Source organism: Oncorhynchus tshawytscha, linkage group LG21 (genome assembly GCF_018296145.1).
Source record: "Oncorhynchus tshawytscha isolate Ot180627B linkage group LG21, Otsh_v2.0, whole genome shotgun sequence".
NCBI lineage: Eukaryota > Metazoa > Chordata > Actinopteri > Salmoniformes > Salmonidae > Oncorhynchus > Oncorhynchus tshawytscha.
The window spans coordinates 41,084,828-41,225,191 of NC_056449.1; the positions used below are offsets into that span (position 1 = coordinate 41,084,828).

The 140,364-nt window shown below is 47.1% G+C and overlaps 4 protein-coding genes across 7 annotated transcripts; 3 read left to right on the top strand and 1 right to left on the bottom strand.

Moving 5' to 3' along the window:
* Window positions 1-7,768: 7,768 nt before the first annotated feature.
* Window positions 7,769-51,364, top strand: fam193b (family with sequence similarity 193 member B). The gene is made up of 11 exons (XM_042303023.1): window positions 7,769-8,061; window positions 9,300-9,578; window positions 13,382-13,568; window positions 14,268-14,480; window positions 15,121-15,690; window positions 21,722-21,948; window positions 41,020-41,256; window positions 41,577-41,816; window positions 49,158-50,415; window positions 50,608-50,683; window positions 50,875-51,364. Exons 1-11 carry the CDS (start codon window positions 7,915-7,917, stop codon window positions 50,969-50,971), a joined length of 3,531 nt encoding a protein of 1,176 aa, XP_042158957.1. The 5' UTR covers window positions 7,769-7,914; the 3' UTR covers window positions 50,972-51,364.
* Window positions 51,365-63,224: 11,860 nt separating this feature from the next.
* LOC112235333 (probable ATP-dependent RNA helicase DDX41) lies at window positions 63,225-84,019 on the top strand. Its single transcript, XM_042303535.1, has 17 exons — window positions 63,225-64,130; window positions 64,481-64,579; window positions 64,809-64,959; window positions 65,165-65,239; window positions 66,474-66,534; window positions 67,536-67,672; window positions 68,967-69,039; window positions 70,678-70,831; window positions 71,244-71,380; window positions 72,187-72,349; window positions 74,836-74,967; window positions 75,734-75,805; window positions 79,508-79,604; window positions 79,783-79,932; window positions 80,997-81,068; window positions 81,497-81,607; window positions 83,517-84,019. Exons 1-17 carry the CDS (start codon window positions 64,104-64,106, stop codon window positions 83,651-83,653), a joined length of 1,848 nt encoding a protein of 615 aa, XP_042159469.1. The 5' UTR covers window positions 63,225-64,103; the 3' UTR covers window positions 83,654-84,019.
* A 984-nt stretch (window positions 84,020-85,003) lies between these two features.
* dok3 (docking protein 3) lies at window positions 85,004-117,618 on the top strand. 4 transcript variants are annotated; one of them, XM_042303537.1, is made up of 8 exons: window positions 85,004-85,139; window positions 85,337-85,541; window positions 86,552-86,652; window positions 104,531-104,627; window positions 115,103-115,272; window positions 115,864-117,147; window positions 117,192-117,288; window positions 117,399-117,618. In XM_042303537.1, the coding sequence occupies exons 1-6, from the start codon at window positions 85,083-85,085 to the stop codon at window positions 116,956-116,958; spliced, it is 1,725 nt and encodes a 574-aa protein (XP_042159471.1). In that variant the 5' UTR covers window positions 85,004-85,082; the 3' UTR covers window positions 116,959-117,147; window positions 117,192-117,288; window positions 117,399-117,618. The 4 variants fall into 4 exon arrangements, with proteins under 4 accessions (XP_042159471.1, XP_042159472.1, XP_042159473.1 ...); XM_042303538.1 differs by having other exon boundaries at window positions 115,864-117,006; window positions 117,157-117,288; XM_042303539.1 differs by having other exon boundaries at window positions 115,864-116,080; window positions 116,135-117,288.
* A 979-nt stretch (window positions 117,619-118,597) lies between these two features.
* Window positions 118,598-120,767, bottom strand: LOC112235330 (protein atonal homolog 1-like). Its single transcript, XM_024403756.2, has one exon. It carries the CDS (start codon window positions 120,492-120,494, stop codon window positions 119,649-119,651), a length of 846 nt encoding a protein of 281 aa, XP_024259524.1. The 5' UTR covers window positions 120,495-120,767; the 3' UTR covers window positions 118,598-119,648.
* Between the last annotated feature and the right edge of the window lie 19,597 nt (window positions 120,768-140,364).

The window sequence follows — 140,364 nt, forward strand, 5'->3', positions numbered from 1 at the left end:
TACAACAATACAATACAACAACACAACAACACACCAACACAATACAACACAATACAACACAACACAACAACACAACAACACAATACAACACACCAATACAATACAACAACACAACACAACAACACAACAACACAATACAACAATACAACACAACAACACAACAACACAAACACAACACACCAATACAATACAACAATACAATACAACAATACAACACAACAACACAATACAACACACACCAATACAATACAACAACACAATACAACACAACAATACAACACAACAACACAATACAACAACACAATACAACACAACACAAAACACACCAATACAATACAACAACACAACACAACAACACAACACAACACAACACACCAATACAATACAACAACACAACACAACAACACAACAACACAATACAACACAACACAACAACACAATACAACACACCAATACAATACAACAATACAATACAACAACACAACACAACAACACAATACAACACACCAATACAATACAACAACACAATACAACACAACAATACAACACAACAACACAATACAACAACACAACAATACAACACAATACAACACAACAACACAATACAACACAACAATACAACACAATACAACAACACAATACAACACAACACAAAAACACACCAATACAAAACAACAACACAATACAACACAACAACACAACACACCAATACAACACAACAACACAATACAACAACACAACACACCAATACAACACAACAATACAACACAATAACACAGTACAACAATGTCTCAACTGTGCACGTTTGGAGATGGACTCCTGCCCTACGGACTGTTCTGGTTCACTCTACAGAAACAGGAGATGGACTCCTGCCATACGGGCCGTTCTGGTCCACTCTACAGAAACAGGAGATGGACTCCTGCCCTACGGACTGTTCTGGTTCAAAGAAACAGGAGATGGACTCCTGCCATACGGGCCGTTCTGGTTCACTCTACAGAAACAGGAGATGGACTCCTGCCATACGGGCCGTTCTGGTTCACTCTACAGAAACAGGAGATGGACTCCTGCCATACGGGCCGTTCTGGTTCACTCTACAGAAACAGGAGATGGACTCCTGCCATACGGGCGTTCTGGTTCACTCTACAGAAACAGGAGATGGACTCCTGCCATACGGGCCGTTCTGGTTCACTCTACAGAAACAGGAGATGGACTCCTGCCATACGGGCCGTTCTGGTTCGGATAAGGCTACTTACTTTACTAAATAAAACAAAAGCCCAGTTGCAATTAGAGATTAAATTAATTAAGACCTTAAAAGGCGACTGCCTTTAAAAAGCAACAAATCCCTTTGACAACAGGCTGTGGCATCGATATGATTCACAAACAATTGTTTTAGGGTCAACCTTGACTACAACGTGTAAATAGGATCAAGTCAGTCTGTCTAAAAGAGAGTTTGGAAGAGCCGTGAGTCACAACGAGTAAATGACAGTTGGGTTTTGATTTTGATGATGTCCATTTGCTCACGAACATAAGGTGAACAGCTGCAGTGATTGCTCTCTATCCACTAGCACAGATAGTGAGACAGACCTGTCCAGCAGCTCTGACTTTGTTTGCAGAAGACAAGACTGTGCACATTTTTTTTTTACTTGTGAAATACTGCACCAAAACAACTTAGTAAGATGTAAAATTGCGCAAATAAAACATCCTTGGCAAAAAAAATCTAAAAATGTATAGATTTCTTGAATCATCTTAGATTGTGAAATAGGCTATCACGTGTACAGTGGCTCATTGGGGACAATCATCAATAACCAAATCTGCCAGGGATCACACCTCCAGGACTGAAATCTGGGCTGAGTTTCAAAGTCATAAAACCCCCTCCTCTACTTAACCTCGCCTTGTGCCCTCCGGGGAATCCCCGCTGCCATATTTATCGTTGGTCCAAATGATTAGTCAAGCAAGGGAAGTTGGCAACATAAGCCTCTCAGCCTTCGTTATGATTGGGGTTCATATTTAGGTAGCTATTTCCCCACCTGTTTTGTGGGATATTGATTGTTTGTTAGTGTGCCTCCAGTGCACTTTCACGGTCCAGAGCACAGTCCAGAAGCTCCTGCGACGGTCCACGGTCCGAAACCTACTGCGACGGTCCACGGTCCGGAACCTCCAGCGACGGTCCACGGTCCGGAACCTCCTGCGACGGTCCACGGTCCGGAACCTCCAGCGACGGTCCACGGTCCGGAACCTCCAGCGACGGTCCACGGTCCGGAACCTCCAGCGACGGTCCACGGTCCGGAACCTCCAGCGACGGTCCACGGTCCGGAAGCTCCAGCGACGGTCCACGGTCCAGAAGCTCCAGCGACGGTCCACGGTCCGGAACCTCCTACGACGGTCCACGGTCCGGAACCTCCAGCGAGGGTCAACAGTCCAGAGCTTCCAGGCAAGGTGTCCAGTCCAGCTCCAAGGCCGGAGCCTTCTTCTGCACCGGTGCCCAGTTCAGGCATGGCGTTCAGCCCAGCGCCATGGCCGGGACCTGCACCGGAGCCGCCACCGACACTAATCACCCTCCCTACTCTGCCCATTTGGTTTCAGGTTTTGTGGCCGGAGTCCGCATCTTTTGGGGGTGGGGGGTGGGGGGTGTAGTAGGTCAAGGTGCGACTAGGGGGCGATCTAGTATATCTATTTCTATGTTGGTGCTCATGTGGTTCCCAATTAGAGGCAGCTGTTTATCGTTGCCTCTGATTGGGGATCATATTTAGGTAGCTATTTCCCCAACTGTGTTTTGTGGGATATTGATTGTTTGTTAGTGTGTTTGGGCACTACGTCCTCACGGTCTTTGTTATTTTTGTTTTGTTAGTTTCACTTAAATAAATATGTGGAACTATACTCACGTTGGTCCGCTCCTTTCCAAGACCGTGACATAAACTTATGTTTTCATAGACTATTGCCTTGGGAAAACAATGACAGGCAAAATGAACAAATCAATGAGATTGTAAACACAAAGTTACATTTTAGGCGTTTGACTGATGCATAGCCATGTTCTGCCTCTGGATAGAAAAGAGCGAAAGGACTCGTTTTAATTGACACTCACAGAGCCTTCAGAAAGTATTGATACCCTAGACTTTGTCCACATCTTGTTGTGTTACAGCCTGAACTTAAAATGTATTAAATTTAGATGTTTGGGTCACTGGCGTAAACACAGTATTTATTTTATTTTTATTTTACCTTTATTTAACTTGGCAAGTCAGTTAAGAACAAATTCTTATTTTCAATGACGGCCTAGGAACAGTGGGTTAACTGCCTGTTCAGGGGCAGAACGACAGCCTAGGAACAGTGGGTTAACTGCCTTGTTCAGGGGCAGTATGCCATAATGTCAAAGCGGATTTATGTTTTTGGTGGTCTCTAAATAATAACATTGACCCATTCTACTATTTATTTAAAATGCAGTGGTACATATGTTTTATGTAACTATGAAACTAACACACTCACCTCTCTATCATGGTTTAGCCAGGCATTTAACCCCAATTGCTCCTATAAATCACTTTGAAAAATGGCTAAATGACTAAAATGTAAAAGTTTAAATCATGTATTTCGATGTGGTTGCACAAACCGTCTCCTTGTCCACGAACGGTAGTGCTGAATTTGGGCCTATGCTGAGATCCTTTAAAATAATATATTTCAGTTTGAAATTCCTCATTTTCGCCATTTGTTTGCCATGCGTCCTTGATAAAAATAGCCTCTGCCTTTATTCCAATGCAGTAGATGTATCCGTTAATGTATCATTGTTTGCTTTTGTCAGTCAGCTGTTTAGAGCGCTCATTTTTTTTTCAGGTGCATCGTGGGTACTGGTCTGCTCCGTGACATCCGTGACCAGAAGTAGTAGACCTTTTATTTAGCTGATTATTTTATATCAATATTTCTTGTATTTCCTGAATCAGCTGAAGATGGACAACAATATCACTAGACCCCAATATCACTAGACACCAATATCACTAGACGCCAAAATCACTAGACAACTAGTCTACTGCTAGACACCAATATCACTAGACACCAATATCACTAGACCCCAATATCACTAGACACCAATATCACTAGACACCAATATCACTAGACAACTAGTCTACAGCTAGACACCAATATCACTAGACAACTAGTCTACAGCTAGACACCAATATCACCAGACACCAATATCACTAGACCCCAATATCACTAGACACCAATATCACTAGACACCAATATCACTAGACACCAACATCACTAGAGACCAATATCACTAGACACCAATATCACTAGACACCAATATCACTAGACACCAATATCACTAGACACCAATATCACTAGACACCAATATCACTAGACACCAATATCACTAGACAACTAGTCTACAGCTAGACACCAATATCACTAGACCCCAATATCACTAGACAACTAGTCTACAGCTAGACACCAATATCACTAGACACCAATATCACTAGACCCCAATATCACTAGACACCAATATCACTAGACGCCAAAATCACTAGACAACTAGTCTACTGCTAGACACCAATATCACTAGACACCAATATCACTAGACAACTAGTCTACTGCTAGACACCAATATCACTAGACAACTAGTCTACTGCTAGACACCAATATCACTAGACAACTAGTCTACAGCTAGACACCAATATCACTAGACAACTAGTCTACTGCTAGACACCAATATCACTAGACACCAATATCACTAGACACCAATATCTAGACAACTAGTCTAGACACCAATATCACTAGACACCTAGTCTCACTAGACACCAATATCACTAGACACCAATATCACTAGACACCAATATCACTAGACACCAATATCACTAGACACCAATATCACTAGACACCAACATAGTCTACTAGACACCAACATCACTAGAGACCAATATCACTAGACACCAATATCACTAGACACCAATATCACTAGACACCAACATCACTAGACAACTAGTCTACAGCTAGACACCAATATCACTAGACACCAATATCACTAGACACCAATATCACTAGACACCAATATCACTAGACACCAATATCACTAGACAACTAGCCGACAGGTAGACACCAATATCACTAGACACCAACATCACTACACAACTAGCCGACAGGTAGACACCAATATCACTAGTCAACTAGCATGCAGCTAGACACCAATGCACATCCAATCCATCCAACAAGTACACATTAATGACAGCAGGCCTGTAGTTGACTCTTTCTGTTAGATTGTGCAATGGCATAGGCCTACATTATTGTGGATTTGTTTTCACTGAGATTATTTGATTTTCGAATATTGCGCCCTAGCTGATTGACAACTGAATTTGATAGACAGAATAGAAAACTACCTTGTTTTCTTCTCTCCAATAATTCAACAGCTTGCAGGAGAACCTGAATGTTGCAGTCATCATCATACATTTTGAACAGTCATTCAAATCCAACTTGGAATTGTAAATCCGGCCTCATTGTCTTTCTTTGATGACAAAATTTGCCCACGAAGGACCGCCGTGCCTCCTTCCTGTTCAAGTGAGCACATCACAACAAGGTGAGTCCAAAAATGTATTGTATGCTGCTGCATAAATGATGTAATTTGCCAGGGAGATATGTATACTGTAGCTAAGAAAATAATACTAAGTGTATGTTGTGTAGTAAGCTGTTAGTAAGCTGTCTATTTTCACCTCTTAATTTCACCTGACGTTACTGTTCTGACTCGGTGGTGCACATGTAGCCTATAATCTGTTTTGAGAAATGTAATCATTGAATATTGTAAGAGTTTCGATGTCTGCTTTATATACCCCCTTTATTTATCCTACGGTTCTGACTTGGTGTACAGGGAAAACACTGTAAGAGCAGCCCATGTTCTGCATTCTGTCGCTGTACATTTCAAAAGTGTTGAACAAATAGTTATATTAACTATGTCAATCCTGGCTCACTCATTAATGTCTTAATCAAAATTACGGATGGTCTCTTATACCTTACGCCATAGTTTGTACATCTCAACTGTCAGTAGAAACCACATTTGTTTAAGCAAGTCAGCCATATCAGCTATGTTTTTTTTAAAGGCAGTAAATGAGGCTCAATGAACTGTTTCGCTGCCAGTCAAGCCTCTGCTGATAGCCAGGTGTAGGGGGTGTTGGGACTGCTGTTGTGACTCCGCTGTTGGGATAGCGTTATGTACCCTAACAGTTTGTGGGCATCGTTTGTCACCGTTATAGTGCAATTAATGTATTGTTTAGTGTTATTGTGTGTAGTGACTTTGCTGGCATGCGTCCCACTTTTCTTTTTATTTGCCACACCAAGACTTACATGCTAAAATCGCCACTGGTTGAACTATAGGTAAATATACCAAGCAAGATGTATCTCAACGACAGAGTGCTGCAAGACGATGTGCTACGTCTTCTGCACTTCAGCAAAGAAATCACCTTCTTCCGCTACGTAATGACGTCATCCGCTCCCGTCCTCCTCGACCAGCGCTCTCTTGTTTTCCATCGGCCTCAGTCGGAGCGGGCGCAATTTTGACTTTGAATTATGAGCAGCCTATTAATAGAACAGAACTGATCGACTGATATTCTCGAAATACGACCTTGAACGATAACGTTTTTTAAAATCCAGAACATGGTTGTATTGACATCTAAAAAAAATATATAGCAGTTTTCAATGTTTTGTTCTTTATAATGAGACGTTGTACCTACAGTTTTTATGCATATTGAAACTGAAAACAATTTCAAGAGAGAAATTGTTATGCCCAGTCAGTCGTTTGGTCTTCTGATTTGAATTGTGTTTCCGTATCAATAATTGTTCCACAAGTCTAGGGCAGGGATCATCATCTAGTTTCAGCTGCTGGATTTGTTTCTTGAGCAGGTTGGGGGCCAGAACATAATTACAAATCATTTCTACACTGCAAATTGACCACAAGAAACATAAACAAATATAATGTTTGACTAAAACATAATAATTTCAAACCTTGCTTACATTTGTATACATCCCTTGTCTATTATGCGTGGGAATACTTGGGAAAGGATTTCTTAAATGAAAATCACTTGGAGCTTTTTTTTTTTTTTTTTTTTTTTTACAGTCTTTTATGTCCAACAATGAAAATATATATTTTTCTCCAAAAACTTTGGGGTCCAAATAAAACCGAGAGTTGGGGGAACCCTCATCTAGGGCTGCCATGGTCATCCAAAGGACCAACGAATCTGAGCATTATTGCGAAGAAGATACAAAGTATTTAATTGTACATCAATAGCTTGCTACAAAATGTTCTCCTAATGCAAAATTGAATGACCTTTAGGTACGGTATACCCCTATGTTCCCTCAGCCACCGGGAACATATAAGGCCCAGGGAACATAGACATGGCCCCAACTCTATGGTTTGAACACTTGAGCAACATTTTACAAGATTACACTGGCATATTGAAACGCATATGCAAATGTATGGCTGCATAAAATCTGAATTGTTATTTTCCAGTTTACATTTAGATCTTAGACAACATTTAGATATCTTAGACATATAATGCAATTCATATAATACGTGTGTAATAACATTACATTGAATGATGTGGTAGCCAATCATTGATAGATTCATTATGCCAATAAATACACTAATTTGTGGCCTGTAACCAGAGATTTTGTACAACGTGTTGTACTGTGTGAAACTAACCTGGAACGGTTGCCCTCATTCAACATGGCGACTACTTAGCGTCATCACGGTGAAGCCATTTTGCCAGCACTATCTTTGACCTATGAACCCCCAGAGTGTGGCAGCGCTCCGCCATATTGACTGTTGTCTTGACTGGAGAAGATAGGGAAACATTTGTGATCCTAGAACAAATAGAAACCGTGCTTTTAAACATCTCTAAACTAGTGCAACCGTGACCAAAGGATATATCCGATATCTGCGTGATGGCGAGGAAGAAAAACAAACAACAAGGAGTCGCGAGCAAGGAGTTAGTGTCCGGACAACAGAGCATATCGAAGAGCCCCGTCTCTCCCGGAGATGCAGCTGGCGGTGATGCAGGGCTGGATAGACTGGCGGCCAGGGCGAACCAGGTAACTAGCCTAGCAAGCAGAGAAAACTACCAGCGGGCTAGTTAAAAGGTTAGCTAACCTACCGATCAGTTAGAGCCATCCTGTAGTTCTGCTTATTTCTTTAGAGAGGGGGTTTGGATGGTTGATTCTAGCTCAGTTGTTTAACTAGCTTGTGCTCCAGGTTTTGTATTTTCGTTCATTTACTATTTGTGATCGGGGCGGAATTATAGCTAGCTCCACTAGCATAATACATCATTAAAACTTAGCCAGCAAGTCGACAATAAAGACCCATTCGCATCAGTTTTAACCAACTAGTCTAGCTACAGTAACTAACTACATCCAGTCTGCATTTGCTGGTAGTAGTTCGTGTCATCCACAAGATTGACATTGTTGCAATCGCCTGCCACGGATAAGTTGCCATCTAATTTGTATCTAGCTTGTTAGCTCCTAGCTCGCCGTGGTATTGCAAGTTTGCTTACATTTTAACCGCACTTGGCAGTTGGTACACCATATACTGAGCACCGGTGCTGTTACTACATGTTGTAGCTAGTTGGCTAACACACTACATCCCGGGGGTATTCATCTGGCCAGCTGTAAATGGTTTTAACGTTTGGCTAGCACCATGCATGGCTTGCTTTGTTATGTTTGCACTTTTGCATGCGAGATCAACGTCTGTAGTATTTTCATACAGTTTCTCTGCGCGCATTTCTACTCTGAAGTGTCATATGCATGAGTCGAAGTTGTTACCTAAACATTACATGGACGCCCTTGTAGGTGTATGGGGTTTTGTGATCAACAAAGCTTACTTTACCAGCAGACCACTAACTAGTGTGGACCTGGGCCACATTAAATCACTACAAACTTGCCACTGTACATATGCCAAGCTGCCTCCATGGCCAACCTTTACTTCCTCTTTGCTATATAGATGTTGTGATCGTGGTCAACATAGTCAGATCGTACTCGTGAAATTATTGTCTGTTAAAAACCTGACCTCAGATCAGTGTCCAGAGGGCAACTTCATCATGCTCTATGTCTATCTCACTGACATCCACCTCTCCTCAGATCCCATCCTTTCCTCCCACACCTAATCTTATTGACCAAATCCATTCTCCTCTCCCCCGTCCTCCTCTCCAACCCTCTCTTCTCCTCCCCTTCTCTCTTCCTCTCCTGCCCTTCACCTAGATGATTGCACTTTCTCTCTCCTCCTCTCCGCTGCATTCCTAATGTCACTGGCTCACCTCTCTGTTGCTCTCCCCCAGCCGAGGCACACCTGCTGCCTCCTGTGTCACCGTGAGTTTAAGGACTGGGGGGCGAGCTCTGCCAACGGTCTGCCTGGGGGTCACGGGGCGAAGCTAGCTGACGCTGTCCCAGCCCTGTCCCAGGCCCTGCTCCGAGAGGTGCCGGGCCAGAAGCTGTCCGACACCGTGCCTTCGCTGAGCCAGTCTCTACTGGGAGAGGTTCCGCTCTGGATCTGCCAGAGCTGCCGGAAGAGTGTTGAGGAAGAGGAGAGACAGAGCACCCAGGAAACGCCTGCACCGGTAAGAAGGGGAGGGAGGGAGGAGGTAGGGAGGAGGGGGAAGAGGACCCAGGAAGGTGCACTGGGAGAGGAAGGGAGGAAGATGAGGAGAGACAGAGCACCCAGGAAACGCCTGCACTGGTAAGAAGGGGAGGGAGGGGGGTAGGGAGGGAAGAGGAGGGGAGGAGGAGGTAGGGAGGAGGAGAGACAGAGCACCCAGGAAACGCCTGCACTGGTAAGAAGGGGGAGGGGGGGGTAGGGAGGGAAGAGGAGAGGAGGAGGAGGTAGGGAGGGGAGAGACAGGGTAGGGAGGGAAGAGGAGGGGAGGAGGAGGTAGGGAGGAGGAGAGACAGAGCACCCAGGAAACGCCTGCACTGGTAAGAAGGGGGAGGGGGGGGTAGGGAGGGAAGAGGAGAGGAGGAGGAGGTAGGGAGGAGGAGAGACAGAGCACCCAGGAAACGCCTGCACTGGTAAGAAGGGAGGTAGGGAGGAGGAGGTAGGGAGGAGGGGGAAGGGGATAGAAGGTGGTATGCGGAGAGGAAGAGGAGGAAGATGAGGAGAGACAGAGCACCCAGGAAACGCCTGCACTGGTAAGAAGGGGAGGGAGGGAGGAGGTAGGGAGGAGGGGGAAGGGGATAGAAGGTGGTATGCGGAGAGGAAGAGGAGGAAGATGAGGAGAGACAGAGCACCCAGGAAACGCCTGCACTGGTAAGAAGGGGAGGGAGGAGGTAGGGAGGGGAGAGGAGGAGGAGGTAGGGAGGAGGAGAGACAGAGCACCCAGGAAACGCCTGCACTGGTAAGAAGGGGGAGGGGGTAGGGAGGGAAGAGGAGAGGAGGAGGAGGTAGGGAGGGGAGAGGGGGTAGGGAGGGAAGAGGAGGGGAGGAGGAGGTAGGGAGGAGGAGAGACAGAGCACCCAGGAAACGCCTGCACTGGTAAGAAGGGGGGAGGGGGGTAGGGAGGGAAGAGGAGAGGAGGAGGAGGTAGGGAGGGAGAGGGGGGGGGTAGGGAGGGAAGAGGAGAGGAGGAGGAGGTAGGGAGGAGGAGAGACAGAGCACCCAGGAAACGCCTGCACTGGTAAGAAGGGAGGTAGGGAGGAGGAGGTAGGGAGGGGAGAGGGTGGAAGATGAGGAGAGACTGAGCACCCAGGAGACACCTGCACCGGTAAGAGGGGGGTGAGGAGGAGGAGGTAGGGAGGGGTGGGTGAGGGGAGAAGATGAGAGAGACAGAGTGCCCAGGAGACACCTGCGCCGTAAGGAGAAGAATGAGTGAGGCGGCGGGGGGGGACGACTGAGCTGGTAGGAGCTGGGGAGCGTAGGAGAGTGGAAGAGTTGGGCGAGTGAGAGGAGAGGAGAAAAGGGAGGTGAGGAGACGTCTGCACTGCTGCATATGACAAGACCATGCATGCACCTCAAGCCTAGTATTAGCACTATCTACAGTTACGTTTCACAACACCCATGTTCCTGCCTGCTAGCTATGGGTTGTGTTTATGGAAATGGCTGTTTTCTGAAGGTCTTTAAATTTAAAAAAAAATGTTTTTACAATAGTGTGTGTGTTTGGTCAGCTTATACGCCAACAAGCTGAAAGGCACTGGATTTGGTGGTGATGGAGACAGGCAGCTTTGGGACTGTTATGCCGTGACTCTTTATGGTGTTACAGTGCTTCATTCTGCACGGCTAAATGAATACCACATCTAAGCATCCTGACATAAGATTAGTCTCTTCTAAAGCTGTTTGTTCTCTGTTAGACTTGGCCTTCTCTCGTCACAAGCAGAGGTAGTCTTATTCATGTGGATTCTGGAGAAAATATACTTTTCGTCTTAAGAGGCGTTTTTATATATATATATATATATATAAAAAATAAAAAAAACAATATCCGTATTTAAATGCAATACAAATCTTAAGAGATTGCTCTGTGCTCAAGGTAAGGTAAATAACTAGTGTTGTCAGAGACAGAACGGCCCATAGGGTTTGAGAAGAGGAACCTAAAACGATCGACACCGACTGATCACTTATCAGAGGCGTTTAGCTGATATTGTTCGTTATGATGAGTAGCTCTATACTAGACAAATGTCAGGTTTTGAAATGAAATAAGGTTGATAATATGGGTAATTGTTAATGAGACAATGAATGTATTAGTATTAGTTTAAAATGATTATTAATGTTATGAACTGTGGGGCTCATGAATGCCTACAACCATCAGGCTGGTAGTATTAGTTTAAAATGATTATTAATGTTATGAACTGTGGGGCTCATTAATGTTATGAACTGTGGGGCTCATGAATGACTACAACCATCAGGCTGGTAGTATTAGTTTAAAATGATTATTAATGTTATGAACTGTGGGGCTCATTAATGCCTACAACCATCAGGCTGGTAGTATTAGTTTAAAATGATTATTAATGTTATGAACTGTGGGGCTCATTAATGTTAAACTGTGGGGCCTAATGTTAAACCAATGTTAGGCTGGTAGTATGTTATGTTTAAAATGAACTTATTAATGTTAGGAACTGTGGGGCTCATTAATGCCTACAACTGTGGGGCCATCAATGTTAGCTGGTAGTCATTAATTTAAAACTGATTATTAATGTTAGGAACTGTGGGGCTCATTAATGTTAGGAACTGTGGGGCTCATTAATGTTAGGAACTGTGGGGCTCATTAATGTTAGGAACTGTGGTGCAGCTTCATTAAATAGTACCCACAAAACACCAGTCTCAACTTCAACAGTGAAGAGGCGACTCCGTGATGCTGGGCTTCCAGGCAGAGTTCCTCTGTCCAGTGTCTGTGTTCTTTTGCCCATCTTAATCTTTTCTTTTTATTGGCCAGTCTGAGATGTGGCTTTTTCTTTGCAACTCTGCCTAGAAAACCAGCATCCCGGAGTCACCTCTCCACTGTTGACGTTGAGACTGGTGTTTTGAGCATACTATTTAATGAAGCTGCCAGTTGAGGACTTGTGAGGTGTCTGTTTCTGAAACTACACACTCTAATGTACTTGTACTCTTGCTCAGATGTGCACTGGGGCCTCCCACTCCTCTTCCTATTCTGGTTAGAGCCAGTTTGTGCTGTTCTGTGAAGGGAGTAGTTCACAGCGTTGTACGAGATCTTCAGTTTCTTGGAAATTTCTCACATGGAATAGCCTTCATTTCTCAGAACAAGAATAGACTGATGAGTTTCAGAAGACAGTTGATTGTTTCTGGCCAGTTTGAGCCTGTAATCGAACCCACAAATGCTGATGCTCCAGATACTCAATGAGTCTAAAGAAGGCCAGTTTTAATGCTTCTTTAATCAGAACAACAGTTTTCAGCTGTGCTAACATAATTACAAAAGGGTTTTCTAATGATCAGTTAGCCTTTTAAAATGATAAACTTGGATTAGCTAACACAACGTGCCATTGGAACACGAGTGATGGTTGCTGATTATGGGCCTCTGTACGCCTATGTAGATATTCCATAAAAAATCTGCCGTTTCCAGCAACAATAGTCATTTACAACATTAACAATGTCTACACTGTATTTCTGATCAATGTGATGTTATTTTAAAGGACCAAAAAATGTTTTATTCAAAATAAAAAAAGGACATTTCTGAGTAACCCCAAACTTATGAACAGAAGTGTGAACACAGACATAAATAATGCAATTGAACTAACATATCTTGTTTCTCCTGTCTCCTCCTCTCCCAGGTACCAGTCAGACAGCTCCAATTAATAGCATTGCATCTTCCTCCATTTCTGCTCTGTCTACAGCATCAAATGTTAGTGGGGGGGAAAAAGGCTATACCTAATCAACCATGTCCTGAACTAGCATCTTCTCTCTCTCCTCCCCACCCAGGTTCCGTTGTCCCACTCATCGTTGTGTAAGGCTCAGAGTTGTGGGAATGGTTACCCAGAGCAGAGCTCGGTAGACTGGGACCCATCCTCCTTCCTCTCAGCCCACAAGCTTTCTGGTCTCTGGAACTCGGCTCACAGCAACGGAGGGATCCACTGCAACCACAGCACTGCCTCGCACGCACAGCAAGGTAAAACGCACCTTGACCCCACACCTCTCTGCTCGGGTCTCTCAAGGTTAAGTCATACACGGATGCAAACTACTGTAGACATTTCATTATTTAGGCTACCGGGGCGGCAGGGTAGCCTAGTGGTTAGAGCGTTGCAAGTTCAAACCCCCGAGCTGACAAGGTACAAATCTGTCGTTCTGCCCCTGAACAGGCAGTTAACCCACTGTTCCTAGGCCGTCATTGAAAATAAGAATTTGTTCTTAACTGACTTGCCTGGTAAAATAAAAAAAAATGGTTTTCAGTTCATTTACTGTAACAGAATTGTAACGCAGCCATTTACACTGCCAACATGGAGGGAACTGTACTCCAGTGTGTGTCTACTGAAACAGAACCTGTTACTCCTCTGAGTAAAACTTTCTTCAATCAATCAAATCAAATGTATTTATAAATCTCGTCTTACATCAGGCGATGTCACAAAGCGCTGTACAGAAACCCAGACCTAAAACCACAAACAGCAAGCAATGCAGGTGTAGAAGCACGGTGGCTAGGAAAAACTCCATAGAAAAGGCCAGAACCTAGGAAGAAACCTAGAGAGGAACCAGGCTATGAGGGGTGGCCAGTCCTCTTCTGGACTGTGCCGGGTGGAGATAACAGAAGATGGCCGAGATGTTCAAACGTTCATCTTCCTCTTCATTATCCCTCCCTCCTCTGGTCCAATAGGAACAGGGGGACCAGCGTGTCACGAGAAGCGAGGCTCTCATGAGGCTCCTGGGAAATCTGCTAAAATGCCTGGGGCCAAAGTGTGCCCCTACAGTCACCCTTCCCAGAATTCCAGTGGTTCTTCCCCCGGGAACCTGCTCTCTACCTCCGGGGACCTCTGTAAGACCACCCCAAAGCACTTCAAGACCATGTGCCGACGACCAACACCGCCTGGTGAGATCTCTCTCTTTCTCTCCACCCTTTTTAGGACACAGAGAATTCAAGACATACCTGCATCTAACCTGAATTACAGTTCACCTGTCCTGTTGACAATAGCGCATTATTAATGCATACACACACACACATCTCAGGGAAGGATTGTGCCCATGGATTACACCTCTAGAGAGAAGCAGAGATATGGCCCATGGATTATTAATCTAGAGAGAAGCAGAGATATGGCCCATAGATTACACCTCTAGAGAGAAGCAGAGATATGGCCCATGGATTACACCTCTAGAGAGAAGCAGAGATATGGCCCATGGATTATTAATCTAGAGAGAAGCAGAGATATGGCCCATGGATTACACCTCTAGAGAGAAGCAGAGATATGGCCCATGGATTATTAATCTAGAGAGAAGCAGAGATATGGCCCATGGATTACACCTCTAGAGAGAAGCAGAGATATGGCCCATGGATTATTAATCTAGAGAGAAGCAGAGATATGGCCCATAGATTAAACCTCTAGAGAGAAGCAGAGATATGGCCCATGGATTACACCTCTAGAGAGAAGCAGAGTTATGGCCCATAGATTATTAATCTAGAGAGAAGCAGAGATAAGGCAATATTCCACTCAACACTTTTGTCTCTCCTCCAGGTGAAGCATTCCACCCCAGCGACCACCACCAACACTCAGACCTATCTGTCCCCCCCAACAGCCCCACTGGCCTCTCCTCCTCCTCTCAGCATTCCTCTCTCCTGCCCCTCAAGCAGAGCTCCGGAGGGCAGCAGCACGGCCATGTCACATCCTCCTCTTCCGGTCTAGCTGCTCACGCCCCCTTCTCCCCGCTGGTACCAAACCTCCACGTCCCCTCGGCAGGGGCCAAGCTGGGGGCCCTGGGTGGCCCTGACTGCTCAGCAGGGGCCAAGCTGGGGGCCCTGGGTGGCCCTGACTGCCCAACAGGGGCCAAGCTGGGGGCCCTGGGTGGCCCTGACTGCCCAACAGGGGCCAAGCTGGGGGCCCTGGGTGGCCCTGACTGCCCAGCAGGGGCCAAGCTGGGGGCCCTGAGTGGCCCTGACTGCTCAGCAGCGGCCCTCCATAAGCCCTTGGCATGTAAGAACTCACACATTCCTCCTGTGAACAGCCAGCACAGCAAACTGGGCCCCTCCCTGATGGGCTGTAACCACCCCTGTAATGGCCACAGTGGGGGCGCTGCCCTCTTCCAACGTGGGACACCTAACACGCTGGGCAACACCTGACCGCTGGGCAACACCTGACCGCTGGGCAACACCTGACCGCTGGGCAACACCTGACCGCTGGGCAACACCTGACCGCTGGGCAACACCTGACCGCTGGGCAACACCTGACTGCTGGCGCCTGCAGGTTGGTAGTTTGATAGATTGTTCTTCTCCATCCAGATTCCTGTGAAACTATGTAGGTTCATAAAATGTAGTGATAGTATCTATCTAGTGATAAGACAGCTCTTAGTGGTGTTCCGTTGATAGGTTGATGTTTCTACGGTAATGGTGTTCCGTTGGTAGGTTGATGTTTCTACGGTAATGGTGTTCCGTTGATAGGTTGATGTTTCTATGGTAATGGTGTTCCATTGATGTTTCTTAGGTAATGGTGTTCCGTTGGTAGGTTGATGTTTCTACGGTAATGGTGTTCCGTTGATAGGTTGGTGTTTCTACGGTAATGGTGTTCCGTTGATAGGTTGATGTTTCTATGGTAATGGTGTTCCATTGATGTTTCTTAGGTAATGGTGTTTCGTTGATGTTTCTACGGTAATGGTGTTCCGTTGATGTTTCTACGGTAATGGTGTTCCGTTGATGTTTCTATGGTAATGGTGTTCCGTTGATGTTTCTACGGTAATGGTGTTCCGTTGGTAGGTTGATGTTTCTACGGTAATGGTGTTCCGGTGATAGGTTGATGTTTCTACGGTAATGGTGTTCCGTTGATAGGTTGATGTTTCTACGGTAATGGTGTTCCGTTGATGTTTCTACGGTAATGGTGTTTCGTTGATGTTTCTATGGTAATGGTGTTCCGTTGGTAGGTTGATGTTTCTACGGTAATGGTGTTCCGGTGATAGGTTGATGTTTCTACGGTAATGGTGTTCCGTTGATAGGTTGATGTTTCTACGGTAATGGTGTTCCGTTGATGTTTCTACGGTAATGGTGTTTCGTTGATGTTTCTACGGTAATGGTGTTCCGTTGATAGGTTGTTGTTTCTACAGTAATGGTGTTCCGTTGGTAGGTTGATGTTTCTACGGTAATGGTGTTCCGTTGATAGGTTGATGTTTCTACGGTAATGGTGTTCCGTTGATAGGTTGATGTTTCTACGGTAATGGTGTTCCGTTGATAGGTTGATGCTTCTACGGTAATGGTGTTCCATTGATGTTTCTTAGGTAATGGTGTTTCGTTGGTAGGTTGATGTTTCTATGGTAATGGTGTTCCGTTGATGTTTCTACGGTAATGGTGTTCCGTTGGTAGGTTGATGTTTCTACGGTAATGGTGTTCCGTTGATAGGTTGATGCTTCTACGGTAATGGTGTTTCGTTGGTAGGTTGATGTTTCTACGGTAATGGTGTTCCGTTGATGTTTCTACGGTAATGGTGTTTCGTTGGTAGGTTGATGTTTCTACGGTAATGGTGTTCCGTTGGTAGGTTGATGTTTCTACGGTAATGGTGTTCCGTTGATGTTTCTACGGTAATGGTGTTCCGTTGGTAGGTTGATGTTTCTACGGTAATGGTGTTCCGTTGATAGGTTGATGTTTCTACGGTAATGGTGTTCCGTTGATAGGTTGATGTTTCTACGGTAATGGTGTTCCGTTGATAGGTTGATGTTTCTACGGTAATGGTGTTCCGTTGATAGGTTGATGTTTCTACGGTAATGGTGTTCCGTTGATAGGTTGATGTTTCTACGGTAATGGTGTTCTCATTAATAGGTTGTTTTCATGGAATGTACAGTAATAGACGCCTTGTCTAGTATAATAATGGAAGTTGATATACACTAAATAAAAATGCAACATGCAACAATTTCAAAGATTTTACCAGGCCCAGCCAATCAGAATGAGTTTTTCCCCACAAAATGGCTTTATTACAGACCGAAATACTCCTCAGATGATCCCGCAGATGAAGAAGCTGGATGTGGTGGTCCTGGGCTGGTGTGGTTACACATGGTCTGCGGTTGTGAGGCCGGTTGGACACACTGCCAAATTCTCAAAAACAACATTTTATGGAAGAGAAATTAACATAAAATCTCGGGCAACAGCTCTGGTGGACATTCCTGCAGTCAGCATGCCAATTGCACGCTCCCTCAAAACATGAGACATCTGTGGCGTTGTGAGAACAAGCTGGACATTTCAGTGTGGCCTTTTATTATCCCCAGCACAAGGTGCACCTGTGTAATGATCATGCTGTTTTACACCCTAGAGTCGATTTCTGTGCCCCTGATTGTCCCCCGGTACCATTTGGGAATAAAATTAATGGAAGTATACTGTATATGGAGACTGTTTTAATGACAAATAAAGAGTGAAATATCGCTGCTGCTCTAGAATCTAGTGATGAGACATGGTCGTGGTTCTACCTGTCATCACTGCTCTATAATCTAGTGATGAGACATGGTCGTGGTTCTACCGGTCATCACTGCTCTAGAATCTAGTGATGAGACATGGTCGTGGTTCTACCGGTCATCACTGCTCTAGAATCTAGTGATCAGACATGGTTGTGGTTCTACCTGTCGTCACTGCTCTAGAATATATTGATGAGACATGGTCGTGGTTCTACCTGTCATCACTGCTCTAGAATCTAGTGATGAGACATGGTCGTGGTTCTACCGGTCATCACTGCTCTAGAATCTAGTGATCAGACATGGTTGTGGTTCTACCTGTCGTCACTGCTCTAGAATATATTGATGAGACATGGTCGTGGTTCTACCTGTCATCACTGCTCTAGAATCTAGTGATGAGACATGGTCATGGTTCTACCGGTCATCACTGCTCTAGAATCTAGTGATGAGACATGGTTGTGGTTCTACCTGTCATCACTGCTCCAGAATCTAGTGATGAGACATGGTCGTGGTTCTACCGGTTATCACTGGTCTAGAATCTAGTGATGAGACATGGTCGTGGTTCTACCTGTCATCACTGCTCTAGAATCTAGTGATGAGACATGGTCGTGGTTCTACCTGTCATCACTGCTCTAGACTCTAGTGATGAGACATGGTCGTGGTTCTACCTGTCATCACTGCTCTAGAATCTAGTGATGAGACATGGTCGTGGTTCTACCGGTCATCACTGCTCTAGAATCTAGTGATGAGACATGGTCGTGGTTCTACCGGTCATCACTGTCTGCTGCTCTAGAATCTAGTGATGAGACATGGTCGTGGTTCTACCTGTCATCACTGCTCTAGAATCTAGTGATGAGACATGGTTGTGGTTCTACCGGTCATCACTGATCTAGAATCTAGTCATGAGACATGGTCGTGGTTCTACCGGTCATCACTGTCTGCTGCTCTAGAATCTAGTGATGAGACATGGTCGTGGTTCTACCTGTCATCACTGCTCTAGAATCTAGTGATGAGACATGGTCATGGTTCTACCGGTCATCACTGCTCTAGAATCTAGTGATGAGACATGGATGTGGTTCTACCGGTCATCACTGTCTGCTGCTCTAGAATCTAGTGATAAGACATGGTCGTGGTTCTACCTGTCATCACTGCTCTAGAATCTAGTGATGAGACATGGTCGTCGTTCTACCTGTCATTACTGCTCTAGAATCTAGTGATGAGACATGGTCGTGGTCCTACCGGTCATCACTGCTCTAGAATCTACTGATGAGACATTGTTGTGGTTCTACCTGTCATCACTGCTCTAGAATCTAGTGATGAGACATGGTCATGGTTCTACCGGTCTTCACTGCTCTAGAATCTAGTGATGAGACATGGTTGTGGTTCTACCGGTCATCACTGCTCTAGAATCTAGTGATGAGACATGGTTGTGGTTCTACCTGTCATCACTGCTCTAGAATCTAGTGATGAGACATGGTTGTGGTTCTACCTGTCATCACTGCTCTAGAATCTAGTGATGAGACATTGTTGTGGTTCTACCTGTCATCACTGCTCTAGAATCTAGTGATGAGACATGGTCGTGGTTCTACCTGTCATCACTGCTCTAGAATCTAGTGATGAGACATGGTCATGGTTCTACCTGTCATCGCCTCTCTAGAATCTAGTGATGAGACATGGTCGTGGTTCTACCGGTCATCACTGCTCTAGAATCTAGTGATGAGACATGGTCGTGGTTCTACCGGTCATCACTATTCTAGAATCTAGTGATGAGACATGGTCGTGGTTCTACCGGTCATCACTGCTCCAGAATCTAGTGATGAGACATGGTCGTGGTTCTACCGGTTATCACTGGTCTAGAATCTAGTGATGAGACATGGTCGTGGTTCTACCGGTCATCACTGCTCCAGAATCTAGTGATGAGACATGGTCGTGGTTCTACCGGTTATCACTGGTCTAGAATCTAGTGATGAGACATGGTCGTGGTTCTACCTGTCATCACTGCTCTAGAATCTAGTGATGAGACATGGTCGTGGTTCTACCGGTCATCACTGCTCTAGAATCTAGTGATGAGACATGGTCGTGGTTCTACCTGTCATCACTGCTCTAGACTCTAGTGATGAGACATGGTCGTGGTTCTACCGGTCATCACTGCTCTAGAATCTAGTCATGAGACATGGTCGTGGTTCTACCGGTCATCACTGCTCTAGAATCTAGTGATAAGACATGGTTGTGGTTCTACCGGTCATCACTCTCTGCTGCTCTAGAATCTAGTGATGAGACATGGTCGTGGTTCTACCGGTCATCACTGCTCTAGAATCTAGTGATGAGACATGGTTGTGTTTCTACCTGTCATCACTGCTCTAGAATCTAGTGATGAGACACGGTCGTGGTTCTACCTGTCATCACTGCTCTAGAATCTAGTGATGAGACATGGTCGTGGTTCTACCGGTCATCACTGCTCTAGAATCTAGTCATGAGACATGGTCGTGGTTCTACCTGTCATCACTGCTCTAGAATCTAGTGATGAGACATGGTCATGGTTCTACCTGTCATCACTGCTCTAGAATCTAGTGATGAGACATGGTCGTGGTTCTACCGGTCATCACTGCTCTAGAATCTAGTGATGAGACATGGTCGTGGTTCTACCTGTCATCACTGCTCTAGAATCTAGTGATGAGACATGGTCGTGGTTCTACCGGTCATCACTGCTCTAGAATCTAGTGATGAGACATGGTCGTGGTTCTACCGGTCATCACTGCTCTAGAATCTAGTGATGAGACATGGTTGTGGTTCTACCTGTCATCACTCTCTGCTGCTCTAGAATCTAGTGATGAGACATGGTCGTGGTTCTACCGTCATCACTGCTCTAGAATCTAGTCATCACTGCTCTAGAATCTAGTGATGAGACATGGTTGTGTTTCTACCTGTCATCACTGCTCTAGAATCTAGTGATGAGACACGGTCGTGGTTCTACCTGTCATCACTGCTCTAGAATCTAGTGATGAGACATGGTCGTGGTTCTACCGGTCATCACTGCTCTAGAATCTAGTCATGAGACATGGTCGTGGTTCTACCGGTCATCACTGCTCTAGAATCTAGTGATGAGACATGGTCATGGTTCTACCGGTCATCACTGCTCTAGAATCTAGTGATGAGACATGGTCATGGTTCTACCTGTCATCACTGCTCCAGAATGTAGTGATGAGACATGGTCGTGGTTCTACCGGTCATCACTGCACTAGAATCTAGTGATGAGACATGGTTGTGGTTCTACCGGTCATCACTGTCTGCTGCTGTAGAATCTAGTCATGAGACATGGTCGTGGTTCTACCTGTCATCACTGCTCTAGAATCTAGTGATGAGACATGGTCATGGTTCTACCGGTCATCACTGCTCTGTGAATCTAAAACATATTACATAGCTACACACTAAGCTGACACATGGTTAGTTATACCGGTCTTCACTGCTCAATTAAAATGTCACCTCACTAATCTGGTTCTACCTGTCATCACTGCTCTAGAATCTAGTGATGAGACATGGTTGTGGTTCTACCGGTCATCACTGCTCAGATTAAAGACATGTCACCTCATCACTAAGCATCTAGTTTCATGTCTTTCACTCTGTCATGGTCGTCTACCTCAGTATCATCTGACTAGTCTGACACATGGTCTGCATCCTGTGTTCATGCTCCAGGGAGACAGGTCAGCCATGTTATACCTGTCATAACTGCTCTAGACCATGAGCTCAGGGGGGACATGGCTGTTATACAGTCACCCAGCTTCGGAGCTGGAGGAGGGAGAGGACGGCTCCATATTATACTCATCAGTTCTGAGAGGAGCTCCTGTGCTTCCTCCTCAAACAACCAGAAGGATGGGAAGTACTGTGACTGCTGCTACTGTGAGTTCTTCGGACACAACGCGGTATGTATAGTAGTGATGGGGAAAATACATACAGCTACATTACAGCCATATTACACAGCTACACATCAGCCATATTATACAGCTACACATCAGCCATATTATACAGCTACACATCAGCCATATTATACAGCTACACATCAGCCATATTATACAGCTACACATCAGCCATATTATACAGCTACACATCAGCCATATTATACAGCTACACATCAGCCATCAGCCATATTATACAGCTACACATCAGCCATATTATACAGCTACATGGCTCCATATTATACAGCTACACATCAGCCATATTATACAGCTACACATCAGCCATATTATACAGCTACACATCAGCCATATTATACAGCTACACATCAGCCATATTATACAGCTACACATCAGCCATATTATACAGCTACACATCAGCTATTATACAGCTATCAGCCATATTATACAGCTACACATCAGCCATATTATACAGCTACACATCAGCCATATTATACAGCTACACATCAGCTATTATACAGCCATATTATACAGCTACACATCAGCTCCATCATTATACAGCTACACTACATATTATACAGCTACACATATTATACAGCTACACATGGCTCCATATTATACAGCTACACATGGCTCCATATTATACAGCTACACATCAGCTCCATATTGTATACAGCTACACATCAGCCATATTATACAGCTACACATGGCTCCATATTATACAGCTACACATCAGCCATATTATACAGCTACACATCAGCCATATTATACAGCTACACATCAGCCATATTATACAGCTACACATCAGCCATATTATACAGCTACACATCAGCCATATTATACAGCTACACATCAGCCATATTATACAGCTACACATCAGCCATATTATACAGCTACACATCAGCCATATTATACAGCTACACATCAGCCATATTATACAGCTACACATCAGCCATATTATACAGCTACACATCAGCCATATTATACAGCTACACATCAGCCATATTATACAGCTACACATCAGCCATATTATACAGCTACACATCAGCCATATTATACAGCTACACATCAGCCATATTATACAGCTACACATCAGCCATATTATACAGCTACACATCAGCCATATTATACAGCTACACATATTATACAGCTACACATCTCCATATTATACAGCTACACATCAGCCATATTATACAGCTACACATCAGCCATATTATACAGCTACACATGGCTCCATATTATACAGCTACACATGGCTCCATATTATACAGCTACACATCAGCCATATTATACAGCTACACATGGCTCCATATTATACAGCTACACATCAGCCATATTATACAGCTACACATCAGCCATATTATACAGCTACACATCAGCCATATTATACAGCTACACATCAGCCATATTATACAGCTACACATCAGCCATATTATACAGCTACACATCAGCCATATTATACAGCTACACATCAGCCATATATTATACAGCTATACAGCTACACATCAGCCATATTATACAGCTACACATCAGCCATATTATACAGCTACACATCAGCCATATTATACAGCTACACATCAGCCATATTATACAGCTACACATCAGCCATATTATACAGCTACACATCAGCCATATTATACAGCTACACATCAGCCATATTATACAGCTACACATCAGCCATATTATACAGCTACACATCAGCCATATTATACAGCTACACATCAGCCATATTATACAGCTACACATCAGCCATATTATACAGCTACACATCAGCCATATTATACAGCTACACATGGCTCCATATTATACAGCTACACATCAGCCATATTATACAGCTACACATCAGCCATATTATACAGCTACACATCAGCCATATTATACAGCTAGCACATGGCTCCCATATTATACAGCTACACATCAGCCATATTATACAGCTACACATCAGCCATATTATACAGCTACACATCAGCCATATTATACAGCTACACATCAGCCATATTATACAGCTACACATGGCTCCATATTATACAGCTACACATCAGCTCCATATTATACAGCTACACATGGCTCCATATTATACAGCTACACATCAGCTCCATATTATACAGCTACACATCAGCCATATTATACAGCTACACATCAGCCATATTATACAGCTACACATCAGCCATATTATACAGCTACACATCAGCCATATTATACAGCTACACATGGCTACCATATTATACAGCTACACATCAGCCATATTATACAGCTACACATCAGCCATATTATACAGCTACACATGGCTCCATATTATACAGCTACACATCAGCCATACTATACATTATACATTATACTGTCTCGGAGCCATACGGACAATTCCTTCAACTTCATGGCTTGGTTTTTGCTCTGACATGCACTGTCAACTGTGGGACCTTATATAGACAGGTGTATTTCTTTCCAAATCATGTCCAATCAATTGAATTTACCACTGGTGGACTCCAATCAAGTTGTAGGAACATCTCAAGGATGATCAATGGAAACAGGATGCACCTGAGCTCAATTTAGAGCCTCATAGCAAAGAGTCTGAAGACTTACGTTAATAAACCATTTCTGTTTTTATATAATATATATTTGCAAATAATTCTAAAAACCTGTTTTCACTTCATCCTTATGGGATATTGTGTGTAGATTGAGGGGGGGATTCTATTTATTTATTTATTCCACCTTTATTTAAACAGGTAGACTAGATCTCCTTTATTTAACCAGGTAGGCCAGATCTCCTTTATTTAACCAGGTAGGCCAGATCTCCTTTATTTAACCAGGTAGGGGGGATTCTATTTATTTATTTATTCCACCTTTATTTAAACAGGTAGACTAGATCTCCTTTATTTAACCAGGTAGGCCAGATCTCCTTTATTTAACCAGGTAGGCCAGATCTCCTTTATTTAACCAGGGAGGCCAGATCTCCTTTATTTAACCAGGGAGGCCAGATCACCTTTATTTAAACAGGTAGACTAGATCTCCTTTATTTAACCAGGTAGGCTAGATCTCCTTTATTTAACCAGGTAGGCCAGATCTCCTTTATTTAACCAGGTAGGCCAGATCTCCTTTATTTAACCAGGGAGGCCAGATCTCCTTTATTTAACCAGGGAGGCCAGATCACCTTTATTTAACCAGGGAGGCCAGATCTCCTTTATTTAACCAGGAGGCCAGATCTCCTTTATTTAACCAGGGAGGCCAGATCTCCTTTATTTAACCAGGAGGCCAGATCTCCTTTATTTAACCAGGGAGGCCAGATCTCCTTTATTTAACCAGGGAGGCCAGATCTCCTTTATTTAACCAGGGAGGCCAGATCTCCTTTATTTAACCAGGAGGCCAGATCACCTTTATTTAACCAGGGAGGCCAGATCACCTTTATTTAACCAGGGAGGCCAGATCTCCTTTATTTAACCAGGGAGGCCAGATCACCTTTATTTAACCAGGGAGGCCAGATCACCTTTATTTAACCAGGGAGGCCAGATCTCCTTTATTTAACCAGGGAGGCCAGATCTCCTTTATTTAACCAGGGAGGCCAGATGAGAACACCTTTATTTAACCAGGGAGGCCAGATCACCTTTATTTAACCAGGGAGGCCAGATCACCTTTATTTAACCAGGGAGGCCAGATCTCCTTTATTTAACCAGGTAGGCCAGATCTCCTTTATTTAACCAGGGAGGCCAGTTGAGAACACCTTTATTTAACCAGGTAGGCCAGATCTCCTTTATTTAACCAGGGAGGCCAGTTGAGAACACCTTTATTTAACCAGGGAGGCCAGATCACCTTTATTTAACCAGGGAGGCCAGATCACCTTTATTTAACCAGGGAGGCCAGATCTCCTTTATTTAACCAGGTAGGCCAGATCTCCTTTATTTAACCAGGGAGGCCAGTTGAGAACACCTGATATTTAACCAGGTAGGCCAGATCTCCTTTATTTAACCAGGGAGGCCAGTTGAGAACACCTTTATTTAACCAGGTAGGCCAGATCTCCTTTATTTAACCAGGTAGGCCAGATCTCCTTTATTTAACCAGGTAGGCCAGATCACCTTTATTTAACCAGGTAGGCCAGATCTCCTTTATTTAACCAGGGAGGCCAGTTGAGAACACCTTTATTTAACCAGGGAGGCCAGTTGAGAATTTAACCAGGTAGGCCTTTATTTAACCAGGTAGGCCAGATCTCCTTTATTTAACCAGGTAGGCCAGATCTCCTTTATTTAACCAGGTAGGCCAGATCTCCTTTATTTAACCAGGGAGGCCAGATCTCCTTTATTTAACCAGGAGGCCAGATCTCCTTTATTTAACCAGGGAGGCCAGATCATTTAACCAGGGAGGCCAGATCTCCTTTATTTAACCAGGGAGGCCAGTTGAGAACACCTTTATTTAACCAGGGAGGCCAGTTGAGATCTCCTTTATTTAACCAGGGAGGCCAGATCTCCTTTATTTAACCAGGGAGGCCAGTTGAGGCATCTCCTTTATTTAACCAGGAGGCCAGATCCTTTATTTAGGCCAGACACCTTTATTTAACCAGGGAGGCCAGATCTCCTTTATTTAACCAGGGAGGCCAGATCTCCTTTATTTAACCAGGGAGGCCAGTTGAGAACACCTTTATTTAACCAGGGAGGCCAGTTGAGAACACCTTTATTTAACCAGGTAGGCCAGATCTCCTTTATTTAACCAGGGAGGCCAGATCACCTTTATTTAACCAGGGAGGCCAGATCTCCTTTATTTAACCAGGGGAGGCCAGATCACCTTTATTTAACCAGGGAGGCCAGATCACCTTTATTTAACCAGGAGGCCAGATCACCTTTATTTAACCAGGGAGGCCAGATCTCCTTTATTTAACCAGGGAGGCCAGATCCCTTTTATTTAACCAGGGAGGCCAGATCTCCTTTATTTAACCAGGGAGTCTAGTTGAGAACACCTTTATTTAACCAGGGAGGCCAGTTGAGAACACCTTTATTTAACCAGGTTGGCCAGTTGAGAACACCTTTATTTAACCAGGTAGGCCAGATCTCCTTTATTTAACCAGGTAGGCCAGATCTCCTTTATTTAACCAGGGAGGCCAGTTGAGAACACCTTTATTTAACCAGGTAGGGCCAGATCTCCTTTATTTAACCAGGGAGGCCAGATCACCTTTATTTAACCAGGAGGCCAGATCTCCTTTATTTAACCAGGGAGGCCAGATCTCCTTTATTTAACCAGGGAGGCCAGATCTCCTTTATTTAACCAGGAGGCCAGATCTCCTTTATTTAACCAGGTAGGCCAGTTGAGAACACCTTTATTTAACCAGGTAGGCCAGATCACCTTTATTTAACCAGGAAGGCCAGATCTCCTTTATTTAACCAGGTAGGCCCTTTAGATTAACCAGGGAGGCCAGATCTCCTTTATTTAACCAGGGAGGCCAGTTCACCTTTATTTAACCAGGAGGCCAGATCACCTTTATTTAACCAGGGAGGCCAGATCACCTTTATTTAACCAGGGAGGCCAGATCTCCTTTATTTAACCAGGGAGGCCAGATCTCCTTTATTTAACCAGGGAGGCCAGTTGAGAACACCTTTATTTAACCAGGGAGGCCAGTTGAGAACACCTTTATTTAACCAGGGAGGCCAGATCACCTTTATTTAACCAGGAGGCCAGATCTCCTTTATTTAACCAGGGAGGCCAGTTGAGAACACCTTTATTTAACCAGGTAGGCCAGATCTCCTTTATTTAACCAGGGAGGCCAGTTGAAAACACCTTTATTTAACCAGGGAGGCCAGTTGAGAACACCTTTATTTAACCAGGTAGGCCAGTTGAGAACACCTTTATTTAACCAGGTAGGCCAGAGGCCAGATCTCCTTTATTTAACCAGGGAGGCCAGTTGAGAACACCTTTATTTAACCAGGTAGGCCAGATCTCCTTTATTTAACCAGGAGGCCAGATCACCTTTATTTAACCAGGGAGGCCAGATCTCCTTTATTTAACCAGGGAGGCCAGATCTCCTTTATTTAACCAGGAGGCCAGATCTCCTTTATTTAACCAGGGAGGCCAGATCTCCTTTATTTAACCAGGGAGGCCAGTTGAGAACACCTTTATTTAACCAGGGAGGCCAGTTGAGAACACCTTTATTTAACCAGGTAGGCCAGATCTCCTTTATTTAACCAGGGAGGCCAGATCACCTTTATTTAACCAGGGAGGCCAGATCTCCTTTATTTAACCAGGAGGCCAGATCTCCTTTATTTAACCAGGGAGGCCAGTTGAGAACACCTTTATTTAACCAGGTAGGCCAGATCTCCTTTATTTAACCAGGTAGGCCAGATCTCCTTTATTTAACCAGGTAGGCCAGATCTCCTTTATTTAACCAGGTAGGCCAGATCTCCTTTATTTAACCAGGTAGGCCAGATCTCCTTTATTTAACCAGGGAGGCCAGATCTCCTTTATTTAACCAGGGAGGCCAGATCTCCTTTATTTAACCAGGGAGGCCAGATCTCCTTTATTTAACCAGGGAGGCCAGATCTCCTTTATTTAACCAGGAGGCCAGATCTCCTTTATTTAACCAGGGAGGCCAGATCACCTTTATTTAACCAGGGAGGCCAGATCACCTTTATTTAACCAGGGAGGCCAGATCACCTTTATTTAACCAGGGAGGGTAGGCCAGATCACCTTTATTTAACCAGGGAGGCCAGATCTCCTTTATTTAACCAGGAGGCCAGATCTCCTTTATTTAACCAGGGAGGCCAGATCTCCTTTATTTAACCAGGAGGCCAGATCTCCTTTATTTAACCAGGAGGCCAGATCTCCTTTATTTAACCAGGGAGGCCAGATCTCCTTTATTTAACCAGGGAGGCCAGATCTCCTTTATTTAACCAGGGAGGCCAGATCACCTTTATTTAACCAGGGAGGCCAGATCTCCTTTATTTAACCAGGGAGGCCAGTTGAGAACACCTTTATTTAACCAGGGAGGCCAGTTGAGAACACCTTTATTTAACCAGGTAGGCCAGATCTCCTTTATTTAACCAGGGAGGCCAGATCTCCTTTATTTAACCAGGGAGGCCAGATCTCCTTTATTTAACCAGGGAGGCCAGTTGAGAACACCTTTATTTAACCAGGGAGGCCAAGATCTCCTTTATTTAACCAGGAGAGATCTCCTTTATTTAACCAGGGAGGCCAGATCTCCTTTATTTAACCAGGGAGGCCAGATCACCTTTATTTAACCAGGTAGGCCAGATCACCTTTATTTAACCAGGTAGGCCAGATCTCCTTTATTTAACCAGGTAGGCCAGATCACCTTTATTTAACCAGGGAGGCCAGATCACCTTTATTTAACCAGGGAGGCCAGATCACCTTTATTTAACCAGGGAGGCCAGATCTCCTTTATTTAACCAGGGAGGCCAGATCTCCTTTATTTAACCAGGGAGGCCAGATCTCCTTTATTTAACCAGGGAGGCCAGATCTCCTTTATTTAACCAGGGAGGCCAGATCTCCTTTATTTAACCAGGAGGCCAGATCTCCTTTATTTAACCAGGGAGGCCAGATCTCCTTTATTTAACCAGGGAGGCCAGATCACCTTTATTTAACCAGGAGGCCAGATCACCTTTATTTAACCAGGGAGGCCAGATCTCCTTTATTTAACCAGGGAGGCCAGATCTCCTTTATTTAACCAGGGAGGCCAGATCACCTTTATTTAACCAGGGAGGCCAGATCACCTTTATTTAACCAGGGAGGCCAGATCTCCTTTATTTAACCAGGTAGGCCAGATCTCCTTTATTTAACCAGGGAGGCCAGTTGAGAACACCTTTATTTAACCAGGTAGGCCAGATCTCCTTTATTTAACCAGGGAGGCCAGTTGAGAACACCTTTATTTAACCAGGGAGGCCAGATCACCTTTATTTAACCAGGGAGGCCAGATCACCTTTATTTAACCAGGAGGCCAGATCTCCTTTATTTAACCAGGTAGGCCAGATCTCCTTTATTTAACCAGGGAGGCCAGTTGAGAACACCTTTATTTAACCAGGTAGGCCAGATCTCCTTTATTTAACCAGGGAGGCCAGTTGAGAACACCTTTATTTAACCAGGGAGGCCAGATCACCTTTATTTAACCAGGGAGGCCAGATCACCTTTATTTAACCAGGGAGGCCAGATCTCCTTTATTTAACCAGGGAGGCCAGTTGAGAACACCTGTATTTAACCAGGTAGGCCAGATCTCCTTTATTTAACCAGGGAGGCCAGTTGAGAACACCTTTATTTAACCAGGTAGGCCAGATCTCCTTTATTTAACCAGGTAGGCCAGATCTCCTTTATTTAACCAGGTAGGCCAGATCACCTTTATTTAACCAGGTAGGCCAGATCTCCTTTATTTAACCAGGAGGCCAGTTCACCTTTATTTAACCAGGGAGGCCAGTTGAGAACACCTTTATTTAACCAGGTAGGCCAGATCTCCTTTATTTAACCAGGTAGGCCAGATCTCCTTTATTTAACCAGGGAGGCCAGATCTCCTTTATTTAACCAGGTAGGCCAGATCTCCCTTTATTTAACCAGGGAGGCCAGATCTCCTTTATTTAACCAGGGAGGCCAGATCTCCTTTATTTAACCAGGGAGGCCAGATCTCCTTTATTTAACCAGGAGGCCAGATCTCCTTTATTTAACCAGGGAGGCCAGATCTCCTTTATTTAACCAGGGAGGCCAGTTGAGAACACCTTTATTTAACCAGGGAGGCCAGTTGAGATCTCCTTTATTTAACCAGGAGGCCAGATCTCCTTTATTTAACCAGGGAGGCCAGTTGAGAACACCTTTATTTAACCAGGGAGGCCAGATCTCCTTTATTTAACCAGGGAGGCCAGATCTCCTTTATTTAACCAGGGAGGCCAGTTGAGAACACCTTTATTTAACCAGGGAGGCCAGTTGAGAACACCTTTATTTAACCAGGTAGGCCAGATCTCCTTTATTTAACCAGGGAGGCCAGATCACCTTTATTTAACCAGGGAGGCCAGATCTCCTTTATTTAACCAGGGAGGCCAGATCACCTTTATTTAACCAGGGAGGCCAGATCACCTTTATTTAACCAGGGAGGCCAGATCTCCTTTATTTAACCAGGTAGGCCAGATCTCCTTTATTTAACCAGGGAGGCCAGTTGAGAACACCTTTATTTAACCAGGTAGGCCAGATCTCCTTTATATAACCAGGGAGTCTAGTTGAGAACACCTTTATTTAACCAGGGAGGCCAGTTGAGAACACCTTTATTTAACCAGGTTGGCCAGTTGAGAACACCTTTATTTAACCAGGTAGGCCAGATCTCCTTTATTTAACCAGGTAGGCCAGATCTCCTTTATTTAACCAGGGAGGCCAGTTGAGAACACCTTTATTTAACCAGGTAGGCCAGATCTCCTTTATTTAACCAGGGAGGCCAGATCACCTTTATTTAACCAGGGAGGCCAGATCTCCTTTATTTAACCAGGAGGCCAGATCTCCTTTATTTAACCAGGAGGCCAGATCTCCTTTATTTAACCAGGGAGGCCAGTTGGTAGAGATCACCTTTATTTAACCAGGTAGGCCAGATCACCTTTATTTAACCAGGTAGGCCAGATCACCTTTATTTAACCAGGGAGGCCAGATCTCCTTTATTTAACCAGGTAGGCCAGATCTCCTTTATTTAACCAGGGAGGCCAGTTGAGAACACCTTTATTTAACCAGGGAGGCCAGATCACCTTTATTTAACCAGGGAGGCCAGATCACCTTTATTTAACCAGGGAGGCCAGATCACCTTTATTTAACCAGGGAGGCCAGATCTCCTTTATTTAACCAGGTAGGCCAGATCTCCTTTATTTAACCAGGGAGGCCAGAGAACACCTTTATTTAACCAGGGAGGCCAGTTGGGAGAACACCTTTATTTAACCAGGGAGGCCAGATCACCTTTATTTAACCAGGAGGCCAGATCTCCTTTATTTAACCAGGGAGGCCAGTTGAGAACACCTTTATTTAACCAGGTAGGCCAGATCTCCTTTATTTAACCAGGGAGGCCAGTTGAAAACACCTTTATTTAACCAGGGAGGCCAGTTGAGAACACCTTTATTTAACCAGGTAGGCCAGTTGAGAACACCTTTATTTAACCAGGTAGGCCAGATCTCCTTTATTTAACCAGGTAGGCCAGATCTCCTTTATTTAACCAGGTCCAGATCTCCTTTATTTAACCAGGGAGGCCAGTTGAGAACACCTTTATTTAACCAGGTAGGCCAGATCTCCTTTATTTAACCAGGGAGGCCAGATCACCTTTATTTAACCAGGGAGGCCAGATCTCCTTTATTTAACCAGGGAGGCCAGATCTCCTTTATTTAACCAGGGAGGCCAGATCTCCTTTATTTAACCAGGGAGGCCAGTTGAGAACACCTTTATTTAACCAGGGAGGCCAGTTGAGAACACCTTTATTTAACCAGGTAGGCCAGATCTCCTTTATTTAACCAGGGAGGCCAGATCACCTTTATTTAACCAGGAGGCCAGATCTCCTTTATTTAACCAGGGAGGCCAGATCTCCTTTATTTAACCAGGAGGCCAGTTGAGAACACCTTTATTTAACCAGGTAGGCCAGATCTCCTTTATTTAACCAGGTAGGCCAGATCTCCTTTATTTAACCAGGTAGGCCAGATCTCCTTTATTTAACCAGGTAGGCCAGATCTCCTTTATTTAACCAGGTAGGCCAGATCTCCTTTATTTAACCAGGGAGGCCAGATCTCCTTTATTTAACCAGGAGGCCAGATCTCCTTTATTTAACCAGGGAGGCCAGATCTCCTTTATTTAACCAGGGAGGCCAGATCTCCTTTATTTAACCAGGGAGGCCAGATCTCCTTTATTTAACCAGGGAGGCCAGATCTCCTTTATTTAACCAGGGAGGCCAGATCACCTTTATTTAACCAGGGAGGCCAGATCACCTTTATTTAACCAGGGAGGCCAGATCACCTTTATTTAACCAGGGAGGCCAGATCACCTTTATTTAACCAGGGAGGCCAGATCACCTTTATTTAACCAGGTAGGCCAGATCACCTTTATTTAACCAGGGAGGCCAGATCTCCTTTATTTAACCAGGAGGCCAGATCTCCTTTATTTAACCAGGGAGGCCAGATCTCCTTTATTTAACCAGGGAGGCCAGATCTCCTTTATTTAACCAGGGAGGCCAGATCCTTTATTTAACCAGGAGGCCAGATCTCCTTTATTTAACCAGGGAGGCCAGATCTCCTTTATTTAACCAGGGAGGCCAGTTGAGAACACCTTTATTTAACCAGGAGGCCAGTTGAGAACACCTTTATTTAACCAGGTAGGCCAGATCTCCTTTATTTAACCAGGGAGGCCAGATCACCTTTATTTAACCAGGGAGGCCAGATCTCCTTTATTTAACCAGGGAGGCCAGTTGAGAACACCTTTATTTAACCAGGGAGGCCAGATCTCCTTTATTTAACCAGGGAGGCCAGATCTCCTTTATTTAACCAGGGAGGCCAGATCACCTTTATTTAACCAGGTAGGCCAGATCACCTTTATTTAACCAGGTAGGCCAGATCTCCTTTATTTAACCAGGTAGGCCAGATCACCTTTATTTAACCAGGGAGGCCAGATCACCTTTATTTAACCAGGTAGGCCAGATCACCTTTATTTAACCAGGGAGGCCAGATCTCCTTTATTTAACCAGGTAGGCCAGATCTCCTTTATTTAACCAGGGAGGCCAGTTGAGAACACCTTTATTTAACCAGGTAGGCCAGATCTCCTTTATTTAACCAGGGAGGCCAGTTGAGAACACCTTTATTTAACCAGGGAGGCCAGATCACCTTTATTTAACCAGGGAGGCCAGATCTCCTTTATTTAACCAGGTAGGCCAGATCTCCTTTATTTAACCAGGTAGGCCAGATCTCCTTTATTTAACCAGGTAGGCCAGATCTCCTTTATTTAACCAGGAGGCCAGTTGAGAACACCTTTATTTAACCAGGGAGGCCAGTTGAGAACACCTTTATTTAACCAGGGAGGCCAGATCACCTTTATTTAACCAGGAGGCCAGATCACCTTTTATTTAACCAGGGAGGCCAGATCACCTTTATTTAACCAGGTAGGCCAGATCTCCTTTATTTAACCAGGTAGGCCAGATCTCCTTTATTTAACCAGGTAGGCCAGATCTCCTTTATTTAACCAGGGAGGCCAGTTGAGAACTCCTTTATTTAACCAGAGGCCAGTTGAGATCTCCTTTATTTAACCAGGGAGGCCAGTTGAGAACACCTTTATTTAACCAGGGAGGCCAGTTGAGAACACCTTTATTTAACCAGGGAGGCCAGATCACCTTTATTTAACCAGGAGGCCAGATCACCTTTATTTAACCAGGGAGGCCAGATCTCCTTTATTTAACCAGGTAGGCCAGATCTCCTTTATTTAACCAGGGAGGCCAGTTGAAAACACCTTTATTTAACCAGGTAGGCCAGTTGAGAACACCTTTATTTAACCAGGTAGGCCAGATCTCCTTTATTTAACCAGGTAGGCCAGATCTCCTTTATTTAACCAGGGAGGCCAGTTGAGAACACCTTTATTTAACCAGGTAGGCCAGATCTCCTTTATTTAACCAGGGAGGCCAGATCACCTTTATTTAACCAGGAGGCCAGATCTCCTTTATTTAACCAGGGAGGCCAGATCTCCTTTATTTAACCAGGGAGGCCAGATCTCCTTTATTTAACCAGGAGGCCAGATCTCCTTTATTTAACCAGGAGGCCAGTTGAGAACACCTTTATTTAACCAGGGAGGCCAGTTGAGAACACCTTTATTTAACCAGGTAGGCCAGATCTCCTTTATTTAACCAGGGAGGCCAGATCACCTTTATTTAACCAGGGAGGCCAGATCTCCTTTATTTAACCAGGGAGGCCAGATCTCCTTTATTTAACCAGGGAGGCCAGTTGAGAACACCTTTATTTAACCAGAAAGGCCAGTTGAGAACACCTTTATTTAACCAGGAGGCCAGATCTCCTTTATTTAACCAGGGAGGCCAGTTGAGAACACCTTTATTTAACCAGGGAGGCCAGTTGAACACCTTTATTTAACCAGGGAGGCCAGTTGAGTACACCTTTGTTTAACCAGGGAGGCCAGTTGAGAACACCTTTGTTTAACCAGGGAGGCCAGTTGAGAACACCTTTATTTAACCAGGGAGGCCAGTTGAGAACACCTTTATTTAACCAGGGAGGCCAGTTGAGAACACCTTTATTTAACCAGGTAGGCCAGTTGAGAACACCTTTATTTAACCAGGGAGGCCAGATGAGAACACCTTTATTTAACCAGGTAGGCCAGTTGAGAACACCTTTATTTAACCAGGGAGGCCAGTTGAGAACACCTTTATTTAACCAGGGAGGCCAGTTGAGAACACCTTTATTTAACCAGGGAGGCCAGTTGAGAACACCTTTATTTAACCAGGGAGGCCAGTTGAGAACAAGTTCTCATTTACTGATGAAGCAAAGCAATACGACAGAAACAGAGTTACACAGTTACACATGGTGAAAGTCTTTATTCAGTGTGTGAGTGAAGTCTATATGTCTAAAGTCTATATATAGTGTGTGCAAATGGTGTGAGGAGGTAAGGCAATAAATAGGCCATATTAGTGAAGTAATTACAATTTAGCAGATTAACCCTGGAGTGATAGATGAGCAGATGATGATGTGCAAGTAGTGATACTGGTGTGCAAAAGAGCAGAAAAGTAAATAAAAACAATATGGGGATGAGGTAGGTAAGATTGGGTGGGCTATTTACAGATGGACTATGTACAGCTATCATTCTTAAATGGATGAAGTTTGGAACCACCAAGACTCTTCATAGAGCTGGCCGCCCAGCCAAACAGAACAATTAGGGGAGAAGGCCCTTGGTCAGAGAGGTGACCAGGAACACTATGGTCACTCTGACAGAGTTCCTCTGTGGAGATGGGAGAACCTTCCAGAAGGACAACCATCTCTGCAGCACTCCACCAATATGGTTTTTATGATAGAGGGGCCAGGCGGAAGCCACTCCTCAGTAAAAGGCACATGACAGCCTGCTTGGAGTTTGCCAAAAGGCACCTAAAGGACTGTGTCCTTGAGTGGCCCGGACTTGAACCCGATCGAACATCTCTGGGGAGACCTGAAAATAGCTGTGCAGCGACACACCCCATCCAACCTGACAGAGCTCTCTTTGACAAACGAACACAGAGATCACTAACAAACGACTAGGTCATCGCTCTTACCTAAGCTGAGGGTTCCATGGTGACGGCCATCTTGGATCCAGTGCTGGACACCAGATCTATGAGCCTGCCCTTCACCATCTAACCCTGAGGGAGAAAAACATGTTTCAGTACTTTATCAGTCTTTTTTATTTGGAATAAATTTACAATAAAGTAAATTGTCACAGAGATGAAAAATGTTTTCACGCACACACAAACGAAGGGGATTCACTTCCTCTTCGTATCTTTCTCTCTCCCTCCCTCAATGAATTAACATGAACTTGTTAGCTAGCTCATTTTGTTTTGTGGGATACAGGAATGAAGAATACCACAGCTGGTGAAATAGACAGTGAAACATTTAGGCTAACGTTAGCTAGAGCAGCTTGTCTTCAATAGTACTGTCATTCCAGCAACGGGGGCTATAGCCTACCTTGAACAATATCAAATCAAATGTATTTATAAAGCCCTTCTTATATCAGCTGATGTCTCAAAGTGCTGTACAGAAACCCAGCCTGAAACTCCAAACAGCAAGGAATGCAGGTGTAGAAGCACGGTGGCTGGGAAAAACTCCCTAGAAAGGCCAGAACCTAGGAAGAAACCTAGAGAGGAACCAGGCTATGTGGGATGGCCAGTCCTCTTCTGGCTGTGCCGGGTGGAGATTATAAACCTAGAGAGGAACCAGGCTATGAGGAGTGGCCAGTCCTCTTCTGGCTGTGCCGGGTGGAGATTATAAACCTAGAGAGGAACCAGGCTATGAGGAGTGGCCAGTCCTCTTCTGGCTGTGTCGGGTGGAGATTATAAACCTAGAGAGGAACCAGGCTATGAGTGGTGGCCAGGCCTCTTCTGGCCGTGTCAGGTGGAGATTATAACAGAACATGACCAAGATATTCAAATGTTCATAGATGACCAGCATGGTCAAATAATAATAAACTGGAGCAGCAGCACGGCCAGGTGGACTGGGGACAGCAAGGAGTCATCAGACCAGGTAGTCCTGAGGCATGGTCCTAGGGCCAGGTGGACTGGGGACAGCAAGGAGTCATCAGACCAGGTAGTCCTGAGGCATGGTCCTAGGGCCAGGTGGACTGAGGACAGCAAGGAGTCATCAGACCAGGTAGTCCTGAGGCATGGTCCTAGGGCCCAGGTGGACTGGGGACAGCAAGGAGTCATCAGACCAGGTAGTCCTGAGGCATGGTCCTAGGGCCAGGTGGACTGGGGACAGCAAGGAGTCATCAGACCAGGTAGTCCTGAGGCATGGTCCTAGGGCCAGGTGGACTGGGGACAGCAAGGAGTCATCAGACCAGGTAGTCCTGAGGCATGGTCCTAGGGCCAGGTGGACTGGGGACAGCAAGGAGTCATCAGACCAGATAGACCTGAGGCATGGTCCTAGGGCCAGGTGGACTGGGGACAGCAAGGAGTCATCAGGCCAGGTAGTCCTGAGGCATGGTCCTAGGGCCAGGTGGACTGGGGACAGCAAGGAGTCATCAGACCAGGTAGTCCTGAGGTATGGTCCCAGGGCTCAGGTCCTCTGAGAGAGAGAATTAGAGAGAGCATACTTAAATTCATACAGGACACCGGATAAGACAGGAGAAATACTCCAGATATAACAGACTGACCCTAGCCCCCCCACACACACACACACATAAACTACTGCAGCATAAATACTGGAGGCTGAGACAGGAGGGGTCAGGAAACAACAAAACAAAATACAGGCAGGTAGTGAAGGCCTTACCAAGGAAAAACTTCCAAAAGGACTAATTCGAGGTAGAAATGAGTTGGAGCACTCTCCAACAAAAAGAAAGCAGAGCTAGATTCCCTCTGTTTTAGTTTACTTCAATGTCCCCTCTACTTGGTCAAATGTGGACATCCTTCTGTGGTTACGAAGCGCATGGAGGAAGGTGAGACGTGGTTGGCGTCTACAGTGGTGCGCAGTAGCATTGCCTGTGGTTTTTATATATACCCCCCCACACACACACACACATGCATTTGAGCATGTATATGTGGTGCACTTAGCTAGCTAACTAGTGTAACATACTTTGCTTGTTCCTCGTTGAAGATCAAATCAAATGTATTTATAAAGCCCTTCTTATATCAGCTGATGTCTCAAAGTGCTGTACAGAAACCCAGACCTAAAAACCCAGACCTAAAACCCCAAACAGCAAGCAATGCAGGTGTAGAAGCACGTTGGCTAGAAAAAACTCCCTAGAAAGGCCGGAACCTAGGAAGAAACCTAGAGAGGAACCAGGCTATGTGGGGTGGCCAGTCCTCTTCTGGCTGTGCCGGGTGGAGATTATAACAGAACATGGCCAAGATGTTCAAATGTTCATAAATGACCAGCATGGTCCAATAATAATAAGGCAGAACAGTTGAAACTGGAGCAGCAGCACGGCCAGGTGGACTGGGGACAGCAAGGAGTCATCATGTCAGGTAGTCCTGGGGCATGGTCCTAGGGCCAGGTGGACTGGGGACAGCAAGGAGTCATCATGTCAGGTAGTCCTGGGGCATGGTCCTAGGGCTCAGGTCCTCCTCAGAGAGAAAGAAAGAGAGAATTAGAGAGAGCACACTTACATTCACACAGGACACCGAATAGGACAGGAGAAGTACTCCAGATATAACAAATTGACCCTAGCCCCCCGACACATAAACTACTGCAGCATAAATACTGGAGGCTGAGACAGGAGGGGTCAGGAGACACAGGAGACACTGTGACCCCATCCGAGGACACCCCCGGCCAGGGCCAAACAGGAAGGATAAGATGCTCTCATCATGGATGGAGAGATGAGGTGACAGACGATTGTAAAATAGTCATTTGATTAGCAGTAAACCGACGGCTCAAAGTAATGACAACTAGCTAGCTAAATCAAACAACAAGCAACATGGCTATTTATCTGAGACGTCAACTAACTGAGGATAAATCAGTCCCCTCTCATCCGTGCACTCGTTTACAACCCCGTCGGAGACTAAAAGCAGTAGATTGGTGTTGCTTTTTTCCATCTAGGAGGAAAGGCAAAGTGGCCTGCAAGAAATGGGACGCGGCTCAGAATTACCGACAGGAAGTTGTAGAATAGGATATTGATTACTTTGCTACCTGAAATCTAAAAATCATTCAGAACTATTGCAATACTGTTAATGATTTGGGATCACTTTTCATTTTGGCCAGCTAATGGTCCTACCAACTGATCAAGCAATATCGGAAGAAAGCGTGAACCTTTTATGAGCACTATACCTCCTCGATTATGGCTACTTGTCGCCCAAAATGAAAATCCCAACCTCTTGTACATTGTTGATTGTCAATGACAACTTTTACACTACAACATTGCTCGCTCATTTTCCCCCCAAAAAAAAAAAAGATTTTCGTTTACATTTTGGCTTTTTCCCCCAATAATTAGTCACCCGGGGGGTTCTCGTAGGCCCGTTTGGAACATCGATTCGCAATAAAACAAATCACAGTATCGAATCGCAATACATATGCAATCAGGATATCGTGAGGTCCCTGGCAATTCTCAGCCCTGATGTAGAGTATGGCACACTTAGTCATTGATTGAAATAGCATTAAAGGAACAATATAAACATTGATTAACGAAAGTAATTTGACTGCTGCTACTGTGAGTTCTTCTGACACCATGTTGTATGTCTTTTAGAAATTAATTCTAATATTTATGGAGAACTTTTCCTTTGCCACTTTTGTTCACGTTGGCGCTAAATGTAAACCCATTTGGTCGGGGCGGCAGGTATCCTAGTGGTTAGAGTGTAGAGGCGGCAGGTAGCCTACTGGTTAGAGTGTAGAGGAGGCAGGTAGCCTAGTGGTTAGAGTGTAGGGGCGGCAGGTAGCCTACTGGTTAGAGTGTAGAGGAGGCAGGTAGCCTAGTGGTTAGAGTGTGGGGCGGCAGGTAGCCTAGTGGTTAGAGTGTAGAGGAGGCAGGTAGCCTAGTGGTTAGAGTGTAGAGGCGGCAGGGTAGCCTAGTTGTTAGAGTGTAGAGGAGGCAGGTAGCCTAGTGGTTAGAGTGTAGAGGAGGCAGGTAGCCTAGTGGTTAGAGTGTAGAGGCGGCAGGGTAGCCTAGTTGTTAGAGTGTAGAGGAGGCAGGTAGCCTAGTGGTTAGAGTGTAGAGGAGGCAGGTAGCCTAGTGGTTAGAGTGTAGAGGCGGCAGGGTAGCCTAGTTGTTAGCGGCAGGTAGCCTGTGGTTAGAGTGTAGAGGCGGCAGGGTAGCCTAGTTGTTAGAGTGTAGCCTAGTGGTTAGGCGGCAGGGTAGCCTAGTTGTTAGAGTGTAGAGGAGGCAGGTAGCCTAGTTGTTAGAGTGTAGGGGCGGCAGGTAGCCTAGTGGTTAGAGTGTAGAGGAGGCAGGTAGCCTAGTGGTTAGAGTGTTGGGCCAGTAACTGAAAGGTTGCTGGATCGAATCCTTGAGCTGACAAGGTAAAAATCTGTCGTTCTTTCCCTGAACAAGGCCGTGATTGTAAATAATAATTTGTTCTTAACTTGCCTGGTTCAATAAAGGATAGTGAAATCCGGTGACCTGGGGTGGTCTAGCAGTCTAAGCTGCTACCCGTGCAGGACATGAACGATATACCACTGCCAGCATGGGTTGGAATCAGACCCACAGCTATTTCAGCACTCTCTGTCCTACCTTTCATCTTGGTCTCTCTCTCTCTCTCTAGCCAATAAACATACAAAAGCTAAATCAGATTGTGGCTGGGTTTCAATCCATAAAGATGCTCTTCTCCCTTCTGCCATCCTTCCCCTAAATCTGAGATGGCTTGTTTCTGTTACTGTCACCTAAGGGGATTGAACAAAGGGCAATGGAAGGCAGCAAGTCATTGAAATGAAACGCATCTTATTAAATAAGGGTTATCTCTCCTCTGATCATATCCTGTCCTCCCTCTAGCCCCCGGCGGCTCCGACCAGCCGTAACTACACAGAGATCCGAGAGAAGCTCCGGTCCCGTCTGACGCGTCGTAAGGAGGAGTGTCTACCCCAGAGACGGGACTCTGACCCGGCCGTGTCCACCTCCATCGACCACCGAGACGTGGACGAGCTGCTGGACTTCATCAACTCCTCAGAGCACAAACCAGCCAACAGCGCTAAGGCTGCCAAGCGGGCACGTCATAAACAGAAGAAGAAGGTGATGTCACATGATGTGGTGGAAATACTCATCAACACAGATCAGTTAATACATATTAAAGTATTGGTGTTTGTTTAGAACATCTAAATATGTATTTGTGTAAGTAGGATGTAATATCAGTAGTAATCTCCTGTTTGTGTAGTGTGAGGCAGCTTGATGTACAGGACACTAGTCCATCTCCTGTTTCTGTAGTGAGACTGTCTGTCCTGTCTTTTATTTTTGTTTAACCTTGATTTAACTAGGCAAGTCAGTTAAGAACAAATTCTTATTTACAATGACGGCCTCCTGTCGAACCATCTGTCTGTCTCTCCCCACCTCAGGAGAAGCAGACCCAGGCGGGTAGTGGTGATGGTGAGGGAGCTGGTAGCGACCCCCCCTCCACCCCTCCAGAGCCCAGTGAGGACCCAGACCACCTCAGCCTGGAGGAGGAGGAGGATTTGGATGGGGAGTACGGTGAGGGCCCGGAGGCTAGTCGGCTGCTGGAGTGGCCCCAGCTGGAACTAGAGAGGGTCAACTCCTTCCTGACCTCTCGGCTAGAGGAGATCAAAAACACCATCAAGGTAAGGATAACTGCGTCCAAATGACTCCCTATTCCCTAAATATTGCGCTACTTTTAACCAGGGCCCATGGGCAAAACTAATGTACTATATAGGGAATAGGGAGTCATTTGGGACTCTCATGATCATTGTCCGGGAGCCATCTGGGACTCATATGATCATTGTCCGGGAACCATCTGGGACTCATATGATCATTGTCCGGGAACCATCTGGGACTCATATGATCATTGTCCGGGAGCCATCTGGGACTCATATGATCATTGTCCGGGAGCCATCTGGGACTCATATGATATTTGTCTGGGAACCATCTGGGACTCATATGATCAGTGTCCGGGAGCCATCTGGGACTCATATGATCATTGTCCATATGTAGGACACTATAAAATCCGGAAGGCGGAAGGAATTGAACAACATTTTTTTGATCGAATTTAGTAGGAAATCAACTATACTGAACAAAAAATATAAACACGACATGTAAAGTGTTGGTCCCATGTTTCATGAACGGAAATGAAAGATACCAGAAATGTTCCATATGCAGATAAAGCTGATTTCTCTCAAATGTATTAACATCTACCTGACAGGTGTGGCATATCAAAGAAGCTGATTGAACATCATGATCAGTACACAGGTGCACCTTGTGCTGGGGACAGTAAAAGGCCACTTTAAAATGTGCAGTTTTGTCACACAACAGAATGCTGCTGATGGCTCAAGTTTTGGCGGATCGTGCAATTGGCATGATGACAGCAGGAATGTCAGCAAGAGCTGTTGCCATTTGATGTTAATTTCTCAACCATAAGCCGCCTACAACATCATTTTAGGGAATTTGTCAGCACGTCCAACCGGCCTCATAACCGCAGACCACGTTGTAACCACACCAGTCCAGGACCTTCACATCCGGCTTCTTCACCTGCAGGATCATCTGAGGTCCACGACCTGCGGGATCGTCTGAGACCAGCCAGCTCATTGTCCAGGACAGCTGATGAAACTGAGGAGCATTTCTGTCTGTAATAAAGCCTTTTTTGTGGGGAGAAACGCATTCTGATTAGCTGGGCCTGGCTCCTCAATGGTTTGGCAATGAAATGAAATGAAATGAAATGTAAATGAAATGAAATGAAATGAAATGAAATGAAATGTAATGAAATGAAATGTAAACTCGGTAAAATCTTTTGAAATTGTTGCAAGTTGCGTTTTTATATTTTAGTTCAGTATAAATGTATCGAATTTATTCTAAAATGTATTAATTTATTTATGACAAGACATGAACAAAAATTCATCAGTGATGCGTATTGTCCTTCAACTTTCTGAAGAGGCAACACAGGAATGCCCCTGTCTGTTTTTCTACCACTTTGTGCAGCCGTTAGCGATGATGCTAACACAGGAATGCCCCTGTCTGTTTTCCTACCATTTTGTGTAGCCGTTAGCGATGATGCTAACACAGGAATGCCCCTTTCTGTTTTCCTACCACTTTGTGTAGCCGTTAGCGATGATGCTAACACAGGAATGCCCCTTTCTGTTTTCCTACCACTTTGTGTAGCCGTTAGCGATGATGCTAACACAGGAATGCCCCTGTCTGTTTTTCTACCACTTTGTGCAGCCGTTAGCGATGATGCTAACACAGGAATGCCCCAGGAATTTCTGTTTTCCTACCACTTTGTGTAGCCGTTAGCGATGATGCTAACACAGGAATGTCCCTGTCTGTTTTCCTACCACTTTGTGTAGCCGTTGCTAACACAGGAATGCCCCTGTCTGTTTTCCTAGCAATGATGCTAACACAGGAATGCCCCTGTCTGTTTTTTTGTGTAGCCGTACCACTTTGTTTTTCTACCACTTTGTAGCCGTTAGCGATGATGCTAACACAGGAATGCCCCTGTCTGTTTTTCTACCACTTTGTGCAGCCGGAATGCCCCTGTCTGTTTTCCTACCACTTTGTGTAGCCGATGATGCTAACACAGGAATGCCCCTGTCTGTTTTCCTACCACTTTGTGTAGCCGTTAGCGATGATGCTAACACAGGAATGCCCCTGTCTGTTTTTCTACCACTTTGTGTAGCCGTTAGCGATGATGCTAACACAGGAATGCCCCCCCTGTCTGTTTTCCTACCACTTTGTGTAGCCGTTAGTGATGATGCTAACACAGGAATGCCCCTGTCTGTTTTTCTACCACTTTGTGTAGCCGTTAGTGATGATGCTAACACAGGAATGTCCCTGTCTGTTTTCCTACCACTTTGTGTAGCCGTTAGCAATGATGCTAACACAGGAATGCCCCTGTCTGTTTTCCTACCACTTTGTGTAGCCGTTAGCAATGATGCTAACACAGGAATGCCCCTGTCTGTTTTCCTACCACTTTGTGTAGCCGTTAGTGATGATGCTAACACAGGAATGCCCCTGTCTGTTTTTCTACCACTTTGTGTAGCCGTTAGTGATGATGCTAACACAGGAATGTCCCTGTCTGTTTTCCTACCACTTTGTGTAGCCGTTAGCAATGATGCTAACACAGGAATGCCCCTGTCTGTTTTCCTACCACTTTGTGTAGCCGTTAGCAATGATGCTAACACAGGAATGCCCCTGTCTGTTTTCCTACCACTTTGTGTAGCCGTTAGCGATGATGCTAACACAGGAATGCCCCTGTCTGTTTTCCTACCACTTTGTGTAGCTGTTAGCGATGATGCTAATGATGACCATCTTCTGGTAGATGGAAAGGCTTTCCCAAAAAAACTTCTCAATTAATGAAATGTTAACTACAGTGTAGTCTATGGCTGACCTGGCAGAATGATACCATGATTATTTGCATCAATCCAGTGGTGATTTGTTTAGTAAACTCGGCAATCACACCAAAATAAAAATGTGGTCGATTCCTCAGTGGTCTCCTGCTGTTGTTTTCTGTATCCTTACGGATTTAGATCCAATTCGGTTGTTTTTCTATAAAGAAAGTGTGATTTATAAAGGACTAAAAACCTTTAAAAAAAAACAGAAAAATCTGAACCTTAGAAAAACTAAATGTATAAAAGAGAATTAGGCGAAAAATGTAAAAGATCATAATGGGCCCACTGATAACATGTAGTTATCGTCTAATGGTTGTCTCTTATTATATTGTAAAGTAAGTTTGTCTGAGCCAGAATAGTATCTCCTGTGTCTGTATTGAGCCAGCTGGACAGTCAACAAGAGGGTTATCTAAACTAACATACCTCTGGAATCGTCACTAGTATATTTTACCACGCCCAGAAATCTGCCCCCAACGCACTAGACGACCAGTCTTGATAGCCTTCAGCCATACCCTCATCCTACTCCTCCTCTGTTCCTCGGGTGATGTGGAGGTTAACCCAGGCCCTTTGTGTCACCAGGCGTTCTCATTTGTTGACTTCTGTAACCGTAAAAGCCTTGGTTTCATGCATGTTAACATCAGAAGCCTCCTCCCTAACTTTGTTTTACTCACTGCTGTTAGCACAGTCCATCAACCCTGATGTCCTTGCCTTGTCTGAATCCTGGCTTAGGAAGGCCACCAAAAATTCTGAGGTTTCCATATCCAACTACAACAATTTCCGTCAAGATAGAGCTGCCAAAAGGGGGAGAAGTTGCAATCTACTCCAGAGATAGCCTGCAAAGTAATGTCATACTTTCCAGGTCTATACCCAAGCAGTTCGAGCTTCTAATTTTAAAAATGAATCTCCAGAAATAAGTCTCACTGTTGCTGCCTGTCACAGACACCCTCAGCTGCCCCCTGCACTGAGGCTAGGAAACACTGTCACCACCGATAAATACACGATAATCGATCATTTCAATAAGTATTTCCCTACGGCTAGCCATGCTTTTTTCCTGGCTAACCCAAACCCCCGCCAACAGCTCCGCCCCCTAAAATTGCAATTGTTGCCCCTATTACCTGTCTGTTCAACCTCTCTTTCGTATCGTCCAAGATCCCTAAAGATTGGAAAGCTGCCGCGGTCGGCCCCCCCTTCAAAGGAGGTGACACTCTAGACCCAAACTGTTATAGACCTATATCCATCCTGCCTTCGAAAGCCAAGTTAATAAACAGGTCACTGACCATTTCGAATCCCACCGTACCTTCTCCGCTATACAATCTGGTTTCCGAGCTGGTCACGGGTGCACCTCAGCCACGCTCAAGGTCCTAAACGATATCATAACCGCCATCGATAAAATATTGTACTCTGCAGCCGTCTTCATCGACCTGGCCAAGGCTTTCAACTTTCGACTTTCGGCAGACTCAACATCCTTGGTTTCTCAAATGACTGCCTCGCCTGGTTCACCAACTACTTCTCTGATAGAGTTCAGTGTGTCAAATCGGGGGGCCTGTTGTCCGGACGTCTGGCAGGCTCTATGGGAGTACGACAGGGTTCAATTCTCGGGCCGACTCTTTTCTCTATATACATCAATGATGTTGCTCTTGCTGCTGGTGATTCTCTGATCCACCTCTATGCAGACGACACCATTCTGTATACTTCTGGCCCTTCTTTGGACACTGTGTTAATTAAACTCCAGACGAGCTTCAATGCCAAACAACTCTCCTTCCGTGGCCTCCAACTGCTCACCTCTTGCACTTAGCCATCCCGGATCCGGGATCGTGAATACAGCCTCAAGCTCATTACCATAATGCAACGTTAACTATTCATGAAAATCGCAAATGAAATGAAATAAATATGCTAGCTCTCAAGCTTAGCCTTTTGTTAACAACACTGTCATCTCAGATTTTCAAAATATGCTTCTCAACCATAGGAAAACAATCATTTGTGTAACAGTAGCTAGCTAGCGTAGCATTTAGCGTTAGCATTAGCATTAGCATTCAGCAGGCAACATTTTCACAAAAACCAGAAAAGCATTCAAATAAAATCATTTACCTTTGAAGAACATTTACCTTTCAGATGTTTTCAATGAGGAGACTCTGTTAGATAGCAAATGTTCAGTTTTTCCTGAAAGGTTATTTGTTTAGGAGAAATCGCTCCGTTTGGTGCGTCACGTTTGGCTACCAAAAAAACCCGAAAATCCAGTCATAAAAACGCCTAACTTTTTTCCAAATTAACTCCATAATATTGACTGAAACATGGCAAACGTTGTTTAGAACCAATCCTCAAGGTGTTTTTCACATATCTCTTCGATGATATATCGTTCGTGGAAGTGTGCTTTCTGTCCTGAATCCCAGGAGAAAATGCCCGCAACTGAAGATTACGCACCAATTTAGACAAAGGACACCGGGCGGACCCCTGGAAAATGTAGTCTCTTATGGCCAATCTTCCAATGATATGCCTACAAATACGTCACAATGCTGCAGACATCTTGAAGAAACGACAGAAAGCGCAGGCTCGTTCCTGGTGCATTCACAGCCATATAAGGAGACATTGGAAAACAGAGCTTCAAAAATTCTGCCCATTTCCTGGTTGAAGTTTCATCTTGGTTTCGCCTGTAGCATGAGTTCTGTGGCACTCACAGATAATATCTTTGCAGTTTTGGAAACCTTAGAGTGTTTTCTTTCCAAAGCTGCCAATTATATGCATAGTCAAGCATCTTTTCGGGACAAAATATTGCGCTTAAAACGGGCACGTTTTTTTATCCATAAATTAAAAGAGCGCCCCCTATATCCAAGAAGTTAAACGATAGTAAAACTAAATGCATGCTTTTCAACCGTTCACTGCCCGCACCCGCCTGCCTGCCGACTAGCATCACTACTCTGGATGGTTCTGACTTAGGGTAACCTTAACCCTAGACAACTACAAGTACAACTACGTGTCTGGCTAGACTTTAAACTCTCCTTCCAGACTCCTATTAAACATCTCCAATCCTAAATTAAATCTAGAATCGTCTTTCTATTCTGCAAAAAAGCCTCCTTCACTCACGCCACCAAACACACCCTTGTAAAACTGACTATTCTACCGATCCTCAACTTCGGCGATGTCATTTGGAAAATCTGGAGTTGGAGTCTTTTAAAGGGGTGTTTCTCAGACATGAAGCATAGTCTTGTGGAAAATAATCTAGCATATACATCGGAAGCAAAATGTAGTCCAGTACTAGGCTTAATCTGTCCATGAAACCGGTCCTTAATCTGTCCTTAATCTGTCCATGAAACCAGTCCTTAACCTGTCTATGAAACCAGTCCTTAATCTGTCCATGAAACCAGTCCTTAATCTGTCCATGAAACCAGTCCTTAATCTGTCCATGAAACCGGTCCTTAAACTGTCTATGAAACCAGTCCTTAATCTGTCTATGAAACCGGTCCTTAATCTATGAAACCGGTCCTTAATCTGTCTATGAAACCAGTCCTTAATCTGTCTATGAAACCAGTCCTTAATCTATGAAACCAGTCTTTAATCTGTCTATGAAACCAGTCCTTAATCTGTCCATGAAACTAGTCCTTAATCTGTCTATGAAACCGGTCCTTAATCTGTCTATGAAACCAGTCCTTAATCTGTCCATGAAACCGGTCCTTAATCTGTCTATGAAACCAGTCCTTAATCTGTCTATGAAACCAGTCCTTAGTCTGTCTATGAAACCAGTCCTTAATCTGTCCATGAAACCAGTCCTTAATCTGTCCATGAAACTACTCCTTAATCTGTCTATGAAACCAGTCCTTAATCTATGAAACCAGTCCTTAATCTGTCCATGAAACCGGTCCTTAATCTGTCTATGAAACCAGTCCTTAATCTGTCTATGAAACCAGTCCTTAATCTGTCCATGAAACCGGTCCTTCATCTGTCCATGAAACTGGTCCTTAATCTGTCCATGAAACCAGTCCTTAATCTGTCCATGAAACCAGTCCTTAATCTGTCCATGAAACCGGTCCTTAATCTGTCCATGAAACCGGTCCTTAATCTGTCTATGAAACCAGTCCTTAATCTGTCTATGAAACCAGTCCTTAGTCTGTCTATGAAACCAGTCCTTTATCTGTCCATGAAACCAGTCCTTAATCTGTCCATGAAACTAGTCCTTAATCTGTCTATGAAACCAGTCCTTAATCTATGAAACCAGTCCTTACTCTGTCTATGAAACCAGTCCTTAATCTGTCCATGAAACCGGTCCTTAATCTGTCTATGAAACCAGTCCTTAATCTGTCTATGAAACCAGTCCTTACTCTGTCTATGAAACCAGTCCTTAATCTGTCCATGAAACCAGTCCTTAATCTGTCCATGAAACTGGTCCTTAATCTGTCCATGAAACCAGTCCTTAATCTGTCCATGAAACCAGTCCTTAATCTGTTAATTTCAGTGTTTCAGAGAGTGTATACTCTCTGCAATCTGAGAAACAGTTGAAACCCTGATTTAAGGCATTTTTAGCTGTTTTAAAACTTATTGCCGCTTTTCTTCTCTTTTCCAAAATAAAAACGTTGACCTTTGACCTTGCAGGACTCTATCCGGGCCTCGTTCTCCATGTACGACCTCAACCTGGATGTGAATGACTTCCCCAAAAAGGCGGCTACTCTGGAGGGCAACCATCTTCTCTCCCACCTCAACGGCTCCTCCTGTTCTGACCTGCAGCAGATAGACCTCGACCTGGCCCCTCTCTCCCTGGGTACCTTCAAGAGCCATCTTGACCTGGTCAGCGGCTGGGAGGAGGCCCATCCCCGGGACAACTCCCCCATCGGCCCCATCTCACCCCCGGCTTGTGCTACTGTACCTGGAGTAGGGGGACCATGGGCTGCGGCTGGTACTGGGGCAAAGGATGTTCAGAGGCTCCACACCACCCCCAGCCTCTCCAAGCTGATCCGGGTGCGCTCCCCAGAGAGGTGCCCCTCTGCTAGGCCTGAGAATAAACACCAGGCCCCTGCTTCGATCCAGACCCAGGCCTCTATTAAGGTAGCTAAGCCTAAAGACGAGACCCTAGCGGAGCCCAAGAACATTACTACCCCTACTCCTGGGGTTAATGTTGGGGCTGGTAAGAACATTACTACTCCTGGGTCTGGGGTTAATGTTGGGGCTGGTAAGAACATTACTACTCCTGGGTCTGGGGTTAATGCTGGGGCTGGTAAGAACATTACTACTCCTGGGTCTGGGGTTAATGCTGGGGCTGGTAAGAACATTACTACTCCTGGGTCTGGGGTTAATGCTGGGGCTGGTAAGAACATTACTACTCCTACTCCTGGGGTTAATGCTGGGGCTGGTAAGAACATTACTACTCCTGGGTCTGGGGTTAATGCTGGGGCTGGTAAGAACATTACTACTCCTGGGTCTGGGGTTAATGCCGGGGCTGGTAAGCTGAAGAAGGGCAAGAAGCAGCAACGTCAGGACCAGCTGCCTCCAGAACAGAACCAGATCAGACCCGGATCCAAAGCAGCTGTGGAGTTGCAGAAAACTGTTTCCAACAGTTCTGATGCTGTGGGTTCTAAGGCTGGTTCTGGTTCCAAACCACCACCTCACTCAGCTGAGAGCCAGAGAACCGGGGCAAGGAGGGCAGAGGAGACCAGACCCACCCGTCAGCAGGCCACCAACGGGACAGTGAGTAGCTCTGGTGCTCCCAGCACCCAAAGAGGGAAGGGGGAGGAGCAAGAGGCCAAAGGTCACTCTGTCACCTCAACCAATCACAACCAAGCCCAGCAGCAGCAGCAACCCAAGGGGAAGAATAAGAAGAACAAGAACAAGGGAGAGAAAACCAGCCGCAACATCGGTACGTTAGTTTAGATAACCCTCTAGTTGACTGTCTCTTGTGTTACATGTAGGAAGGAGACATGTACGTTAGTTTAGATAACCCTCAGTGACTGAATGTAGGAAGGGAGACGTCAGTGTGAATGATAAAGCGATCAGACAGCGTGACCGTTCATTGGTTGTGATGTTTCTGTCCTGTTTCTTTCTTCCCCAGACGATGTGTTTCTCCCTAAAGACGTGGACCCAAAAGAAATGGATGAGATTGATCGTGAGGTGGAATATTTCAAAAGGTAACGCTCGGCCCCGGTAACAACCCGAAACATTTAGGGCCGCTTTACCAAACAGACAAGAGATTCTTAGTCTAAGAAGACTAAACTTGGTCTTTGTCTGGGAAACTGGCCCTTGTTTTGTTTGTTGTTTTGCCGCCACCAGCCTCCTGTTCATTGAACCAGATACTGATATATCTCTCTCCTCTCTGTAGGTTTTGCCTTGACTCTGCTAAACAGACCCGTCAGAAGGTTGCAGTAAACTGGTCCAACTTTACCCTCAAAAAGGTTCCTTCCAACGCAGCCCAGTAACTGACGGGTTCTAGAATGCAGAACCCCCCCCAACACAACTATGTCCATACAACCGCGACGGCCTGAGGCCTTCTCTCATTCCCACTCTTCGTCCTCCTCCTCGTTTTCCTCACCAAGCCAAGGGACCCTGGTGCAACACCATTTTCCATTCAGGACTGCGATACTGCGTTGCTATTGGCTGACAGCCAGGGATCATTCACACACAGGGGCGACTGAGACTAGACTTTGCTGTTTTGCAACGAGGGAGAAGAGATCCAGGTTGAAACATGGAGAACTGACACCCTTCTGTTTATCAGATCTAATCTACTGTGTACTTCTATGTAGTATGGAAAACAGTTACCTTATACAATAAAAAATGTGTTTTTATTGCAATTGTGGCACATTTTAACATTGTTGAAAACCTCTTGGATTGTTATTGGTTGGTTTTATTTGGTGCTTCTGTTCTCCAAAGGTACTGACCCACGACCCACGAGGTTTAGGGTATCTCTCCCATAACGCACAACCCTGTGGATATCTGTCTGTGTCTGTGGATAGGCACTGACCCACGAGGTTTAGGGTATCTCTCCCTCAACGCACAACCCTGTGGATATCTGTCTTGTGTCTGTGGATAGGCACTGACCCACGAGGTTTAGGGTATCTCTCCCTCAACGCACAACCCTGTGGATATCTGTCTGTGTCTGTGGATAGGCACTGACCCACGAGGTTTAGGGTATCTCTCCCACAACGCACAACCCTGTGGATATCTGTCTTGTGTCTGTGGATAGGCACTGACCCACGAGGTTTAGGGTATCTCTCCCTCAACGCACAACCCTGTGGATATCTGTCTGTGTCTGTGGATAGGCACTGTTAAGATGATGAATCGCCTCTGAATTATTTTACAAGGTTTTTAACAAGGTTTCTGATTTACGGTGTGAAGGACACAGGCATTTTTTTAAAAACTGTTAAAACACAATATACTGTCATAGACACCATGTGTGGGTTGGTTATCTATACTGTCATAGACACCATGTGCAGGTTGGTTATCTATACTGTCATAGACACCATGTGTGGGTTGGTTATCTATACTGTCATAGACACCACCATGTGTGGGTTGGTTATCTACAATTGAAGTCGGAAGTTTACATACACCTCCGCCAAATACATTTAAACTCAGTTTTCCACAATTCCTGACATTTTATCCTAGTAAAAATTCCAGTCTTAGGCCAGTCTGGATCACCACTTTACTTTAAGAACCGACTTTCCAAAACTATAGTTTGTTAACAAGAAATGTGTGGAGTGGTTGAAAAAATGAGTTTTAATGACTCCAACCTAAGTGTATGTTAACTTCCAACTTCAACTGTATACTGTCATAGACACCACCACCATGTGTGTGTTAATTTATTTAACCTTTATTTAACCTGGTAGTTCTCATTTGCCACTGGCCAAGATAAAGCAAAGCAGTGTGACACAAACAACAACAACAGAGTTACACATGGAATAAACAAACATACAATCAATAATACAGTAGAACAAAGTCTATATACAGTGAGTGCAAATGAGGTAAGATAAGGGAGGTAAGGCAATAAATAGGCCATGGTGGCGAAGTAATTACAATATAGCAATTAAACACTGAAATGGTAGAATGTGCAGAAGATGAATGTGCAGGTAGAGATACTGGGGTGCAAAAAAAGATAAATAAATACAATATGGGGATGAGGTAGATAGATGGGTTATTTACAGATGGGCTATGTACAGGTGCAGAGATCTGTGAGCTGCTCTGACAGCTGGTGTTTAAAGCTAGTGAGGGAGACATGAGTCTCCAGCTTCAGAGATTTTTGCAGTTCGTTCCAGTCATGGGCAGCAGAGAACTGGAAGGAGAGGCGGCCAAAGGAAGAATTGGCTTTGGGGGTGACCAGTGAGATATACCTGCTGGAGTGGGTGCTGCTATGGTGACCAGTGAGCTGAGATAAGGCGGGACTTTACCTAGCAAAGACTTATAGATGACCTGGAGCCAGTGGGTTTGGTGAGGAGTATGAAGCGAGGGCCAGCCAACGAGAGCATACAGGTCGCAGTGGTGGGTAGAATATGAGGCTTTGGTGACAAAACGGATAGCACTGTGATAGACTGCATCCAATTTGCTGAGTAGAGTGTTGGATGCTATTTTGTAACTGACATCGCCGAAGTCAAGGATCGGTAGGATGGTCAGTTTTACGAGGGTATGTTTGGCAGCATGAGTGAAGGATGCTTTGTTGCGAAATAGGAAACCGGATTCTAGATTTAATTTTGGTTTGGAGATGTTTAATGTGAGTCTGGAAGGAGAGTTTACAGTCTAGCCAGACACCTAGGTATTTGTAGTTATCCACGTATTTGAAGTCAGAACCGTCCAGAGTAGTGATGTTGGACAGGTGGGTGGGTACGGACAGCAATCTGTTGAAGAGCTTGCATTTAAGAGCAGTTGGAGGCCACGGAAGGAGAGTTGTTTGGCATTGAAGCTCGTTTGGAGGTTAGTTAACACAGTGTCCAAGGAAGGGCCAGAAGTATACAGAATGGTGTCGTCTGCGTAGAGGTGGATCAGAGACTCACCCGCAGCAAGAGCAACATCATTGATGTATACAGAGAAAAGAGTCGGCCCGAGAATTGAACCCTGTGGCACCCCCATAGAGACTGCCAGAGGTCCGGACAACAGGCCCTCCGATTTGACACACTGAACTCTGTCTGCGAAGTAGTTGGTGAACCAGGCGAGGCAGTCATTTGAGAAACCAAGGCTGTTGAGTCCGCCAAATAGAATGTTGTGATTGACAGAGTCGAAAGCCTTGGCCAGGTCGATGAATACGGCTGCACAGTAATGTCTCTTATCGATGGCTGTTATGATGTCGTTTAGGACCTTGAGCGTGGCTGAGGTGCACCCATGACCAGCTCTGAAGCCAGATTGGATAGCGGAGAAGGTACAGTGGGATTCGAAATGGTCGGTCATCTGTTTGTTAACTTGGCTTTCGAAGACCTTAGAAAGGCAGGGTAGGATAGATTTAGGTCTATAGCAGTTTCTAGAGTGTCTCCCCCTTCGAAGAGTGGGATGACCGCGGCAGCTTTCCAATCTTTGGGAATCTCAGACGACACGAAAGAGAGGTTGAACAGGCTAGTAAATGGGGTTGCAACAATTTCGGCAGATCATTTTAGAAAGAGAGGGTCCAGATTGTCTATCCCGGCTGATTTGTAGGGGTCCAGATTTTGCAGCTCTTTCAGAACATCAGCCATCTGGATTTGGGTGAAGGAGAAATGGTGGGGGCTTTGGCGGGTTGCTGTGGAGGGTGCTGGGCAGTTGACCGGGGTAGGGGTAGCCGGGTGGAAAGCATGGCCAGCCGTAGAGAAATGCTTATTACCTTGAAAGATGCTTTCCTAACTGGAAAGTGTGGGTTGGTTATCTATACTTTCATAGACACCATGTGTGGGTTGGTTTTCTGTACTGTCATAGACACCAACACCATGTGTGGGTTGGTTATATACTGTCATAGACACCATGTGTGGGTTGGTTATCTTTTCAGTCATTGACACCACCACCATGTGTGGGCTGGTTATATACTGTCATATACACCATGTGTGGGTTGGTTTTCTGTACTGTCATAGACACCAACACCATGTGTGGGTTGGTTATATACTGTCATAGACACCATGTGTGGGTTGGTTATCTTTTCAGTCATTGACACCACCACCATGTGTGGGCTGGTTATATACTGTCATATACACCATGTGTGGGTTGGTTATCTATACTGTCATAGACACCACCATGTGTGGGTTGGTTATCTGTCCTGTCATAGACACCATGTGTGGGTTGGTTATCTATACTGTCATAGACACCATGTGTGGGCTGGTTATCTATACTGTCATAGACACCACCATGTGTGGGTTGGTTATCTATACTGTCATAGACACCACCATGTGTGGGCTGGTTATCTGTCCTGTCATAGACACCATGTGTGGGTTGGTTTTCTATACTGTCATAGACACCATGTGTGGGCTGGTTATCCATACTGTCATAGACACCACCATGTGTGGGCTGGTTATCTGTCCTGTCATAGACACCACCATGTGTGGGCTGGTTATCCATACTGTCATATACACCATGTGTGGGCTGGTTATCTGTCCTGTCATAGACACCACCATGTGTGGGTTGGTTATCTATACTGTCATAGACACCACCATGTGTGGGTTGGTTATCCATACTGTCATAGACACCATGTGTGGGCTGGTTATCTATACTGTCATAGACACCACCATGTGTGGGTTGGTTATCTATACTGTCATAGACACCACCATGTGTGGGTTGGTTATCTGTCCTGTCATAGACACCATGTGTGGGCTGGTTATCTATACTGTCATATACACCATGTGTGGGCTGGTTATCTGTACTGTCATAGACACCATGTGTGGGCTGGTTATCTATACTGTCATAGACACCACCACCATGTGTGGGCTGGTTATCTATCCTGTCATAGACACCATGTGTGGGTTGGTTATCTGTACTGTCATAGACACCATGTGTGGGTTGGTAATCTATTCTGTCATTGACACCACCATGTGTGGGCTGGTTATCTATACTGTCATAGACACCACCATGTGTGGGTTGGTTATCTATACTGTCATAGACACCACCACCATGTGTGGGCTGGTTATCTATACTGTCATAGACACCACCATGTGTGGGTTGGTTATCTATACTGTCATAGACACCACCATGTGTGGGTTGGTTATCTATACTGTCATAGACACCACCACCATGTGTGGGCTGGTTATCTATACTGTCATAGACACCATGTGTGGGCTGGTTATCCATGCTGTCATAGACACCAACACCATGTGTGGGCTGGTTATCTATACTGTCATAGACACCACACCATGTGTGGGCTGGTTATCTATACTGTCATAGACACCACCACCATGTGTGGGCTGGTTATCCATACTGTCATAGACACCATGTGTGGGCTTGTCATATGTGTGGGCTGGTTATCTATACTGTCATAGACACCACCACTATGTGGGTTGGTTATCTATACTGTCATAGACACCACACCATGTGTGGGCTGGTTATCTATACTGTCATATCTATACTGTCATAGACACCACACCTATACTGTCATAGACCATGTGTGGGCTGGTTACCATGTGTGGGTTGGTTATCTATACTGTCATAGACACCATGTGTGGGCTGGTTATCTATACTGTCATAGACACCACCATGTGTGGGCTGGTTATCTATACTGTCATAGACACCACCACCATGTGTGGGTTGGTTATCTATACTGTCATAGACACCATGTGTGGGTTGGTTATCTATACTGTCATAGACACCACCACCATGTGTGGGCTGGTTATCTATACTGTCATAGACACCACCATGTGTGGGTTGGTTATCTATACTGTCATAGACACCACCACCATGTGTGGGCTGGTTATCCATACTGTCATAGACACCACCATGTGTGGGTTGGTTATCTATACTGTCATAGACACCACCATGTGTGGGCTGGTTATCTATACTGTCATAGACACCACCATGTGTGGGTTGGTTATCTATACTGTCATAGACACCACCATGTGTGGGCTGGTTATCTATACTGTCATAGACACCACCACCATGTGTGGGCTGGTTATCCATACTGTCATAGACACCATGTGTGGACTGGTTATCCATACTGTCATAGACACCATGTGTGGGTTGGTTATCTATACTGTCATAGACACCATGTGTGGGCTGGTTATCTATACTGTCATAGACACCATGTGTGGGTTGGTTATCTGTACTGTCATAGACACCACCACCATGTGTGGGCTGGTTATCCATACTGTCATAGACACCACCATGTGTGGGTTGGTTATCTATACTGTCATAGACACCACCACCATGTGTGGGCTGGTTATCTATACTGTCATAGACACCACCATGTGTGGGTTGGTTATCTATACTGTCATAGACACCACCACCATGTGTGGGCTGGTTATCTATACTGTCATAGACACCACCATGTGTGGGCTGGTTATCTATACTGTCATAGACACCACCATGTGTGGGTTGGTTATCTATACTGTCATAGACACCACCATGTGTGGGTTGGTTATCCATACTGTCATAGACACCATGTGTGGGCTGGTTATCTATACTGTCATAGACACCACCATGTGTGGGCTGGTTATCTATACTGTCATAGACACCACCACCATGTGTGGGTTGGTTATCTATACTGTCATAGACACCATGTGTGGGTTGGTTATCTATACTGTCATAGACACCACCACCATGTGTGGGCTGGTTATCTATACTGTCATAGACACCACCATGTGTGGGTTGGTTATCCATACTGTCATAGACACCACCACCATGTATGGGCTGGTTATCCACCCTGGTATTGTGGTCTCATGGCCTCAATCGTACTGCTCTGATTGTACCTGTCCCCGCATTATGACATCATAGGCTGAACCAACGCTAGTCATTCATTAATGGTTTGTAGTTCAAGATGGCGCCCTATTCTTGGGTTGCATCCCAAGAGTCCCATTGAGTAAGTCATTATGGTGTAGTTTATCAAAGTTCCTCAAACTATGTAGGAATCAACAGCAGTGGATGACATGGAACCCCATGGATCAATAGATTCAATACCCCCATTGTACAAAGATATTGATGACATGAAATTTGATTTTTTTTTTAACAAAGAAAACAATATTTATCTGACTATTGTGTTTAACACTTTGAATCATGTCTTTACAAGATGTGTTTAAATGAATGTAGTGTATGTGGACACTTGCTCATCGAAGATCTCATTCCAAAATCATTTGGAGTTGGTCCCCCCTTTGCTGCTATAACAGCCTCCACTCTTCTGGGAAGTTTTTCCACTAGATGTTGGAACATTGCTGCTATAACAGCCTCCACTCTTTTGGGAAGTTTTTCCACTAGATGTTGGAACATTGCTGCGGGGACTTGCTTCCATTCAGCCACAAGAGTATTAGTGAGGTCGGTCACTGATGTTGAGGGTGATTAGGCCTGGCTCGCAGTCGGCGTTCCAATTCATCACAAAGATGTTTTTTGGGGTTGAGGTCAGGGCTCTGTGCAGGCCAGTCAAGTTCTTCCACACCGATCTTGACTAACCATTTCTGTATGGACCTCACTTTATGCACGGGGGCATTGTCATGCTGAAACAGGAAATGACCTTCCTCAAACTGTTGCCACAAAGTTGGGGGCACAGAATCGTCTAGAATGTAATTGTGTACTGTAGCATTAAGATTTCTTTTCACTGGAAGTAAGGGGCCTGAACCATGAAAAACAGCCCCAGACCATTATTCCTCCTCCACCAAACTTTACAGTTGGCACTATGCGTTCTCCTGGCATTCTCCAAACCCAGATTCGTCCGTGGGATTGCCAGATGGTGGAGCGTGATTCATCACTTCAGAGAACGCGTTTCCACTGCTCCAGAGTCCAATGGCGGCGAGCTTTACACTACTCCAGCCGACGCTTGGCATTGCGCATGGTGATCTTAGGCTTGTATGCGGCTGCTCTGCCATGAAAACCTATTTCATGAAGGTCCCGACTAACAGTTACTGTGCTGACGTTGCTTCCAGAAGCAGTTTGGAACTCGTACTGAGTGTTGCGACTGAGGACAGACGACTGTTACGAGCTACGAACTACAGCACTCGACAATCCCGTTCTGTGAGCTTGTGTGGCCTACCACTTTGCGGCTAAGCCGTTGTTTCCCCTAGACTTGTTCACTTCACAATAACAGCACTTACAGCACTTGTTAGTGATGATTCTGCTATCAGAGATGATCTCCCATTGGTTGTTGGTGATCTAGCTGCTATCAGAGATGATCTCCCATTGGTTGTTGGTGATCGAGCTGCTATCAGAGATGATCTCCCATTGGTTGTTGGCGATCGAGCTGCTATCAGAGATGATCTCCCATTGGTTGTTGGCGATCTAGCTGCTGTCAGAGATGATCTCCCATTGGTTGTTGGCGATCTAGCTGCTATCAGAGATGATCTCCCATTGGTTGTTGGCGATCTAGCTGCTGTCAGAGGTGATCTCCCATTGGTTGTTGGCGAACGAGCTGCTATCAGACCTGATATCTTCCCCCATGGTGGTCTGTGGCCATGTTCTCAACATTTCAGGCGTCTCAAATGGCACCCTATTCCCGATGTTATAGTGCACTACTTTTGACCAGGGTCCATTGGGTAGGGAACTATATGGGGGTGCCATTTGGGATGTTGCCCACGGCTGCCTCATACTGTTGTTTTGATCACTCCCCTCCTGCTGATACAGGATTGTATTCATTAGGTATCAAACGGAAGACGACTTGGACTTGTCCAATAATAACCGACTGGTTTTGTTTTCAGTTGAAAAATGTCCTCAATCATCGCCTGATCTCAATGTTTGTACATAGAATAAGTGATTGTAGGGCCTTTTAAACACATCTACAATGATGATCTGTCTCTCTCTGAGGATGGGTGAGGATTTCAACCATAATGATGACCTGTCTCTCTGAGGATTTCAACCATAATGATGACCCGTCTCTCTGGGGATGGGTGTGGTTGGCGAACGAGCTGCTATCATTTCATGTTATAGTGCACTACTTTTGACCAGGGTCCATTGGGTAGGGAACTATACCATAATGATGACCTGTCTCTCTGAGGATTTCAACCATAATGATGACCCTTCTCTCTGAGGATGGGTGAGGATTTCAACCATAATGCTGACCCTTCTCTCTGAGGATGGGTGAGGATTTCAACCATAATGATGACCCTTCTCTCTGAGGATGGGTGCGGATTTCAACCATAATGATGACCCTTCTCTCTGAGGATGGGTGCGGATTTCAACCATAATGATGACCCATCTCTCTGAGGATTTCAACCATAATGATGACCCGTCTCTCTGAGGATTTCAACCATAATGATGACCCGTCTCTCTGAGGATTTCAACCATAATGATGACCCGTCTCTCTGAGGATTTCAACCATAATGATGACCCATCTCTCTGGGGATTTCAACCATAATGATGACCCGTCTCTCTGAGGATTTCAACCATAATGATGACCCGTCTCTCTGAGGATTTCAACCATAATGATGACCCATCTCTCTGGGGATTTCAACCATAATGATGACCTGTCTCTCTGAGGATTTCAACCATAATGATGACCCGTCTCTCTGAGGATTTCAACCATAATGATGACCCGTCTCTCTGAGGATTTCAACCATAATGATGACCCGTCTCTCTGAGGATGGGTGAGGATTTCAACCATGATGACCGACCCGTCTGATGATAGGTGAGGATTTCAACCATGGTAAAAAAAAAATGCACACTACTCTTGACCTTCTGAGGTCATACACCTCAGCAAGAACCTCTGCTGTCACTCCGTATCTAATTCTGCAGTCCTGAACTTAGAGGAGTTCCCTTTCTGATCACAAAACAATCGCTAGGTGATGTTATGAAGGAAGTGGTGCTTCGATGTTTAAAGGGTTTCCGTCATATGTTCTATTTTTATTTATATATATTTTTTTTTTCTTCCCGAAAATGTTGTAAATGAAATGTTGTATCCAGGTTATATTCAACTAGAAGACATTATCTGAAATGTGTGGAATGTAGAAGTTTACTACCATTAATGTCGGCCTAAGCCAAGTTGGCTTCTTTTCTGTCATCTATATTTTTTTATTATTATTCACTTTTGATACTGTGAAAACCTTTTCATTCAGAAAGATTAAAACATCGCAGTTTTGACAAAATAAAGTGTGGTGTTTTGCTTTCTGAGTGGTTTTAGCCCAAAGGCTAAGGTCTCATGATATGATGTGTAACGGATGTGAAACGGCTAGCTTAGTTAGCTGTGGTGCTGATGTAACGGATGTGAAACGGCTAGCTTAGTTAGCGGTGGTGCTGATGTAACGGATGTGAAACGGCTAGCTTAGTTAGCGGTGGTGCTGATGTAACGGATGTGAAACGGCTAGCTTAGTTAGCGGTGGTGCTGATGTAACGGATGTGAAACGGCTAGCTTAGTTAGCGGTGGTGCTGATGTAACGGATGTGAAACGGCTAGCTTAGTTAGCGGTGGTGCTGATGTAACGGATGTGAAACGGCTAGCTTAGTTAGCGGTGGTGCTGATGTAACGGATGTGAAACGGCTAGCTTAGTTAGCGGTGGTGCTGATGTAACGGATGTGAAACGGCTAGCTTAGTTAGCGGTGGTGCTGATGTAACGGATGTGAAACGGCTAGCTTAGTTAGCGGTGGTGCTGATGTAACGGATGTGAAACGGCTAGCTTAGTTAGCGGTGGTGCTGATGTAACGGATGTGAAACGGCTAGCTTAGTTAGCGGTGGTGCTGATGTAACGGATGTGAAACGGCTAGCTTAGTTAGCGGTGGTGCTGATGTAACGGATGTGAAACGGCTAGCTTAGTTAGCGGTGGTACTGATGTAACGGATGTGAAACGGCTAGCTTAGTTAGCGGTGGTGTTGATGTAACGGATGTGAAACGGCTAGCTTAGTTAGCGGTGGTGCTGATGTAACGGATGTGAAACGGCTAGCTTAGTTAGCGGTGGTGCTGATGTAACGGATGTGAAACGGCTAGCTTAGTTAGCGGTGGTGCTGATGTAACGGATGTGAAACGGCTAGCTTAGTTAGCGGTGGTGCTGATGTAACGGATGTGAAACGGCTAGCTTAGTTAGCGGTGGTGTTGATGTAACAGATGTGAAACGGCTAGCTTAGTTAGCTGTGGTGCTGATGTAACGGATGTGAAACGGCTAGCTTAGTTAGCGGTGGTGCTGATGTAACGGATGTGAAACGGCTAGCTTAGTTAGCGGTGGTGCGCGCTAAATTGCGTTTCAATCGGTGACGTCACCCGCTCTGAGACCTTGAAGTAGTGGTTCCCCTTTGCTCTGCAAGGGCCGCGGCTTTTGTGTAGCGATGGGTAACGATGCTTCGTGGGTGACTGTTGTTGATGTGTGCAGAGGGTCGCTGGTTCGCGCCCGGGTATGGGCGAGGGGGACGGTCTAAAGTTATACTGTTACAGATGCATCATGTAAAAAATTAATTCCTTTCAGAATTGCCTAATATCAATAAAGGTTATTTCCAACCAAAGTAATAATGTTAAAGTCCAGACTAGCAGAGGATGGCAGACAGGGACGGGCCAAACTTGGTCTGGCTGACACGAGCTCTCCAAGTCTTCCCGACAGTTTGTAGTCACGAGGGTCGCTACCCAGACTTCTTACTCCAGCCATATAGAATGATTGAGGCCTCTGGAGAACATAAGGCTGTTTTTTGAGGGCTTCTACCATTTTAAAGTAGTCCACTGAGTGTGGACTTCCAACTTTTTTGGTTGATCCCATGACCTTTATGAAATGAGTTACCTCAGCAGTCAGTTAACATGACCTTTATGAAATGAGTTACCTCAGCAGTCAGTTAACATGACCTTTATGAAATGAGTTACCTCAGCAGTCAGTTAACATGACCTTTATGAAATGAGTTACCTCAGCAGTCAGTTAACATGACCTTTATGAAATGAGTTACCTCAGCAGTCAGTTAACATGACCTTTATGAAATAATGATGCCTTTGTGTTTTTTATTATTACATCAATTCTTATTTTCCGTGTTTATCCAAAAACCCTACGAAAACGCCATTCATTTTCCTCATAGCCTTTGTCCAACGAAACATGGCGGAGTTAATACCTACCCTAATAGGAACTACGGTCTATAGGGACGCCAGAACAATGAGCCAGATGGATAAATCTGAAGCATCCGGATGGCGTCTCCACTCACCCCCAAATATGGTGATGAGAGGAAGCCCAGTGGCCAGCAGTGGGAGAAGATGGATTTTGGCCGACATTCTGCTCATTTATGAAACATTTGATCTCGATGCAGTTTTCTGTTCCCAAAACTAGAATATGTTACGAACACAGTGGACTAAGTTTTGTATGCTTTACCCTTTGCCAAAGTTTTAACAAATGTGCGTTGTTTAGGCGTGGCAGGGAGAATATAGTTATTGCACACGCGCACTTCAATCTCATGGACATTAATTTAGAGCAGCCGGAAGAACTCAGTTTTGAGTTGTCATGCAAGGCCAGACCAAAGACAGTACCGTATGAATTTAGGTTAAAACTTGTTCTCCAATAGAAATCCCCAATCACACTTGTAGGTGATGTCATGGCGACCTTCATAGTTAAAGGTTAAATCAATTGGTTAAATAAAAAATCAGGGTCCAAAGATGATAGATATACTGACAAGATTTACATGTCTCTTCGCCCTAACAATGGGAGTCGTTGTCCACGAAGCGGCACGGCGGGCACTCTAGTGGTGGGATACGTATCATTCTTGTAAACTTATTTTGAATATTCGATGACGGTGTGATGTCCACCGCCTGTATTCAATGTAGAGAAGCTACGTTTTACTATGCTCATGACATGCATCATCTGGAGATGTAACGCTTTTTATTATCTCAAAGTTGCCAGAATGTCATCATACTTTTTTATAAGTACACTCGTAAAAACTTAAGCATTTACGAAACGTCTATTCGATCAAATAAACCTCACGTAGCAAATAAGCCATTAATTTTTTGTTGTTGACCAAATTCGACACTCATTGACATCCAGACAAAAACTCCATGTTTGGTTGGGCGAAAAAAACGACATGCTGGATGGAGGGAAACAGATTGTCCACCGAGTTTTCTTCCTCTGTCGGACGTGCAGTCCGTCAAAACGAAGGTACTCCTTCAATATAAAGTTGTTGAAAATGTGTCAGTTTCACGACGTTGGAGTAATACCATTCTTCACCTATTTAAGACATTTGCTCAAATCTAGGTTGTGTCTTTATGTTTCGAGAAAATGAACAACTAAGGAATTATTTTTTTTCCACTTCTCTCATTGACTTCTCAAACTCCCTGGGGTTTGGTCTGTTCCCGGAAGTCTCGCGATATTGCGCCTGTGGATTTAGAAACTTTAGATTTTCCAAAACGTCTTTCACGCTGGTTCGATATGTCATTTCCTGCTCGCCGTACAGAAACAATCGAACTGCATCTTTAGTGTTTTCTTACAGCGCCAAACGTGGGGTATATTTTTCATGTATTTTGGGGAAATAAAGTTGTCCAAAAACAGCATTTAACAGGCTACAGTAGTAACCCATAACATAACACAATAAAATGGAGACAGAACACCGAACTAAAAAGGTAGGTGGTGTTCAATTTTATGGAAAACAAACCTAGCTAGCAGTGTTAGCACACTAGCTTGCTAGCTAGCTAGCAAAGATCCCGTTGTAACTGACCCATTCATAGACGCTAGGCTCCTTTAAATCACATTTTATTTGTCACTTACACATGGTTAGCAGGCAGATGTTAATGCGACTGTAGCGAAATGTTTTAGTAGCCAAATATGCCAATAATGAACTTACCCTATTCATCTGTGATGTAGCTTTGCATTTTGTTTGCAAACTGGAAAATCGTTTTGTTAGGCAGTTGAATAAACCATTTCACTTTTCCTTTTTGTAAAACATTTTTTGGGGTGTACTTTGTTTCCACAGAGATCCTATGGGGAGGAGGAGAAGTCCGGATCAGATCATCCATCTGAAGAGGATGACTATGTCCCATACGTACCTGTCAAAATCAGAAAGCATCAAATGGTAAGCACCCAGTCTCCCTCTCCCTTTCGTATTCATCCCCTGGAAGTGTCAGATTGTGTGTGTGTGTGTGTGTGTGTATATGAGCCTGTAGCTGACAGACATGGATTAGCTTTGACTGGGCAGCATCAGAATGTTTTGTACTGTAGATCCACCAAACACAATGACCCATAACTTTCCTCCCTCCATCTCTCCTTCCCAATCAACCCTGTCACTCTGTGCCCCCCCCCAGCAACTGAAGATGCTGCGTCTACGAGGGAAGGTGGTAGAGGAGGAGCAGAAGGATAGTGGAGGAGAGCAGAGAGATGAGGACGAGGGTCTGGGACCACGCTCTAACGTCTCCCTGCTGGATCAACACCAGGTTCTCAAGGAAAAGGCCGAAGGTAAGTGATACAGTGGCCGTTTGAAATTTGAATCATTTCACAGTTAGAATTGGAATGATCATTGTTCAGTGTGGTGAATTATGTTTTTTTTTGTCCATGGGTAGTAGAAAACAGAAGGTCAAACCAGTTATGGATTCTAAAATGTATAATGATCTTGAGTTGTCTTTTTGCTTAAATGCTAAAATGTGTCTGTTTATGTCCACAGCTCGTAAAGAGTCAGCCAAGGAGAAGCAGCTGAAAGAAGAACAGAAGATTCTGCAGAGTGTGGCAGAGGGAAGAGGTAAGAGATGTTACTGTACACACTGACCCTGTAGAGGGAAGAGATGTTACTGTACACACTGACCCTGTAGAGGGAAGAGATGTTACTGTTCATACTGACCCTGTAGAGGGAAGAGGTGAGAGATGTTACTGTACACACTGACCCTGTAGAGGGAAGAGATGTTACTGTACACACTGACCCTGTAGAGGGAAGAGATGTTACTGTTCATACTGACCCTGTAGAGGGAAGAGGTGAGAGATGTTACTGTACACACTGACCCTGTAGAGGGAAGAGATGTTACTGTACATACTGACCCTGTAGAGGGAAGAGGTGAGAGATGTTACTGTACACACTGACCCTGTAGAGGGAAGAGATGTTACTGTACACACTGACCCTGTAGAGGGAAGAGAGAGATGTTACTGTACACACTGACCATGTAGAGGGATGAGATGTTACTGTTCATACTGACCCTGTAGAGGGAAGAGATGTTACTGTACACACTGACCCTGTAGAGGGATGAGATGTTACTGTTCATACTGACCCTGTAGAGGGAAGAGGTGAGATGTTACTGTACACACTGACCCTGTAGAGGGAAGAGATGTTACTGTTCATACTGACCCTGTAGAGGGAAGAGGTAAGAGACTGTTACTGACCCTGTAGAGGGATGAGATGTTACTGTTCATACTGACCCTGTAGAGGGAAGAGATGTTACTGTACACACTGACCCTGTAGAGGGATGAGATGTTACTGTACACACTGACCCTGTAGAGGGAAGAGATGTTACTGTACACACTGACCCTGTAGAGGGAAGAGATGTTACTGTTCATACTGACCCTGTAGAGGGAAGAGATGTTACTGTACACACTGACCCTGTAGAGGGAAGAGATGTTACTGTTCATACTGACCCTGTAGAGGGAAGAGGTAAGAGGTGTTACTGTACATACTGACCCTGTAGAGGGAAGAGATGTTACTGTTCATACTGACCCTGTAGAGGGAAGAGATGTTACTGTACATACTGACCCTGTAGAGGGAAGAGGTGCGAGATGTTACTGTACACACTGACCCTGTAGAGGGAAGAGGTATTACTGTACATACTGACCCTGTACAGAGAAGAGATGTTACTGTACATACTGACCCTATCACTGTCAATGGGCCACTGATGTTCTAGTTCAGATTCACTTCAAGAGTGGACAACACGGGCTGTGTTGCAGGCTTTTATCCCAGTCCAGCTCTTAATCGTTTATTTCTCTTTCAGCTCTCATGTCGGTGAAGGAAATGGCCAAAGGCATCATCTATGATGATCCCATCAAAACAAGGTGTGAGTCCAGATTCTAGAGGGTGACTGATAAGGGGTTACTTTGTGGTAAATGACAGCGTTTTGACAGTTCCTACCACACACCAGAATAAGCTAAATCTGATGTGTTTCTGTGCTTGTTATTTGATGTGTTTCATGTCATGCTGAGTTAATATAGCATAACCTAACATGTGTAGTTCAGTTGGTTGACTCTGCGGTACATCCAGTAGCAATACATTCTGTACTGAACTAAAATAGAAACGCAACAATGGATCAATTTTTACTGAGTTACAGTTCATTTAAGGAAATCAGTCAATTGAAATACTTTAATTAGGCCCTAATCTATGGATTTCACATGACTGGAGACGGGCACAGACATGGGTGAACCTGTGAGAGCATAGGTCTATCCACTGGGGAGCCAGGCCCAGCCAATCAGAATGAGTTTTCTACACAAAAGGGCTTTTTTTTACTGACAAATACTCTTTAGCACCCCTCTCTCCCCCCTCTGATGATCCCATATGTGAAGAAGCCGGATGTGGAGGTCCTGGGCTGGTGTGGTTACATGTGGTCTGTGGTTGTGAGGCCGGTTGGATGTACTGCCAAATTCTCTAAAATGATGTTGGAGGCGGCTTATGGTAGAGAAATAAACATTAAATTATCTGGAAGCAGCTCTGTTGGACATTCCTGCAGTCATCATGCTAATTGCACGCTCCCTCAACTTGAGCCTTCAGCAGCATTCTGCTGTGTGACAAAACTGCACATTTTAGAGTGGCCTTTGTCCCCGGCACAAAGTGCACCTGTGTAATGATCATGATGTTCAATCAGCTTCTTTGATATGCCACACCTGTCAGGTGGATGTTAATAAATTTGAGAGAAATCAGCTTTATCTGCATCTGTAACATTTCTGGTATCTTTTATTTCCGTTCATGAAACATGGGACCAACACTTTACATGTTGTGTTTATATTTCTGTTAAGTGTAAAATCTACAGTAAAGATAAAGTTAATGTTGTTGTTTTATATAGTTGGTTGGCTCCACGGTACATCCTGAACATGCCCCCTGCGAGACACGACCGCGTCAGGAAGAAGTACCACATCCTGGTCGACGGTGACGGTATCCCTCCGCCGATCAAGAGCTTCAGGGAGATGAAGTTCCCACAGGGTGAGAGACACCAGACACACACACACTAAGTTCCCACAGGGTGAGAGACACACACACACTACGTTCCCACAGGGTGAGAGACACCAGACACACACACACATACTAAGTTCCCACAGGGTGAGAGACACCAAACACACACACACACATAAGTTCCCACAGGGTGAGAGACACCAAACACACACAAACTAAGTTCCCACAGGGTGAGAGACACCAGACACACACACACACACACACTAAGTTCCCACAGGGTGAGAGACACACCAGACACACACACACATACATTCCCACAGGGTGAGAGACACCAGACACACACACTAAGTTCCCACAGGGTGAGACACACCAGACACACACAAACACACTAAGTTCCCACAGGGTGAGAGACACCAAACACACACACACTACATTCCCACAGGGTGAGACACACCAGACACACACACACACACACTACGTTCCCACAGGGTGAGAGACACCAGACACACACATACACACACTACGTTCCCACAGGGTGAGACACACCAGACACACACACACACACACTACGTTCCCACAGGGTGAGAGACACACCAGACACACACACACACACTACGTTCCCACAGGGTGAGAGACACACCAGACACACACACACACTACGTTCCCACAGGGTGAGAGACACCAGACACACACACACACTACGTTCCCACAGGGTGAGAGACACACCAGACACACACACACACACACTACGTTCCCACAGGGTGAGAGACACACCAGACACACACACACACACACTACGTTCCCACAGGGTGAGAGACACCAGACACACACACACTACGTTCCCACAGGGTGAGAGACACACCAGACACACACACACACACTAACGTTCCCACAGGGTGAGAGACACCAGACACACACACACTACGTTCCCACAGGGTGAGACACACCAGACACACACACACACACACTACGTTCCCACAGGGTGAGAGACACACCAGACACACACACACACACACTACGTTCCCACAGGGTGAGAGACACCAGACACACACACACTACGTTCCCACAGGGTGAGAGACACACCAGACACACACACACACACACACTACGTTCCCACAGGGTGAGAGACACCAGACACACACACACTACGTTCCCACAGGGTGAGAGACACCAGACACACACGGACACGTTCAACTTTCATTAAAAACCTTATTATTTTCCATTTAGTTTTTTTTGTTAATAAAGTAGTGGTATGTTTTTGTAGTGGTTAAAAATGATTGACTAGTCATTCAGTCCCCAACCCTCTTTCACCATGTGTTTGCAGCCATCTTGAAAGGTCTGAAAAAGAAGGGAATTGTTCACCCTACACCCATTCAAATCCAGGGAATTCCAACCATGTAAGTACAGTAGTTAACCACTGATGAAGTTCCTTATGATGTCAACATGATTTCTGGCCGTACAAAGATATACGATGTTTAACTGGCTTCTCATTGGTTGTCTTCGCTTCTCTCTCCGTTACTGTAAAGCTCTAAAACAATTCTAGTAAAAAGGGCTATATCAATATGATGTGATTGGTTGGTTGGTTATATCAATACGATGTGATTGGTTGGTTGGCTATATCAATACGATGTGATTGGTTGGTTGGTTATATCAATACGATGTGGTTGGTTGGTTGGTTATATCAATACGATGTGATTGGTTGGTTGGTTATATCAATACGATGTGGTTGGTTGGTTGGTTATATCAATACGATGTGATTGGTTGGTTGGTTATATCAATACGATGTGGTTGGTTGGTTGGTTATATCAATACGATGTGATTGGTTGGTTGGTTATATCAATACGATGTGGTTGGTTGGTTGGTTATATCAATACGATGTGGTTGGTTGGTTGGTTATATCAATACGATGTGATTGGTTGGTTGGTTATATCAATATGATGTGATTGGTTGGTTGGTTATATCAATACGATGTGATTGGTTGGTTGGTTATATCAATATGATGCGGTTGGTTGGTTGGTTATATCAATACGATGTGATTGGTTGGTTGGCTATATCAATATGATGCGGTTGGTTGGTTGGTTATATCAATATGATGCGGTTGGTTGGTTGGTTATATCAATACGATGTGATTGGTTGGTTGGCTATATCAATATGATGTGATTGGTTGGTTGGTTATATCAATACGATGTGATTGGTTGGTTGGCTATATCAATATGATGTGATTGGTTGGTTGGTTATATCAATATGATGTGATTGGTTGGTTGGTTATATCAATATGATGTGATTGGTTGGTTGGTTATATCAATACGATGTGATTGGTTGGTTGGCTATATCAATATGATGTGATTGGTTGGTTGGTTGGTTATATCAATATGATGTGATTGGTTGGTTGGTTATATCAATGATGTGATTGGTTGGTTGGCTATATCAATATGATGTGATTGGTTGGTTGGTTATATCAATACGATGTGATTGGTTGGTTGGCTATATCAATATGATGTGATTGGTTGGTTGGTTATATCAATACGATGTGATTGGTTGGTTGGCTATATCAATATGATGTGGTTGGTTGGTTGGTTGGTTATATCAATATGATGTGGTTGGTTGGTTGGCTATATCAATACTATGTGATTGGTTGGTTGGTTGGTTGGCTATATCAATATGATGTGATTGGTTGGTTGGCTATATCAATATGATGTGATTGGTTGGTTGGTTATATCAATATGATGTGATTGGTTGGTTGGCTATATCAATATGATGTGATTGGTTGGTTGGTTATATCAATATGATGTGATTGGTTGGTTGGCTATATCAATACTATGTGATTGGTTGGTTGGTTATATCAATATGATGTGATTGGTTGGTTATATCAATACGATGTGATTGGTTGGTTGGCTATATCAATATGATGTGATTGGTTGGTTATATCAATACGATGTGATTGGTTGGTTGGTTATATCAATACGATGTGATTGGTTGGTTATATCAATGCGATATAATTGATTGGTTTCCTCTTTATCTCTGTATGTGTTCAGTCTCTCAGGCCGGGATATGATCGGTATCGCCTTCACAGGTTCAGGGAAGACTCTGGTGTTCACCCTCCCCATCATCATGTTCTCTCTGGAGCAAGAGAAGAAACTGCCCTTCTGTAAGAGTGAAGGGCCCTACGGTCTCATCATCTGTCCCTCAGTAAGTCCTTCACACTGTAATGTTATGATAGAGGTTAGAGACAAACCTTCTTTAAGAGTGAAGGACCCTGTACCCTGATCAGCTCCTGACTGCTTTCTCTTCCATAGAAGATTTGACTGGTGACCGATGAGGTTTCAAACCTGTGTTGGATTCTGATGTCCCTCTCCTCTCCCTACAGAGAGAGTTGGCTAAACAGACCCACACCATCATAGAATACTACTGTAATGTTTCTGATGTCCCTCTCCTCTCCCTACAGAGAGAGTTGGCTAAACAGACCCACAGCATCATAGAATACTACTGTAATGTTTCTGATGTCCCTCTCCTCTCCCTACAGAGAGAGTTGGCTAAACAGACCCACAGCATCATAGAATACTACTGTAATGATTCGGATGTCCCTCTCCTCTCCCTACAGAGAGAGTTGGCTAAACAGACCCACACCATCATAGAATACTACTGTAAGCTGTTGGAGGAAGAAGGGGCTCCACATATGAGATCAGTCCTCTGTATAGGAGGCATGTCTGTCAAAGACCAGATGGAGGTGGTCAAACAGTAAGTACTCTGAGCCAGTCAGCCAGTCAGCCAGTCAACTAGTCAGCCAGCCAGCCAGTCAACTAGTCAGCCAGTCAACTAGTCAGCCAGCTAGTCAACTAGTCAGCCAGCCAGTCAACTAGTCAGCCAGTCAGTCACCTCAGCCAGTCAACTAGTCAGCCAGTCAACTAGTCAGTAAGCTAGCCAGTCAGTCAGCTAGTCAGCCAGTCAACTAGTCAGTCAGCTAGCCAGTCAGAGGGTCCAGTCAGCTGCTTGTCAGCCAGTCAACTAGTCAGCCAGTCAACGAGTCAGTCAGTCAGCCAGCCAGTCAGCTGCTAGTCAGCCAGTCAACTAGTCAGCCAGTCAACTAGTCAACTAGTCAGTCAGCTAGTCAGCCAGTCAACTAGTCAGTCAGCTAGCCAGTCAGCTGCTAGTCAGCCAGTCAACTAGTCAGTCAGCCAGTCAACTAGTCAGTCAGCTAGTCAGCCAGTTAACTAGTCAGTCAGCTGCTAGTCAGCCAGTCAACTAGTCAGTCAGCCAGTCAGCTAGCCAGTCAGCCAGTCAACTAGTTAACTAGTCAGTCATCTAGTCAGCCAGTTAACTAGTCAGTCAGCTAGTCAACTAGTCAGTCAGCTAGCTAGTTAGCTGCTAGTCAACTAGTCAGTCAGCCAGTCAGCCAGTCAACTAGTCAGTCATCTAGTCAGCCAGTTAACTAGTCAGTCAGCTAGCTAGTCAGCTGCTAGTCAGCCAGTCAACTAGTCAGCCAGTCAGTCAGCTATGTGAGGGCCAGTTTGACCCCTGACCCTGTTGAACTCTGTGTTTTGTAGTGGTGTCCACATGATGGTGGCGACCCCCGGCCGTCTGATGGACCTGTTGCAGAAGAAGATGATCAGTCTGGATATCTGTCGTTATCTGGCTCTAGACGAGGCTGACCGAATGATAGACATGGGTTTCGAAGAAGACATCAGAACTATCTTCTCCTACTTTAAGGTGTGGATATAAACTGGTTTAAAGCAGTTGGATATAAACTGGTTTAAACCAGTTCTGGACACAAGGGGGCATTTTAACCACAGATCGCTCCTGAACACATCACAACATATCACTGTTTCTGTGTAGTGACGACTAGCGGTATGTTTTCTAACTGAACCAAACAGCAATGCTTTTAACATCACCCTTTATACCTCAACGAACCGGTACCCCCTGTATATAGCCTCCACATTGACTCTGTACCCCCCTGTATATAGCCTCCACATTGACTCTGTACCGGTACCCCCTGTATATAGCCTCCACATTGACTCTGTACCGGTACCCCCCTGTATATAGCCTCCACATTGACTCTGTACCGGTACCCCCTGTATATAGCCTCCACATTGACTCTGTACCCCCCCCTGTATATAGCCTCCACATTGACTCTGTACCGGTACCCCTGTATATAGCCTCCACATTAACTCTGTACCCCCCTGTATATAGCCTCCACATTAACTCTGTACCCCCTGTATATAGTCTCCACATTGACTCTGTACCGGTACCCCCTGTATATAGCCTCCACATTGACTCTGTACCGGTACCCCCTGAATATAGCCTCCACATTGACTCTGTACTGGTAGCCCCTGTATATAACCTCCACATTGACTCTGTACCGGTACCCCCTGTATATAGCCTCCACATTGACTCTGTACCAGTACTCCTGTATAAAGCCTCCACATTGACTCTGTACCAGTACCCCTGTATATAGCCTCCACATTGACTCTGTACTGGTAGCCCCTGTATATAACCTCCACATTGACTCTGTACCAGTACTCCTGTATATAGCCTCCACATTGACTCTGTACCAGTACCCCTGTATATAGCCTCCACATTGACTCTGTACCGGTACCCCCTGTATATAGCCTCCACATTGACTCTGTACCGGTACCCCTGTATATAGCCTCCACATTGACTCTGTACCAGTACCCCCTGTATATAGCCTCCACATTGACTCTGTACCAGTACCCCTGTATATAGCCTCCACATTGACTCTGTACTGGTACCCCCTGTATATAGCCTCCACATTGACTCTGTACCGGTACCCCCTGTATATAGCCTCCATATTGACTCTGTACCGTAACACCCTGTATATAGCCTCCACATTGACTCTGTACCAGTACCCCTGTATATAGCCTCCACATTAACTCTGTACCCCCTGTATATAGCCTCCACATTGACTCTGTACTGGTACCCCTGTATATAGCCTCCACATTGACTCTGTACCGTAACACCCTGTATATAGCCTCCACATTGACTCTGTACTGTAACACCCTGTATATAGCCTCCACATTGACTCTGTACCCCCCTGTATATAGCCTCCACATTGACTCTGTACCCCCCCTGTATATAGCCTCCACATTGACTCTGTACCCCCTGTATATAGCCTCCACATTGACTCTGTACCCCCCCTGTATATAGCCTCCACATTGACTCTGTACCTGGTAACACCCTGTATATAGCCTCCACATTAACTCTGTACCCCCTGTATATAGCCTCCACATTGACTCTGTACTGTACCCCTGTATATAGCCTCCACATTGACTCTGTACCGGTACCCCCTGAATATAGCCTCCACATTGAATCTGTACCGGTACCCCCTGAATATAGCCTCCACATTGAATCTGTACTGGTACCCCCTGTATATAGCCTCCACATTGACTCTGTACCCCCTGTATATAGCCTCCACATTGACTCTGTACCGGTACCCCCTGAATATAGCCTCCACATTGAATCTGTACCGGTACCCCCTGAATATAGCCTCCACATTGACTCTGTACCGGTACCCCCTGTATATAGCCTCCACATTGACTCTGTACCGGTACCCCCTGAATATAGCCTCCACATTGACTCTGTACCGGTACCCCCTGTATATAGCCTCCACATTGACTCTGTACCGGTACCCCCTGAATATAGCCTCCACATTGACTCTGTACCAGTACCCCCTGTATATAGCCTCCACATTGACTCTGTACCGGTACCCCTGAATATAGCCTCCACATTGACTCTGTACCGGTACCCCCTGTATATAGCCTCCACATTGACTCTGTACCGGTACCCCCTGTATATAGCCTCCACATTGACTCTGTACTGGTACCCCTGTATATAGCCTCCACATTGACTCTGTACCGGTACCCCCTGTATATAGCCTCCACATTGACTCTGTACCAGTACCCCCTGTATATAGCCTCCACATTGACTCTGTACCGGTACCCCCTGTATATAGCCTCCACATTGACTCTGTACTGGTACCCCCTGTATATAGCCTCCACATTGACTCTGTACCGGTACCCCCTGTATATAGCCTCGCTATTGTTATTTTACTGCTGCTCTTCAATTGCTCTTAAAATTATTTGTTACTTTTATTATATATTTACTTATATATTCTTTACACTGTAAGGTCTATCTATACCTGTTGTATTCAGCGCGTGTGAATTTGATTTGATTTGCAGGGCCAGAGACAAACTCTTCTGTTTAGTGCCACCATGCCGAAGAAGATCCAGAACTTTGCCAAGAGTGCCCTGGTCAAACCCATCACCATCAACGTGGGCCGGGCCGGCGCTGCCAGCCTGGACGTCATTCAGGTACAACACACCAGCAGAAAAATTATTGATCCGTCCCAAATACTGTAGCACTCTCTTCTCTATATCGTGCACTACCTGGTCTATAATGTTGTGCCCTGCCTGGTCTAAAGTAGTGCACTACCTGGTCTATAAAGTAGTGCACTACCTGGTCTATAAAGTAGTGCACTACCTGGTCTATAAAGTAGTGCACTACCTGGTCTATAAAGTAGTGCACTACCTGGTCTATAAAGTAGTGCACTACCTGGTCTATAAAGTAGTGCACTACCTGGCCTAAAGTAGTGCCCTGCCTGGCCTAAAGTAGTGCCCTGCCTGGCCTAAAGTAGTGCCCTGCCTGGCCTAAAGTAGTGCCCTGCCTGGCCTAAAGTAGTGCCCTGCCTGGCCTAAAGTAGTGCCCTGCCTGGCCTAAAGTAGTGACCTGGCCTGGCCCCTAAAGTAGTGCCCTGCCTGGCCTAAAGTAGTGCCCTGCCTGGTCTAAAGTAGTGCCCTGCCTGGTCTAAAGTAGTGCCCTGCCTGGTCTAAAGTAGTGCCCTGCCTGGTCTAAAGTAGTGCCCTGTCTAGCCTAAAGTAGTGCACTATATGGGGAGGAGGGTACAATTTGGGACGCACGATAATCACTTTCTTTAAAGCAGGTTTTCACAGGAATATCGTATATGAAATAGGTTTTGTGTACTTTTGCCAATGACTGCAAATGGACTTTCTGATGTGTATATATATATGACTATTAAAATGCTTACATTGATTGTTTTTACATTGTATTGAATTTCAGGAAGTGGAGTATGTGAAGGAAGAGGCTAAGATGGTTTACCTGCTAGAGTGTCTACAGAAGACGCCTCCTCCGGTTAGTAACAGCCCCTCCTCCGGTTAATAACAACCCCTCCTCCTCTGGTTAGTAACAGCCCCTCCTCCGGTTAATAACAGCCCCTCCTCCGGTTAATAACAGCCCCTCCTCCTCTGGTTAATAACAGCCCCTCCTCCTCTGGTTAGTAACAACCCCTCCTCCTCTGGTTAGTAACAACCCCTCCTCCTCTGGTTAGTAACAACCCCTCCTCCTCTGGTTAGTAACAACCCCTCCTCCTCTGGTTAGTAACAACCCCTCCTCCTCTGGTTAGTAACAACCCCTCCTCCTCTGGTTAGTAACAACCCCCTCTGGTTAGTAACAACCCCTCCTCTGGTTAGTAACAACCCCCCTCCTCTGGTTAGTAACAACCCCTCCTCCTCTGGTTAGTAACAACCCCTCCTCCTCTGGTTAGTAACAACCCCTCCTCCTCTGGTTAGTAACAACCCCTCCTCCTCTGGTTAGTAACAACCCCTCCTCCTCTGGTTAGTAACAACCCCTCCTCCTCTGGTTAGTAACAACCCCTCCTCCTCTGGTTAGTAACAACCCCTCCTCCTCTGGTTAGTAACAACCCCTCCTCCTCTGGTTAGTAACAAACTGGCTAATAACAACCTGACCTCTAGTTACATCTTTGTGTTTTGTAGGGTGTCCCTCTCCGAGTGGGTGAAAATGAGCTTTGGTGATGAAATTTCTCATCCTTATGTTATAAAATAACTTTTACCAAGACAAATATGATTATTCATGTTCTGAATAGTTCAGTGAGGTTGTTCCGTAACATATCATTTAACATTATGTACAGAAAGACTGATTTTGTAACCTAATACATCCGATGATAATTAGCACTCAGATCTGTTGACCGAATGGTGCAGCTTTCTCACACAAACTTTTGTCTTTGTTGTGGCGGTATCTTTTTTGTGGAGGTTGTCTTTTTTGTGGCCGTTGTCTTTCTTGTGACAGTTGTCTTTGTTGTGGCTGTTGTCTTTGTTCTGATGGTTGTGGCGGTTGTCTTTGTTGTGACGGTTGAGTAGGTTGTAATGGTTGTGGAGGTTGTCTTTGTTGTGACGGTTGTGGCGGTTGTCTTTGTTGTGACGCTTGTGTAGGTTGTCTTTGTTGTAACGGTTGTGGAGGTTGTCTTTGTTGTGGCGGTTGTCTTTGTTGTGACGCTTGTGTAGGTTGTCTTTGTTGTAACGGTTGTGGAGGTTGTCTTTGTTGTGGCGGTTGTCTTTGTTGTAACGGTTGTGGCGGTTGTCTTTGTTATAACGGTTGTGGCGGTTGTCTTTGTTGTAACGGTTGTGGCGGTTGTCTTGGTTCTGATGGTTGTGGCGGTTGTCTTGGTTGTGGCGGTTGTCTTTGTTGTGGCGGTTGTCTTTGTTGTGATGGTTGTGGCGGTTGTCTTGATTGTGGCGGTTGTGGCTGTTGTGACGGTTGTCTTTTTTGTGATGCTTGTGTAGGTTGTCTTTGTTGTAACGGTTGTGGAGGTTGTCTTTGTTGTGGCCGTTGTCTTTGTTGTAACGGTTGTGGAGGTTGTCTTTGTTGTGGCCGTTGTCTTTGTTGTGGCCGTTGTCTTTGTTGTGGCCGTTTGTCTTTGTTGTGGTCGTTGTCTTTGTTGTGGCCGTTGTCTTTGTTGTGGTCGTTGTCTTTGTTGTGGAGGTTGTCTTTGTTGTGGCCGTTGTCTTTGTTGTAACGGTTGTGGAGGTTGTCTTTGTTGTGGCCGTTGTCTTTGTTGTGGTCGTTGTCTTTGTTGTGGCCGTTGTCTTTGTTGTGGCCGTTGTCTTTGTTGTGGCCGTTGTCTTTGTTGTGGCCGTTGTCTTTGTTGTGGCCGTTGTCTTTGTTGTGGTCGTTGTCTTTGTTGTGGCCGTTGTCTTTGTTCTGACATGTCTATGTTGTTGAGGATATCTTTGATGTGGCGGTTGTCTATGTTGTGATGTTTGTGGCCGTTGTATTTGTTTTAATGTTGCGGCGGTTGTCTATGTTGCTGAGGTTGTCTATGTTGCTGAGGTTGTCTATGTTGCTGAGGTTGTCTATGTTGCTGAGGTTGTCTATGTTGCTGAGGTTGTCTATGTTGCTGAGGTTGTCTATGTTCTTTCCGCGGATCAAAAAAGCTAAGTGACCATAACACTGAATGAAATATAAAAGGCTTTGAGAATAGCAAGCTTGCGGTACGCTCAGTGCCGTGATACCCTTGTTTTAAAAAATAAATGCATATTCTAAAGTGCTACATGTCATGTCTCAAAAACTAGATCTATCTTACATCATTATTGCTTCCAGAAGAAAGCTTACGGTAAAGTAAGCCTGTCAGGTAGCCTCCATTCTCTCACAGCATCCAGCCTAGCTGAGGTGATGCTGTGCCTGTCAGGTAGCCTTCATTCTCACACAGCATCCAGCCTAGCTGAGGTGATGCTGTGCCTGTCAGGTAGCCTCCATTCTCACACAGCATCCAGCCTAGCTGAGGTGATGCTGTGCCTGTCAGGTAGCCTCCATTCTCTCACAGCATCCAGCCTAGCTGAGGTGATGCTGTGCCTGTCAGGTAGCCTCCATTCTCTCACAGCATCCAGCCTAGGTGAGGTGATGCTGTGCCTGTCAGGTAGCCTCCATTCTCTCACAGCATCCAGCCTGTGTGTCTAGTTACAGAATTGACTTTTACTAATTTACTTCTGGTTAGTACTCTACCACATGACATGGTAATGACTTATACTAGTTAACTTTCTGTTTCCACGCTGGTTAGTCAGTAGATGGGTGAAACACAGTACTCTCTAAAGGTAGAGGTCAACCGCAGTACTCTCTAAAGGTAGAGGTCAACCGCAGTACTCTCTAAAGGTAGAGGTCAACCGCAGTACTCTCTAAGGGTAGAGGTCAACCGCAGTACTCTCTAAAGGTAGAGGTCAACCGCAGTACTCTCTAAAGGTAGAGGTCAACCGCAGTACTCTCTAAAGGTAGAGGTCAACCGCAGTACTCTCTAAAGGTAGAGGTCAACCGCAGTACTCTCTAAAGGTAGAGGTCAACCGCAGTACTCTCTAAAGGTAGAGGTCAACCGCAGTACTCTCTAAAGGTAGAGGTCAACCGCAGTACTCTTTAAAGGTAGAGGTCAACCGCAGTACTGAAGGTAGAGGTCAACCGCAGTACTCTCTAAAGGTAGAGGTCAACCGCAGTACTCTCTAAAGGTAGAGGTCAACCGCAGTACTAATTATAGGTAAAGAGGTCTGTACTGCCCGTTTGACCTTTAGTTAGTACGGTCTGTTTGACCTTTAGTTCTGTTTCCTCTCTAGCCCAGGACAAGGCCATGTTAATATACTAAATGTGTGTGTTGTTTATTCAGAAGGTAAGATGGTAGTGTTGTTGTGTGTTTAATCAGAAGGTAAGATGGTAGTGTTGTTGTGTTTTTAATCAGATGGTAAGATGGTAGTGTTGTTGTGTGTTTAATCAGATGGTAAGATGGTAGTGTTGTTGTGTTTTAATCAGAAGGTAAGATGGTAGTGTTGTTGTGTGTTTAATCAGATGGTAAGATGGTAGTGTTGTTGTGTGTTTAATCAGATGGTAAGATGGTAGTGTTGTTGTGTGTTTAATCAGATGGTAAGATGGTAGTGTTGTGTTTAATCAGATGGTAAGACGGTAGTGTTGTTGTGTGTTTAATCACAAGGTAAGATGGTAGTGTTGTTGTGTGTTTAATCAGAAGGTAAGATGGTAGTGTTGTTCTCTGTCACCCAGGTGTTGATGTTTGCTGAGAAGAAAGCAGACGTGGACGCCATTCATGAATATCTCCTGCTAAAAGGAGTGGAGGCTGTGGCTATCCACGGAGGAAAAGGTAAGATCACTAAACCCCCCCTTAGTTTTCCTACCTCAACCACTAGTCCCCTGCCCTTAACATGTGCCCTAGTGCTGAAAGGAGTGGAGGAAATGGTAAGTGTAAAACCCCTTCTCTTCCTGCTGGGACTACCTAAATAGGGGTGCTATTTCACTCCCACTCTGCTATGTGTTTCCAGACCAGGAGGAGCGTACCAAGGCCATCGAGGCCTTTAAGGAAGGGAAGAAGGATGTTTTGGTAGCTACTGATGTCGCGTCTAAAGGTCTGGACTTCCCTGCTATACAGCACGTGGTCAACTATGATATGCCAGAGGAGATAGAGAACTATGGTAAGACTTTACATCTCAATTAATCAACTGGGGTTTTTTTTACATTACATTTTGGTCATTTGGCAGAACAATCTTATCCAGAGCAATTTACAGTCAGAAATCAATATGATTTGATCAAGGCCCTTTTTCATCAGCAGTTACCACAATGTGCTTCAGAGTAACCTGGTCTAGAGGGAGAGTAACCTGGTCTAGAGAGAGAGTAACCTGGTCCAGAGAGAGAGTAACCTGGTCCAGAGAGAGAGTAACCTGGTCTAGAGAGAGAGTAACCTGGTCTAGAGAGAGAGTAACCTGGTCTAGAGAGAGAGTAACCTGGTCTAGAGAGAGAGTAACCTGGTCTAGAGAGAGAGAGTAACCTGGCCTAGAGGGAGAGAGTAACCTGGCCTAGAGGGAGAGTAACCTGGCCTAGAGGGAGAGTAACCTGGCCTAGAGGGAGAGTAACCTGGCCTAGAGGAGAGAGTAACCTGGCCTAGAGAGAGAGAGTAACCTGGTCCCTGGTCTAGAGAGAGAGAGTAACCTGGTCTAGAGAGAGAGAGTAACCTGGTCTAGAGAGAGAGAGAGTAACCTGGTCTAGAGAGAGAGTAACCTGGTCTAGAGAGAGGTCTAGAGAGAGAGAGTAACCTGGTCTAGAGAGAGAGAGTAACCTGGTCTAGAGAGAGAGAGAGTAACCTGGTCTAGAGAGAGAGAGAGTAACCTGGCCTAGACCTGGTCTAGAGAGAGAGAGAGTAACCTGGTCTAGAGAGAGAGTAACCTGGTCTAGAGAGAGTAACCTGGTCTAGAGAGAGAGAGAGAGTAACCTGGCCTAGAGAGAGAGAGAGAGTAACCTGGCCTAGAGAGAGAGAGAGAGTAACCTGGCCTAGAGAGAGAGAGAGTAACCTGGTCTAGAGAGAGAGAGTAACCTGGCCTAGAGGGAGAGTACATGTTACCCCATTTCTTCTCATGTTAATCTGCTCATATCTCCCCTCTAGTGCATGTTATTGGTACCCCTAAATCTCATGTATTCCTTCTCTATAATCAGACTCATCCACCGACTGACTAAAAAAACAGTGTGTTGTTGTTTGTTCCAGTCCACAGGATTGGTCGAACCGGTCGATCAGGGAAGACTGGGATCGCCACCACTTTCATCAACAAAGGCTGTGGTAAGAAACGAGCCCCCACTTGATTCCTTAACATTTAGCCATCATGTTGGTTTCCGCTGCATGTTCTGGGGTCTGTATCCATGTATCATGTTCTGGGGTCTGTATCCATGTATCATGTCCTGGGGTCTGTATCCATGTATCATGTTCTGGGGGTCTGTATCCATGTATCATGTCCTGGGGTCTGTATCCATGGCTGTTGTATCAGATGCCCCTTAAAACAGATTTGTAGAGAGAACACCTGTCTAATGCCCTGGGTTGTAATTCCATTAAGATACTTAAATAACTTTCTTTTTTTTAAATTTTTTTACACAATAATTTGCAACAGAAAATACAAATGATGCTCGGATAAGTCCAGGTAGTTCCTCGCTATTGCAGTCCTTTTCTTTTGGTTCTTATTGTTCACAACCCTGAAATCTTCCCTCCTGTAGATGAGTCGGTGCTGATGGATCTGAAGGCCCTGCTGATAGAAGCCAAGCAGAAGGTTCCTCCTGTTCTCCAGGTCCTACAGACAGGAGACGAGACCATGCTGGATATCGGAGGTAACGCGCACTATCCTGGTCTCTTTCTGCTACTTTACTATCCTTCCTTTCTCTCTCTCTCGATACATATATAGATATACACACACGCACATATATACAATTGAAGTCAGAAGTTTACATACATTAGCCAAATACATTTAAACTCAGTTTTTCACAATTCCTGACATTTAATCTGAATAAAAATTCCCTGTTTTAGGTCAGTTAGGATCACCACTTTATTTTAAGAATGTGAAATGTCAGAATAATAGTCGAGAGAGTTATTTATTTCAGCTTTTATTTCTTTCATCCCATTCCCAGTGGGTCAGAAGTTCACATACACTCAATTAGTATTTGGTAGCATTGCCTTTAAATAGTTTAACTTGGGTCAAACGTTTCGGTGAGCCTTCCACAAGCTTCCCACAATAAGTTTGGTGAATTTTGGCCCATTCCTCCTGACAGAGTTGGTGTAACCAAGTCAGGTTTGTAGGCCTCCTTGCTCGCACACACTTTTTCATTTCTGCCCAGAAATGTTCTATAGGATTGAGGTCAGGGCTTTGTGATGGCCACTCCAATACCTTGACTTTGTTGTCCTTAAGCCATTTTGCCACAACTTTGGAAGTATGCTTGGGGTCATTGTCCATTTGGAAGACCCATTTGTGACCAAGCTTTAACTTCCTGACTAATGTCTTGAGATGTTGCTTCAATATATCCACGTAATTTTCAGTCCTCATGATGCCATCTATTTTGTGAGCTGCACCAGTCCCTCCTGCAGCAAAGCACCGCCACAACATGATGCTGCTACCTCCGTGCTTCACGGTTGGGATGGTGTTCTTCGGTTTGCAAGTCTCCCTCTTTTTCCTCCAAACATAACGATGGTCATTATGGCCAAACAGTTCTATTTTTGTTTCATCAGACCAGAGGACATTTCTCCAAAAAGTACGATCTTTGTCCCCATGTGCAGTTGCAAACCGTAGTCTGGCTCTTTTATGGCGGGTTTGGAGCAGCGGCCTCTTCCTTGCTGAGCGGCCTTTCAGGTTATGTCGATATAGGACTCATTTTACTGTGGATATAGATACTTTTGTATCTGTTTCCTCCAGCATCTTCACAAGGTCCTTTGCTGTTGTTCTGGGATTGATTTGCACTTTTCGCACCAAAGTACGTTCATCTCTAGGAGACAGAACGCGTCTCCTTCCTGAGCGTTATGACGGCTGCGTGGTACCATGGTGTTTATACTTGTGTACTATTGTTTGTACTATTGTTTGTACAGATGAACGTGGTACCTTCAGGAATTTGGAAATTGCTCCCAAGGATGAACCGGACTTGTGGAGGTCTACAATTTATTTTCTGAGGTCTTGGCTGATTTCCTTTGATTCTCCCATGATGTCAAGCAAAGAGGCACTGAGTTTGAAATACATCCACAGTTACACCTCCAATTGACTCAAACGATGTCAATTAGCTTATCAGAAGCTTCTAAAGCCATGACATCATTTTCTGGAATTTTCCAAGCTGTTTAAAGGCACAGTCAACTTAGTGCATGTAATCTTCTGACCCACTGGAATTGTGATACAGTTAACAATTGTTGGAAAAATCACTTGTCATGCACAAAGTAGATGTCCTAACCGACTTGCCAAAACTATAGTTTGTTAACAAGAAATTTGTGAGGTGTTGAAAAACGAGTTTTAATGACTCCAACATAAGTGGATGTGAACTTCCCGACTTCTACTGTTTGTGTTTCTCTTTCTGTTCATATATTTCTATCGCTTCTGCTGCTTCTCTGTCACTCATTTCTCCTTTTCTATTCACAGAAGTTACTATTTAAAATTAAAAGCTTATTGCTGTAACTATGATTTTAATAGCCCAGATGTCTGCCATCTCTTGGTTCCTCCTCCATTCTAACCTACCTGTTGTTTTTCTTGCTACTGTTCCCCAGGAGAGAGAGGCTGTACATTCTGCGGTGGTCTTGGTCATCGTATCACAGACTGTCCCAAACTGGAGGCCATGCAGACCAAACAGGTCACCAATATCGGACGGAAAGACTACCTGGCACACAGCTCCATGGACTTCTGAATTTACATCACGGAATACTGTCACCTACTGAATGCTGTGCCTGGTTTGTTTTGCCAGGTACAATGGGGACCAATTTGGATTGTCCCAAGTGCACGTCAAATAGTATTTGACATATGGTTTTGACCCAGCAGGTTGCTATACATGGCTGTGTGAGACTGGCATGGCTGTGATGGCCTTGTTTCTCAGAGAATTGAGGAAGTAACATGTATTTGTCTTGTCTCTGGGGCTGATAAGATAAAGACAGAATTGCTCTGTATGTATAAAAGGTTGACCTATTTTTGTGCAACTCACTTATTTCTTATCTGTTTTGTATTATACATTTAATTACATTTCTCTGCAACGTTAATAAATCAATTTTACGATCCACATCAGACTTTCCACTGGTGCTCATTTTTATGGACGATGGAACGATTTAGTAACTTCGGTCTGTAGAAATATGTGTTGAAATACCACGGTCTTCGATAGAATTACTCTCAGAAAGGGAAGTGTGAGTGTCTTTCGTAACCATGGTGAACACGATAAGAATTTTTAGATCATTACTAAGAACGAGTTTAATCATCTCAGTACGATCTGTTTTAATTTATCAAATATATTTACTTGTTTATTTTTCGCATGTCTTTCTGGTGATGCATGTAATAAAAAAAAAATGTAAAGTCAGATGGAGAGAAAAAAGAGTATCTTTCTCTGGATAATGACGTGTTGTAGAGAGGAAGGAAGGGAAGCCTAGACCACTTGCTACTGCTGATCTGCAGGTTCACTATCACCTCAGACTGCTGTGTTGACTACTCTGCAGCGGAGAGACTGGGGGGGAAGGGACTGTCAGTTGGTAGTGGTGGATGTAACCGTATTAACAGACTTGGGGAGGGTGCTGAACTCTGAGGTGCTGGTGGTTAACCTAACTAACAGAAATTAGAACAAAGACTACAGGATAACCGAACTAACAGAAATTAGAACGAAGACTGCAGGATAACCTAACTAACAGAAATTAGAACGAAGACTACAGGATAACCGAACTAACAGAAATTAGAACGAAGACTGCAGGATAACCTAACTAACAGAAATTAGAACGAAGACTACAGCATTTTAGGGGAGGATAACCTAACTAACAGAAATTAGAACAAAGACAACAGCGTTTTAGGGGAGGATAACCTAACTAACAGAAATTAGAACAAAGACTACAGCGTTTTAGGGGAGGATAACCTAACAGAAATTAGAACAAAGACTACAGCGTTTTACTAGAGGATAACCTAACTAACAGAAATTAGAACAAAGACTACAGCGTTTTACTAGAGGATAACCTAACTAACAGAAATTAGAACAAAGACTACAGCGTTTTAGGGGAGGATAACCTAACAGACTTGAGAGAGGACGTAGGCTACACTCAGGTGAAGGTCAAGAACTGTTTGATTGCCTCACACAGAAGGAGAGGATGGAGGTTGTTTTCAAGGAGGGGATGCTCTACGTTAAGGGAAACAAGTTTGGAAAGGTGAGTGTTTACGGAGATGCTGTATTATCTGCAAGACTTTACTTAACTGAGCTAATAGATGATCGTCTTTACTAATGTTGGAAGAAATCGTTGAAGGCTATTCTCGTCTGATTACAAATTCAAGTGATGTTATGAAAGTTCTTTCAACGCTAAAAGAAGAATTCATCGTGATTGACCGCTATATCCGTCCACCACAGAAAACGTGGAGGAAGACGTGGATCGTTCTCTACCCCACTAGCATTTTCGGCATCGGTCGAGTCGAATTCCACGACATCCTTGACGGAGGCCACACAACCACCAAGTCCAAATCCACCCAGTGTAGGAGGATTGTTCAGCTGTGCGACTGCCTCAGTGTTACCCTGGTCCCAGAGGAGAGCTTCGCTCCAGCACTACCTAACGATGGTATAGTGTTTTTAGTCCAGTACTAGGCTTAATCTGTCTATGAAACCAGTCCTTAATCTGTCTATGAAACCAGTCCTTACTCTGTCCATGAAACCAGTCCTTAATCTATGAAACCAGTCCTTAATCTGTCTATGAAACCAATCTTTAATCTCTTTATGAAACCAGTCCTTACTCTGTCTATGAAACCAGTCCTTAATCTATGAAACCAGTCCTTAATCTGTCTATGAAACCAGTCTTTAATCTCTCTATGAAACCAGTCCTTAATCTGTCTATGAAACCAGTCCTTAATCTGTCTATGAAACCAGTCCTTAATCTGTCTATGAAACCAGTCCTTAATCTGTCTATGAAACCAGTCCTTAATCTGTCTATGAAACCGGTCCTTAATCTGTCTATGAAACCAGTCCTTAATCTGTCTATGAAACCGGTCCTTAATCTGTCTATGAAACCAGTCCTTAATCTGTCCATGAAACCAGTCCTTAATCTGTCCATGAAACCAGTCCTTAATCTGTCTATGAAACCAGTCCTTAATCTGTCTATGAAACCAGTCCTTAATCTGTCTATGAAACCAGTCCTTAATCTGTCCATGAAACCAGTCCTTAATCTGTCCATGAAACCAGTCCTTAATCTGTCTATGAAACCAGTCCTTAATCTGTCCATGAAACCAGTCCTTAATCTGTCTATGAAACCAGTCCTTAATCTGTCCATGAAACCAGTCCTTAATCTGTCTATGAAACCAGTCCTTAATCTGTCCATGAAACCAGTCCTTAATCTGTCTATGAAACCGGTCCTTAATCTGTCTATGAAACCGGTCCTTAATCTGTCCATGAAACCAGTCCTTAATCTGTTAATATCAGTGTTTCAGAGTGTAAACTCTCTGCAATCTGAGAAACAGTTGAACCCCTGATTTATTAAGACAGTTTATCTGTTTAAATGTTGGTTTATTACATTTATTTGCTTTAGTTCTCTTTTTTTTTTTCCTAAAATAAAACTTTTTGACTTTTGACCTCCAGACTGTAGAGCGTTTGACCTGAACACCACACAAAGAAGATACATCCTGGCCTCAGAGAACTACCATGACTGGGTGGGGGCTCTCTGCCAACTAGCCTTCCAGGTAGGTGCCGTATGTGTTTGTTATCTTCCCGGTAGGGGCCGTATGTGTTTGTTATCTTCCCGGTAGGGGCCGTATGTGTTTGTTATCTTCCAGTCCTTATGTGTTTGTTATCTTCCCGGTAGGGTGTTTATGTGTTTGTTATCTTCCCGGTAGGGGCCAGTGTTTGTTATCTTCCCGGTTAGGGGCCGTACGTGTTTGTTATCTTCCCGGTTAATGTGTTTGTTATCTTCCCGGTTAGGTGCCGTATGTGTTTGTTATCTTCCCGGTAGGGGCCAATGTGTTTGTTATCTTCCCAGTAGGGGCCGTTGTGTTTGTTATCTTCCCGGTAGAAGCTGTATGTGTTTGTTATCTTCCCGGTAGGGGCCGTATGTGTTTGTTATCTTCCCGGTAGGTGCCGTATGTGTTTGTTATCTTCCAGGTAGGTGCCGTATGTGTTTGTTATCTTCCCGGTAGGGGCCGTATGTGTTTGTTATCTTCCCGGTAGGGGCCGTATGTGTTTGTTATCTTCCCGGTAGGGGCCGTATGTGTTTGTTATCTTCCCGGTAGGGGCCGTATGTGTTTGTTATCTTCCCGGTAGGGGCCCTATGTGTTTGTTATCTTCCCGGTAGGTGCCGTATGTGTTTGTTATCTTCCCGGTAGGGGCCGTATGTGTTTGTTATCTTCCCGGTAGGGGCCCCTATGTGTTTGTTATCTTCCCGGTAGGGGCCGTATGTGTTTGTTATCTTCCCGGTAGGGGCCGTATGTGTTTGTTATCTTCCCGGTAGGGTCCGTATGTGTTTGTTATCTTCCCGGTAGGGGGCCGTATGTGTTTGTTATCTTCCCGGTAGGGGCCGTATGTGTTTGTTATCTTCCCGGTAGGGGCCGTACGTGTTTGTTATCTTCCCGGTAGGGGCCGTATGTGTTTGTTATCTTCCCGGTAGGTGCCGTATGTGTTTGTTATCTTCCCGGTAGGGGCCGTATGTGTTTGTTATCTTCCCGGTAGGGGCCGTATGTGTTTGTTATCTTCCCGGTAGGGGCCGTATGTGTTTGTTATCTTCCCGGTAGGGGCCGTATGTGTTTGTTATCTTCCCGGTAGGTGCCCTATGTGTTTGTTATCTTCCCGGTAGGGGCCGTATGTGTTTGTTATCTTCCCGGTAGGGGCCGTATGTGTTTGTTATCTTCCCGGTAGGGGCCATATGTGTTTGTTATCTTCCCGGTAGGGGCCGTATGTGTTTGTTATCTTCCCGGTAGGGGCCGTATGTGTTTGTTATCTTCCCGTAGGGGCCGTATGTGTTTGTTATCTTCCCGGTAGGGGCCGTATGTGTTTGTTATCTTCCCGGTAGGGGCCCTATGTGTTTGTTATCTTCCAGGTAGGTGCCGTATGTGTTTGTTATCTTCCCGGTAGGGGCCGTATGTGTTTGTTATCTTCCCGGTAGGGGCCGTATGTGTTTGTTATCTTCCCGGTAGGGGCCGTATGTGTTTGTTATCTTCCCGGTAGGGGCCGTATGTGTTTGTTATCTTCCCGGTAGGGGCCGTATGTGTTTGTTATCTTCCCGGTAGGGGCCGTATGTGTTTGTTATCTTCCCGGTAGGGGCCGTATGTGTTTGTTATCTTCCCGGTAGGGGCCGTATGTGTTTGTTATCTTCCCGGTAGGGGCCGTATGTGTTTGTTATCTTCCCGGTAGGGGCCGTATGTGTTTGTTATCTTCCCGGTAGGGGCCGTATGTGTTTGTTATCTTCCCGGTAGGGGCCGTATGTGTTTGTTATCTTCCCAGTAGGGGCCGTATGTGTTTGTTATCTTCCCGGTAGGGGCCGTATGTGTTTGTTATCTTCCCGGTAGGGGCCGTATGTGTTTGTTATCTTCCCGGTACACATGGAGGGGACTATATAAATAGTGTTTCTCTCAGTCGCTCCTTCCTTCCAGGTACACAGGGAGGAGGGGACTATATAAATAGTGTTTCTCTCAGTCGCTCCTTCCTTCCAGGTACACATGGAGGAGGGGACTATATAAATAGTGTTTCTCTCAGTCGCTCCTTCCTTCCAGGTACACATGGAGGAGGGGACTATAAGGGGCTAGTATTTATAAGACAACACTAGAAGGGGCTTGTAGTGTTTGTCTCTCTGGTAGCTCAGCCTGTAGCAAATGCGCCCTATTCCCTATAGGGTACCTTATTCCTTGTACTTCACTCATTTTGACCAGGAGCCAATAGGGAGCAATTTTCAAGAAAACACACTGGCAACAATGAGGAAGTAGTCCTGGTGGTAACAACTTGGTCACCTCCTTACTTCTCCTTCTCTTTACTGCTGCTTACACAAAACCTGTCTCCCCTCCCCTAGCCGTTCTCCCTCCCCTAGCCTGTCTCCCCTCCCCTAGCCTGTCTCCCCTCCCCCTAGCCTGTCTCTCCCTCCCCCTAGCCTGTCTCCCTCCCCTAGCCTGTCTCCCCTCCCCTAGCCGTTCTCCCTCCCCCTAGCCTGTCTCCCCCCCCCTAGCCTGTCTCCCCTCCCCTAGCCTGTCTCCCCTCCCCTAGCCGTTCTCCCTCCCCCTAGCCTGTCTCCCTCCCCCTAGCCTTCTCCCTCCCCTAGCCTGTCTCCCCTCCCCTAGCATGTCTCCCCTCCCCTAGCCTGTCTCTCCTCCCCTAGCCTGTCTCCCCTCCCCCTAGCCGTTCTCCCTCCCCCTAGCCTGTCTCCCCTCCCCTAGCCGTTCTCCCTCCCCCTAGCCTGTCTCCCCCCCTAGCCTGTCTCTCCTCCCCTACCCTGTCTCCCTCCCCCTAGCCGTTCTCCCCTCACCCTAGCCTGTCTCCTCCCCCTAGCCTGTCTCCCTCCCCTAGCCTGTCTCCCTCCCCTAGCCACCTCTCAAACCCCTGTCTCCCTCCCCTAGCCTCTCAAACCCTGTCTCCCTCCCCTAGCCTGTCTCCCTCCCCCTAGCCTGTCTCCCTCCCTAGCCACCTCTCCCCTGTCTCCCCTAGCCTGTCTCCCTCCCCCTAGCCTGTCTCCCTCCTCCTAGCCTGTCTCCCCTCCCCTAGCCTCCTCTCAAACCCCATCTCCTCCCCCTAGCCTGTCCCTCCCCTCCCTCCCCTGCCCCTAGCCTGTCTCCTCCCCTAGCCTGTCTCCCTCCCCTAGCCTGTCTCCCCCCCCTAGCCTGTCTCTCCTCCCCCTAGCCTGCCTCCCCTAGCCTGCCTCCTCCCCTAGCCACCTCTCAAAGCCTGCCCCCTAGCTTCTGCTCAAACCCTGTCTCTCCTCCCCTAGCCTGTCTCCCCTCCCCTAGCCTGTCTCTCCTCCCCCTAGCCTGTCTCCCCCTCCCCCTAGCCTGTCTCCCTCCCCTAGCCTGTCTCTCCTCCCCTAGCCTGTCTCTCCTCCCCTAGCCTGTCTCTCCTCCCCTAGCCTCCTCTCAAACCCCCGTTTCTCCTCCCCTAGCCTGTCTCTCCTCCCCCTAGTCCTCTCAAACCCCATCTCTCCCTCCACCTAGCCTGTCTCTCAAACCCCCATCTCTCCCCCTAGCCTGTCTCTCCCTCCCCTAGCCTGTCTCTCCTCCCCCTAGCCTCCTCTCAAACCCCATCTCCCTCCCCCCTAGCCTGTCTCTCCTCCCTAGCCTGTCTCTCCTCCCCTAGCCTGTCTCTCCTCCCCTAGCCTGTCTCTCCTCCCCTAGCCTGTCTCTCCTCCCCTAGCCTGTCTCTCCTCCCCTAGTCTCCTCTCAAACCCCCATCTCTCCTCCCCTAGCCTGTCTCTCCTCCTCCTAGCCTGTCTCTCCCCCCCCCTAGCCTCCTCTCAAACCCCATCTCCTCCCCTAGCCTATGTCCCTCCCCTAGCCTGTCTCCTCCCCCTAGCCTGTCTCCCCTCCCCTAGCCTGTCTCCTCCCTAGCCTGTCTCTCCTCCCTAGCCTGTCTCTCCTCCCCTAGCCTGTCTCACCTCCCCTAGCCTCCTCTCAAACCCCGTTTCTCCTCCCCCTAGCCTGTCTCTCCTCCCCTAGTCTCCTCTCAAACCCCATCTCTCCCTCCACCTAGCCTGTCTCTCCTCCCCCCCTAGTCTCCTCTCAAACCCCATCCCTCCTCCCCCTAGCCTCCTCTCAAACCCCGTCTCCCCTCCCTAGCCTCCTCTCAAACCCCGTCTCTCCTCCCCTAACATCTTCTCAAACCCCTGTCTCTCCTCCCCTAGTCTCCTCTCAAACCCCATCTCTCCTCCACCTAGCCTGTCTCTCCTCCCCTAGCCTCCTCTCAAACCCCGTCTCTCCTCCCCTAACCTGTCTCTCCTCCCCCCTAGCCTGTCTCTCCTCCCCCTAGCCTGTCTCTCCTCCCCCTAGCCTGTCTCTCCTCCCCCTAGCCTGTCTCTCCTCCCCCTAGTCTCCTCTCAAACCCCCATCTCTCCTCCCCCTAGCCTGTCTCTCCTCCCCCTAGCCTGTCTCTCCTCCCCTAGCCTCCTCTCAAACCCCATCTCTCCTCCCCCTAGCCTCCTCTCAAACCCCGTCTCCTCCCCTAGCCTCCTCTCAAACCCCGTCTCTCCTCCCCTTACATCTTCTCAAACCCCCGTCTCTCCTCCCCCTAGCCTGTCTCTCCTCCCCCTAGCCCCGTCTCCTCCCCTAGCCTCCTCTCAAACCCCGTCTCTCCTCCCCTAACATCTTCTCAAACCCCCGTCTCTCCTCCCCTAGTCTCCTCTCAAACCCCATCCCTCCTCCCCCTAGCCTCCTCTCAAACCCCATCCCTCCTCCCCCTAGCCTCCTCTCAAACCCCATCTCCTCCCCTAGCCTCCTCTCAAATCCCGTCTCTCCTCCCTAACATCTTCTCAAACCCCTGTCTCTCCTCCCCCTAGCCTGTCTCTCCTCTCCTAGTCTCCTCTCAAACCCCATCTCTCCTCCACCTAACCTGCCTCCTCCCCTAGTCTCCTCTCAAACCCCATCTCTCCTCCCCTAGCCTCCTCTCAAACCCCCATCTCTCTCCCCCTAGCCTGTCTCCCTCCCCCTAACCTTCTCAAACCCCCCGTCTCTCCTCCCCCTAGTCTCCTCTCAAACCCCATCCCTCCTCCCTAGCCTCCTCTCAAACCCCATCCCTCCTCCCCTAGCCTCCTCTCAAACCCCATCTCCTCCCCTAGCCTCCTCTCAAATCCGTCTCTCCTCCCTAACATCTTCTCAAACCCCATGTCTCTCCTCCCCCTAGCCTGTCTCTCCTCTCCCTAGTCTCCTCTCAAACCCCATCTCTCCTCCACCTAACCTGTCTCCTCCCTAGTCTCCTCTCAAACCCCATCTCTCCTCCCCTAGCCTCCTCTCAAACCCCCCTCTCCTCCCCCTGCCCCCCCTAGCCTGTCTCTCCTCCCCCTAGCCTCCTCTCAAACCCCATCTCCCTCCCCTAGCCTCCTCTCAAACCCCGTCTCTCCTCCACCTAGCCTCCTCTCAAACCCCGTCTCTCCTCCCCTAACATCTTCTCAAACCCCTGTCTCTCCTCCCCTAGTCTCCTCTCAAACCCCATCTCTCCCTCCACCTAACCTGTCTCTCCTCCCCTAGTCTCCTCTCAAACCCCATCTCTCCTCCCCTAGCCCCTCTCAAACCCCCATCTCTCCTCCCCTAGCCTGTCTCTCCTCCCCTAGCCTGTCCCCCCTAGCCTCCTCTCAAACCCCATCTCCCTCCCCCATTCTGTCTCTCCTCCCCTAGCCTCCTCTCAAACCCCATCTCCCTCCCCTAGCCTCCTCTCAAACCCGTCTCTCCTCCCCTAGCCCCCGTCTCTCCTCCCTAACATCTTCTCAGACCCTGTCTCTCCTCCCCCTAGCCTGTCTCTCCTCCCCCTAGTCTCCTCTCAAACCCCATCTCTCCCTCCACCTAACCTGTCTCTCCTCCCCTAGTCTCCTCTCAAACCCCATCTCTCCCTCCACCTAACCTGTCTCTCCTCCCCTAGTCTCCTCTCAAACCCCATCTCTCCTCCCCCTAGCCTCCTCTCAAACCCCCATCTCTCCTCCCCTAGCCTGTCTCTCCTCCCTCTCCCCCCCTAGCCTCCTCTCAAACCCCATCTCCCTCCCCTAGCCTCCTCTCAAACCCCGTCTCTCCTCCACCTAGCCTCCTCTCAAACCCCGTCTCTCCTCCCTAACATCTTCTCAAACCCCTGTCTCTCCTCCCCTAGTCTCCTCTCAAACCCCATCTCTCCCTCCACCTAACCTGTCTCCCTCCCCTAGTCTCCTCTCAAACCCCATCTCTCCTCCCCCTAGCCTCCTCTCAAACCCCCATCTCTCTCCCCCTAGCCTGTCTCTCCTCCCCCTAGTCTCTCCCCCCTAGCCTCCTCTCAAACCCCCCATTCTGTCTCTCCTCCCCCTAGCCTCTCAAACCCCATCTCCCTCCCCTAGCCTCCTCTCAAACCCCGTCTCTCCTCCCCTAGCCTCCTCTCAAACCCCGTCTCTCCTCCCTAACATCTTCTCAGACCCTGTCTCTCCTCCCCCTAGCCTGTCTCTCCTCCCCCTAGTCTCCTCTCAAACCCCATCTCTCCCTCCACCTAACCTGTCTCTCCTCCCCCTAGTCTCCTCTCAAACCCCATCTCTCCTCCCACTAGCCTCTCAAACCCCCCATCTCTCCTCCCCTAGCCTGTCTCTCCTCCCCTAGCCTGTCTCTCCTCTCCTCTCAAACCCCCCCCTAGCCTCTCCTCCCCTAGCCTGTCTCTCCCCCATAGTCTGTCTCTCCTCCCCCTAGCCTGTCCTCCCCTAGCCTGTCTCTCCTCCCCCTAGCCTGTCTCTCCTCCCCCTAGTCTCCTCTCAAACCCCATCTGTCTCTCCTCCCCTAGCCTCCCCCTCTCAAACCCCATCTCCTCCCCTAGCCTCCTCCCCTAAACCCCTGTCTCCTCCCCTAGCATGTCTCCCCTCCCCCTAGCCTGTCTCATCCCCCTAGTCTCCTCTCAAACCCCATCTCTCCTCCCCTAGCCTGTCTCTCCTCCCCTAGCCTGTCTCTCCCCCCTAGTCTCCTCTCAAACCCCATCTCCCCCCCTAGCCTATGTCCCTCCCCTCTGTCTCTCCTCCCCTAGCCTCCTCTCAAACCCTCCCCTCCCCTAGCCTGTCTCTCCTCCCCTAGCCTGTCTCTCCTCCCCCTAGCCTGTCTCCCCTCCCCTAGCCTGTCTCTCCCCCTAGCCTCCCCTCCCCTAGCCTCCTCTCTCCTCCCCTAGCCTGTCTCTCCTCCCCCTAGCCTGTCTCTCCTCCCCCCTCTCAAACCCCGTTTCTCCTCCCCCTAGCCTGTCTCTCCTCCCCCTAGTCTCCTCTCAAACCCCATCTCTCCCTCCACCTAGCCTGTCTCTCCTCCCCTAGTCTCCTCTCAAACCCCCGTCTCTCCTCCCCCTAGCCTGTCTCTCCTCCCCCTAGTCTCCTCTCAACCCCATCTCTCCTCCCCTAGACTCCTCTCAAACCCCGTCTCCCCCCTAGCCTGTCTCCTCCCCTAGCCTGTCTCTCCTCCCCCTAAACCCTCCTCCCCCTAGCCTGTCTTCCCTCCCCTCCTCTCCTCCCTAGCCTGTCTCTCTCCCCCTAACCTCTTCTCAAACCCCATCTCTCCTCCCCTAGTCTCCTCTCAAACCCCCGTCTCTCCTCCCCCTAGCCTGTCTCTCCTCCCCCTAGTCTCCTCTCAAACCCCATCTCTCCCTCCACCTAGCCTGTCTCTCCTCCCCTAGTCTCCTCTCAAACCCCATCTCTCCCTCCACCTAGCCTGTCTCTCCTCCCCCTAGTCTCCTCTCAAACCCCATCTCTCTCCCCTAGCCTCCTCCTCAAACCCCGTCTCCCTCCCCTAGCCTCCTCTCAAACCCCGTCTCCCTCCCCTAACATCTTCTCAAACCCCTGTCTCTCCTCCCCTAGTCTCCTCTCAAACCCCATCTCCCTCCCCTAGCCTGTCTCTCCTCCCCCTAGCCTGTCTCTCCTCCCCTAGCCTCCTCCCCCCCCTAGCCTCCTCTCAAACCCCATCTCCCTCCCCCTAGCCTGTCTCTCCTCCCCTAGCCTGTCTCTCCTCTCCCCTAGCCTGTCTCTCCTCCCCCTAGCCTGTCTCTCTCCCCCCCTAGCCTGTCTCTCCTCCCCTAGTCTCCTCTCAGCCCCCATCTCTCCTCTCCCCCCCCTCTCTCCCTAACCTCCTCTCAAACCCCATCTCCTCCCCTCCTCCCCCCTAGCCTGTCTCCCTCCCTGTCTCCCCCTAGCCTGTCTCCCCTCCTAGCCTGTCTCCCTCCCCTAGCCTGTCTCTCACCTCCCCTAGCCTCCTCTCAAACCCCCGTTTCTCCTCCCCCTAGCCTGTCTCTCCTCCCCTAGTCTCCTCTCAAACCCCATCTCTCCCTCCACCTAGCCTGTCTCTCCTCCCCTAGTCTCCTCTCAAACCCCATCTCTCCTCCCCTAGCCTCCTCTCAAACCCCCGTCTCCTCTAAAACCCCGTCTCTCCTCCCCCTAACATCTTCTCAAACCCTGTCTCTCCTCCCCTAGTCTCCTCTCAAACTCCTCCACCTAGCCTGTCTCTCCTCCCCCTAGCCTCCTCTCAAACCCCGTCTCTCCTCCCCTAACCTGTCTCTCCTCCCCTAGCCTGTCTCTCCTCCCTAGCCTGTCCTCCTCCCCTAGCCTGTCTCCTCCTCCTAATCTCCTCCCCCTAGCCTCTCCTCCCTAGTCTCCTCTCAAACCCCCATCTCCCCCTAGCCTGTCTCCCTCCCCTAGCCTGTCTCTCCTCCCCTAGCCTGTCTCTCCTCCCTAGCTCCTCTCAAACCCCATCTCTCCTCCCTAGCCTCCTCCAGCCTGTCTCCTCCCCTAGCCTCCTCTCAAACCCCATCTCTCCTCCCCCTAGCTTCTCAAACCCCCGTCTCTCCTCCCCTAGCCTGTCTCTCCTCCCCTAGCCCCGTCTCCTCCCCTAGCCTCCTCTCAAACCCCGTCTCTCCTCCCCTAACATCTTCTCAAACCCCCCGTCTCTCCTCCCCCTAGTCTCCTCTCAAACCCCATCCCTCCTCCCCTAGCCTCCTCTCAAACCCCATCCCTCCTCCCCTAGCCTCCTCTCAAACCCCATCTCCTCCCCTAGCCTCCTCTCAAATCCGTCTCTCTCCCTAACATCTTCTCAAACCCCTGTCTCTCCTCCCCCCTAGCCTGTCTCTCCTCTCCTAGTCTCCTCTCAAACCCCATCTCTCCTCCACCTAACCTGTCTCTCCTCCCCTAGTCTCCTCTCAAACCCCATCTCTCCTCCCCTAGCCTCCTCTCAAACCCCCATCTCTCCTCCCCTAGCCTGTCTCTCCTCCCCTAACATCTTCTCAGCCCCCGTCTCTCCTCCCCTAGTCTCCTCTCAAACCCCATCCCTCCTCCCCTAGCCTCCTCTCAAACCCCATCCCTCCTCCCTAGCCTCCTCTCAGCCCCATCTCCTCCCCTAGCCTCCTCTCAAATCCGTCTCTCCTCCCCTAACATCTTCTCAAACCCTGTCTCTCCTCCCCTAGCCTGTCTCTCCTCTCCTAGTCTCCTCTCAAACCCCATCTCTCCTCCACCTAACCTGTCTCTCCTCCCCTAGTCTCCTCTCAAACCCCCATCTCTCCTCCCCTAGCCTCCTCTCAAACCCCCATCTCTCCTCCCCTAGCCTGTCTCTCCTCCTCCACCTCCCCTAGCCTCCTCTCAGTCCATCTCCTCCCCTAGTCTCCTCTCAAACCCCTCCACCTCCTCCTCTCTCTCCCTCCCTAACATCTTCTCAGCTCTCCTCTCTCCTCTCAAACCCCATCTCCCCTCCACCCTAGCCTGTCTCCCCCCCCTAGTCTCTCTCAAACCCCATCTCTCCTCCCTAGCCTCCTCTCAAACCCCCATCTCTCCTCCTCCCCCTCCCTAGTCTGTCTCTCTCCCCCTCCTCTCAAACCCCATCTCCCTCCCCCATCTCTCTCTCCCCCTAGCCTCCTCTCAAACCCCATCTCCCTCCCTAGCCTCCTCTCAAACCCCGTCTCTCCTCCCCTAGCCTCCTCTCAAACCCCGTCTCTCCTCCCCTAACATCTTCTCAGACCCCTGTCTCTCCTCCCCCTAGCCTGTCTCTCCTCCCCTAGTCTCCCTCAAACCCCATCTCTCCCTCCACCTAACCTGTCTCTCCTCCCCTAGTCTCCTCTCAAACCCCATCTCTCCTCCCACTAGCCTCCTCTCAAACCCCCATCTCTCTCCCCCCTAGCCTGTCTCTCCTCCCCCTAGCCTGTCTCTCCCCCCCTAGCCTCCTCTCAAACCCCATCTCCCTCCCCTAGCCGGTCTCTCCTCCCCTAGCCTGTCTCTCCTCCCCTAGCCTGTCTCTCCTCCCCCTAGCCTGTCTCTCCTCCCCCTAGCCTGTCTCTCCTCCCCCTAGCCTGTCTCTCCTCCCCTAGTCTCCTCTCAAACCCCATCTCTCTCCCCCTCCTCCCCCCTAGCCTCCTCTCCTCTCAAACCCCATCTCCCTCCCCTAGCCCCCTCCCCTAGTCTCCTCCCCTCAAACCTGTCTCCTCCCTCCCCTCCCTAGCCTGTCTCTCTTCCCCCTAGCCTCTCTCCCCTAGTCTCCTCTCAAACCCCCATCTCTCCTCCCCTAGCCTGTCTCTCCTCCCCCTAGCCTGTCTCTCCTCCCCCTAGCCTCCTCTCAAACCCCATCTCCCTCCCCTAGCCTATGTCCCTCCTCCCCTAGCCTGTCTCCCCTCCCCTAGCCTGTCTCCCCCCCCTAGCCTGTCTCTCCTCCCCTAGCCTGTCTCTCCTCCCCTAGCCTGTCTCTCCTCCCCTAGCCTCCTCTCAAACCCCGTTTCTCCTCCCCCCTAGCCTGTCTCTCCTCCCCCTAGTCTCCTCTCAAACCCCATCTCTCCTCCACCTAGCCTGTCTCTCCTCCCCCTAGTCTCCTCTCAAACCCCGTCTCTCCTCCCCCTAGCCTGTCTCTCCTCCCCCTAGTCTCCTCTCAAACCCCATCTCTCCTCCCCTAGACTCCTCTCAAACCCCCGTCTCTCCTCCCCCTAGCCTGTCTCCCCTCCCCTAGCCTGTCTCTCCTCCCCTCTAGCCTGTCTCCCCCCCTAGCCTGTCTCTCCTCCCTAGCCTGTCTCCTCCCCTAGCCTGTCTCTCCTCCCCTAGCCTGCCTGTCTCTCCTCCCCCTAGCCTCCTCTCAAACCCCCGTTTCTCCTCCCCTAGCCTGTCTCTCCTCCCTAGTCTCCTCTCAAACCCCATCTCTCCCTCCACCTAGCCTGTCTCTCCTCCCCTAGTCTCCTCTCAAACCCCGTCTCTCCTCCCCCTAGCCTGTCTCTCCTCCCCTAGTCTCCTCTCAAACCCCATCTCTCCTCCCCCTAGACTCCTCTCAAACCCCGTCTCGCCTCCCCCTAGCCTGTCTCCCTCCCCTAGCCTGTCTCTCCTCCCCCTAGCCTCTCCCCTCCCCTAGTCTTCCTCCCCTAGCCTCTCCTCCCCTAGCCTGTCTCTCCTCCCCCTAACCTCTTCTCAAACCCCATCTCTCCTCCACCTAGCCTGTCTCTCCTCCCCCTAAAACCCCGTCTCTCCTCCCCCTAGCCTGTCTCTCCTCCCCTAGTCTCCTCTCAAACCCCATCTCTCCTCCACCTAGCCTGTCTCTCCTCCCCTAGTCTCCTCTCAAACCCCATCTCTCCCTCCACCTAGCCTGTCTCTCCTCCCCTAGTCTCCTCTCAAACCCCATCTCTCCTCCCCCTAGCCTCCTCTCAAACCCCGTCTCCCTCCCTAGCCTCCTCTCAAACCCGTCTCTCCTCCCTAACATCTTCTCAAACCCCTGTCTCTCCTCCCCCTAGTCTCCTCTCAAACCCCATCTCTCACTCCACCTAGCCTGTCTCTCCTCCCCTAGTCTCCTCTCAAACCCCATCTCTCCTCCCCCTAGCCTCCTCTCAAACCCCCGTCTCTCCTCCCCCTAGCCTGTCTCTCCTCCCCTAGCCTGTCTCTCCTCCCCTAAACCCCTCCCCTCTGTCTCTCCTCCCCCTAGTCTGTCTCTCCTCCCCCTAGCCTGTCTCTCTCCCCTAGCCTGTCTCTCCTCCCCTAGTCTGTCTCTCCTCCCCCTAGCCTGTCTCTCTCCCCTCCTCCTCCTCCCCCTAGCCTGTCTCTCCTCCCTAAACCTCCCCCGTCTCCTCTCCTCTCAAACCCCGTCTCCCTCCCCCTTACATCTTCTCAGCCCCCTAGCCTGTCTCTCCTCCCCTAGTCTCCTCTCAAACCCCATCTCTCCTCCCCTAACTCCTCTCAAACCCCCTCTCTCCCTAGCCTGTCTCCTCCCCTAAACCCCCCCTAGCCTGTCTTCCCTCCCTAGCCTCCCCTCCTAGCCTGTCTCTCCTCCCCTAACCTCTTCTCAAACCCCATCTCTCCCTCCACCTCTCTCCTCCCCTAGTCTCCTCTCAGGCCCCGTCTCTCCTCCCCTAGCCTGTCTCTCCTCCCTAGTCTCCTCTCAAACCCTATCTCCCTCCACCTCCTGTCTCCCTCCCCTAGTCTCCTCTCAAACCCCCATCTCTCCTCCACCTAGCCTGTCTCTCCTCCCTAGTCTCCTCTCAAACCCCATCTCTCCTCCCCCTAGCCTCCTCTCAGCCCCGTCTCCCTCCCCTAGCCTCCTCTCAAACCCCGTCTCTCCTCCCTAACATCTTCTCAGCCCCTGTCTCTCCTCCCCTAGTCTCCTCTCAAACCCCATCTCTCCCACCTAGCCTGTCTCTCCTCCCCTAGTCTCCTCTCAAACCCCATCTCTCCTCCCCCTCCTCCTCTCAGCCCCGTGTCCTCCCCTCCTGTCTCCCTCCCCCTAGCCTGTCTCTCCTCCCCCTAGCCTGTCTCTCCTCCCCCTAGTCTGTCTCTCTCCCCCTAGCCTGTCTCTCCTCCCCTAGCCTGTCTCTCCTCCCCTAGTCTGTCTCTCCTCCCCCTAGCCTGTCTCTCCTCCCCTAGCGTGTCTCTCCTCCCCCTAGCCTGTCTCTCCTCCCCTAGCCTGTCTCTCCTCCCCTAGCCTCCTCTCAAACCCCGTCTCCTCCCCCTAGCCTCCTCTCAAACCCCGTCTCTCCTCCCCTTACATCTTCTCAAACCCCGTCTCTCCTCCCCCTAGCCTGTCTCTCCTCCCCCTCCCCGTCTCCTCCGCCTAAAACCCCATCCCTCCTCCCCCTAGCCTCCTCTCAAACCCCGTCTCTCCTCCCCCTAGCCTCCTCTCAAATCCGTCTCTCCTCCCCTAACATCTTCTCAAACCCCTGTCTCTCCTCCCCCTAGCCTGTCTCTCCTCTCCCTAGTCTCCTCTCAAACCCCATCTCTCCCTCCACCTAACCTGTCTCTCCTCCCCTAGTCTCCTCTCAAACCCCATCTCTCCTCCCCTAGCCTCCTCTCAAACCCCATCTCTCCTCCCCCTAGCCTGTCTCTCCTCCCCCTAGCCTGTCTCTCCTCCCCTAGCCTCCTCTCAAACCCCATCTCCTCCCCCATTCTGTCTCTCCTCCCCTAGCCTCCTCTCAAACCCCATCTCCCTCCCCCTAGCCTCCTCTCAAACCCAGTCTCTCCTCCCCCTAGCCTCCTCTCAAACCCCGTCTCTCCTCCCTAACATCTTCTCAGACCCCTGTCTCTCCTCCCCCTAGCCTGTCTCTCTCCTCTCCCTAGTCTCCTCTCAAACCCCATCTCTCCCTCCACCTAACCTGTCTCTCCTCCCCTAGTCTCCTCTCAAACCCCATCTCTCCTCCACTAGCCTCCTCTCAAACCCCCCCCCCTCTCTCCTCCCCTAGCCTGTCTCTCCTCCCCCTAGCCTGTCTCTCCTCCCCTAGCCTCCTCCTCCCCCTTATCCTCTCAAACCCCATCTCCCTCCCCCATTCTGTCTCTCCTCCCGTCTCAGCCTGTCTCTCCTCCCCCTAGCCCCTCTCAAACCCCCCCTATCTCCCTCCCCCTAGCCTCCTCTCAAACCCTGTCTCTCCCCCCCTAGCCTCCTCTCAAACCCCATCTCTCCTCCCCCTAGACTCCTCTCAAACCCCGTCTCTCCTACCCCCTAGCCTGTCTCCCCTCCTGTCTCCTCCCCTAGCCTGTCTCCCTCCCCTAGCCTGTCTCTCCTCCCCTAGCCTGTCTCTCCTCCCCCTAGCCCCCCATCTCTCTCCTCTCCCTAGCCTGTCTCTCCCCTAGCCTGTCTCCTCCCTCCCCTAGCCTGTCTCCCCCCCTAGCCTGTCTCCCCTCCCCTAGCCTGTCTCCCTCCCCCTAGCCTGTCTCTCCTCCCCCTAGCCTGTCTCTCCTCCCCTAGCCTCCTCTCAAACCCCCTTTCTCCTCCCCCCCCTAGCCTGTCTCTCCTCCCCCTAGTCTCCTCTCAAACCCCATCTCTCCCTCCACCTAGCCTGTCTCTCCTCCCCCTAGTCTCCTCTCAAACCCCGTCTCTCCTCCCCCTAGCCTGTCTCTCCTCCCCTAGTCTCCTCTCAAACCCCATCTCTCCTCCCCTAGACTCCTCTCAAACCCCGTCTCTCCTCCCCCTAGCCTGTCTCTCCTCCCCTAGCCTGTCTCTCCTCCCCCTAGCCTGTCTCCCTCCCCCTAGCCTGTCTCCCTCCCTCCCCCCCTAGCCTGTCTCCCCTCCCTAGCCTGTCTCTCCTCCCCCTAACCTCTTCTCAAACCCCATCTCTCCCTCCACCTAGCCTGTCTCTCCTCCCCTAGTCTCCTCTCAAACCCCGTCTCTCCTCCCCCTAGCCTGTCTCTCCTCCCCCCTAGTCTCCTCTCAAACCCCATCTCTCCCTCCACCTAGCCTGTCTCTCCTCCCCCTAGTCTCCTCTCAAACCCCATCTCTCCTCCCCTAGCCTCCTCTCAAACCCCGTCTCCCTCCCCTAGCCTCCTCTCAAACCCCGTCTCTCCTCCCCTAACATCTTCAAACCCCGTCTCTCCTCCCCTAGTCTCCTCTCAAACCCCATCTCTCACTCCACCTAGCCTGTCTCTCCTCCCCCTAGTCTCCTCTCAAACCCCATCTCTCCTCCCCCTAGCCTCCTCTCAAACCCCGTCTCTCCTCCCCCTAGCCTGTCTCTCCTCCCCCTAGCCTGTCTCTCCTCCCCCTAGCCTGTCTCTCCTCCCCCTAGTCTGTCTCTCCTCCCCCTAGCCTGTCTCTCCTCCCCCTAGCCTGTCTCTCCTCCCCCTAGTCTGTCTCTCCTCCCCCTAGCCTGTCTCTCCTCCCCCTAGCGTGTCTCTCCTCCCCCTAGCCTGTCTCTCCTCCCCCTAGCCTGTCTCTCCTCCCCTAGCCTCCTCTCAAACCCCGTCTCCTCCCCCTAGCCTCCTCTCAAACCCTGTCTCTCCTCCCCCTTACATCTTCTCAAACCCCCGTCTCTCCTCCCCCTAGCCTGTCTCTCCTCCCCTAGCCCCGTCTCCTCCCCTAGCCTCCTCTCAAACCCCGTCTCTCCTCCCCTAACATCTTCTCAAACCCCGTCTCTCCTCCCCTAGTCTCCTCTCAAACCCCATCCCTCCTCCCCTAGCCTCCTCTCAAACCCCGTCTCCTCCCCTAGCCTCCTCTCAAATCCGTCTCTCCTCCCCTAACATCTTCTCAAACCCCTGTCTCTCCTCCCCCTAGCCTGTCTCTCCTCTCCCTAGTCTCCTCTCAAACCCCATCTCTCCCTCCACCTAACCTGTCTCTCCTCCCCTAGTCTCCTCTCAAACCCCATCTCTCCTCCCCTAGCCTCCTCTCAAACCCCCATCTCTCCTCCCCTAGCCTGTCTCTCCTCACCTTAGCCTGTCTCTCCTCCCCTAGCCTCCTCTCAAACCCCATCTCCCTCCCCCATTCTGTCTCTCCTCCCCCTAGCCTCCTCTCAAACCCCATCTCCCTCCCCTAGCCTCCTCTCAAACCCAGTCTCTCCTCCCCTAGCCTCCTCTCAAACCCCGTCTCTCCTCCCCTAACATCTTCTCAGACCCCTGTCTCTCCTCCCCCTAGCCTGTCTCTCCTCCCCTAGTCTCCTCTCAAACCCCATCTCTCCCTCCACCTAACCTGTCTCTCCTCCCCTAGTCTCCTCTCAAACCCCATCTCTCCTCCCACTAGCCTCCTCTCAAACCCCCATCTCTCCTCCCCCTAGCCTGTCTCTCCTCCCCCTAGCCTGTCTCTCCTCCCCCTAGCCTCCTCTCAAACCCCATCTCCCTCCCCCATTCTGTCTCTCCTCCCGTAGCCTGTCTCTCCTCCCCCTAGCCTCCTCTCAAACCCCATCTCCCTCCCCCTAGCCTCCTCTCAAACCCTGTCTCTCCTCCCCTAGCCTCCTCTCAAACCCCGTCTCTCCTCCCCTAACATCTTCTCAAACCCCATCTCTCCTCCCCCTAGCCTGTCTCTCCTCCCGTAGCCTGTCTCTCCTCCCCCCAGCCGCTTCTTAAACTGTTTTACAATCATAAAACTAACTGAGACTAACTGGGCTTGTATACATCTAGGGTCATCTCTGATCTAGGGTTATCTCTGATCTAGGGTCATCTCTGATCTAGGGTCATCTCTGATCTAGGGTCATCTCTGATCCAGGGTCATCTCTGATCTAGGGTCATCTCTGATCTAGGGTCATCTCTGATCTAGGGTCATCTCTGATCTAGGGTCATGTCTGATCTAGGGTCATTCTGATCTAGAGTCATCTCTGATCTAGGGTCATCTCTGATCTAGGGTCATGTCTGATCTAGGGTCATGTCTGATCTAGAGTCATCTCTGAACTAGGGTCATGTCTGATCTAGAGTCATCTCTGAACTAGGGTCATGTCTGATCTAGGGTCATCTCTGAACTAGGGTCATCTCTGATCTAGGGTCATGTCTGATCTAGGGTCATGTCTGATCTAGGGTCATCTCTGATCCAGGGTCATCTCTGATCTAGGGTCATCTCTGATCTAGGGTCATGTCTGAGGGTCATGTCTGATCTAGGGTCATGTCTGATCTAGGGTCATGTCTGATCTAGAGTCATCTCTGAACTAGGGTCATGTCTGATCTAGAGTCATCTCTGAACTAGGGTCATGTCTGATCTATGGTCATCTCTGAACTAGGGTCATCTCTGAACTAGGGTCATCTCTGATCTAGGGTCATCTCTGAACTAGGGTCATCTCTGAACTAGGGTCATCTCTGATCTAGGGTCATCTCTGATCTAGGGTCATGTCTGATCAGGGTCATGTCTGATCTAGGGTCATCTCTGAACTAGGGTTATCTCTGATCTAGGGTCATCTCTGATCTAGGGTCATCTCTGATCCAGGGTCATCTCTGAACTAGGGTCATCTCTGAACTAGGGTAATCTCTGATCCAGGGTCATCTCTGATCCAGGGTCATCTCTGATCTAGGGTCATCTCTGAACCAGGGTCATGTCTGATCTAGGGTCATGTCTGATCTAGGGTCATGTCTGATCTAGGGCCATGTCTGATGTAGGTCATCTCTGAACTAGGGTCATCTCTGAACTAGGGTCATCTCTGAACTAGGATCATCTCTGATCTAGGGTCATCTCTGATCTAGGGTCATCTCTGAACTAGGGTAATCTCTGATGGGTCATCTCTGATCTAGGGTCATCTCTGAACTAGGGTCATCTCTGATCTAGGGTCATCTCTGATCCAGGGTCATGTCTGATCTAGGGTCATCTCTGATCCAGGGTCATCTCTGATCTAGGGTCATCTCTGAACTAGGGTCATCTCTGATCTAGGGTCATCTCTGATCTAGGGTCATGTCTGATCTAGGGTCATGTCTGATCTAGGGTCATGTCTGATCTAGGGTCATGTCTGATCTAGGGTCATGTCTGATCTAGGGTCATGTCTGAACTAGGGTCATCTCTGATCTAGGGTCATGTCTGATCTAGGGTCATCTCCCTCTTTCCATGTAATCATATTCATTATGATTATAAAGAAAAACTGGTCCTGGATCAGAACGGTTACTAATTATAATTTAATCTAACGTTTACAATGCTCTGCCACTTGACAAAGACTTCTGTGAAATCAGAACAATACTCTGTGTGTCTGGGCCTCTCATTCATATATATGAGCATTATGTTTTAGCATCAATAGTGGTTTTCTCAGGTATCATATCACCCTCCTTTTCTTCTGCTGTAGAAAGAGCCTGGACACACAGAGACCAGAGAGAAGGAGAGAGGAGGTGGGATGGGGATACCCATGGAGGAGAATGAGCTGTATGCTACCTGGAAGACAGGTACATAGAATACACACCCACCCAACCACACACCAACACACCCACCCAACCACACACCAACACACCCACCCAACCACACACCCACACATCCACCCAACCACACACCAACACACCCACCCAACCACACACCAACACACCCACCCAACCACACACCAACACACCCACCCAACCACACACCCACCCAACCACACACCAACACACCCACCCAACCACACACCCACCCAACCACACACCAACACACATCCACCTACACACCAACCCACACACACCCACCCAACCACACACCCACCCAACCACACACCAACACACCCACCCAACCACACACCAACACACCCACCCAACAACACACCCACACAACCATACACCAACCCACACACCCCACCCAACAACACACAAACCCACACCCACCCATAAACCCACACTGACACACCAGCACACCCACAAACACACAAACCCACAACAACCACACACACAAACCCACACCAACACACAAATCCACACCCACCCAACCAACCAAACTGACACACCCACTAACACACCCACTAACACCCACACCAACACACCCACCCAACCACACACACACCACCACCCACACACACACACCCACCCAACCACACTGACACACCAACCCACACACCAACACACCCACCCAACCACACTGACACACCAACACACCCACCCACCCAACCACACCCCAACACCCACACACACACACAACCCAACCACACTGACACACCAACACACCCACAAACACACCCACCCAACCACACACCATCCCAACCACCCAACCACACACCAACCCAACCACACACCAATCCAACAACACACACCCACCCAACCACACACCCGCCCAACCACACACCAACCCAACCACACACCAATCCAACAACACACAACCACACACCAACACACCCACCCAACCACACACCAACACACCCACCCAACCACACACCAACACACATCCACCCACACACCAACACACCCACCCAACCACACACCAGCAAACCAACACACCCACACACCAGCAAACCCACCAACCAGCACACACACACATATACTGTATACACTTTATACAACAGTATGTGGATTTGACTATTTGAGCCACACCCGTTGCTGACAGGTGTATACAATTGAGCACACAGCCATGCAATCTCCATAGACAAACATTGGCAGTAGAATGGCCTTACTGAAGAGCTCAGTGACTTTCAACGTGGCACCATCACAGGATGCCACCTTTCCAACAAGTCAGTTCGTCAAATTTCTGCTCTGCTAGAGCTGCCCCCGGTCAACTGTAAGTGCTGTTATTGTGAAGTGGAAACGTCTAGGAGCAACAACGGCTCAGCCGTGAAGTGGTAGTCCACACAAGCTCACGGAACAGGACCGCCGAGTGTTGAAGAGCGTAAAAATCGCCTATCCTCAGTTGAAACTAAGAGTTTAAAACTGCCTCTGGAAGCAACAACAGGACTGTTCGTCAGGAGCTGCATGAAATTGGTTTCCAATGTCGAGCAGCCACACACAAGCCTAAGTTGCCCAGCACAAGCCTAAGTTGCCCAGCACAAGCCTAAGTTGCCCAGCACAAGCCTAAGTTGCCCATGCGCAATGCCAAGTGTCAGCTGGAGTGGTGTAAAGCTCACTGTCATTGGACTCTGGAGCAGCGGAAACACCTTCTCTGGAGTGATGAATCATGACAGATGAATCTGGGTTTGGCGGATGCCATGGAGAACACTACCTGCCCCAATGCATAGTGCCAACTGTAAAGTTTGGTGGAGGAGGAATAAAGGTCTGGGGCTGTTTTTCATGGTTCGGGCCCCTTAGTTCCAACGAAGGGAAGTCTTAACACGACAGCATGGTTTGTCGAGATCGGTATGAAGGAACTTGACTGGGCTGCAAAAGAGTCCTGACCTCAACCCCATCGAACACCTTTGGGATGAATTAGAGCTAGGGCTGACCGTAATACCGCCGCACCCCGGATCATTTAGTCTTCGGTAATTAGTCTTCTCCAAGCTCTGATGCTGCTGCTGGTCATTAGTAGCCTACTAAACTTGCTAACTGCCTGGTTCTCACCACTCTATTGTCCCTCTAATCACTCTGACATCAATGCAAATGTAATGGAAAATCTAATCAAACACTTCGTGAGAGCCCATGAGCTCATGTTGCCCAACATTTCTATAGGCTATGCAATTGCGGTAGAAAACAGAGTGATGGCCTCTACTAAAAAGAGGAGGAGCCCATCAGCTTTCCATAGGCTAGGCCTACTATAGTTATTTCTCAACTTTACTAATATTAAGCACATTGCTTATATTTACAACCGGTGTATAGCCTACCTGGCTGTCATGAAAATAAACCACAGGAAAAGCGTACTCCATTTGCTATTTAAGTGCATAGATGACATGTATTTTTCCCCCTGTCCCTGTTTTGATACAGGTGCATGATGACGGTCCATTCTAAATTGAAACAAATGTCACACATATATTATTTTGTATATGTAAAGACAAGATTAAATCAAGAATAGTCTGATGGGTGACAATATTAGCCCATCACTTGTGAATGATGCCCAGCATAAGAAACAATGCTTGTTTGTCACATGTTTGTCACATGTTCGAACCATAGTCTCACAACTCATGTAGCCTAGCCCATAGGCCTGTATATTTTAATAAGGTTTGTATCACAACTCATGTAGCCTAGCCCGTAGGCCTGTATATTTTAATAAGGTTAGTATCACAACTCATGTAGCCTAGCCCGTAGGCCTGTATATTTTAATAAGGTTTGTATCACAACTCATGCCTAGCCTGTAGCCCATCATGTAGCCTAACCCATAGCCTGTATATTTTAATAAGGTTTGTATCACAACTCATGTAGCCTAGCCCATAGGCCTGTATGTTTTAATAAGGTTTGTATCACAACTCATGCCTAGCCTCATGTAGCCCCTGTATAGGCCTGTATGTATTTTAATAAGGTTTGTATCACAACTCTGTAGCCTAGCCCATAGGCCTGCAACTCATGTAGCCTAGCCCATAGGCCTGTATAGGCCTGTTATTTTAATAAGGTTTGTATCATCACCTGTAACTCACAACTCATGTAGCCTAGCCCATAGGCCTGTATATTTTAATAAGGTTTGTATCACAACTCATGTAGCCTAGCCCGTAGGCCTGTATATTTTAATAAGGTTAGTATCACAACTCATGTAGCCTAGCCCGTAGGCCTGTATATTTTAACAAGGTTTGTATCACAACTCATGTAGCCTAGCCCGTAGGCCTGTATATTTTAATAAGGTTTGTATCACAACTCATGTAGCCTAACCCATAGGCCTGTATATTTTAATAAGGTTTGTATCACAACTCATGTAGCCTAACCCATAGGCCTGTATATTTTAATAAGGTTTGTATCACAACTCATGTAGCCTAGCCCATAGGCCTGTATATTTTAATAAGGTTTGTATCACAACTCATGTAGCCTAATAGGCCTGTATATTTTAATAAGGTTTGTATCACAACTCATGTAGCCTAGCCCGTAGGCCTGTATATTTTAACAAGGTTTGTATCACAACTCATGTAGCCTAGCCCGTAGGCCTGTATATTTTAATAAGGTTTGTATCACAACTCATGTAGCCTAGCCCATAGGCCTGTATGTTTTAATAAGGTTTGTAATCACAACTTAAAGTGGCCAAATAACCAATTAAAATGAAGCACATTAATCTGCTTTACAAGGGTTGCAGAAGCCGAACTGGCATATATAAGCACGCTGCACGTTTCGAGTTTGGGGAAGATCATTTTCACCATAAAAATGCACCTTTATAATAAAAGCATTACCTGTATAATTGCATTTGTGGTCACTGTTGATAATGATGTTTACATAACCCCTTTAGGCGTCGCTGGTGATAATGGCGTCCTCTCGCTAATGGAACATTGACGTTTATAGCCTACCGCTGTGTGCACATCGCTGCACTTATGTGAAGAAATAGCCTAATAGTTTATCAACATTTTAAGCTAAAAGTTCTGATCTATTGCGTATAAAAGGAATAGAATAGGTTGACTTTTGTACTATAGGGGATAGTAGATTGACATAGTGCTAGTGCTTTTGCTATTCATTAGGCCTACTCATCTTGTTGACTGACTAAAAGTAAACGTGGACAGTTCTAATGTCTTAAATATGAGGAATTGGATAAGGGCACACGCAGTTGCATCCCGGATGTGTCTGTGTTAACTTGTAGCGGTTGAGAAACACCCGATCACGTGACGGAGAGCCATGCGAGTGAGAGACTCTTTAAAAAAATATATATATTCTTTTTTTATTCTTTTTTAAAATGAATATCAAATCAATACATAAAGCACATGAGGGAACACAAGCATACATAGATTACAAGCAATAGACAATCGAGCTAGGGGCGGGGCTAGGGGCGGGGCTAGGGGTACAATATCACATTACAATTACACAAGGACCTTAAGGGACATACATATACTTACAATTCTAACAGCTTTTTTGTTAGTAGAGCATTTAACCGTCTTAAAATACAGTTCAATTTCTTTTTGTAGGTGTACGAAAATGTGGTTTTCTGTTTGTAAAGTTACATTTGTGTATATGAAATTTGGCCAAAAGAATAATGAAATGAATTACATAAAAATGATTCCGCTTATTTCTATTGTATGTAAAGAATCCAAACAGTACATCTCTCCACAATAGTGTAAAATCTTCATAAATGTGTTCAATTATAAACCTACTGATGTCTTGCCACAGTTTTCTTACATGCATACAATGCCAAAAAAGATGCAAAACTGTTTCTGGGTGGTCATTACAAAAGGAGCAATTTGAGTTGATGTTTTCCTTAAACTTCTTCATATAGTGGTTGGCAGGATAATATTTATGAATCATTTTAAAGGAAACTTCCTTAATTTTGTTAACAAGTAGGTATGTGTGTGGCAACATCCAGACTTTTTTCCAACAGATATTATCAATAAATCCATTCCAATAAGGCATGACATTTAGATACAACATCCTGCTGAAACAAGGATCATATCGCTCTGTTGTTGAATGGACCAAAAGAGAAACAAATCTTTCCTACTGATGAGTCAACAGGGTCAACAGAAGGTAGGGAGTGAGAGACTCTTCACTCTCCGGGAAAAGGGCGCAGTGCATCACACCGTCCGCGAAAGGAAGTTATTTTTTTAAAGGGGGGATGCCGCCGTGACATTCGAGGCATTATCAAGTGCTTGTCAAATTGTGAATGAGAGACTATCGGAGTGTGTACAGCCCGCGCAGAACACAAAGCCATGACTTAAGATACTTTAAAAAAAAATCATCATTAGAGTCTCATCCTGGAGCCTTATGTATTTAAAAAAATAATGTAGAACTAAAGTTACATCAATGACTCTAAAATCTATATATGAGAACCCGTTTCTTTGTTAACCAAACAACACAGAATAACCGCATGTGCGCACTACATGGAATCGTGAAGAAAAATATTTATTTTAAATTCAGCTTTGTTCAATTGTATTCTTCATACTATAAAATAATGCCACGGAATTCTAAGCAGATCTTGTCTGCCAAATTAACTATTGTAGCCCACAGCCATTTGGCATAGCCAGATCAGGACCTAAAGGACAACTCGGTATGCTATTCTGAAATAGACTACATTTTCTTCATATCATGTTTCTTTAGACTTGTCTAAAATAAATAATGGATTTATTGTGAAGGTGTAGGCTATATTACATGGATTTATTGTGATGGTGTAGACTATATTACATGGATTCATTGTGAAGGTGTAGACTATATTACATGGATTTATTAGACTTTTTAAAATGGTTTGTTGGCTGTGTGTGGAAGCCAGGAGATCACCGGTGACAACCACAGCCCTAATTGGAACGCTGACTGCGAGCCAGGCCTAATCACCCCCAACATCAGTGACCGACCTCACTAATGCTCGTGGCTGAATGGAAGCAAGTCCCCGCAGCAATGTTCCAACATCTAGTGGAAAGCCTTCCCAGAAGAGTGGAGGCTGTTATATCAGCAATATTCCAACATCTAGTGGAAAGCCTTCCCAGAAGAGTGGAGGCTGTTATAGCAGCAATGTTCCAACATCTAGTGGAAAGCCTTCCCAGAAGAGTGGAGGCTGTTATATCAGCAATATTCCAACATCTAGTGGAAAGCCTTCCCAGAAGAGTGGAGGCTGTTATATCAGCAAAGGGGGGGACCTCAGACCTCGGACCTCAACTCCATATTAATGTACATGATTTTGGAATGAGATGTTTGACATGCAGGTGTCCACATACTTTTGGTCATGATGTGTAGATACGGTACATCTTGGCAATGCGTTCCAGTCCCGCCCCACTACGTGTTGTTATCACAGTAATCTGTCCTGTAAACGCTGAGTGTTTCGAAACAGGACACAGTATGGCCCAATGGAAGAGAGAAGGATGACACTGCTGTTTTAGAAGAACTAACGCAGAACGAAAAGGCCTTAAAAAAACAAAAGAGTGGATGATGGCATAGAAATACCTACAACAGTCTTTGCCGTGTAGAATAGAGAATCGAGTACAGATCTATATATTGCATTTCTATCTGGTAAACTGTATCTGAATGCCTCAGATGAAATAAACCGCCGTTCTTCATTCATTATCAACGGAGTAAAGGCTCAAAACGGCGGAGGACAGCCGAGAGGGGGAGTTGGGGATTTGTGTGAAGCATAAACTCAGAGGTTCAAGCACTCGCCGTAATCAGCAGGTTAGGAAGAGTACACAACCATTCTAGGAGGCACTCTGCCACAAATGTGCTCATTTGATCTTGTCCAGCTTCAAACAGCGTGGTGGCGAGTCAATCTGTAAACCTAATCTAGGCAAGCAGTGAGGAGCACACACAACAATACAGGCTCCAGACCTCGGGTGATGGATAGCTGTCGGCTATATTAGCCACGATTTACAGTTCTTTTGAGCAGCTTCATATGTCGAATAAAGTTGGAAAATGTTTGTAATTTTGTTCTCGCATGTTTTGCAATCCGTTTTTTGTTGATACAGCGTCGTCTTTATATCCGAAAATAATCATTTTGGGTATCATCATTCCAAGGGCTCCATCTGAATTCACCAGCCACATCCTCTGCACTGCCACGCGCAATTTGATTGGCCGCCGTCCTATTCAAACTGTGATCTGTTAGATTTGGTGCTGAACACTTGTTTTTTTTTTAAAGCATCATTTTTATTTGGCCTTGGGGAGGGTATCAAGTCAGGTCGAGTCATAAGGCTCACGTCCAAGTCAAGTCACGAGTCATTGATGTTAAAGTCAAAGTCGAGTTGCAAGTCATCATATTTGTGACTTTGAGTCCACACCTCTATTTTGTGTTTGTCCATTACATGAAATCCATATAAAAATCTATTTAAATTACAGGTTGTAAAGCAACAAAATTGGAAAAATGCTTAGGGGGGATGAATACTTCTGCAAGGCGTTGTATGTACATGTAAGTATGTGGATGAGCGACGGCCGACCCATAAAATACAGTATATACATGTAATATGAGTAATGTAAGATATGTAAACATTATTTAGAGTGGCATTGTGTAAAGTGACTAGTGATCCATTCATTAAAGTGGCCACTGATTGGGTCTCAACGTAGGCAGCAGCCTCTCTATGTTAGTGGTGGCTGTTTAACAGTCTGACGGCCTTCAGATAGAAGCTGTTTTTCAGTCTCTCGGTCCCAGTTTTGATGCACCTGTACTGACCTCGCCTTCTGGATGATAGAGGGGTGAACAGGCAGTGGCTCGGGTGGTTGATGTCCTTGATGATCTTTTTGGCCTTCCTGTGACATCGGGTGCTGTAGGTGTCCTGGAGGGTAGGTAGTTGCGTTGATGATGCGTTGTGCAGACCTCATTACCCTCTGGAGAGCCTTGCGGGTGAGGGCGGTGCAGTTGCCGTTGAGAATCAGTGAAGTGGAGATGTTGTTTCCGACCTTCACCACCTGGGGGCGGCCCGTCAGGAAGTCCAGGACCCAGTTGTACAGGGCGGGGTTCAGACCCAGGGCCTCCAGCTTAAAGATGAGCTTGGAGGGTACTATGGTGTTAAATGTTGAGCTGAAGTCAATGAACAGCATTCTCACATAGGTATTCCTCTTGTTCAGATGGGTTAGGGCAGTGTGCAGTGTGGTTGAGATTGCATCGTCTGTGGACCTATTTGGGCGGTAAGCAAATTGGAGTGGGTCTAGGGTGGCTGGTAAGGTGGAGGTGATATGGTCCTTGACTAGTTTCTCAAAGCACTTCATGATGACAGAAGTGAGTGCTACAGGGTGGTAATCATTTAGTTCAGTTATCTTTGCCTTCTTGGGTACAGGAACAATGGTTGACATCTTGAAGCATGTGGGGACAGCAGACTGGGATAGGGAGAGATTGAATATGTCCGTCAGCCAGCTGGTCTGTGCATACTCTGAGGACGTGGCTAGGGACGCCATCTGTATTATCCTCAAAGCGGGAAAAGAAGGTGTTTAGTTTGTCTGGAAGCGTGATGTCGGTTTCCGTAACGTGGCTGGATTTCTTTTTGTAGTCTGTAATTTCCTGTAGACCCTGCCACATATGTCTCGTGTCTGAGCCGTTGAATTGCGACTCCACCATGTCCCTGTACCAGCATTTCGCGTGTTTGATTGCCTTACAGAGGGAATAACTACACATATTCCCAGACCTCTTTCCATGATTAGTAGTCAGGTATTCTGCCACTGTGTACTCTCTGTTTAGGGTCAGTCACAGTGGTCAGGTATTCTGCCACTGTGTACTCTCTGTTTAGGGTCAGTCACAGTGGACAGGTATTCTGCCGCTGTGTACTCTCTGTTTAGGGTCAGTCACAGTGGTCAGGTATTCTGCCACTGTGTACTCTCTGTTTAGGGTCAGTCACAGTGGTCAGGTATTCTGCCACTGTGTACTCTCTGTTTAGGGCCAAATAGCATTCTATTCTATTTTCTCATGATGGTCCCTTTTCTTGTTGTCATGGCACACTGTGGTATTTCACCCAACAGATAAACAAATATCAAAATTGGATTTGTCATCGAAATCTTTGTGGATCTGTGTAATCTGAAGGAAATATGTGTCTCTAATATGGTCGTACATTTGGCAGGAGGTCATGAAGTGCAGCTCAGTTTCCACCTCATTTTGTGGGCAGTGAGCACGTAGCCTGTCAAATATTTCCTACATTTAGTGTCAGTCACAGTGGTCAGGTATTCTGCCACTGTGTACTCTCTGTTTAGGGTCAGTCACAGTGGTCAGGTATTCTGCCACTGTGTACTCTCTGTTTAGGGTCAGTCACAGTGGTCAGGTATTCTGCCACTCTCTGTTTAGGGTCAGTCACAGTAGTCAGGTATTCTGCCACTGTGTACTCTCTGTTTAGGGCCAGTCACAGTGGTCAGGTATTCTGCCACTCTCTGTTTAGGGTCAGTCACAGTAGTCAGGTATTCTGCCACTGTGTACTCTCTGTTTAGTGTCAGTCACAGTGGTCAGGTATTCTGCCACTGTGTACTCTCTGTTTAGGGTCAGTCACAGTGGTCAGGTATTCTGCCGCTGTGTACTCTCTGTTTAGGGCCAAATAGTTTTCTAGTTGCTCTGTTTTTTGTTCATTAAGAATTCTCTTTTTTGTTTTCTCATGATTTGGTTGGGTCTAATTGTGCTGCTGTCCTGGGGCTCTGTGGGGTGTGTTTGTGTTTGTGATGTCCTTGATTTCCTGTAGACCCTGCCACATACGTCTTATGTCTGAGCCATTGAATTGCGACTCCACCATGTCCCTGTACCGGCATTTCGCTTGTTTGATTGCCTTGCGGAGGGAATAACTACACTGTTTATGTTCAGCCATATTCCCAGACCTCTTTCCATGGTTAAATGCGTTGGTTCGCGCTTTCAGTTTTGCGCGAATGCCGCCATGGTTTCCGGGTAAGGGTAGGTTTTAATCATCACTGTAGTATTAAACAGCAAAAAAGACTGCTATTTTATCCCAAATAACACCCTATTCCCTACATAGTGCACTACTATGGCACCCTATTCCCTACATAGTGCTCTACTTTTGACTAGAGCTCTGTGGCCCGGATAGGGTGCGATTTGGGACGTCCCCATTCTCTGACAGCAGCCCTATACAGGCAGGAGGGAACCGCTGCCTTATCCAAATGTCTTTCATTTCAAAGTGTTTTGGTGAGTGTCATTCTGTTGACTTCCCCTCTGACAAGCTGGAGACTGCAGAAAAATAAGAGTGGTTGTGCAAATCATTTGAATATCCTTGTGACTTCTGTGTTTAATCTATTTTCTATGCTTTTTATTCAAATTTTAAAAAGTTTTTTTGACTAGTCAGCATGTCAGAGTTTTGTGTAACAGACATTGTGTGGAACTAATCCTTACTTGAGATACAGTTAGGGCTACATAAATCTCCATGTATGAATGATGAACCTTAACAAATCATTGTGAGCGTTATGTTAAAATATATTTCCTCCTCCCCCTCCCCTCTGCCTTCTGCTGCTCCTCCCAGCCCAATACCAGGTGACAGTTAAGACCAATGAGGCGTCAAGGAGATGTCAGCTGACAGGAAGTTACCTCCTCTTGCCAGAACGAGATGCCATATTGCTCCAGGACCTCCAGACTGGTGTGACCGTCAACTGCTGGCCCTACCACCTGCTACGACGCTTCGGACAGGTCAAGGTAAATGGTTAGAGGTCAGGGTGAAAGGTCAGAGGTCAGATCCTCTACTGCTGGCCCTTCGACGGTTCGGACAGGTCAATGTAAAGGGTTAGAGGTCAGGGTAAAAGGTCAGAGGTCAGATACTCTACTGCTGGCCCTACGACACTTCGGACAGGTCAATGTAAAGGGTTAGAGGTCAGGGTGTAAGGTCAGATCCTCTATTGCTGGCCCTACCACCTCCTACGACGCTTTGGACAGGTCAGGTAAAGGTCAGGATTCCTAATTAGTCTGATTATTCAGTGGTAATGTCTAGTAGATTTCAGCTAGAGTTATGTTGTATCTATCATAATCATCAGAGTTGTGTTGTATCATAATCAGTGATTTAGTCCAATTTGTCACAAAAATGTGCTGCCGAAGGAACAGAGTTTGTTGCCTTTTGGCTTTACTGATCCATATTATGTGGTAAATGTGTGGTGATTGGTTGAAATTGTTTTTCCTCTTTTTTTAGTGCAGTGATCGGTCAATTTTCTCCAATAATATTGTGATGATTTGACTGTGATTGGTCCATCCTGGAGGGACTGAGTAACCTTGTGTTGTGTGTGTGATTGACAGGGGGGCTTCAGCATCGAGGCGGGCCGTCGCTGTAGCTCGGGAGAGGGTCAATTCACCTTCATGTCTAAGCACGCTCCTCAGATCTACAAGGCCATGGAAGATGCTCTTACTCTGCACAGAGAGATGGAGAATGAAGACACCAAGACCTCTATCCAGCCTCCTAGCAACTCATCGTCTCCTCAACTTCCTCATTCTTCCACCTCTACTCACCTTCCAAATAACTCATCGTCTCCTCAACTTCCTCATTCTTCCACCTCTACTCACCTTCCAAATAACTCATCGTCTCCTCAACTTCCTCATTCTTCCACCTCTACTCACCCTCCACGTAACTCATCGTCTCCTCAGCTTCCTCATTCTTCCACCTCTACTCACCCTCCTATCAAACACAGAGTCCACACCCGCACCGACCTATCAGACAGACCCACTGCCCCTCCTCTACCAATGAGAAACAACCTCTTACACAGCCCTCCAATCATATCTCCTGTTACTGAACAGGTTCCGGGGTCTGAGCCAATGGCTGACTCTGATTGTGATCTGTATGCCACTATAGAGGACCACCTCCTCCCCAGAATGAAGCACCCGCCAGCCCCACTCAGGATGCAGCACAGCCTGCATCTCTATGAGGAGGAAGAGGAGGAGGAGAGGTGTCACTCCCTGGATACCGTCGACCTGAACAAACTGAGGCTGGGGGTGGGGCTGGGGGAGGGGTCTCCTTATTACAACCTGAGAAGGGGTATTACTGGGAGGGCAGAGGAGGAGGAGGAGGAGGAGAGAGAGAGGGAGAGTATGGTGGGTAGCTCACAGTGTATCTATGCTTTAGTGAACAAGCCCTCTGAGACACAACCACTGTCTCTGGCCTGGTCCCTGCCTCAACCCCAAACCCAGTCCCGGTCTATGCCAAACCTCTCCCGCCTGCAGGCCCAGGCCCAGCTACAGGGGGAAGAAGAGATGGGCTTGAGGGGCTCCATCACCCCCAACCAGGACCCTATCAGCTTTAAACAGAAGCTCTCTGACATCCTGGGTAAGGATCTGGCTAAGTTCCAGCAGCCCCTACCCCCCCTGGCCACAGTGACACCAAGAGGCAGCGAATACTAATGTCTACCGTTACTAAAAGACTTGTGACTGTTATACCAGCTCTATCAGGTCCATCAGAACTAGAAGACATGGGGAGGTGACTGTTATACCAGCTCTATCAGAACTAGAAGACATGGGGAGGGGACTGTTATACCAGCTCTATCAGAAATAGAAGACATGGGGAAGGGACTGTTATACCAGCTCTATCAGGTCCATCAGAACTAGAAGACATGGGGAGGGGACTGTTATACCAGCTCTATCAGAACTAGAAGACATGGGGAGGGGACTGTTATACCAGCTCTATCAGAAATAGAAGACATGGGGAGGGGACTGTTATACCAGCTCTATCAGGTCCATCAGAACTAGAAGACATGGGGACATGGGACTGTTATAGCAGCTCTATCAGAACTGGGGAGGGGAAGACATGGGGGGGGAGGTGACTGTTATACCAGCTCTATCAGAACTAGAAGACATGGGGAGGTGACTGTTATACCAGCTCTATCTGAACTAGAAGACATGGGGAGGTGACTGTTATACCAGCTCTATCAGAACTAGAAGACATGGGGAGGGGACTGTTATACCAGCTCTATCAGAACTAGAAGACATGGGGAGGGGACTGTTATACCAGCTCTATCAGAACTAGAAGACATGGGGAGGGGACTGTTATACCAGCTCTATCAGCTCTATCAGAACTAGAAGACATGGGGAGGTGACTGTTATACCAGCTCTATCAGAACTAGAAGACATGGGGAGGGGACTGTTATACCAGCTCTATCAGCTCTATCAGAACTAGAAGACATGGGGAGGGGACTGTTATACCAGCTCTATCAGAACTAGAAGACATGGGGAGGGGACTGTTATACCAGCTCTATCAGAACTAGAAGACATGGGGAGGGGACTGTTATACCAGCTCTATCAGAACTAGAAGACATGGGGAGGGGACTGTTATACCAGCTCTATCAGAACTAGAAGACATGAACTAGGGGGGGGGGACTGTTATACCAGCTCTATCAGAACTAGAAGACATGGGGAGGGGACTGTTATACCAGCTCTATCAGAACTAGAAGACATGGGGAGGGGACTGCTTATAGCAGCTCTATCAGAACTAGAAGACATGGGGAGGGGACTGTTATACCAGCTCTATCAGAACTAGAAGACATGGGGAGGGGGGGACTGTTATACCAGCTCTATCAGAACTAGAAGACATGGGGAGGGGACTGTTATACCAGCTCTATCAGAACTAGAAGACATGGGGAGGGGACTGTTATACCAGCTCTATCAGAACTAGAAGACAATGGGGAGGGGACTGTGAGTGCCTGAAGAACTGCCAGTATTAAAAGTGCACAATTGAATCAAAAGTGTTGTGTGTGCATTTGTAAATTGCATTTATTTCAGCATTTAGCCTAGAAATCCCCCCAACCTCTCTACACCCCCTGGTCCCACTGAAGCTAAAAATACAGTGGCTGTAATTATCACTACCAGGACTCTATCCCTACCTAATCTCATATACCCAGAACAATATCATGTATGTTATGTTGTCTGTTCACAAGACATGCTACGAGAGAAGGAAACCAACCAGCATTATTCAAAATATAGGATTCCATCAAAAGTGTTGTGTGTGCATTTGTAAATTGCATTTTTATTTTTCCATTTTTATTTCAACATTTACATATTATGGATGTATCTCTTGCATTAAATTAAAATATATTGAAAACAACATATTGAGTTGACTAAAAGAAGGTGATACATTTATTTCCCATGCCAATAGAGTCCTTGGAATGTACAGTGTTGAAGCTGTTGAAATGAGATCAGACAGAGTTAATTATTCTGGAATATTTAGAAAAAAAAACGTTCTAAATATTTATCTCCCAAAAAACGTTTTTTTTTTTTTTCTCAATCAAAAACTATTCTTGGAAGAAAACAAATAACAATAGATTAATATCAAAGTATTTTTGTTTATATATATATATTTTTTTTAAAATTATTATTAGATATGCATGCCATCAAACCGTGAAACCAAGTGTTCCAGATGTATTTAGTCAATAAAGTGCTAGAAAAGAAGGAAGTGAAGTCCCGATGAGAAGTCATATTATCAGGCCTGGTTTAAACACACAATGAAGTCTTCAATATCACACAGTAAGCTAGCTCTTTTTATTTTACAGTGTTGATATCTAATAAATACATATGGTATGATGAAACATCCCTCCCTATGAGTAAAACATGTTGAAAATACAACATTTTCAACGTCTTGTGCTCACGGGGATATTCGTGGTCTTGACTAAATGTCGGCTAGACTACCGTTTTAATCTAACCCAGAACGTTATAAAACTTTTCCATATAAATTACAGTCAATTCGGGAAGGAAAGTAAACCAAATTCTGATGCCAATGTTTCCCAATGTTGCCCTGCTGCTTACCGAATTGGAATTACTTCCTGAATTTACAATGAAATTGACCCCAACCCTGGTGTCCATTTATAATAAATAAATATGGCATGATGAGACAAGTGTTCTTGTCTAAATGTAACTGAGAGTAGGCCTAGACTACCGTCTCAATCTGAACCAGAATATCATTCAACATTTAGGTGGGCAACACGTAACACTCTATTTTGGTGTCCGTTATTGTCTTCTAAAACACAGACAGTTTATTTAAAATATTAAAGGATCCGTATGAAACCTTCTCCTAAAAGAGTTCCTGTTGTCACTCTAAATGGTCACCGTCTACCGGCCTGTCCGTCCTCAAAGTCACTGTAATGCGACGAATCTCCATCACTCCCGTTAGAAGTGTTAGACACCCTCTTATTCCCCGATCCTAGATCAGATTTAGGCGAAGACAGAATGATGAGGTGACCGACGGGGCCATTGTTCTCCTGTTCTCCGACCAGTCTCTTGTTCTTTGGCTGCGGGGAGGGGGAGTCCTGCAGGGTGTTGCTGATCCCAGTCATCCCGCCGCCACCCCGCAAGGGCTCTGGAGAGAGAGACCCCAGAAGGTTCCTCCTATCCGGGATGAGGTGGTCTATGTCTGGTGAGGCGCATCCACTCCGCGACCCTCCCCGGACCTCTGGCTTCACCACCCCGGTGAGCAGCCCCGAAAGCTCCTGGATGTAGATCTGAGCCATCTGGAGAGTGTCATACTTGGACAATTTATTGTTATCGGACGGAATCACACTCCGCAACGTGTCAAACGCCTTGTTCAGCCCGTGCATCCTCCGTCTCTCCCGGGCGTTAGCCGCGACTCGCTGGTGTTTCTGCGGGCCCGGGTGGTGGCCCTGCTGCTTTCCGTTTCCAGGTACTGTATCCAGGTCCATCTCTATCGTGACACCACTGTCCCTTAGTTTACTCACCGACATGAGTTTCTCCAGTGAGATATCCATGGAGCCGCTGTGCACGTAATGGCCCGTATCTCTGGTTGAGTATAGAGACGGCCCTCTAGGAGATGGTACCCTGGTTCTGGATGCGAGAGGCTCCAGTTTAGACTGTTCCATCAGGGGGAAGTCCTCGCCTGTGTAGTCTGGCCAGCCGGACAGTTCTGTTTTTGCTGTCATAACGGCTACAGACATCCACGACTTGGTTGGAGAGGTATGGTGAGTTATTTTGCTCTTTCTTAGATAACCAATATTTGGAAAGCACTGGAACGTGTCTTGAATATTCAGCGGTAAGAGTCGGTTGAAGAGTTAGGAGGAGTTTCAGAGGGGGGAAGAAAAAGTGAACTTTAAAAATAAAAAATCCACCAAAACCAGGTTTGGACAGCGCTGCAAATGTGTCTATCTTCAATGACCAAGGACGACACCAACAGTTGACTCACTTGTGACGCAATCTCCTGTCTGTCACCTCTGGATCCTGGCCGATTCTTCACTACTATATCCCCGTCCACCCAACCCCGCCCAAGGAGGCACACAGGTTTGGATGGCACAGCCAATGGCGTGGGTTGCCTCTTCCCAACAAAAGAAAAGAATTGGGGTCAATCTTAACTTTCTTTTCCTGCAAATGTTGTGCATTGTTACTCAACCCTGATGTTGTTGATATTTGGCTTCACTTGGCATCCGAGGTCATTTATTATGCTGAAGACGTTTCGTTTGTGTCTTGGGAGAAAATAGTTTCTTTTTCATTTTAAAATAGTTTGTTTTCAAACGAATTAACTCTCACGACTGGTGTATTTGTGTTTATTCGATTCGAGAAAATATTGGGGGACTTTTAGGTGTCGTGAAAAATAAACAAATTATTTATTTTGATCGAATACACATTTTCCTAAGCGCTACTTTTTAGAGTCTTGTCAGTTTCACCTATAAACATATGAATTATTCACATGAAGTCCGTAACTCCGTGAGGGTGGAGTACTCGTCTTGTCATCTCCTCATACTTCATCTGAATATTGATTTTCCTCTAGTTTGTGTTGCTGCCAACATCAGTTAAAAACGTCCTTATCCCTTAACAATGTATTTAGCGCAGATAGGCAACGGAATTGGCTCGGGAGATGCAGACTCATAGAGGGACAATTGGCATACATAGCAGAGTAATATATGTTGTAGTTTGTTCTCAAATAAACAGTAAAAATTGACAATCTCTGTGGATTATTTGCGTAATAAAAGTGGCCAGGTGGTAGGCAGAGAGATGGACACACCTGTCTCCGTCACGGACCGGATCACTGATAACAGATATGTCTGACTGCAGGGCTGGTAGGTATAACCACAGCTATGAATCATTTAGTAGTTATAGGAGTCAATGCAGGGCTGGTAGGTATAACCACAGCTATGAATCATTTAGTAGTTATAGGAGTCAATGCAGGGCTGGTAGTTATAACCACAGCTATGAATAATTTAGTAGTTATTGGAGTCAATGCAGGGCTGGTAGGTATAACCACAGCTATGAATCATTTAGTAGTTATAGGAGTCAATGGTAGGGCTATGAATCTGGTTATAGGTATAACCACAGCTATGAATCATTTAGTAGTTATAGGAGTCAATGCAGGGCTGGTAGGTATAACCACAGCTATGAATAATTTAGTAGTTATAGGAGTCAATACAATGGGGCTGGTAGGTATAACCACAGGTATGAATCATTTAGTAGTTATTGGAGTCAATGCAGGGCTGGTAGGTATAACCACAGCTATGAATAATTTAGTAGTTATAGGAGTCAATACAGGGCTGGTAGGTATAACCACAGGTATGAATCATTTAGTAGTTATTGGAGTCAATGCAGGGCTGGTAGGTATAACCACAGCTATGAATAATTTAGTAGTTATAGGAGTCAATACAGGGCTGGTAGGTATAACCACAGGTATGAATCATTTAGTAGTTATTGGAGTCAATGCAGGGCTGGTAGGTATAACCACAGATATGAATCATTTAGTAGTTATAGGAGTCAATACAGGGCTGGTAGGTATAACCACAGGTATGAATCATTTAGTAGTTATAGGAGTCAATGCAGGGCTGGTAGGTATAACCACAGGTATGAATCATTTAGTAGTTATAGGAGTCAATGCAGGGCTGGTAGGTATAACCACAGCTATGAATCATTTAGTAGTTATAGGAGTCAATGCAGGGCTGGTAGGTATAACCACAGCTATGAATAATTTAGTAGTTATTGGAGTCAATGCAGGGCTGGTAGGTATAACCACAGCTATGAATCATTTAGTAGTTATAGGAGTCAATGCAGGGCTGGTAGGTATAACCACAGCTATGAATCATTTAGTAGTTATAGGAGTCAATGCAGGGCTGGTAGGTATAACCACAGATATTAATCATTTAGTAGTTATAGGAGTCAATGCAGGGCTGGTAGGTATAACCACAGCTATGAATCATTTAGTAGTTATAGGAGTCAATGCAGGGCTGGTAGGTATAACCACAGCTATGAATCATTTAGTAGTATCAGAGACAACAGGTTAAGTTATTAAAATGTTCTCATTACTGACTGTTAGTCACTCCGTATAAAAGTGTCTGGTAAACGACACAATCGCCATCTTCATCGTCCTCCTTATAGGCTATGGCCATCCACCAATGACCAATCAGGACCATCCTACTCTACCATCGCTGTGTGATCCATCTATTCTACTGTACCTCATTGATTACATTTCAACAGTGCCACATAGAACAGTCAGTGTGGTTCATGGCTCCTTAGTCAACCTCATAACATCTAATAGCGGAGCTTTGAGTAAAGTTCAACCTCCTCACTCAGTCTACCTATCAGCTGGTGTCCCTTGGCGCTCTCTTTTGCACCCTCTCTGTCTGTCTGTCTGTCTGTCTGTCTGTCTGTCTGTCTGTCTGTCTGTCTGTCTGTCTGTCTGTCTGTCTGTCTGTCTGTCTGTCTGTCTGTCTGTCTGTCTGTCTGTCTGTCTGTCTGTCTGTCTGTCTGTCTGTCTGTCTGTCTGTCTGTCTCTCTCTGTCTGTCTCTCTCTCTCTCTCTCTGTCTCTCTGTCTCTCTGTCTCTGTCTCTCATAGCCAGATGTATTGTCACCCCCTGTCTCCCATCTGTTGCCTTAAAAGGAAACTGTTTATAGCGGTCATGTGACCGTGACACTGAGTCATTAGAATAGCAGCACCCATCTCATCAGCGGCCCCCATCGGACGAAGACTCCTTTGGAAAGATGCGAGGCCTTGAGAGTTGCTGACCGGGTGATTGATGATGGCTCTGCCTATTTGTCCTCCATAAAACGCTAAGTGATAAGGTGGGATAGGCTACTGTGGAGCCCGTCCTCCCAAATTAAGGTTCCACCAACCTCCTCTGGTGGATAATGCATCAAGCAAACGCAACCAAAAAAAACAAAACAAGCCTCTAGAATACAGTCTAATAGGTTATAAAACATATACAGTTGAAGTCAGAAGTTTACTTTCCACGTAGGTTGGAGTCATTAAAACCCGTTTCTCAACCACTCCACACATTTATTGTTAACAAACTATAGTTTTTGGCAAGTCAGTTAGGACATCTACTTTGTGCATGACACAAGTGATTTTTCCAACAATTGTTTACAGTCAGATTATTTAACTTATAATTAACTGTATCACAATTCCAGTGGGTCAGAAGATTACATACACTAAGTTGACTGAGCCTTTAAACAGCTTGGAAAATTCCAGAAAATTATGTCATGGCTTTAGAAGTTTCTGATAGGCTAATTGACATGATTTGAGTCAATTGGAGGTGTACCTGTGGATGTATTTCAAGGCCTACCTTCAGCCTCAGTGCCTCTTTGCTTGACATCATGGGAAAATTTTAAAAAATCAGCCAAGACCTCAGAAAATAAATTGTAGACCTCCACAAGTCTGGTTCATCCTTGGGAGCAATTTCCAAAAGCCTGAAGGTACCATGTATAAACACCATGGGACCACGCAGCCGTCATACCGCTCAGGAAGGAGACGGGTTCTGTCTCCTAGAGATGAATGTACTTTGGTGTGAAAAGTGCAAATCAATCCCAGAACAACATCAAAGGACCTTGTGAAGATGCTGAAGGAAACAGATACAAAAGTATCTATATCCACAGTAAAACGAGTCCTATATCGACATAACCTGAAAGGCCGCTCAGCAAGGAAGAAGCCACTGCTTCAAAACCGCCATAAAAAAACAGACTACGGTTTGCAACTGCACATGGGGACAAAGATTGTACTTTTTGGAGAAATGTCCTCTGGTCTGATGAAACAAAAATAGAACTGTTTGGCCATAATGACCATCGTTATGTTTGGAGGGAAAAGGGGGAGGCTTGCAAGTCCGTAGCCATGAAGTGCTTTGAAAGGTTGGTAATGGCTCACATCAACACCATTATCCCAGAAACCCTAGACCCACTCCAATTTGCATACCGCCCAAACAGATCCACAGATGGTGCAATCTCTATGTACACCTATGTAAGAATGCTGTTCATTGACTAGAGCTCAGCGTTCAACACCATAGTGCCCTCAAAGCTCATCACTAAGCTAAGGATCCTGGGACTAAACACCTCCCTCTGCAACTGGCTCCTGGACTTCCTGACGGGCCGCCCCCAGGTGGTGAGGGTAGGTAGCAACACATCTGCCACGCTGATTCTCAACACTGGAGCTCCCCAGGGGTGCGTGCTCAGTCCCCTCCTGTACTCCCTGCTCACTCATGACTACATGGCCAGGCACGACTCCAACACCATCATTAAGTTTGCAGAGGACACAACCCCTGTAGGCCTGATCACAGACAACAACGAGATAGCCTATAGGGAGGAGGTCAGAGACCTGGCCGTGTGGTGCCAGAATAACAACCTATCCCTCAACGTAGCCAAGACTAAAGAGATGATTGTGGACTACAGGAAAAGGAGGACCGAGCACGCCCCCATTCTCATCGACGGGGCTGTAGTGGAGCAGGTTGAGAGCTTCAAGTTCCTTGGTGTCCACATCACCAACAAACTAACATGGTCCAAACACACCAAGACAGTCATGAAGAGGGCACGACAAAGCCAATTCCCCCTCAGGAATCTAAAAAGATTTGGCATGGGGTCCTGAGATCTTCAGAAGGTTCTACAGCTGCAACATCGAGAGCATCCTGACCGGTTGCATCACTGCCTGGTACGGGAATTGTTCGGCCGCTGACCGCAAGGCACTACAGAGGGTAGTGCGTACGGCCTGACTAACCCTTGTCTGTATGTAGCCTCGCTACTTTTATAGTCTCGCTACTGTATATAGCCTGTCTTTTTACTGTTGTTTCATTTCTTTACTTACCTATTGTTCACCTAACACCTTTTTTGCACTATTGGTTAGAGCCTGTAATTAAGCATTTCACTGTAAGGTCGACACCTGTTGTATTCGGCTCACGTGACAAATCAACTTTGATTTGATTTGAAGATCGTACTTTTTGGAGAAATGTCCTCTGGTCTGATGAAACAAAAATAGATCTGTTTGGCCATAATGACCATCGTTATGTTTGGAGGAAAAAGGGGGGAGGCTTGCAAGCCGAAGAACACCATCCCAACCGTGAAGCATGGGGGTGGCAGCATCATGTTGTGGGGGTTCTTTGCTGCAGGAGGGACTGGTGCACTTGACAAAATAGATGGCATCATGAGGTAGGAACATTATGTGGATATATTGAAGGAACATCTCAAGACATCAGTCAGGAAGTTAAAGCTTGGTCATAAATGGGTTTTCCAAATGGACAATGACCCCAAGCATACTTCCAAAGTTGTGGCAAAATGGCTTAAGGACAACAAAGTCAAGGTATTGGAGTGGCCATCACAAAGCCCTGACCTCAACCCTATAGAACATTTGTGGGCAGAACTGAAAAAGCATGATCGAGCAAGGAAGTCCACAAACCTGACTCAGTTACACCAACTCTGTCAGGAGGAATGGGCCAAAATTCACCCAACTTATTGTGGGAAGCTTGTGAAGAATACCCGAAACGTTTGACCCAAGTTAAACAATTTAAAGGCAATGCTACCAAATACTAATTGAGTGTATGTAAACTTCTGACACACGGGAAATGTGATGAAATTAATAAAAGCTGAAATAAATCATTCTCTCTACTATTATTCTGACATTTCACATTCTTAAAACAAAGTGGTGATCCTAACTGACCTAAAACAGGGAATTTGTACTAAGATTAAAAGTCAGGAATTGTGAAAAACTGAGTTTAAATGTTTTTGGCTAAGGTGTATGTAGACTTCTGACTTCAACTGTAGGGTGTAGGGGTTAGTTAGGGTGTAGGGGTTAGTTAGGGTGTAGGGGTTAGTTAGGGTGTAGGGGTTAGTTAGGGTGTAGGGGTTAGTTAGGGTGTAGGGGTTAGTTAGGGTGTAGGGGTTAGTTAGGGGGCAGTTAGAGTCTAAGGTGTATGTAGTTAGGGGGCAGTTAGGGGGCAGTTAGGGTCTAAGGTGTATGTAGTTAGGGTGTAGGGGGCAGTTAGGGTCTAAGGTGTATGTAGTTAGGGTGTAGGGGGCAGTTAGGGGACAGTTAGGGTCTAAGGTGCATGTAGTTAGGGTGTAGGGGGCAGTTAGGGGGCAGTTAGGGTCTAAGGTGTATGTAGTTAGGGTGTAGGGGGCAGTTAGGGGGTTAGGGTCAGTTAGGGGGGGCAGTTAGGGTCTAAGGTGTATGAAGTTAGGGTGTAGGGGGCAGTTAGGGGGCAGTTAGGGTCTAAGGTGTATGTAGTTAGGGTGTAGGGGGCAGTTAGGGTCTAAGGTGTATGTAGTTAGGGTGTAGGGGGCAGTTAGGGGGCAGTTAGGGTCTAAGGTATATGTAGTTAGGGGGCAGTTAGGGTCTACGGTGTATGTAGTTAGGGGCAGTTAGGGTCTAAGGTGTATGTAGTTAGGGGGCAGTTAGGGTCTATGGTGTATGTAGTTAGGGGGCAGTTAGGGGGCAGTTAGGGGGCAGTTAGGGTCTAAGGTGTATGTAGTTAGGGGGCAGTTAGGGGGCAGTTAGGGGGCAGTTAGGGTCTAAGGTGTATGTAGTTAGGGGGCAGTTAGGGTCTAAGGTGTATGTAGTTAGGGTGCAGTTAGGGTCTAAGGTGTATGTAGTTAGGGGGCAGTTAGGGGGCAGTTAGGGTCTAAGGTGTATGTAGTTAGGGGGCAGTAAGGGGGCAGTTAGGGGGCAGTTAGGGTCTTAAGGTGTATGTAGTTAGGGGGCAGTTAGGGTCTAAGGTGTATGTAGTTAGGGTGTAGGGGTTAGTTAGGGGGCAGTTAGGGTCTATGGTGTATGTAGTTAGGGGGCAGTTAGGGTCTATGGTGTATGTAGTTAGGGGGCAGTTAGGGTCTATGGTGTATGTAGTTAGGGGGCAGTTAGGGTCTAAGGTGTATGTAGTTAGGGTGTAGGGGTTAGTTAGGGGGCAGTTAGGGTCTAAGGTGTATGTAGTTAGGGGGCAGTTAGGGGGCAGTTAGGGTCTAAGGTGTATGTAGTTAGGGGGCAGTTAGGGGGCAGTTAGGGTCTAAGGTGTATGTAGTTAGGGGGCAGTTAGGGGGCAGTTAGGGTCTAAGGAGTATGTAGTTAGGGGGCAGTTAGGGGGCAGTTAGGGGCAGTTAGGGTCTAAGGTGTATGTAGTTAGGGGGGGTCAGTTAGGGGGGCAGTTAGGGGGCAGTTAGGGTCTAAGGTGTATGTAGTTAGGGGGCAGTTAGGGGGCAGTTAGGGTCTAAGGTTATAATTTTCACACAAGGGAAAGTTTATGCCAGAGACATTTTTCGTGGCCAATGTTTTTTTGTGTTGTGTTTGTGTGTGCATGTGTTCACATGCCCTCTGTGAGTGTGTGTGTGTGTTTCCTTGCGTTGTGTGCACGGGCACGGATCATTACGTGCGTGTGCATGACAGGCGGTAGGCCTGGATTTGAGAGAAACTCCCCCCTGTCAGCAGGCTAATGAGAGCAGTAGTCCGGCCTGAACAACAACCAGGCACGCTCCTTCCACCCGGGGAGCCCATTCACTCTGCCTAACATGAATATTTCATCTCTCCAGCGAGGCCCTCCCAACCGCCAGGCCGCAACAGCCTGCAGACCTGCCGAAAGTGGGCTGAGGCGCCCGGCTACACTCCCCATCTGCTGCGGGGAGGCCAGGGGGAGGCCGGGGGAGGCGGAGGACGAGACCACGGGAGGTGTGAGGAGAACATTACAGAGGTCAATTTTGGAAGACGGGGTGAAATATGATCGCGAGTCAAAACAAAGGGCGAGGGGGGGTACCTCTAGTCCCCATACCCTAACAGCAAGCCCCACCCCTACCTATACCCTAACAGCAAGCCCCACCCCTACCTATACCCTAACAGCAAGCCCCACCCCTACCTATACCCTAACAGCAAGCCCCACCCCTACCTATCCCCTAACAGCAAGCCCCACCCCTACCTATACCCTAACAGCAAGCCCCACCCCTACCTATACACTAACAGCAAGCCCCACCCCTACCTATCCCCTAACAGCAAGCCCCACCCCTACCTATCCCCTAACAGCAAGCCCCACCCCTACCTATCCCCTAACAGCAAGCCCCACCCCTACCTATACCCTAACAGCAAGCCCCACCCCTACCTATACCCTAACAGCAAGCCCCACCCCTACCTATCCCCTAACAGCAAGCCCCACCCCTACCTATCCCCTAACAGCAAGCCCCACCCCTACCTATCCCCTAACAGCAAGCCCCACCCCTACCTATACCCTAACAGCAAGCCACCCACCCCTACCTATCCCCTAACAGCAAGCCCCACCCCTACCTATCCCCTAACAGCAAGCCCCACCCCTACCTATACCCTAACAGCAAGCCCCACCCCTACCTATCCCCTAACAGCAAGCCCCACCCCTACCTATACCCTAACAGCAAGCCCCACCCCTACCTATCTCCTAACAGCAAGCCCCACCCCTTCCTCTACCCCTAACAGCAAGCCCCACCCCTACCTATACCCTAACAGCAAGCCCCACCCCTACCTATACCCTAACAGCAAGCCCCACCCCTACCTAACAGCAAGCCCCACCCCTACCCTCCCCTAACAGCAAGCCCCACCCCTACCTATCCCCTAACAGCAAGCCCCACCCCTACCTATACCCTAACAGCAAGCCCCACCCCTACCTATCCCCTAACAGCAAGCCCCACCCCTACCTCTACCCTAACAGCAAGCCCCACCCCTACCTATACCCTAACAGCAAGCCCCACCCCTACCTATACCCTAACAGCAAGCCCCACCCCTACCTATACCCTAACAGCAAGCCCCACCCCTACCTATACCCTAACAGCAAGCCCCACCCTACCTATCCCCTAACAGCAAGCCCCACCCCTACCTATACCCTAACAGCAAGCCCCACCACTACCTATACCCTAACAGCAAGCCCCACCCCTACCTATCCCCTAACAGCAAGCCCCACCCCTACCTATACCCTAACAGCAAGCCCCACCCCTACCTATCCCCTAACAGCAAGCCCCACCCCTACCTATCCTAACAGCAAGCCCCACCCCTACCTATCCCCTAACAGCAAGCCCCACCCCTACCTATACCCTAACAGCAAGCCCCACCCCTACCTATACCCTAACAGCAAGCCCCACCCTACCTATCCCCTAACAGCAAGCCCCACCCCTACCTATCCCTAACAGCAAGCCCCACCCCTACCTATACCCTAACAGCAAGCCCCACCCCTACCTATACCCTAACAGCAAGCCCCACCCCTACCTATCCCCTAACAGCAAGCCCCACCCCTACCTATACCCTAACAGCAAGCCCCACCCCTACCTATACACTAACAGCAAGCCCCACCCCTACCTATCCCCTAACAGCAAGCCCCACCCCTACCTATCCCTAACAGCAAGCCCCACCCCTACCTATCCCCTAACAGCCCCCAACCTAGCCCTAACAGCAAGCCCCACCCCTACCTATACCCTAACAGCAAGCCCCACCCCTACCCCCCTAACCTATACCCTAACAGCAAGCCCCACCCCTACCTATCCCCAACAGCAAGCCCCACCTACCTATACCCTAACAGCAAGCCCCACCCCTACCTATCCCCTAACAGCAAGCCCCACCCCTAACCCCTAACAGCAAGCCCCACCCCTACCTATACCCTAACAGCAAGCCCCACCCCTACCTATCCCCTAACAGCAAGCCCCACCCCTACCTATACCTAACAGCAAGCCCCACCCCTACCTATCTCCTAACAGCAAGCCCCACCCCTTCCTCTACCCTAACAGCAAGCCCCACCCCTACCTATACCCTAACAGCAAGCCCCACCCCTACCTATCCCCTACCCCTACAACAGCAAGCCCCACCCCTACCTATCCCCTAACAGCAAGCCCCACCCCTACCTATACCCTAACAGCAAGCCCCACCCCTACCTATCCCCTAACAGCTATCCCCTAACAGCAAGCCCCACCCCTACCTATCCCTAACAGCAAGCCCCACCCCTACCTATACCCTAACAGCAAGCCCCACCCCTACCTATACCCTAACAGCAAGCCCCACCCCTACCTATACCCTAACAGCAAGCCCCACCCTACCTATCCCCTAACAGCTATCCCCTACCTATACCCTAACAGCAAGCCCCACCACTACCTATACCCTAACAGCAAGCCCCACCCCTACCTATCCCCTAACAGCAAGCCCCACCCCTACCTATACCCTAACAGCAAGCCCCACCCCTATCCCTAACAGCCCCCACCCCTACCTATCCCCTAACAGCAAGCCCCACCCCTACCTATCCCCTAACAGCAAGCCCCACCCCTACCTATCCCCTAACAGCAAGCCCCACCCCTACCTATCCCCTAACAGCAAGCCCCACCCCTACCTATCCCCTAACAGCAAGCCCCACCCCTACCTATACCCTAACAGCAAGCCCCACCCCTACCTATACCCTAACAGCAAGCCCCACCCCTACCTATCCCCTAACAGCTACCCCTACCTATCCCCTAACAGCAAGCCCCACCCCCCTATCCCCTAACAGCAAGCCCCACCCCTACCTATACCCTAACAGCAAGCCCCACCCCTACCTATACCCTAACAGCAAGCCCCACCCCTACCTATCCCCTAACAGCAAGCCCCACCCCTACCTATACCCTAACAATAACCCCCATTCCAGTAGGACGCCAAACCCGCTCCAATAACTTTTCTAAGAGTTTATCTTGTGTGATGGCCCATGATAATGCAAATCCAACTTCTATCCCCTGGCCATTAGACTGTAAAATGGCTAACAAACTACTACTGCTCTCTCTCTCTCTCTCCCCCACATATTATCATTACTGACTCTATGCCCACCCAGAGGTCTCGAACCACTCAGACACAACCTGCTGCTACAATGATTATTGAATTGATTTATTACTCAATTAGCTGATGTTCAATGATTATTGATTTGATTTATTACTCAATTAGCTGATGTTCAATGATTATTTATTTGATTTATTACTCAATTTGCTGATGTTCAATGATTATTGATTTCCATTAGTATCTATTTATCCTACTAATGGTCACTATTACTCCTGTTTACATGTATATATTACCATTAGTATATATATATTACCATTAGTATGTATATATTACATATTACCATTAGTATGTATATATTACCATTAGTATGTATATATTACCATTAGTATGTATATATTCATACTATAAGTTACTTTATATGTATAAAACCACCTCAACCACTCCAGTACCCTGGACATTGAAAAAGGTACTGACCTGTATATACAACCACTCCAGGACCCTGGACATTGAAAAAGGTACTGACCTGTATATACAACCACTCCAGGACCCTGGACATTGAATAAGGTTCTGGTACTGCCCTGTATATACAACCACTCCAGGACTCTGGACATTGAATAAGGTACTGGTACTGACCCGTATATACAACCACTCCAGGACCCTGGACATTGAATAAGGTTCTGGTACTGACCTGTATATACAACCACTGGACCCTGGACATTGAATAAGGTTCTGACCTGTACAACCACTCCAGGACCCTGGACATTGAATAAGGTTCTGGTACTGACCTGTATATACAACCACTCCAGGACCCTGGACATTGAATAAGGTTCTGGTACTGACCTGTATAACCACTCCAGGACCCTGGACATTGAATAAGGTTCTGACCTGTAAACCACTCCAGGACCCTGGACATTGAATAAGGTTCTGGTACTGACCTGTATATACAACCACTCCAGGACCCTGGACATTGAATAAGGTTCTGGTACTGACCTGTATATACAACCACTCCAGGACCCTGGACATTGAATAAGGTTCTGGTACTGACCTGTATATACAACCACTCCAGGACCCTGGACATTGAATAAGGTTCTGGTACTGACCTGTATATACAACCACTCCAGGACCCTGGACATTGAATAAGGTTCTGGTACCCTGTATATACAACCACTCCAGGACCCTGGACATTGAATAAGGTTCTGGTACTGACCTGTATATACAACCACTCCAGGACCCTGGACATTGAATAAGGTTCTGGTACTGACCTGTATATACAACCACTCCAGGACCCTGGACATTGAATAAGGTTCTGGTACTGACCTGTATATACACCACTCCAGGACCCTGGACATTGAATAAGGTTCTGGTACTGACCTGTATATACAACCACTCCAGGACCCTGGACATTGAATAAGGTTCTGGTACTGACCTGTATATACACCCACTCCAGGACCCTGGACATTGAATAAGGTTCTGGTACTGACCTGTATATACAACCACTCCAGGACCCTGGACATTGAATAAGGTTCTGGTACTGACCTGTATATACAACCACTCCAGGACCCTGGACATTGAATAAGGTTCTGGTACTGACCTGTATATACAACCACTCCAGGACCCTGGACATTGAATAAGGTTCTGGTACTGACCTGTATATACAACCACTCCAGGTCCCTGGACATTGAATAAGGTTCTGGTACTGACCTGTATATACCTGAACACTCGTGTTTATTTGACTCTCATCGTAGTTGTAGTTGTGGTTTTTATTATATCCTATATTATTATCATCACTGCATTGTGGGAAAGAGGTCTCAAGGTAAGATAAGTCCTGTTTGACACCATTTGATCCTGTTGATCCTGTTGGGGCTGATGATCCTGTTGATCCTGTTGGGGCTGTTGATCCTGTTGATCCTGTTGGGGCTGATGATCCTGTTGATCCTGTTGGGGCTGTTGATCCTGTTGATCCTGTTGGGGCTGATGATCCTGTTGATCCTGTTGGGGCTGTTGATCCTGTTGGGGCTGATGATCCTGTTGATCCTGTTGGGGCTGATGATCCTGTTGATCCTGTTGGGGCTGATGATCCCTGTTGATCCTGTTGGGGCTGATGATCCTGTTGATCCTGTTGATCCTGTTGGGGCTGTTGATCCTGTTGATCCTGTTGATCCTGTTGATCCTGTTGATCCTGTTTGACACCTGTTGATCCTGTTGATCCTGTTGGGGCTGATGATCCTGTTGATCCTGTTGGGGCTGATGATCCTGTTGATCCTGTTGGGGCTGTTGATCCTGTTGGGGCTGATGATCCTGTTGATCCTGTTGGGGCTGTTGATCCTGTTGATCCTGTTGATCCTGTTGATCCTGTTGATCCTGTTGGGGCTGATGATCCTGTTGATCCTGTTGGGGCTGTTGATCCTGTTGATCCTGTTGATCCTGTTGATCCTGTTGGGGCTGATGATCCTGTTGATCCTGTTGGGGCTGATGTCCTCCTTACGCACGTCTTTCCTTCTCAGTCGTATTCAGACTCAACATATACAGGTGCCGAACAGGCAGTCGTGGTTCCCCCATGCTGGCGCTGAATACATACATTCAACCACTAAAAACCCTCCACACTTGCTGGCCAACAGATTTTCTGGTGGGAGTTTTCATTCACTGGAGGTTTCAGTAGATGTATCTAAAAACCAATAGGCATCTAATTAAAGAAAGAAAAATAAACCTTTAACTAGAATTTACTGATCAAACTCACTATATGGACCAGTACTATATGGACCAGTACTATATGGACCAGTACTATATGGACCAGTACTATATGGACCAGTATTACATGGACCAGTACTATATGGACCAGTACTATATGGACCAGTACTATATGGACCAGTACTATATGGACCAGTATTACATGGACCAGTACTATATGGACCAGTACTATATGGACCAGTACTATATGGACCAGTATTATATGGAGAGTTCAGAATTTCTGGGGATCAATTAAAGAAACCCTATCTGAAATATATTCATATTTGTCTCTGTTTAACAAACCAATTGGTAGATTTAACAAAAATACTCTGCTCTTGTATATTATTTAAGGTTAGATTAAGTTGAGGTATTTAATGCTAATTCTGAAGGTTAGACATGCAGATGCTTACGCCCATCCACAACACCCTAACCAACGCTTAGGTGAAGGTAACAGCACTTCCTGTTGCCTCTAGACATAATATAGTAGTGTGAGCCATGCAGTAGAGCAAAATAATGGAGAATCTATCACTGTAAACTGTTCTGTTCCTACCTAATAGTTGATCAATTAGCCCGCTACCACAGATAACATTGTTATCTAATGAGCCGTCAGGCTACTTTAAACTACAATATTACTTCCCTTCCCTAAAGTTTAATGAGACTGCTAATTTTGGCGAACGTGGTCGAAACGTGGTGTTAGATGTCACCCACCTCTCTACCCCATGTCACCTCCGTAGCTGGGGTGGACGGGGTTAATGATAGGCTCGAGAAATAGAACAGGGGGTGGATTTGTATAGTCAGCCCACTGTTCCCTGTACCTCAGACAGGCAGACAATGTTGTTCCCTGTACCTCAGACAGGCAGACCCTGTTGTTCCCTGTACCTCAGACAGTCAGCCCTGTTGTTCCCTGTACCTCAGACAGGCAGACCCTGTTGTTCCCTGGACCTCAGACAGTCAGCCCACTGTTCCCTGGACCTCAGACAGGCAGACCTTGTTGTTCCCTGGACCTCAGACAGGCAGACCCTGTTGTTCCCTGTACCTCAGACAGGCAGACCCTGTTGTTCCCTGTACCTCAGACAGTCAGCCCACTGTTCCCTGTACCTCAGACAGGCAGACAATGTTGTTCCCTGTACCTCAGACAGGCAGATCCTGTTGTTCCCTGTACCTCAGACAGGCAGACCTTGTTGTTCCCTGTACCTCAGACAGGCAGACCCTGTTGTTCCCTGTACCTCAGACAGGCAGACCTTGTTGTTCCCTGTACCTCAGGCAGGCAGACCTTGTTGTTCCCTGTACCTCAGACAGGCAGACCCTGTTGTTCCCTGTACCTCAGACAGGCAGACCTTGTTGTTCCCTGTACCTCAGACAGGCAGACCCTGTTGTTCCCGGTACCTCAGACAGGCAGACCCTGTTGTTCCCTGGACCTCAGACAGGCAGACCTTGTTGTTCCCTGTACCTCAGACAGGCAGACCTTGTTGTTCCCGGTACCTCAGACAGGCAGACCTTGTTGTTCCCTGTACCTCAGACAGGCAGACCTTTTTGTTCCCTGTACCTCAGACAGGCAGACCCTGTTGTTCCCTGTACCTCAGACAGGCAGACCCTGTTGTTCCCGGTACCTCAGACAGGCAGACCTTGTTGTTCCCTGTACCTCAGACAGGCAGACCCTGTTGTTCCCTGTACCTCAGACAGGCAGACCCTGTTGTTCCCTGTACCTCAGACAGGCAGATCCTGTTGTTCCCGGTACCTCAGACAGTCAGACCCTGTTGTTCCCTGTACCTCAGACAGGCAGATCCTGTTGTTCCCTGTACCTCAGACAGGCAGACCCTGTTGTTCCCGGTACCTCAGACAGGCAGACCCTGTTGTTCCCGGTACCTCAGACAGGCAGACCCTGTTGTTCCCTGTACCTCAGACAGGCAGACCCTGTTGTTCCCTGTACCTCAGACAGGCAGACCCTGTTGTTCCCTGTACCTCAGACAGGCAGACCCTGTTGTTCCCTGTACCTCAGACAGGCAGACCTTTTTGTTCCCTGTACCTCAGACAGGCAGACCCTGTTGTTCCCGGTACCTCAGACAGGCAGACCCTGTTGTTCCCTGTACCTCAGACAGGCAGACCTTGTTGTTCCCTGTACCTCAGACAGGCAGACCCTGTTGTTCCCTGGACCTCAGACAGGCAGACCCTGTTGTTCCCTGTACCTCAGACAGGCAGACCTGTTGTTCCCTGTACCTCAGACAGGCAGACCCTGTTGTTCCCTGGACCTCAGACAGGCAGACCCTGTTGTTCCCTGTACCTCAGACAGGCAGACCTTGTTGTTCCCTGTACCTCAGACAGGCAGACCCTGTTGTTCCCTGTACCTCAGACAGGCAGACCCTGTTGTTCCCTGTACCTCAGACAGGCAGACAATGTTGTTCCCTGTACCTCAGACAGGCAGACCCTGTTGTTCCCTGTACCTCAGACAGTCAGACCCTGTTGTTCCCTGTACCTCAGACAGGCAGATCCTGTTGTTCCCTGTACCTCAGACAGTCAGCCCACTGTTCCCTGTACCTCAGACAGGCAGACAATGTTGTTCCCTGTACCTCAGACAGGCAGATCCTGTTGTTCCCTGTAAGACAGGCAGACCTTGTTGTTCCCTGTACCTCAGACAGGCAGACCCTGTTGTTCCCTGTAGACAGGCAGACCTTGTTGTTCCCTGTACCTCAGGCAGGCAGACCTTGTTGTTCCCTGCCTCAGACAGGCAGACCCTGTTGTTCCCTGTACCTCAGACAGGCAGACCTTGTTGTTCCCTGTACCTCAGACAGGCAGACCCTGTTGTTCCCGGTACCTCAGACAGGCAGACCCTGTTGTTCCCTGGACCTCAGACAGGCAGACCTTGTTGTTCCCTGTACCTCAGACAGGCAGACCTTGTTGTTCCCGGTACCTCAGACAGGCAGACCTTGTTGTTCCCTGTACCTCAGACAGGCAGACCTTTTTGTTCCCTGTACCTCAGACAGGCAGACCCTGTTGTTCCCTGTACCTCAGACAGGCAGACCCTGTTGTTCCCGGTACCTCAGACAGGCAGACCTTGTTGTTCCCTGTACCTCAGACAGGCAGACCCTTTGTTCCCTGTTCAGACAGGCAGACCCTGTTGTTCCCTGTCCTCAGACAGGTAGATCCTGTTGTTCCCGGTACCTCAGACAGTCAGACCCTGTTGTTCCCTGTACCTCAGACAGGCAGATCCTGTTGTTCCCTGTACCTCAGACAGGCAGACCCTGTTGTTCCCGGTACCTCAGACAGGCAGACCCTGTTGTTCCCGGTACCTCAGACAGGCAGACCCTGTTGTTCCCTGTACCTCAGACAGGCAGACCCTGTTGTTCCCTGTACCTCAGACAGGCAGACCCTGTTGTTCCCTGTACCTCAGACAGGCAGACCCTGTTGTTCCCTGTACCTCAGACAGGCAGACCTTTTTGTTCCCTGTACCTCAGACAGGCAGACCCTGTTGTTCCCGGTAAGACAGGCAGACCCTGTTGTTCCCTGTACCTCAGACAGGCAGACCTTGTTGTTCCCTGTATTTAAACCTCAGACAGGCAGACCCTGTTGTTCCCTGTTCAGACAGGCAGACCTTGTTGTTCCCTGTACCTCAGACAGGCATGTTGTTCCCTGGACCTCAATCAGACCCTAAACAGGCAGACATTAATTCAGACAGGCAACCCTGTTGTTCCCTGTACCTCAGACAGGCAGACCCTGTTGTTCCAGTTCAGACAGGCAGACCCTGTTGTTCCCTGGACCTCAGACAGGCAGACCCTGTTGTTCCCTGGACCTCAGACAGGCAGACCCTGTTGTTCCCTGGACCTCAGACAGGCATACCCTGTTGTTCCCTGGACCTCAGACAGGCAGACCTTGTTGTTCCCGGTAGGCAGACCTTGTTGTTCCCTGTACCTCAGACAGGCAGACCTTTTTGTTCCCTGTACCTCAGATTTACAGGCAGACCCTGTTGTTCCCGGTACCTCAGACAGGCAGACCAGTTCCCTTTCAGACAGGCAGACCCTTTGTTCCCTGTACCTCAGACAGGCAGACCCTGTTGTTCCTTTATTTAACAGGCAGACCCTGTTGTTCCCTGGACCTCAGACAGGCAGACCCTGTTGTTCCCTGTACCAGACAGGCAGACCCTGTTGTTCCTGGACCTCAGACAGAGACCCTGTTGTTCCCTGTACCTCAGACAGGCAGACCTTGTTGTTCCCTGTACCTCAGACAGGCAGACCTTGTTGTTCCCTGGACCTCAGACAGGCAGACCCTTTGTTCCCTGTAACAGGCAGACCCTGTTGTTCCCTGTACCTCAGACAGGCAGACCCTGTTGTTCCCTGTACCTCAGACAGGCAGACCTTGCCAGTTCCCTGGACCTCAGACAGGCAGACCCTGTTGTTCCCTGTACCTCAGACAGGCAGACCCTGTTGTTCCCTGTAACAGGCAGACCCTGTTGTTCCCTGGACCTCAGATGTTGTTCCCTGGACCTCAGACAGGCAGACCTTGTTTTCCCTGTAAGACCAGACCCTGTTGTTCCCTGCCAGATCAGACCCTTTGTTCCCTGGACCTCAGACAGGCAGACCCTGTTGTTCCCTGGACCTCAGACAGGCAGACCCTGTTGTTCCCTGGACCTCAGACAGGCAGACCCTGTTGTTCCCTGGACCTCAGACAGGCAGACCCTGTTGTTCCCTGTACCTCAGACAGGCAGACCCTGTTGTTCCCTGGACCTCAGACAGGCAGACCCTGTTGTTCCCTGGACCTCAGACAGGCAGACCCTGTTGTTCCCTGGACCTCAGACAGGCAGACCCTGTTGTTCCCTGTACCTCAGACAGGCAGACCCTGTTGTTCCCTGGACCTCAGACAGGCAGACCCTGTTGTTCCCTGGACCTCAGACAGGCAGACCCTGTTGTTCCCTGTACCTCAGACAGGCAGACCCTGTTGTTCCCTAAGACAGGCAGACCCTGTTGTTCCCTGCCTCAGACAGGCAGACCTGTTGTTCCCTGGACCTCAGACAGGCAGACCCTGTTGTTCCCTGTACCTCAGACAGGCAGACCCTGTTGTTCCCTGTACCTCAGACAGGCAGACCCTGTTGTTCCCTGGACCTCAGACAGGCAGACCCTGTTGTTCCCTGTACCTCAGACAGGCAGACCCTGTTGTTCCCTGGACCTCAGACAGGCAGACCCTGTTGTTCCCGGTACCTCAGACAGGCAGACCCTGTTGTTCCCTGGACCTCAGACAGGCAGACCTTGTTGTTCCCTGGACCTCAGACAGGCAGACCCTGTTGTTCCCTGTACCTCAGACAGGCAGACCCTGTTGTTCCCTGTACCTCAGACAGGCAGACCCTGTTGTTCCCTGGACCTCAGACAGGCAGACCCTGTTGTTCCCTGGACCTCAGACAGGCAGACCCTGTTGTTCCCTGTACCTCAGACAGGCAGACCCTGTTGTTCCCTGTACCTCAGACAGACAGACCCTGTTGTTCCCTGTACCTCAGACAGGCAGACCCTGTTGTTCCCTGGACCTCAGACAGGCAGACCCTGTTGTTCCCTGGACCTCAGACAGACAGACCATGTTGTTCCCTGGACCTCAGACAGGCAGACCCTGTTGTTCCCTGGACCTCAGACAGGCAGACCCTGTTGTTCCCTGTACCTCAGTGATATTGTCTATTGTGTGAAAAGTGGAATCATTTGATTGTTTAACGAGTCTTTAATTAAAAGAGAGTCGAGAAGGAGATAGAAACATTGCAGTTGTGCGCGCCTGGGCGGCTGGCCGGTGTCGTGTGGTTGGCAAGGTCCTCTCTAGCTCGGCTCCATTCCACCGCACCGGGAGAAAGGAGCCGTCTCAGACCCCTGCTCTGATCTCCAGTGAAGGAACGTGTGCCGTTTATCTTAATGAACCATGATTTGTTGTTGGAGATCATTCTCAGCAGGTAGGTCTGTTCATGGTCCAATTAACGAATTACGCTCCGCAGTTGTGTAATTAGGCCTGGCACACCTGCAGTCAATCTTTGATGCAAAGCAGCTAAACCAATATTTAAAAAAGCTCATTAACACCTTAAATATTCAAATCATAAAACAACATTAATTGAAAAAACTTAAATTGAAATGAATTTAATCCAGTTGAA

What these genes read in the sequence shown, in the direction of transcription:
- fam193b (XM_042303023.1), top strand. Translation starts at nt 7,915, where the DNA reads ATGGCGAGGAAGAAAAACAAACAACAAGGAGTCGCGAGCAAGGAGTTA. An exon ending in TGCCTCGCACGCACAGCAAG is followed by an intron (nt 13,569 to 14,267) that starts GTAAAACGCACC and finishes CTGGTCCAATAG; the next exon opens with GAACAGGGGGACCAGCGTGT. An exon ending in GTCATAAACAGAAGAAGAAG is followed by an intron (nt 41,257 to 41,576) that starts GTGATGTCACAT and finishes TCCCCACCTCAG; the next exon opens with GAGAAGCAGACCCAGGCGGG.
- LOC112235333 (XM_042303535.1), top strand. Translation starts at nt 64,104, where the DNA reads ATGGAGACAGAACACCGAACTAAAAAG. An exon ending in TCTCAAGGAAAAGGCCGAAG is followed by an intron (nt 64,960 to 65,164) that starts GTAAGTGATACA and finishes TTATGTCCACAG; the next exon opens with CTCGTAAAGAGTCAGCCAAG. An exon ending in CCAGCCTGGACGTCATTCAG is followed by an intron (nt 74,968 to 75,733) that starts GTACAACACACC and finishes ATTGAATTTCAG; the next exon opens with GAAGTGGAGTATGTGAAGGA.
- dok3 (XM_042303537.1), top strand. Translation starts at nt 85,083, where the DNA reads ATGGAGGTTGTTTTCAAGGAGGGGATGCTCTACGTTAAGGGAAACAAG. An exon ending in AGGGAAACAAGTTTGGAAAG is followed by an intron (nt 85,140 to 85,336) that starts GTGAGTGTTTAC and finishes CGTCCACCACAG; the next exon opens with AAAACGTGGAGGAAGACGTG. An exon ending in TCTGCCAACTAGCCTTCCAG is followed by an intron (nt 86,653 to 104,530) that starts GTAGGTGCCGTA and finishes CTTCTGCTGTAG; the next exon opens with AAAGAGCCTGGACACACAGA.
- LOC112235330 (XM_024403756.2), bottom strand. Translation starts at nt 120,494, where the DNA reads ATGTCTGTAGCCGTTATGACAGCAAAAACAGAACTGTCCGGCTGGCCA.